The sequence below is a fragment of the Pelophylax lessonae genome, assembly GCF_965119305.1.
Source record: "Pelophylax lessonae genome assembly, chromosome: 11".
Taxonomy (NCBI): Eukaryota; Metazoa; Chordata; class Amphibia; order Anura; family Ranidae; genus Pelophylax; species Pelophylax lessonae.
In genome coordinates this window covers 82,518,354-82,662,532 of record NC_138778.1, presented here as the reverse complement: position 1 = coordinate 82,662,532, position 144,179 = coordinate 82,518,354, and positions in this window count along the sequence as shown.

Genomic DNA, 144,179 nt, shown 5'->3' with positions numbered 1-144,179 from the left:
TTAACGACACCCCCAGTTTGATTGCATATCGCAATGCGATCTGCAAGAACGCACAGAATCGGATTGCACAAGTGTGAACCACTGTGCGATTTGATTTTGATGCGGCTCAAAAAATGCCTCCTGTGCGTCTTTGGTGCGGATGCAGTGCAAATTCAGCCATACAAAGTGTATGGCTGAAATTCGCACCGCACATGAGATCGCATGTCTTGAAGGAGCAGTGCGCTCCGAATTAAATGCGATCTCCGCAGCCGCACAAGTGTGAACGGGCACTTAAAAAAGCTTTGAAATTACCTGGGAAACTGGCATTGTCTGAAACCGGAAGTGACAAACCGGAAGTGACCTCCTTAAAACCGGAAGTGGCATTAAAACACTTTTCTCCTTCACATTTTGGGCTTTAAAGTGTTGTTGTATCCGTTTTGGGGACTTTTGATCCCGTTTTGACACATTTTTCTGCCTCCCTCAGCCTTTGGCCAAAGATGTGAACATTTTAAGGGCAAAACCCCCAAAATATGCAAAAATTTAATTTTGGGACCATTTTACCTGTGTTTGCTTCCTTTTACCAAGAAATGACCAGAGAGATGAAAAATCACTGGATTTCAGTCTTAGGCTCAGTTCACACTTGTGCGATGCGGGGACGCTGCGAATATGCAGCGTGTTACCGCATCGCATCCACACATCTAGCAGTTCCCACTGCCATATGCCATACGCAGGGGGTGTCAATTAAAAGTTAACGACACCCCCAGTTTGATTGCATATCGCAATGCGATCTGCAAGAACGCACAGAATCGGATCGCACAAGTGTGAACCACTGTGCGATTTGATTTTTATGCGGCTCAAAAAATGCCTCCTGTGCGTCTTTGGTGCGGATGCAGTGCAAATTCAGCCATACAAAGTGTATGGCTGAAATTCGCACCGCACATGAGATCGCATGTTTTGAAGGAGCAGTGCGCTCCGAATTAAATGCGATCTCCGCAGCCGCACAAGTGTGAACGGGCACTTAAAAAGCTTTGAAATTACCTGGGAAACTGGCATTGTCTGAAACCGGAAGTGACAAACCGGAAGTGACCTCCTTAAAACCGGAAGTGGCATTAAAACACTTTTCTCCTTCACATTTTGGGCTTTAAAGTGTTGTTGTATCCGTTTTGGGGACTTTTGATCCCGTTTTGACACATTTTTCTGCCTCCCTCAGCCTTTGGCCAAAGATGTGAACATTTTAAGGGCAAAACCCCCAAAATATGCAAAAATTTAATTTTGGGACCATTTTACCTGTGTTTGCTTCCTTTTACCAAGAAATGACCAGAGAGATGAAAAATGACTGGATTTCAGTCTTAGGCTCGGTTTACACTTGTGCGATGCGGGGACGCTGTGAATATGCAGCGTGTTACCGCATCGCATCCACACATCTAGCAGTTCCCACTGCCATATGCCATACGCAGGGGGTGTCAATTAAAAGTTAACGACACCCCCAGTTTGATTGCATATCGCAATGCGATCTGAAAGAACGCACAGAATCGGATCGCACAAGTGTGAACCACTGTGCGATTTGATTTTTATGCGGCTCAAAAAATGCCTCCTGTGCGTCTTTGGTGCGGATGCAGTGCAAATTCAGCCATACAAAGTGTATGGCTGAAATTCGCACCGCACATGAGATCGCATGTTTTGAAGGAGCAGTGCGCTCCGAATTAAATGCGATCTCCGCAGCCGCACAAGTGTGAACGGGCACTTAAAAAGCTTTGAAATTACCTGGGAAACTGGCATTGTCTGAAACCGGAAGTGACAAACCGGAAGTGACCTCCTTAAAACCGGAAGTGGCATTAAAACACTTTTCTCCTTCACATTTTGGGCTTTAAAGTTTTGTTGTATCCGTTTTGGGGACTTTTGATCCCGTTTTGACACATTTTTCTGCCTCCCTCAGCCTTTGGCCAAAGATGTGAACATTTTAAGGGCAAAACCCCCAAAATATGCAAAAATTTAATTTTGGGACCATTTTACCTGTGTTTGCTTCCTTTTACCAAGAAATGACCAGAGAGATGAAAAATGACTGGATTTCAGTCTTAGGCTCGGTTCACACTTGTGCGATGCGGGGACGCTGCGAATATGCAGCGTGTTACCGCATCGCATCCACACATCTAGCAGTTCCCACTGCCATATGCCATACGCAGGGGGTGTCAATTAAAAGTTAACGACACCGCCAGTTTGATTGCATATCGCAATGCGATCTGCAAGAACGCACAGAATCGGATCGCACAAGTGTGAACCACGGTGCGATTTGATTTTGATGCTGCTCAAAAAATGCCTCCTGTGCGTCTTTGGTGCGGATGCAGTGCAAATTCAGCCATACAAAGTGTATGGCTGAAATTCGCACCGCACATGAGATCGCATGTCTTGAAGGAGCAGTGCGCTCCGAATTAAATGCGATCTCCGCAGCCGTACAAGTGTGAACGGGCACTTAAAAAGCTTTGAAATTACCTGGGAAACTGGCATTGTCTGAAACCGGAAGTGACAAACCTGAAGTGACCTCCTTAAAACCGGAAGTCGCATTAAAACACTTTTCTCCTTCACATTTTGGGCTTTAAAGTGTTGTTGTATCTGTTTTGGGGACTTTTGGTCCCGTTTTGACACATTTTTCTGCCTCCCTCAGCCTTTGGCCAAAGATGTGAACATTTTAAGGGCAAAACCCCCAAAATATGCAAAAATTTAATTTTGGGACCATTTTACCTGTGTTTGCTTCCTTTTACGAAGAAATGACCAGAGAGATGAAAAATGACTGGATTTCAGTCTTAGGCTCGGTTCACACTTGTGCGATGCGGGGACGCTGCGAATATGCAGCGTGTTACCGCATCGCATCCACACATCTAGCAGTTCCCACTGCCATATGCCATACGCAGGGGGTGTCAATTAAAAGTTAACGACACCCCCAGTTTGATTGCATATCGCAATGCAAACTGCAAGAACGCACAGAATCGGATCGCACAAGTGTGAACCACTGTGCGATTTGATTTTGATGCGGCTCAAAAAATGCCTCCTGTGCGTCTTTGGTGTGGATGCAGTGCGAATTCAGCCATACAAAGTGTATGGCTGAAATTCGCACCGCACATGAGATCTCATGTCATGAAGGAGCAGTGCGCTCTGAATTAAATGCGATCTCCTCAGCCGCACAAGTGTGAACGGGCACTTAAAAAGCTTTGAAATTACCTGGGAAACTGGCATTGTCTGAAACCGGAAGTGACAAACCGGAAGTGACCTCCTTAAAACCGGAAGTGGCATTAAAACACTTTTCTCCTTCACATTTTGGGCTTTAAAGTGTTGTTGTATCCGTTTTGGGGACTTTTGATCCAGTTTTGACACATTTTCTGCCTCCCTCAGCCTTTAGCCAGGGATGTGAACATTTTAAGGGCAAAACCCCCAAAATATGCAAAAATTTAATTTTGGGACCATTTTACCTGTGTTTGCTTCCTTTTACCAAGAAATGACCAGAGAGATGAAAAATGACTGGATTTCAGTCTTAGGCTCGGTTTACACTTGTGCGATGCGGGGACGCTGCGAATATGCAGCGTGTTCCCGCATCGCATCCACACATCTAGCAGTTCCCACTGCCATATGCCATACGCAGGGGGTGTCAATTAAAAGTTAACGACACCCCCAGTTTGATTGCATATCGCAATGCGATCTGCAAGAACGCACAGAATCGGATCGCACAAGTGTGAACCACTGTGCGATTTGATTTTTATGCGGCTCAAAAAATGCCTCCTGTGCGTCTTTGGTGCGGATGCAGTGCAAATTCAGCCATACAAAGTGTATGGCTGAAATTCGCACCGCACATGAGATCGCATGTTTTGAAGGAGCAGTGCGCTCCGAATTAAATGCGATCTCCGCAGCCGCACAAGTGTGAACGGGCACTTAAAAAGCTTTGAAATTACCTGGGAAACTGGCATTGTCTGAAACCGGAAGTGACAAACCGGAAGTGACCTCCTTAAAACCGGAAGTGGCATTAAAACACTTTTCTCCTTCACATTTTGGGCTTTAAAGTGTTGTTGTATCCGTTTTGGGGACTTTTGATCCCGTTTTGACACATTTTTCTGCCTCCCTCAGCCTTTGGCCAAAGATGTGAACATTTTAAGGGCAAAACCCCCAAAATATGCAAAAATTTAATTTTGGGACCATTTTACCTGTGTTTGCTTCCTTTTACCAAGAAATGACCAGAGAGATGAAAAATGACTGGATTTCAGTCTTAGGCTCGGTTCACACTTGTGCGATGCGGGGACGCTGCGAATATGCAGCGTGTTACCGCATCGCATCCACACATCTAGCAGTTCCCACTGCCATATGCCATACGCAGGGGGTGTCAATTAAAAGTTAACGACACCCCCAGTTTGATTGCATATCGCAATGCGATCTGCAAGAACGCACAGAATCGGATTGCACAAGTGTGAACCACTGTGCGATTTGATTTTGATGCGGCTCAAAAAATGCCTCCTGTGCGTCTTTGGTGCGGATGCAGTGCAAATTCAGCCATACAAAGTGTATGGCTGAAATTCGCACCGCACATGAGATCGCATGTCTTGAAGGAGCAGTGCGCTCCGAATTAAATGCGATCTCCGCAGCCGCACAAGTGTGAACGGGCACTTAAAAAAGCTTTGAAATTACCTGGGAAACTGGCATTGTCTGAAACCGGAAGTGACAAACCGGAAGTGACCTCCTTAAAACCGGAAGTGGCATTAAAACACTTTTCTCCTTCACATTTTGGGCTTTAAAGTGTTGTTGTATCCGTTTTGGGGACTTTTGATCCCGTTTTGACACATTTTTCTGCCTCCCTCAGCCTTTGGCCAAAGATGTGAACATTTTAAGGGCAAAACCCCCAAAATATGCAAAAATTTAATTTTGGGACCATTTTACCTGTGTTTGCTTCCTTTTACCAAGAAATGACCAGAGAGATGAAAAATCACTGGATTTCAGTCTTAGGCTCAGTTCACACTTGTGCGATGCGGGGACGCTGCGAATATGCAGCGTGTTACCGCATCGCATCCACACATCTAGCAGTTCCCACTGCCATATGCCATACGCAGGGGGTGTCAATTAAAAGTTAACGACACCCCCAGTTTGATTGCATATCGCAATGCGATCTGCAAGAACGCACAGAATCGGATCGCACAAGTGTGAACCACTGTGCGATTTGATTTTTATGCGGCTCAAAAAATGCCTCCTGTGCGTCTTTGGTGCGGATGCAGTGCAAATTCAGCCATACAAAGTGTATGGCTGAAATTCGCACCGCACATGAGATCGCATGTTTTGAAGGAGCAGTGCGCTCCGAATTAAATGCGATCTCCGCAGCCGCACAAGTGTGAACGGGCACTTAAAAAGCTTTGAAATTACCTGGGAAACTGGCATTGTCTGAAACCGGAAGTGACAAACCGGAAGTGACCTCCTTAAAACCGGAAGTGGCATTAAAACACTTTTCTCCTTCACATTTTGGGCTTTAAAGTGTTGTTGTATCCGTTTTGGGGACTTTTGATCCCGTCTTGACACATTTTTCTGCCTCCCTCAGCCTTTGGCCAAAGATGTGAACATTTTAAGGGCAAAACCCCCAAAATATGCAAAAATTTAATTTTGGGACCATTTTACCTGTGTTTGCTTCCTTTTACCAAGAAATGACCAGAGAGATGAAAAATGACTGGATTTCAGTCTTAGGCTCGGTTCACACTTGTGCGATGCGGGGACGCTGCGAATATGCAGCGTGTTACCGCATCGCATCCACACATCTAGCAGTTCCCACTGCCATATGCCATACGCAGGGGGTGTCAATTAAAAGTTAACGACACCCCCAGTTTGATTGCATATCGCAATGCGATCTGCAAGAACGCACAGAATCGGATTGCACAAGTGTGAACCACTGTGCGATTTGATTTTGATGCGGCTCAAAAAATGCCTCCTGTGCGTCTTTGGTGCGGATGCAGTGCAAATTCAGCCATACAAAGTGTATGGCTGAAATTCGCACCGCACATGAGATCGCATGTCTTGAAGGAGCAGTGCGCTCCGAATTAAATGCGATCTCCGCAGCCGCACAAGTGTGAACGGGCACTTAAAAAAGCTTTGAAATTACCTGGGAAACTGGCATTGTCTGAAACCGGAAGTGACAAACCGGAAGTGACCTCCTTAAAACCGGAAGTGGCATTAAAACACTTTTCTCCTTCACATTTTGGGCTTTAAAGTGTTGTTGTATCCGTTTTGGGGACTTTTGATCCCGTTTTGACACATTTTTCTGCCTCCCTCAGCCTTTGGCCAAAGATGTGAACATTTTAAGGGCAAAACCCCCAAAATATGCAAAAATTTAATTTTGGGACCATTTTACCTGTGTTTGCTTCCTTTTACCAAGAAATGACCAGAGAGATGAAAAATCACTGGATTTCAGTCTTAGGCTCAGTTCACACTTGTGCGATGCGGGGACGCTGCGAATATGCAGCGTGTTACCGCATCGCATCCACACATCTAGCAGTTCCCACTGCCATATGCCATACGCAGGGGGTGTCAATTAAAAGTTAACGACACCCCCAGTTTGATTGCATATCGCAGTGCGATCTGCAAGTATGCACAGAATCGGATCGCACAAGTGTGAACCACTGTGCGATTTGATTTTGATGCGGCTCAAAAAATGCCTCCTGTGCGTCTTTGGTGCGGATGCAGTGCGAATTCAGCCATACAAAGTGTATGGCTGAAATTCGCACCGCACATGAGATCTCATGTCATGAAGGAGCAGTGCGCTCTGAATTAAATGCGATCTCCTCAGCCGCACAAGTGTGAACGGGCACTTAAAAAGCTTTGAAATTACCTGGGAAACTGGCATTGTCTGAAACCGGAAGTGACAAACCGGAAGTGACCTCCTTAAAACCGGAAGTGGCATTAAAACACTTTTCTCCTTCACATTTTGGGCTTTAAAGTGTTGTTGTATCCGTTTTGGGGACTTTTGATCCAGTTTTGACACATTTTCTGCCTCCCTCAGCCTTTGGCCAAAGATGTGAACATTTTAAGGGCAAAACCCCCAAAATATGCAAAAATTTAATTTTGGGACCATTTTACCTGTGTTTGCTTCCTTTTACCAAGAAATGACCAGAGAGATGAAAAATGACTGGATTTCAGTCTTAGGCTCGGTTTACACTTGTGCGATGCGGGGACGCTGCGAATATGCAGCGTGTTACCGCATCGCATCCACACATCTAGCAGTTCCCACTGCCATATGCCATACGCAGGGGGTGTCAATTAAAAGTTAACGACACCCCCAGTTTGATTGCATATCGCAATGCGATCTGCAAGAACGCACAGAATCGGATCGCACAAGTGTGAACCACTGTGCGATTTGATTTTGATGCGGCTCAAAAAATGCCTCCTGTGCGTCTTTGGTGCGGATGCAGTGCAAATTCAGCCATACAAAGTGTATGGCTGAAATTCGCACCGCACATGAGATCGCATGTCTTGAAGGAGCAGTGCGCTCCGAATTAAATGCGATCTCCGCAGCCGCACAAGTGTGAACGGGCACTTAAAAAGCTTTGAAATTACCTGGGAAACTGGCATTGTCTGAAACCGGAAGTGACAAACCGGAAGTGACCTCCTTAAAACCGGAAGTGGCATTAAAACACTTTTCTCCTTCACATTTTGGGCTTTAAAGTGTTGTTGTATCTGTTTTGGGGACTTTTGATCCCGTTTTGACACATTTTTCTGCCTCCCTCAGCCTTTGGCCAAAGATGTGAACATTTTAAGGGCAAAACCCCCAAAATATGCAAAAATTTAATTTTGGGACCATTTTACCTGTGTTTGCTTCCATTTACCAAGAAATGACCAGAGAGATGAAAAATGACTGGATTTCAGTCTTAGGCTCGGTTCACACTTGTGCGATGCGGGGACGCTGCGAATATGCAGCGTGTTACCGCATCGCATCCACACATCTAGCAGTTCCCACTGCCATATGCCATACGCAGGGGGTGTCAATTAAAAGTTAACGACACCCCCAGTTTGATTGCATATCGCAATGCGATCTGCAAGAACGCACAGAATCGGATCGCACAAGTGTGAACCACTGTGCGATTTGATTTTGATGCAGCTCAAAAAATGCCTCCTGTGCGTCTTTGGTGCGGATGCAGTGCAAATTCAGCCATACAAAGTGTATGTCTGAAATTCGCACCGCACATGAGATCGCATGTCTTGAAGGAGCAGTGCGCTCCGAATTAAATGCGATCTCCGCAGCCGCACAAGTGTGAACGGGCACTTAAAAAGCTTTGAAATTACCTGGGAAACTGGCATTGTCTGAAACCGGAAGTGACAAACCGGAAGTGACCTCCTTAAAACCGGAAGTGGCATTAAAACACTTTTCTCCTTCACATTTTGGGCTTTAAAGTTTTGTTGTATCCGTTTTGGGGACTTTTGATCCCGTTTTGACACATTTTTCTGCCTCCCTCAGCCTTTGGCCAAAGATGTGAACATTTTAAGGGCAAAACCCCCAAAATATGCAAAAATTTAATTTTGGGACCATTTTACCTGTGTTTGCTTCCTTTTACCAAGAAATGACCAGAGAGATGAAAAATGACTGGATTTCAGTCTTAGGCTCGGTTCACACTTGTGCGATGCGGGGACGCTGCGAATATGCAGCGTGTTACCGCATCGCATCCACACATCTAGCAGTTCCCACTGCCATATGCCATACGCAGGGGGTGTCAATTAAAAGTTAACGACACCGCCAGTTTGATTGCATATCGCAATGCGATCTGCAAGAACGCACAGAATCGGATCGCACAAGTGTGAACCACGGTGCGATTTGATTTTGATGCTGCTCAAAAAATGCCTCCTGTGCGTCTTTGGTGCGGATGCAGTGCAAATTCAGCCATACAAAGTGTATGGCTGAAATTCGCACCGCACATGAGATCGCATGTCTTGAAGGAGCAGTGCGCTCCGAATTAAATGCGATCTCCGCAGCCGTACAAGTGTGAACGGGCACTTAAAAAGCTTTGAAATTACCTGGGAAACTGGCATTGTCTGAAACCGGAAGTGACAAACCGGAAGTGACCTCCTTAAAACCGGAAGTGGCATTAAAACACTTTTCTCCTTCACATTTTGGGCTTTAAAGTGTTGTTGTATCTGTTTTGGGGACTTTTGGTCCCGTTTTGACACATTTTTCTGCCTCCCTCAGCCTTTGGCCAAAGATGTGAACATTTTAAGGGCAAAACCCCCAAAATATGCAAAAATTTAATTTTGGGACCATTTTACCTGTGTTTGCTTCCTTTTACCAAGAAATGACCAGAGAGATGAAAAATGACTGGATTTCAGTCTTAGGCTCGGTTCACACTTGTGCGATGCGGGGACGCTGCGAATATGCAGCGTGTTACCGCATCGCATCCACACATCTAGCAGTTCCCACTGCCATATGCCATACGCAGGGGGTGTCAATTAAAAGTTAACGACACCCCCAGTTTGATTGCATATCGCAATGCGATCTGCAAGAACGCACAGAATCGGATCGCACAAGTGTGAACCACTGTGCGATTTGATTTTGATGCGGCTCAAAAAATGCCTCCTGTGCGTCTTTGGTGTGGATGCAGTGCGAATTCAGCCATACAAAGTGTATGGCTGAAATTCGCACCGCACATGAGATCTCATGTCATGAAGGAGCAGTGCGCTCTGAATTAAATGCGATCTCCTCAGCCGCACAAGTGTGAACGGGCACTTAAAAAGCTTTGAAATTACCTGGGATACTGGCATTGTCTGAAACCGGAAGTGACAAACCGGAAGTGACCTCCTTAAAACCGGAAGTGGCATTAAAACACTTTTCTCCTTCACATTTTGGGCTTTAAAGTGTTGTTGTATCCGTTTTGGGGACTTTTGATCCAGTTTTGACACATTTTCTGCCTCCCTCAGCCTTTGGCCAAAGATGTGAACATTTTAAGGGCAAAACCCCCAAAATATGCAAAAATTTAATTTTGGGACCATTTTACCTGTGTTTGCTTCCTTTTACCAAGAAATGACCAGAGAGATGAAAAATGACTGGATTTCAGTCTTAGGCTCGGTTTACACTTGTGCGATGCGGGGACGCTGCGAATATGCAGCGTGTTACCGCATCGCATCCACACATCTAGCAGTTCCCACTGCCATATGCCATACGCAGGGGGTGTCAATTAAAAGTTAACGACACCCCCAGTTTGATTGCATATCGCAATGCGATCTGCAAGAACGCACAGAATCGGATCGCACAAGTGTGAACCACTGTGCGATTTGATTTTGATGCGGCTCAAAAAATGCCTCCTGTGCGTCTTTGGTGCGGATGCAGTGCAAATTCAGCCATACAAAGTGTATGGCTGAAATTCGCACCGCACATGAGATCGCATGTCTTGAAGGAGCAGTGCGCTCCGAATTAAATGCGATCTCCGCAGCCGTACAAGTGTGAACGGGCACTTAAAAAGCTTTGAAATTACCTGGGAAACTGGCATTGTCTGAAACCGGAAGTGACAAACCGGAAGTGACATCCTTAAAACCGGAAGTGGCATTAAAACACTTTTCTCCTTCACATTTTGGGCTTTAAAGTGTTGTTGTATCTGTTTTGGGGACTTTTGATCCCGTTTTGACACATTTTTCTGCCTCCCTCAGCCTTTGGCCAAAGATGTGAACATTTTAAGGGCAAAACCCCCAAAATATGCAAAAATTTAATTTTGGGACCATTTTACCTGTGTTTGCTTCCTTTTACCAAGAAATGACCAGAGAGATGAAAAATGACTGGATTTCAGTCTTAGGCTCGGTTTACACTTGTGCGATGCGGGGACGCTGCGAATATGCAGCGTGTTACCGCATCGCATCCACACATCTAGCAGTTCCCACTGCCATATGCCATACGCAGGGGGTGTCAATTAGAAGTTAACGACACCCCCAGTTTGATTGCATATCGCAATGCGATCTGAAAGAACGCACAGAATCGGATCGCACAAGTGTGAACCACTGTGCGATTTGATTTTTATGCGGCTCAAAAAATGCCTCCTGTGCGTCTTTGGTGCGGATGCAGTGCAAATTCAGCCATACAAAGTGTATGGCTGAAATTCGCACCGCACATGAGATCGCATGTCTTGAAGGAGCAGTGCGCTCCGAATTAAATGCGATCTCCGCAGCTGTACAAGTGTGAACGGGCACTTAAAAAGCTTTGAAATTACCTGGGAAACTGGCATTGTCTGAAACCGGAAGTGACAAACCGGAAGTGACCCCCTTAAAACCGGAAGTGGCATTAAAACACTTTTCTCCTTCACATTTTGGGCTTTAAAGTGTTGTTGTATCTGTTTTGGGGACTTTTGGTCCCGTTTTGACACATTTTTCTGCCTCCCTCAGCCTTTGGCCAAAGATGTGAACATTTTAAGGGCAAAACCCCCAAAATATGCAAAAATTTAATTTTGGGACCATTTTACCTGTGTTTGCTTCCTTTTACCAAGAAATGACCAGAGAGATGAAAAATGACTGGATTTCAGTCTTAGGCTCGGTTCACACTTGTGCGATGCGGGGACGCTGCGAATATGCAGCGTGTTACCGCATCGCATCCACACATCTAGCAGTTCCCACTGCCATATGCCATACGCAGGGGGTGTCAATTAAAAGTTAACGACACCCCCAGTTTGATTGCATATCGCAATGCTATCTGCAAGAACGCACAGAATCGGATCGCACAAGTGTGAACCACTGTGCGATTTGATTTTGATGCGGCTCAAAAAATGCCTCCTGTGCGTCTTTGGTGTGGATGCAGTGCGAATTCAGCCATACAAAGTGTATGGCTGAAATTCGCACCGCACATGAGATCTCATGTCATGAAGGAGCAGTGCGCTCTGAATTAAATGCGATCTCCTCAGCCGCACAAGTGTGAACGGGCACTTAAAAAGCTTTGAAATTACCTGGGAAACTGGCATTGTCTGAAACCGGAAGTGACAAACCGGAAGTGACCTCCTTAAAACCGGAAGTGGCATTAAAACACTTTTCTCCTTCACATTTTGGGCTTTAAAGTGTTGTTGTATCCGTTTTGGGGACTTTTGATCCAGTTTTGACACATTTTCTGCCTCCCTCAGCCTTTGGCCAAAGATGTGAACATTTTAAGGGCAAAACCCCCAAAATATGCAAAAATTTAATTTTGGGACCATTTTACCTGTGTTTGCTTCCTTTTACCAAGAAATGACCAGAGAGATGAAAAATGACTGGATTTCAGTCTTAGGCTCGGTTTACACTTGTGCGATGCGGGGACGCTGCGAATATGCAGCGTGTTACCGCATCGCATCCACACATCTAGCAGTTCCCACTGCCATATGCCATACGCAGGGGGTGTCAATTAAAAGTTAACGACACCCCCAGTTTGATTGCATATCGCAATGCGATCTGCAAGAACGCACAGAATCGGATCGCACAAGTGTGAACCACTGTGCGATTTGATTTTTATGCGGCTCAAAAAAATGCCTCCTGTGCGTCTTTGGTGCGGATGTAGTGCAAATTCAGCCATACAAAGTGTATGGCTGAAATTCGCACCGCACATGAGATCGCATGTTTTGAAGGAGCAGTGCGCTCCGAATTAAATGCGATCTCCGCAGCCGCACAAGTGTGAACGGGCACTTAAAAAGCTTTGAAATTACCTGGGAAACTGGCATTGTCTGAAACCGGAAGTGACAAACCGGAAGTGACCTCCTTAAAACCGGAAGTGGCATTAAAACACTTTTCTCCTTCACATTTTGGGCTTTAAAGTGTTGTTGTATCCGTTTTGGGGACTTTTGATCCCGTTTTGACACATTTTTCTGCCTCCCTCAGCCTTTGGCCAAAGATGTGAACTTTTTAAGGGCAAAACCCCCAAAATATGCAAAAATTTAATTTTGGGACCATTTTACCTGTGTTTGCTTCCTTTTACCAAGAAATGACCAGAGAGATGAAAAATGACTGGATTTCAGTCTTAGGCTCGGTTCACACTTGTGCGATGCGGGGACGCTGCGAATATGCAGCGTGTTACCGCATCGCATCCACACATCTAGCAGTTCCCACTGCCATATGCCATACGCAGGGGGTGTCAATTAAAAGTTAACGACACCCCCAGTTTGATTGCATATCGCAATGCGATCTGCAAGAACGCACAGAATCGGATTGCACAAGTGTGAACCACTGTGCGATTTGATTTTGATGCGGCTCAAAAAATGCCTCCTGTGCGTCTTTGGTGCGGATGCAGTGCAAATTCAGCCATACAAAGTGTATGGCTGAAATTCGCACCGCACATGAGATCGCATGTCTTGAAGGAGCAGTGCGCTCCGAATTAAATGCGATCTCCGCAGCCGCACAAGTGTGAACGGGCACTTAAAAAGCTTTGAAATTACCTGGGAAACTGGCATTGTCTGAAACCGGAAGTGACAAACCGGAAGTGACCTCCTTAAAACCGGAAGTGGCATTAAAACACTTTTCTCCTTCACATTTTGGGCTTTAAAGTGTTGTTGTATCCGTTTTGGGGACTTTTGATCCCGTTTTGACACATTTTTCTGCCTCCCTCAGCCTTTGGCCAAAGATGTGAACATTTTAAGGGCAAAACCCCCAAAATATGCAAAAATTTAATTTTGGGACCATTTTACCTGTGTTTGCTTCCTTTTACCAAGAAATGACCAGAGAGATGAAAAATGACTGGATTTCAGTCTTAGGCTCAGTTCACACTTGTGCGATGTGGGGACGCTGCGAATATGCAGCGTGTTACCGCATCGCATCCACACATCTAGCAGTTCCCACTGCCATATGCCATACGCAGGGGGTGTCAATTAAAAGTTAACGACACCCCCAGTTTGATTGCATATCGCAGTGCGATCTGCAAGTACGCACAGAATCGGATCGCACAAGTGTGAACCACTGTGCGATTTGATTTTGATGCGGCTCAAAAAATGCCTCCTGTGCGTCTTTGGTGCGGATGCAGTGCGAATTCAGCCATACAAAGTGTATGGCTGAAATTCGCACCGCACATGAGATCTCATGTCATGAAGGAGCAGTGCGCTCTGAATTAAATGCGATCTCCTCAGCCGCACAAGTGTGAACGGGCACTTAAAAAGCTTTGAAATTACCTGGGAAACTGGCATTGTCTGAAACCGGAAGTGACAAACCGGAAGTGACCTCCTTAAAACCGGAAGTGGCATTAAAACACTTTTCTCCTTTACATTTTGGGCTTTAAAGTGTTGTTGTATCCGTTTTGGGGACTTTTGATCCAGTTTTGACACATTTTCTGCCTCCCTCAGCCTTTGGCCAAAGATGTGAACATTTTAAGGGCAAAACCCCCAAAATATGCAAAAATTTAATTTTGGGACCATTTTACCTGTGTTTGCTTCCTTTTACCAAGAAATGACCAGAGAGATGAAAAATGACTGGATTTCAGTCTTAGGCTCGGTTCACACTTGTGCGATGCGGGGACGCTGCGAATATGCAGCGTGTTACCGCATCGCATCCACACATCTAGCAGTTCCCACTGCCATATGCCATACGCAGGGGGTGTCAATTAAAAGTTAACGACACCGCCAGTTTGATTGCATATCGCAATGCGATCTGCAAGAACGCACAGAATCGGATCGCACAAGTGTGAACCACGGTGCGATTTGATTTTGATGCTGCTCAAAAAATGCCTCCTGTGCGTCTTTGGTGCGGATGCAGTGCAAATTCAGCCATACAAAGTGTATGGCTGAAATTCGCACCGCACATGAGATCGCATGTCTTGAAGGAGCAGTGCGCTCCGAATTAAATGCGATCTCCGCAGCCGTACAAGTGTGAACGGGCACTTAAAAAGCTTTGAAATTACCTGGGAAACTGGCATTGTCTGAAACCGGAAGTGACAAACCGGAAGTGACCTCCTTAAAACCGGAAGTGGCATTAAAACACTTTTCTCCTTCACATTTTGGGCTTTAAAGTGTTGTTGTATCTGTTTTGGGGACTTTTGGTCCCGTTTTGACACATTTTTCTGCCTCCCTCAGCCTTTGGCCAAAGATGTGAACATTTTAAGGGCAAAACCCCCAAAATATGCAAAAATTTAATTTTGGGACCATTTTACCTGTGTTTGCTTCCTTTTACCAAGAAATGACCAGAGAGATGAAAAATGACTGGATTTCAGACTTAGGCTCGGTTCACACTTGTGCGATGCGGGGACGCTGCAAATATGCAGCGTGTTACCGCATCGCATCCACACATCTAGCAGTTCCCACTGCCATATGCCATACGCAGGGGGTGTCAATTAAAAGTTAACGACACCCCCAGTTTGATTGCATATCGCAATGCGATCTGCAAGAACGCACAGAATCGGATCGCACAAGTGTGAACCACTGTGCTATTTGATTTTGATGCGGCTCAAAAAATGCCTCCTGTGCGTCTTTGGTGTGGATGCAGTGCGAATTCAGCCATACAAAGTGTATGGCTGAAATTCGCACCGCACATGAGATCTCATGTCATGAAGGAGCAGTGCGCTCTGAATTAAATGCGATCTCCTCAGCCGCACAAGTGTGAACGGGCACTTAAAAAGCTTTGAAATTACCTGGGAAACTGGCATTGTCTGAAACCGGAAGTGACAAACCGGAAGTGACCTCCTTAAAACCGGAAGTGGCATTAAAACACTTTTCTCCTTCACATTTTGGGCTTTAAAGTGTTGTTGTATCCGTTTTGGGGACTTTTGATCCAGTTTTGACACATTTTCTGCCTCCCTCAGCCTTTAGCCAAAGATGTGAACATTTTAAGGGCAAAACCCCCAAAATATGCAAAAATTTAATTTTGGGACCATTTTACCTGTGTTTGCTTCCTTTTACCAAGAAATGACCAGAGAGATGAAAAATGACTGGATTTCAGTCTTAGGCTCGGTTTACACTTGTGCGATGCGGGGACGCTGCGAATATGCAGCGTGTTACCGCATCGCATCCACACATCTAGCAGTTCCCACTGCCATATGCCATACGCAGGGGGTGTCAATTAAAAGTTAACGACACCCCCAGTTTGATTGCATATCGCAATGCGATCTGCAAGAACGCACAGAATCGGATCGCACAAGTGTGAACCACTGTGCGATTTGATTTTGATGCGGCTCAAAAAATGCCTCCTGTGCGTCTTTGGTGCGGATGCAGTGCAAATTCAGCCATACAAAGTGTATGGCTGAAATTCGCACCGCACATGAGATCGCATGTTTTGAAGGAGCAGTGCGCTCCGAATTAAATGCGATCTCCGCAGCCGCACAAGTGTGAACGGGCACTTAAAAAGCTTTGAAATTACCTGGGAAACTGGCATTGTCTGAAACCGGAAGTGACAAACCGGAAGTGACCTCCTTAAAACCGGAAGTGGCATTAAAACACTTTTCTCCTTCACATTTTGGGCTTTAAAGTGTTGTTGTATCCGTTTTGGGGACTTTTGATCCCGTTTTGACACATTTTTCTGCCTCCCTCAGCCTTTGGCCAAAGATGTGAACATTTTAAGGGCAAAACCCCCAAAATATGCAAAAATTTAATTTTGGGACCATTTTACCTGTGTTTGCTTCCTTTTACCAAGAAATGACCAGAGAGATGAAAAATGACTGGATTTCAGTCTTAGGCTCGGTTCACACTTGTGCGATGCGGGGACGCTGCGAATATGCAGCATGTTACCGCATCGCATCCACACATCTAGCAGTTCCCACTGCCATATGCCATACGCAGGGGGTGTCAATTAAAAGTTAACGACACCCCCAGTTTGATTGCATATCGCAATGCGATCTGCAAGAACGCACAGAATCGGATCGCACAAGTGTGAACCACTGTGCGATTTGATTTTGATGCAGCTCAAAAAATGCCTCCTGTGCGTCTTTGGTGCGGATGCAGTGCAAATTCAGCCATACAAAGTGTATGTCTGAAATTCGCACCGCACATGAGATCGCATGTCTTGAAGGAGCAGTGCGCTCCGAATTAAATGCGATCTCCTCAGCCGCACAAGTGTGAACGGGCACTTAAAAAGCTTTGAAATTACCTGGGAAACTGGCATTGTCTGAAACCGGAAGTGACAAACCGGAAGTGACCTCCTTAAAACCGGAAGTGGCATTAAAACACTTTTCTCCTTCACATTTTGGGCTTTAAAGTGTTGTTGTATCCGTTTTGGGGACTTTTGATCCAGTTTTGACACATTTTCTGCCTCCCTCAGCCTTTGGCCAAAGATGTGAACATTTTAAGGGCAAAACCCCCAAAATATGCAAAAATTTAATTTTGGGACCATTTTACCTGTGTTTGCTTCCTTTTACCAAGAAATGACCAGAGAGATGAAAAATGACTGGATTTCAGTCTTAGGCTCGGTTTACACTTGTGCGATGCGGGGACGCTGCGAATATGCAGCGTGTTACCGCATCGCATCCACACATCTAGCAGTTCCCACTGCCATATGCCATACGCAGGGGGTGTCAATTAAAAGTTAACGACACCCCCAGTTTGATTGCATATCGCAATGCGATCTGCAAGAACGCACAGAATCGGATCGCACAAGTGTGAACCACTGTGCGATTTGATTTTTATGCGGCTCAAAAAAATGCCTCCTGTGCGTCTTTGGTGCGGATGTAGTGCAAATTCAGCCATACAAAGTGTATGGCTGAAATTCGCACCGCACATGAGATCGCATGTTTTGAAGGAGCAGTGCGCTCCGAATTAAATGCGATCTCCGCAGCCGCACAAGTGTGAACGGGCACTTAAAAAGCTTTGAAATTACCTGGGAAACTGGCATTGTCTGAAACCGGAAGTGACAAACCGGAAGTGACCTCCTTAAAACCGGAAGTGGCATTAAAACACTTTTCTCCTTCACATTTTGGGCTTTAAAGTGTTGTTGTATCCGTTTTGGGGACTTTTGATCCCGTTTTGACACATTTTTCTGCCTCCCTCAGCCTTTGGCCAAAGATGTGAACTTTTTAAGGGCAAAACCCCCAAAATATGCAAAAATTTAATTTTGGGACCATTTTACCTGTGTTTGCTTCCTTTTACCAAGAAATGACCAGAGAGATGAAAAATGACTGGATTTCAGTCTTAGGCTCAGTTCACACTTGTGCGATGCGGGGACGCTGCGAATATGCAGCGTGTTACCGCATCGCATCCACACATCTAGCAGTTCCCACTGCCATATGCCATACGCAGGGGGTGTCAATTAAAAGTTAACGACACCCCCAGTTTGATTGCATATCGCAATGCGATCTGCAAGAACGCACAGAATCGGATCGCACAAGTGTGAACCACTGTGCGATTTGATTTTTATGCGGCTCAAAAAAATGCCTCCTGTGCGTCTTTGGTGCGGATGTAGTGCAAATTCAGCCATACAAAGTGTATGGCTGAAATTCGCACCGCACATGAGATCGCATGTTTTGAAGGAGCAGTGCGCTCCGAATTAAATGCGATCTCCGCAGCCGCACAAGTGTGAACGGGCACTTAAAAAGCTTTGAAATTACCTGGGAAACTGGCATTGTCTGAAACCGGAAGTGACAAACCGGAAGTGACCTCCTTAAAACCGGAAGTGGCATTAAAACACTTTTCTCCTTCACATTTTGGGCTTTAAAGTGTTGTTGTATCCGTTTTGGGGACTTTTGATCCAGTTTTGACACATTTTCTGCCTCCCTCAGCCTTTAGCCAAAGATGTGAACATTTTAAGGGCAAAACCCCCAAAATATGCAAAAATTTAATTTTGGGACCATTTTACCTGTGTTTTCTTCCTTTTACCAAGAAATGACCAGAGAGATGAAAAATGACTGGATTTCAGTCTTAGGCTCGGTTTACACTTGTGCGATGCGGGGACGCTGCGAATATGCAGCGTGTTACCGCATCGCATCCACACATCTAGCAGTTCCCACTGCCATATGCCATACGCAGGGGGTGTCAATTAAAAGTTAACGACACCCCCAGTTTGATTGCATATCGCAATGCGATCTGCAAGAACGCACAGAATCGGATCGCACAAGTGTGAACCACTGTGCGATTTGATTTTGATGCGGCTCAAAAAATGCCTCCTGTGCGTCTTTGGTGCGGATGCAGTGCAAATTCAGCCATACAAAGTGTATGGCTGAAATTCGCACCGCACATGAGATCGCATGTTTTGAAGGAGCAGTGCGCTCCGAATTAAATGCGATCTCCGCAGCCGCACAAGTGTGAACGGGCACTTAAAAAGCTTTGAAATTACCTGGGAAACTGGCATTGTCTGAAACCGGAAGTGACAAACCGGAAGTGACCTCCTTAAAACCGGAAGTGGCATTAAAACACTTTTCTCCTTCACATTTTGGGCTTTAAAGTGTTGTTGTATCCGTTTTGGGGACTTTTGATCCCGTTTTGACACATTTTTCTGCCTCCCTCAGCCTTTGGCCAAAGATGTGAACATTTTAAGGGCAAAACCCCCAAAATATGCAAAAATTTAATTTTGGGACCATTTTACCTGTGTTTGCTTCCTTTTACCAAGAAATGACCAGAGAGATGAAAAATGACTGGATTTCAGTCTTAGGCTCGGTTCACACTTGTGCGATGCGGGGACGCTGCGAATATGCAGCATGTTACCGCATCGCATCCACACATCTAGCAGTTCCCACTGCCATATGCCATACGCAGGGGGTGTCAATTAAAAGTTAACGACACCCCCAGTTTGATTGCATATCGCAATGCGATCTGCAAGAACGCACAGAATCGGATCGCACAAGTGTGAACCACTGTGCGATTTGATTTTGATGCAGCTCAAAAAATGCCTCCTGTGCGTCTTTGGTGCGGATGCAGTGCAAATTCAGCCATACAAAGTGTATGTCTGAAATTCGCACCGCACATGAGATCGCATGTCTTGAAGGAGCAGTGCGCTCCGAATTAAATGCGATCTCCGCAGCCGCACAAGTGTGAACGGGCACTTAAAAAGCTTTGAAATTACCTGGGAAACTGGCATTGTCTGAAACCGGAAGTGACAAACCGGAAGTGACCTCCTTAAAACCGGAAGTGGCATTAAAACACTTTTCTCCTTCACATTTTGGGCTTTAAAGTGTTGTTTTATCCGTTTTGGGGACTTTTGATCCAGTTTTGACACATTTTCTGCCTCCCTCAGCCTTTGGCCAAAGATGTGAACATTTTAAGGGCAAAACCCCCAAAATATGCAAAAATTTAATTTTGGGACCATTTTACCTGTGTTTGCTTCCTTTTACCAAGAAATGACCAGAGAGATGAAAAATGACTGGATTTCAGTCTTAGGCTCGGTTTACACTTGTGCGATGCGGGGACGCTGCGAATATGCAGCGTGTTACCGCATCGCATCCACACATCTAGCAGTTCCCACTGCCATATGCCATACGCAGGGGGTGTCAATTAGAAGTTAACGACACCCCCAGTTTGATTGCATATCGCAATGCGATCTGAAAGAACGCACAGAATCGGATCGCACAAGTGTGAACCACTGTGCGATTTGATTTTTATGCGGCTCAAAAAATGCCTCCTGTGCGTCTTTGGTGCGGATGCAGTGCAAATTCAGCCATACAAAGTGTATGGCTGAAATTCGCACCGCACATGAGATCGCATGTCTTGAAGGAGCAGTGCGCTCCGAATTAAATGCGATCTCCGCAGCTGTACAAGTGTGAACGGGCACTTAAAAAGCTTTGAAATTACCTGGGAAACTGGCATTGTCTGAAACCGGAAGTGACAAACCGGAAGTGACCCCCTTAAAACCGGAAGTGGCATTAAAACACTTTTCTCCTTCACATTTTGGGCTTTAAAGTGTTGTTGTATCTGTTTTGGGGACTTTTGGTCCCGTTTTGACACATTTTTCTGCCTCCCTCAGCCTTTGGCCAAAGATGTGAACATTTTAAGGGCAAAACCCCCAAAATATGCAAAAATTTAATTTTGGGACCATTTTACCTGTGTTTGCTTCCTTTTACCAAGAAATGACCAGAGAGATGAAAAATGACTGGATTTCAGTCTTAGGCTCGGTTCACACTTGTGCGATGCGGGGACGCTGCGAATATGCAGCGTGTTACCGCATCGCATCCACACATCTAGCAGTTCCCACTGCCATATGCCATACGCAGGGGGTGTCAATTAAAAGTTAACGACACCCCCAGTTTGATTGCATATCGCAATGCTATCTGCAAGAACGCACAGAATCGGATCGCACAAGTGTGAACCACTGTGCGATTTGATTTTGATGCGGCTCAAAAAATGCCTCCTGTGCGTCTTTGGTGTGGATGCAGTGCGAATTCAGCCATACAAAGTGTATGGCTGAAATTCGCACCGCACATGAGATCTCATGTCATGAAGGAGCAGTGCGCTCTGAATTAAATGCGATCTCCTCAGCCGCACAAGTGTGAACGGGCACTTAAAAAGCTTTGAAATTACCTGGGAAACTGGCATTGTCTGAAACCGGAAGTGACAAACCGGAAGTGACCTCCTTAAAACCGGAAGTGGCATTAAAACACTTTTCTCCTTCACATTTTGGGCTTTAAAGTGTTGTTGTATCCGTTTTGGGGACTTTTGATCCAGTTTTGACACATTTTCTGCCTCCCTCAGCCTTTGGCCAAAGATGTGAACATTTTAAGGGCAAAACCCCCAAAATATGCAAAAATTTAATTTTGGGACCATTTTACCTGTGTTTGCTTCCTTTTACCAAGAAATGACCAGAGAGATGAAAAATGACTGGATTTCAGTCTTAGGCTCGGTTTACACTTGTGCGATGCGGGGACGCTGCGAATATGCAGCGTGTTACCGCATCGCATCCACACATCTAGCAGTTCCCACTGCCATATGCCATACGCAGGGGGTGTCAATTAAAAGTTAACGACACCCCCAGTTTGATTGCATATCGCAATGCGATCTGCAAGAACGCACAGAATCGGATCGCACAAGTGTGAACCACTGTGCGATTTGATTTTTATGCGGCTCAAAAAAATGCCTCCTGTGCGTCTTTGGTGCGGATGTAGTGCAAATTCAGCCATACAAAGTGTATGGCTGAAATTCGCACCGCACATGAGATCGCATGTTTTGAAGGAGCAGTGCGCTCCGAATTAAATGCGATCTCCGCAGCCGCACAAGTGTGAACGGGCACTTAAAAAGCTTTGAAATTACCTGGGAAACTGGCATTGTCTGAAACCGGAAGTGACAAACCGGAAGTGACCTCCTTAAAACCGGAAGTGGCATTAAAACACTTTTCTCCTTCACATTTTGGGCTTTAAAGTGTTGTTGTATCCGTTTTGGGGACTTTTGATCCAGTTTTGACACATTTTCTGCCTCCCTCAGCCTTTAGCCAAAGATGTGAACATTTTAAGGGCAAAACCCCCAAAATATGCAAAAATTTAATTTTGGGACCATTTTACCTGTGTTTGCTTCCTTTTACCAAGAAATGACCAGAGAGATGAAAAATGACTGGATTTCAGTCTTAGGCTCGGTTTACACTTGTGCGATGCGGGGACGCTGCGAATATGCAGCGTGTTACCGCATCGCATCCACACATCTAGCAGTTCCCACTGCCATATGCCATACGCAGGGGGTGTCAATTAAAAGTTAACGACACCCCCAGTTTGATTGCATATCGCAATGCGATCTGCAAGAACGCACAGAATCGGATCGCACAAGTGTGAACCACTGTGCGATTTGATTTTGATGCGGCTCAAAAAATGCCTCCTGTGCGTCTTTGGTGCGGATGCAGTGCAAATTCAGCCATACAAAGTGTATGGCTGAAATTCGCACCGCACATGAGATCGCATGTTTTGAAGGAGCAGTGCGCTCCGAATTAAATGCGATCTCCGCAGCCGCACAAGTGTGAACGGGCACTTAAAAAGCTTTGAAATTACCTGGGAAACTGGCATTGTCTGAAACCGGAAGTGACAAACCGGAAGTGACCTCCTTAAAACCGGAAGTGGCATTAAAACACTTTTCTCCTTCACATTTTGGGCTTTAAAGTGTTGTTGTATCCGTTTTGGGGACTTTTGATCCCGTTTTGACACATTTTTCTGCCTCCCTCAGCCTTTGGCCAAAGATGTGAACATTTTAAGGGCAAAACCCCCAAAATATGCAAAAATTTAATTTTGGGACCATTTTACCTGTGTTTGCTTCCTTTTACCAAGAAATGACCAGAGAGATGAAAAATGACTGGATTTCAGTCTTAGGCTCGGTTCACACTTGTGCGATGCGGGGACGCTGCGAATATGCAGCATGTTACCGCATCGCATCCACACATCTAGCAGTTCCCACTGCCATATGCCATACGCAGGGGGTGTCAATTAAAAGTTAACGACACCCCCAGTTTGATTGCATATCGCAATGCGATCTGCAAGAACGCACAGAATCGGATTGCACAAGTGTGAACCACTGTGCGATTTGATTTTGATGCGGCTCAAAAAATGCCTCCTGTGCGTCTTTGGTGCGGATGCAGTGCAAATTCAGCCATACAAAGTGTATGGCTGAAATTCGCACCGCACATGAGATCTCATGTCATGAAGGAGCAGTGCGCTCTGAATTAAATGCGATCTCCTCAGCCGTACAAGTGTGAACGGGCACTTAAAAAGCTTTGAAATTACCTGGGAAACTGGCATTGTCTGAAACCGGAAGTGACAAACCGGAAGTGACCTCCTTAAAACCGGAAGTGGCATTAAAACACTTTTCTCCTTCACATTTTGGGCTTTAAAGTGTTGTTGTATCCGTTTTGGGGACTTTTGATCCAGTTTTGACACATTTTCTGCCTCCCTCAGCCTTTGGCCAAAGATGTGAACATTTTAAGGGCAAAACCCCCAAAATATGCAAAAATTTAATTTTGGGACCATTTTACCTGTGTTTGCTTCCTTTTACCAAGAAATGACCAGAGAGATGAAAAATGACTGGATTTCAGTCTTAGGCTCGGTTTACACTTGTGCGATGCGGGGACGCTGCGAATATGCAGCGTGTTACCGCATCGCATCCACACATCTAGCAGTTCCCACTGCCATATGCCATACGCAGGGGGTGTCAATTAAAAGGTAACGACACCGCCAGTTTGATTGCATATCGCAATGCGATCGGCAAGAACGCACAGAATCGGATCGCACAAGTGTGAACCACTGTGCGATTTGATTTTGATGCAGCTCAAAAAATGCCTCCTGTGCGTCTTTGGTGCGGATGCAGTGCAAATTCAGCCATACAAAGTGTATGTCTGAAATTCGCACCGCACATGAGATCGCATGTCTTGAAGAAGCAGTGCGCTCCGAATTAAATGCGATCTCCGCAGCCGCACAAGTGTGAACGGGCACTTAAAAAGCTTTGAAATTACCTGGGAAACTGGCATTGTCTGAAACCGGAAGTGACAAACCGGAAGTGACCTCCTTAAAACCGGAAGTGGCATTAAAACACTTTTCTCCTTCACATTTTGGGCTTTAAAGTGTTGTTTTATCCGTTTTGGGGACTTTTGATCCAGTTTTGACACATTTTCTGCCTCCCTCAGCCTTTGGCCAAAGATGTGAACATTTTAAGGGCAAAACCCCCAAAATATGCAAAAATTTAATTTTGGGACCATTTTACCTGTGTTTGCTTCCTTTTACCAAGAAATGACCAGAGAGATGAAAAATGACTGGATTTCAGTCTTAGGCTCGGTTTACACTTGTGCGATGCGGGGACGCTGCGAATATGCAGCGTGTTACCGCATCGCATCCACACATCTAGCAGTTCCCACTGCCATATGCCATACGCAGGGGGTGTCAATTAAAAGTTAACGACACCGCCAGTTTGATTGCATATCGCAATGCGATCTGCAAGAACGCACAGAATCGGATCGCACAAGTGTGAACCACGGTGCGATTTGATTTTGATGCTGCTCAAAAAATGCCTCCTGTGCGTCTTTGGTGCGGATGCAGTGCAAATTCAGCCATACAAAGTGTATGGCTGAAATTCGCACCGCACATGAGATCGCATGTTTTGAAGGAGCAGTGCGCTCCGAATTAAATGCGATCTCCGCAGCCGCACAAGTGTGAACGGGCACTTAAAAAGCTTTGAAATTACCTGGGAAACTGGCATTGTCTGAAACCGGAAGTGACAAACCGGAAGTGACCTCCTTAAAACCGGAAGTGGCATTAAAACACTTTTCTCCTTCACATTTTGGGCTTTAAAGTTTTGTTGTATCCGTTTTGGGGACTTTTGATCCCGTTTTGACACATTTTTCTGCCTCCCTCAGCCTTTGGCCAAAGATGTGAACATTTTAAGGGCAAAACCCCCAAAATATGCAAAAATTTAATTTTGGGACCATTTTACCTGTGTTTGCTTCCTTTTACCAAGAAATGACCAGAGAGATGAAAAATGACTGGATTTCAGTCTTAGGCTCGGTTCACACTTGTGCGATGCGGGGACGCTGCGAATATGCAGCGTGTTACCGCATCGCATCCACACATCTAGCAGTTCCCACTGCCATATGCCATACGCAGGGGGTGTCAATTAAAAGTTAACGACACCCCCAGTTTGATTGCATATCGCAATGCGATCTGCAAGAACGCACAGAATCGGATCGCACAAGTGTGAACCACTGTGCTATTTGATTTTGATGCGGCTCAAAAAATGCCTCCTGTTCGTCTTTGGTGTGGATGCAGTGCGAATTCAGCCATACAAAGTGTATGGCTGAAATTCGCACCGCACATGAGATCTCATGTCATGAAGGAGCAGTGCGCTCTGAATTAAATGCGATCTCCTCAGCCGCACAAGTGTGAACGGGCACTTAAAAAGCTTTGAAATTACCTGGGAAACTGGCATTGTCTGAAACCGGAAGTGACAAACCGGAAGTGACCTCCTTAAAACCGGAAGTGGCATTAAAACACTTTTCTCCTTCACATTTTGGGCTTTAAAGTGTTGTTGTATCCGTTTTGGGGACTTTTGATCCAGTTTTGACACATTTTCTGCCTCCCTCAGCCTTTAGCCAAAGATGTGAACATTTTAAGGGCAAAACCCCCAAAATATGCAAAAATTTAATTTTGGGACCATTTTACCTGTGTTTGCTTCCTTTTACCAAGAAATGACCAGAGAGATGAAAAATGACTGGATTTCAGTCTTAGGCTCGGTTTACACTTGTGCGATGCGGGGACGCTGCGAATATGCAGCGTGTTACCGCATCGCATCCACACATCTAGCAGTTCCCACTGCCATATGCCATACGCAGGGGGTGTCAATTAAAAGTTAACGACACCCCCAGTTTGATTGCATATCGCAATGCGATCTGCAAGAACGCACAGAATCGGATCGCACAAGTGTGAACCACTGTGCGATTTGATTTTGATGCGGCTCAAAAAATGCCTCCTGTGCGTCTTTGGTGCGGATGCAGTGCAAATTCAGCCATACAAAGTGTATGGCTGAAATTCGCACCGCACATGAGATCGCATGTTTTGAAGGAGCAGTGCGCTCCGAATTAAATGCGATCTCCGCAGCCGCACAAGTGTGAACGGGCACTTAAAAAGCTTTGAAATTACCTGGGAAACTGGCATTGTCTGAAACCGGAAGTGACAAACCGGAAGTGACCTCCTTAAAACCGGAAGTGGCATTAAAACACTTTTCTCCTTCACATTTTGGGCTTTAAAGTGTTGTTGTATCCGTTTTGGGGACTTTTGATCCCGTTTTGACACATTTTTCTGCCTCCCTCAGCCTTTGGCCAAAGATGTGAACATTTTAAGGGCAAAACCCCCAAAATATGCAAAAATTTAATTTTGGGACCATTTTACCTGTGTTTGCTTCCTTTTACCAAGAAATGACCAGAGAGATGAAAAATGACTGGATTTCAGTCTTAGGCTCGGTTCACACTTGTGCGATGCGGGGACGCTGCGAATATGCAGCATGTTACCGCATCGCATCCACACATCTAGCAGTTCCCACTGCCATATGCCATACGCAGGGGGTGTCAATTAAAAGTTAACGACACCCCCAGTTTGATTGCATATCGCAATGCGATCTGCAAGAACGCACAGAATCGGATCGCACAAGTGTGAACCACTGTGCGATTTGATTTTGATGCGGCTCAAAAAATGCCTCCTGTGCGTCTTTGGTGCGGATGCAGTGCAAATTCAGCCATACAAAGTGTATGGCTGAAATTCGCACCGCACATGAGATCTCATGTCATGAAGGAGCAGTGCGCTCTGAATTAAATGCGATCTCCTCAGCCGTACAAGTGTGAACGGGCACTTAAAAAGCTTTGAAATTACCTGGGAAACTGGCATTGTCTGAAACCGGAAGTGACAAACCGGAAGTGACCTCCTTAAAACCGGAAGTGGCATTAAAACACTTTTCTCCTTCACATTTTGGGCTTTAAAGTGTTGTTGTATCCGTTTTGGGGACTTTTGATCCAGTTTTGACACATTTTCTGCCTCCCTCAGCCTTTGGCCAAAGATGTGAACATTTTAAGGGCAAAACCCCCAAAATATGCAAAAATTTAATTTTGGGACCATTTTACCTGTGTTTGCTTCCTTTTACCAAGAAATGACCAGAGAGATGAAAAATGACTGGATTTCAGTCTTAGGCTCGGTTTACACTTGTGCGATGCGGGGACGCTGCGAATATGCAGCGTGTTACCGCATCGCATCCACACATCTAGCAGTTCCCACTGCCATATGCCATACGCAGGGGGTGTCAATTAAAAGTTAACGACACCCCCAGTTTGATTGCATATCGCAATGCGATCTGCAAGAACGCACAGAATCGGATCGCACAAGTGTGAACCACTGTGCGATTTGATTTTTATGCGGCTCAAAAAAATGCCTCCTGTGCATCTTTGGTGCGGATGTAGTGCAAATTCAGCCATACAAAGTGTATGGCTGAAATTCGCACCGCACATGAGATCGCATGTTTTGAAGGAGCAGTGCGCTCCGAATTAAATGCGATCTCCGCAACCGCACAAGTGTGAACGGGCACTTAAAAAGCTTTGAAATTACCTGGGAAACTGGCATTGTCTGAAACCGGAAGTGACAAACCGGAAGTGACCTCCTTAAAACCGGAAGTGGCATTAAAACACTTTTCTCCTTCACATTTTGGGCTTTAAAGTGTTGTTGTATCCGTTTTGGGGACTTTTGATCCCGTTTTGACACATTTTTCTGCTTCCCTCAGCCTTTGGCCAAAGATGTGAACATTTTAAGGGCAAAACCCCCAAAATATGCAAAAATTTAATTTTGGGACCATTTTACCTGTGTTTGCTTCCTTTTACCAAGAAATGACCAGAGAGATGAAAAATGACTGGATTTCAGTCTTAGGCTCAGTTCACACTTGTGCGATGCGGGGACGCTGCGAATATGCAGCGTGTTACCGCATCGCATCCACACATCTAGCAGTTCCCACTGCCATATGCCATACGCAGGGGGTGTCAATTAAAAGTTAACGACACCCCCAGTTTGATTGCATATCGCAGTGCGATCTGCAAGTACGCACAGAATCGGATCGCACAAGTGTGAACCACTGTGCGATTTGATTTTGATGCGGCTCAAAAAATGCCTCCTGTGCGTCTTTGGTGCGGATGCAGTGCGAATTCAGCCATACAAAGTGTATGGCTGAAATTCGCACCGCACATGAGATCTCATGTCATGAAGGAGCAGTGCGCTCTGAATTAAATGCGATCTCCTCAGCCGCACAAGTGTGAACGGGCACTTAAAAAGCTTTGAAATTACCTGGGAAACTGGCATTGTCTGAAACCGGAAGTGACAAACCGGAAGTGACCTCCTTAAAACCGGAAGTGGCATTAAAACACTTTTCTCCTTCACATTTTGGGCTTTAAAGTGTTGTTGTATCCGTTTTGGGGACTTTTGATCCAGTTTTGACACATTTTCTGCCTCCCTCAGCCTTTGGCCAAAGATGTGAACATTTTAAGGGCAAAACCCCCAAAATATGCAAAAATTTAATTTTGGGACCATTTTACCTGTGTTTGCTTCCTTTTACCAAGAAATGACCAGAGAGATGAAAAATGACTGGATTTCAGTCTTAGGCTCGGTTCACACTTGTGCGATGCGGGGACGCTGCGAATATGCAGCGTGTTACCGCATCGCATCCACACATCTAGCAGTTCCCACTGCCATATGCCATACGCAGGGGGTGTCAATTAAAAGTTAACGACACCGCCAGTTTGATTGCATATCGCAATGCGATCTGCAAGAACGCACAGAATCGGATCGCACAAGTGTGAACCACGGTGCGATTTGATTTTGATGCTGCTCAAAAAATGCCTCCTGTGCGTCTTTGGTGCGGATGCAGTGCAAATTCAGCCATACAAAGTGTATGGCTGAAATTCGCACCGCACATGAGATCGCATGTCTTGAAGGAGCAGTGCGCTCCGAATTAAATGCGATCTCCGCAGCTGTACAAGTGTGAACGGGCACTTAAAAAGCTTTGAAATTACCTGGGAAACTGGCATTGTCTGAAACCGGAAGTGACAAACCGGAAGTGACCCCCTTAAAACCGGAAGTGGCATTAAAACACTTTTCTCCTTCACATTTTGGGCTTTAAAGTGTTGTTGTATCTGTTTTGGGGACTTTTGGTCCCGTTTTGACACATTTTTCTGCCTCCCTCAGCCTTTGGCCAAAGATGTGAACATTTTAAGGGCAAAACCCCCAAAATATGCAAAAATTTAATTTTGGGACCATTTTACCTGTGTTTGCTTCCTTTTACCAAGAAATGACCAGAGAGATGAAAAATGACTGGATTTCAGTCTTAGGCTCGGTTCACACTTGTGCGATGCGGGGACGCTGCGAATATGCAGCGTGTTACCGCATCGCATCCACACATCTAGCAGTTCCCACTGCCATATGCCATACGCAGGGGGTGTCAATTAAAAGTTAACGACACCCCCAGTTTGATTGCATATCGCAATGCTATCTGCAAGAACGCACAGAATCGGATCGCACAAGTGTGAACCACTGTGCGATTTGATTTTGATGCGGCTCAAAAAATGCCTCCTGTGCGTCTTTGGTGTGGATGCAGTGCGAATTCAGCCATACAAAGTGTATGGCTGAAATTCGCACCGCACATGAGATCTCATGTCATGAAGGAGCAGTGCGCTCTGAATTAAATGCGATCTCCTCAGCCGCACAAGTGTGAACGGGCACTTAAAAAGCTTTGAAATTACCTGGGAAACTGGCATTGTCTGAAACCGGAAGTGACAAACCGGAAGTGACCTCCTTAAAACCGGAAGTGGCATTAAAACACTTTTCTCCTTCACATTTTGGGCTTTAAAGTGTTGTTGTATCCGTTTTGGGGACTTTTGATCCAGTTTTGACACATTTTCTGCCTCCCTCAGCCTTTGGCCAAAGATGTGAACATTTTAAGGGCAAAACCCCCAAAATATGCAAAAATTTAATTTTGGGACCATTTTACCTGTGTTTGCTTCCTTTTACCAAGAAATGACCAGAGAGATGAAAAATGACTGGATTTCAGTCTTAGGCTCGGTTTACACTTGTGCGATGCGGGGACGCTGCGAATATGCAGCGTGTTACCGCATCGCATCCACACATCTAGCAGTTCCCACTGCCATATGCCATACGCAGGGGGTGTCAATTAAAAGTTAACGACACCCCCAGTTTGATTGCATATCGCAATGCGATCTGCAAGAACGCACAGAATCGGATCGCACAAGTGTGAACCACTGTGCGATTTGATTTTTATGCGGCTCAAAAAAATGCCTCCTGTGCGTCTTTGGTGCGGATGTAGTGCAAATTCAGCCATACAAAGTGTATGGCTGAAATTCGCACCGCACATGAGATCGCATGTTTTGAAGGAGCAGTGCGCTCCGAATTAAATGCGATCTCCGCAGCCGCACAAGTGTGAACGGGCACTTAAAAAGCTTTGAAATTACCTGGGAAACTGGCATTGTCTGAAACCGGAAGTGACAAACCGGAAGTGACCTCCTTAAAACCGGAAGTGGCATTAAAACACTTTTCTCCTTCACATTTTGGGCTTTAAAGTGTTGTTGTATCCGTTTTGGGGACTTTTGATCCCGTTTTGACACATTTTTCTGCCTCCCTCAGCCTTTGGCCAAAGATGTGAACTTTTTAAGGGCAAAACCCCCAAAATATGCAAAAATTTAATTTTGGGACCATTTTACCTGTGTTTGCTTCCTTTTACCAAGAAATGACCAGAGAGATGAAAAATGACTGGATTTCAGTCTTAGGCTCGGTTCACACTTGTGCGATGCGGGGACGCTGCGAATATGCAGCGTGTTACCGCATCGCATCCACACATCTAGCAGTTCCCACTGCCATATGCCATACGCAGGGGGTGTCAATTAAAAGTTAACGACACCCCCAGTTTGATTGCATATCGCAATGCGATCTGCAAGAACGCACAGAATCGGATTGCACAAGTGTGAACCACTGTGCGATTTGATTTTGATGCGGCTCAAAAAATGCCTCCTGTGCGTCTTTGGTGCGGATGCAGTGCAAATTCAGCCATACAAAGTGTATGGCTGAAATTCGCACCGCACATGAGATCGCATGTCTTGAAGGAGCAGTGCGCTCCGAATTAAATGCGATCTCCGCAGCCGCACAAGTGTGAACGGGCACCTAAAAAGCTTTGAAATTACCTGGGAAACTGGCATTGTCTGAAACCGGAAGTGACAAACCGGAAGTGACCTCCTTAAAACCGGAAGTGGCATTAAAACACTTTTCTCCTTCACATTTTGGGCTTTAAAGTGTTGTTGTATCCGTTTTGGGGACTTTTGATCCCGTTTTGACACATTTTTCTGCCTCCCTCAGCCTTTGGCCAAAGATGTGAACATTTTAAGGGCAAAACCCCCAAAATATGCAAAAATTTAATTTTGGGACCATTTTACCTGTGTTTGCTTCCTTTTACCAAGAAATGACCAGAGAGATGAAAAATGACTGGATTTCAGTCTTAGGCTCAGTTCACACTTGTGCGATGCGGGGACGCTGCGAATATGCAGCGTGTTACCGCATCGCATCCACACATCTAGCAGTTCCCACTGCCATATGCCATACGCAGGGGGTGTCAATTAAAAGTTAACGACACCCCCAGTTTGATTGCATATCGCAGTGCGATCTGCAAGTACGCACAGAATCGGATCGCACAAGTGTGAACCACTGTGCGATTTGATTTTGATGCGGCTCAAAAAATGCCTCCTGTGCGTCTTTGGTGCGGATGCAGTGCGAATTCAGCCATACAAAGTGTATGGCTGAAATTCGCACCGCACATGAGATCTCATGTCATGAAGGAGCAGTGCGCTCTGAATTAAATGCGATCTCCTCAGCCGCACAAGTGTGAACGGGCACTTAAAAAGCTTTGAAATTACCTGGGAAACTGGCATTGTCTGAAACCGGAAGTGACAAACCGGAAGTGACCTCCTTAAAACCGGAAGTGGCATTAAAACACTTTTCTCCTTTACATTTTGGGCTTTAAAGTGTTGTTGTATCCGTTTTGGGGACTTTTGATCCAGTTTTGACACATTTTCTGCCTCCCTCAGCCTTTGGCCAAAGATGTGAACATTTTAAGGGCAAAACCCCCAAAATATGCAAAAATTTAATTTTGGGACCATTTTACCTGTGTTTGCTTCCTTTTACCAAGAAATGACCAGAGAGATGAAAAATGACTGGATTTCAGTCTTAGGCTCGGTTCACACTTGTGCGATGCGGGGACGCTGCGAATATGCAGCGTGTTACCGCATCGCATCCACACATCTAGCAGTTCCCACTGCCATATGCCATACGCAGGGGGTGTCAATTAAAAGTTAACGACACCGCCAGTTTGATTGCATATCGCAATGCGATCTGCAAGAACGCACAGAATCGGATCGCACAAGTGTGAACCACGGTGCGATTTGATTTTGATGCTGCTCAAAAAATGCCTCCTGTGCGTCTTTGGTGCGGATGCAGTGCAAATTCAGCCATACAAAGTGTATGGCTGAAATTCGCACCGCACATGAGATCGCATGTCTTGAAGGAGCAGTGCGCTCCGAATTAAATGCGATCTCCGCAGCCGTACAAGTGTGAACGGGCACTTAAAAAGCTTTGAAATTACCTGGGAAACTGGCATTGTCTGAAACCGGAAGTGACAAACCGGAAGTGACCTCCTTAAAACCGGAAGTGGCATTAAAACACTTTTCTCCTTCACATTTTGGGCTTTAAAGTGTTGTTGTATCTGTTTTGGGGACTTTTGGTCCCGTTTTGACACATTTTTCTGCCTCCCTCAGCCTTTGGCCAAAGATGTGAACATTTTAAGGGCAAAACCCCCAAAATATGCAAAAATTTAATTTTGGGACCATTTTACCTGTGTTTGCTTCCTTTTACCAAGAAATGACCAGAGAGATGAAAAATGACTGGATTTCAGACTTAGGCTCGGTTCACACTTGTGCGATGCGGGGACGCTGCAAATATGCAGCGTGTTACCGCATCGCATCCACACATCTAGCAGTTCCCACTGCCATATGCCATACGCAGGGGGTGTCAATTAAAAGTTAACGACACCCCCAGTTTGATTGCATATCGCAATGCGATCTGCAAGAACGCACAGAATCGGATCGCACAAGTGTGAACCACTGTGCTATTTGATTTTGATGCGGCTCAAAAAATGCCTCCTGTGCGTCTTTGGTGTGGATGCAGTGCGAATTCAGCCATACAAAGTGTATGGCTGAAATTCGCACCGCACATGAGATCTCATGTCATGAAGGAGCAGTGCGCTCTGAATTAAATGCGATCTCCTCAGCCGCACAAGTGTGAACGGGCACTTAAAAAGCTTTGAAATTACCTGGGAAACTGGCATTGTCTGAAACCGGAAGTGACAAACCGGAAGTGACCTCCTTAAAACCGGAAGTGGCATTAAAACACTTTTCTCCTTCACATTTTGGGCTTTAAAGTGTTGTTGTATCCGTTTTGGGGACTTTTGATCCAGTTTTGACACATTTTCTGCCTCCCTCAGCCTTTAGCCAAAGATGTGAACATTTTAAGGGCAAAACCCCCAAAATATGCAAAAATTTAATTTTGGGACCATTTTACCTGTGTTTGCTTCCTTTTACCAAGAAATGACCAGAGAGATGAAAAATGACTGGATTTCAGTCTTAGGCTCGGTTTACACTTGTGCGATGCGGGGACGCTGCGAATATGCAGCGTGTTACCGCATCGCATCCACACATCTAGCAGTTCCCACTGCCATATGCCATACGCAGGGGGTGTCAATTAAAAGTTAACGACACCCCCAGTTTGATTGCATATCGCAATGCGATCTGCAAGAACGCACAGAATCGGATCGCACAAGTGTGAACCACTGTGCGATTTGATTTTGATGCGGCTCAAAAAATGCCTCCTGTGCGTCTTTGGTGCGGATGCAGTGCAAATTCAGCCATACAAAGTGTATGGCTGAAATTCGCACCGCACATGAGATCGCATGTTTTGAAGGAGCAGTGCGCTCCGAATTAAATGCGATCTCCGCAGCCGCACAAGTGTGAACGGGCACTTAAAAAGCTTTGAAATTACCTGGGAAACTGGCATTGTCTGAAACCGGAAGTGACAAACCGGAAGTGACCTCCTTAAAACCGGAAGTGGCATTAAAACACTTTTCTCCTTCACATTTTGGGCTTTAAAGTGTTGTTGTATCCGTTTTGGGGACTTTTGATCCCGTTTTGACACATTTTTCTGCCTCCCTCAGCCTTTGGCCAAAGATGTGAACATTTTAAGGGCAAAACCCCCAAAATATGCAAAAATTTAATTTTGGGACCATTTTACCTGTGTTTGCTTCCTTTTACCAAGAAATGACCAGAGAGATGAAAAATGACTGGATTTCAGTCTTAGGCTCGGTTCACACTTGTGCGATGCGGGGACGCTGCGAATATGCAGCATGTTACCGCATCGCATCCACACATCTAGCAGTTCCCACTGCCATATGCCATACGCAGGGGGTGTCAATTAAAAGTTAACGACACCCCCAGTTTGATTGCATATCGCAATGCGATCTGCAAGAACGCACAGAATCGGATTGCACAAGTGTGAACCACTGTGCGATTTGATTTTGATGCGGCTCAAAAAATGCCTCCTGTGCGTCTTTGGTGCGGATGCAGTGCAAATTCAGCCATACAAAGTGTATGGCTGAAATTCGCACCGCACATGAGATCTCATGTCATGAAGGAGCAGTGCGCTCTGAATTAAATGCGATCTCCTCAGCCGTACAAGTGTGAACGGGCACTTAAAAAGCTTTGAAATTACCTGGGAAACTGGCATTGTCTGAAACCGGAAGTGACAAACCGGAAGTGACCTCCTTAAAACCGGAAGTGGCATTAAAACACTTTTCTCCTTCACATTTTGGGCTTTAAAGTGTTGTTGTATCCGTTTTGGGGACTTTTGATCCAGTTTTGACACATTTTCTGCCTCCCTCAGCCTTTGGCCAAAGATGTGAACATTTTAAGGGCAAAACCCCCAAAATATGCAAAAATTTAATTTTGGGACCATTTTACCTGTGTTTGCTTCCTTTTACCAAGAAATGACCAGAGAGATGAAAAATGACTGGATTTCAGTCTTAGGCTCGGTTTACACTTGTGCGATGCGGGGACGCTGCGAATATGCAGCGTGTTACCGCATCGCATCCACACATCTAGCAGTTCCCACTGCCATATGCCATACGCAGGGGGTGTCAATTAAAAGGTAACGACACCCCCAGTTTGATTGCATATCGCAATGCGATCGGCAAGAACGCACAGAATCGGATCGCACAAGTGTGAACCACTGTGCGATTTGATTTTGATGCAGCTCAAAAAATGCCTCCTGTGCGTCTTTGGTGCGGATGCAGTGCAAATTCAGCCATACAAAGTGTATGTCTGAAATTCGCACCGCACATGAGATCGCATGTCTTGAAGAAGCAGTGCGCTCCGAATTAAATGCGATCTCCGCAGCCGCACAAGTGTGAACGGGCACTTAAAAAGCTTTGAAATTACCTGGGAAACTGGCATTGTCTGAAACCGGAAGTGACAAACCGGAAGTGACCTCCTTAAAACCGGAAGTGGCATTAAAACACTTTTCTCCTTCACATTTTGGGCTTTAAAGTGTTGTTTTATCCGTTTTGGGGACTTTTGATCCAGTTTTGACACATTTTCTGCCTCCCTCAGCCTTTGGCCAAAGATGTGAACATTTTAAGGGCAAAACCCCCAAAATATGCAAAAATTTAATTTTGGGACCATTTTACCTGTGTTTGCTTCCTTTTACCAAGAAATGACCAGAGAGATGAAAAATGACTGGATTTCAGTCTTAGGCTCGGTTTACACTTGTGCGATGCGGGGACGCTGCGAATATGCAGCGTGTTACCGCATCGCATCCACACATCTAGCAGTTCCCACTGCCATATGCCATACGCAGGGGGTGTCAATTAAAAGTTAACGACACCGCCAGTTTGATTGCATATCGCAATGCGATCTGCAAGAACGCACAGAATCGGATCGCACAAGTGTGAACCACGGTGCGATTTGATTTTGATGCTGCTCAAAAAATGCCTCCTGTGCGTCTTTGGTGCGGATGCAGTGCAAATTCAGCCATACAAAGTGTATGGCTGAAATTCGCACCGCACATGAGATCGCATGTTTTGAAGGAGCAGTGCGCTCCGAATTAAATGCGATCTCCGCAGCCGCACAACTGTGAACGGGCACTTAAAAAGCTTTGAAATTACCTGGGAAACTGGCATTGTCTGAAACCGGAAGTGACAAACCGGAAGTGACCTCCTTAAAACCGGAAGTGGCATTAAAACACTTTTCTCCTTCACATTTTGGGCTTTAAAGTTTTGTTGTATCCGTTTTGGGGACTTTTGATCCAGTTTTGACACATTTTCTGCCTCCCTCAGCCTTTAGCCAAAGATGTGAACATTTTAAGGGCAAAACCCCCAAAATATGCAAAAATTTAATTTTGGGACCATTTTACCTGTGTTTGCTTCCTTTTACCAAGAAATGACCAGAGAGATGAAAAATGACTGGATTTCAGTCTTAGGCTCGGTTTACACTTGTGCGATGCGGGGACGCTGCGAATATGCAGCGTGTTACCGCATCGCATCCACACATCTAGCAGTTCCCACTGCCATATGCCATACGCAGGGGGTGTCAATTAAAAGTTAACGACACCCCCAGTTTGATTGCATATCGCAATGCGATCTGCAAGAACGCACAGAATCGGATCGCACAAGTGTGAACCACTGTGCGATTTGATTTTGATGCGGCTCAAAAAATGCCTCCTGTGCGTCTTTGGTGCGGATGCAGTGCAAATTCAGCCATACAAAGTGTATGGCTGAAATTCGCACCGCACATGAGATCGCATGTTTTGAAGGAGCAGTGCGCTCCGAATTAAATGCGATCTCCGCAGCCGCACAAGTGTGAACGGGCACTTAAAAAGCTTTGAAATTACCTGGGAAACTGGCATTGTCTGAAACCGGAAGTGACAAACCGGAAGTGACCTCCTTAAAACCGGAAGTGGCATTAAAACACTTTTCTCCTTCACATTTTGGGCTTTAAAGTGTTGTTGTATCCGTTTTGGGGACTTTTGATCCCGTTTTGACACATTTTTCTGCCTCCCTCAGCCTTTGGCCAAAGATGTGAACATTTTAAGGGCAAAACCCCCAAAATATGCAAAAATTTAATTTTGGGACCATTTTACCTGTGTTTGCTTCCTTTTACCAAGAAATGACCAGAGAGATGAAAAATGACTGGATTTCAGTCTTAGGCTCGGTTCACACTTGTGCGATGCGGGGACGCTGCGAATATGCAGCATGTTACCGCATCGCATCCACACATCTAGCAGTTCCCACTGCCATATGCCATACGCAGGGGGTGTCAATTAAAAGTTAACGACACCCCCAGTTTGATTGCATATCGCAATGCGATCTGCAAGAACGCACAGAATCGGATCGCACAAGTGTGAACCACTGTGCGATTTGATTTTGATGCGGCTCAAAAAATGCCTCCTGTGCGTCTTTGGTGCGGATGCAGTGCAAATTCAGCCATACAAAGTGTATGGCTGAAATTCGCACCGCACATGAGATCTCATGTCATGAAGGAGCAGTGCGCTCTGAATTAAATGCGATCTCCTCAGCCGTACAAGTGTGAACGGGCACTTAAAAAGCTTTGAAATTACCTGGGAAACTGGCATTGTCTGAAACCGGAAGTGACAAACCGGAAGTGACCTCCTTAAAACCGGAAGTGGCATTAAAACACTTTTCTCCTTCACATTTTGGGCTTTAAAGTGTTGTTGTATCCGTTTTGGGGACTTTTGATCCAGTTTTGACACATTTTCTGCCTCCCTCAGCCTTTGGCCAAAGATGTGAACATTTTAAGGGCAAAACCCCCAAAATATGCAAAAATTTAATTTTGGGACCATTTTACCTGTGTTTGCTTCCTTTTACCAAGAAATGACCAGAGAGATGAAAAATGACTGGATTTCAGTCTTAGGCTCGGTTTACACTTGTGCGATGCGGGGACGCTGCGAATATGCAGCGTGTTACCGCATCGCATCCACACATCTAGCAGTTCCCACTGCCATATGCCATACGCAGGGGGTGTCAATTAAAAGGTAACGACACCCCCAGTTTGATTGCATATCGCAATGCGATCGGCAAGAACGCACAGAATCGGATCGCACAAGTGTGAACCACTGTGCGATTTGATTTTGATGCAGCTCAAAAAATGCCTCCTGTGCGTCTTTGGTGCGGATGCAGTGCAAATTCAGCCATACAAAGTGTATGTCTGAAATTCGCACCGCACATGAGATCGCATGTCTTGAAGAAGCAGTGCGCTCCGAATTAAATGCGATCTCCGCAGCCGCACAAGTGTGAACGGGCACTTAAAAAGCTTTGAAATTACCTGGGAAACTGGCATTGTCTGAAACCGGAAGTGACAAACCGGAAGTGACCTCCTTAAAACCGGAAGTGGCATTAAAACACTTTTCTCCTTCACATTTTGGGCTTTAAAGTGTTGTTTTATCCGTTTTGGGGACTTTTGATCCAGTTTTGACACATTTTCTGCCTCCCTCAGCCTTTGGCCAAAGATGTGAACATTTTAAGGGCAAAACCCCCAAAATATGCAAAAATTTAATTTTGGGACCATTTTACCTGTGTTTGCTTCCTTTTACCAAGAAATGACCAGAGAGATGAAAAATGACTGGATTTCAGTCTTAGGCTCGGTTTACACTTGTGCGATGCGGGGACGCTGCGAATATGCAGCGTGTTACCGCATCGCATCCACACATCTAGCAGTTCCCACTGCCATATGCCATACGCAGGGGGTGTCAATTAAAAGTTAACGACACCGCCAGTTTGATTGCATATCGCAATGCGATCTGCAAGAACGCACAGAATCGGATCGCACAAGTGTGAACCACGGTGCGATTTGATTTTGATGCTGCTCAAAAAATGCCTCCTGTGCGTCTTTGGTGCGGATGCAGTGCAAATTCAGCCATACAAAGTGTATGGCTGAAATTCGCACCGCACATGAGATCGCATGTTTTGAAGGAGCAGTGCGCTCCGAATTAAATGCGATCTCCGCAGCCGCACAAGTGTGAACGGGCACTTAAAAAGCTTTGAAATTACCTGGGAAACTGGCATTGTCTGAAACCGGAAGTGACAAACCGGAAGTGACCTCCTTAAAACCGGAAGTGGCATTAAAACACTTTTCTCCTTCACATTTTGGGCTTTAAAGTTTTGTTGTATCCGTTTTGGGGACTTTTGATCCAGTTTTGACACATTTTCTGCCTCCCTCAGCCTTTAGCCAAAGATGTGAACATTTTAAGGGCAAAACCCCCAAAATATGCAAAAATTTAATTTTGGGACCATTTTACCTGTGTTTGCTTCCTTTTACCAAGAAATGACCAGAGAGATGAAAAATGACTGGATTTCAGTCTTAGGCTCGGTTTACACTTGTGCGATGCGGGGACGCTGCGAATATGCAGCGTGTTACCGCATCGCATCCACACATCTAGCAGTTCCCACTGCCATATGCCATACGCAGGGGGTGTCAATTAAAAGTTAACGACACCCCCAGTTTGATTGCATATCGCAATGCGATCTGCAAGAACGCACAGAATCGGATCGCACAAGTGTGAACCACTGTGCGATTTGATTTTGATGCGGCTCAAAAAATGCCTCCTGTGCGTCTTTGGTGCGGATGCAGTGCAAATTCAGCCATACAAAGTGTATGGCTGAAATTCGCACCGCACATGAGATCGCATGTTTTGAAGGAGCAGTGCGCTCCGAATTAAATGCGATCTCCGCAGCCGCACAAGTGTGAACGGGCACTTAAAAAGCTTTGAAATTACCTGGGAAACTGGCATTGTCTGAAACCGGAAGTGACAAACCGGAAGTGACCTCCTTAAAACCGGAAGTGGCATTAAAACACTTTTCTCCTTCACATTTTGGGCTTTAAAGTGTTGTTGTATCCGTTTTGGGGACTTTTGATCCCGTTTTGACACATTTTTCTGCCTCCCTCAGCCTTTGGCCAAAGATGTGAACATTTTAAGGGCAAAACCCCCAAAATATGCAAAAATTTAATTTTGGGACCATTTTACCTGTGTTTGCTTCCTTTTACCAAGAAATGACCAGAGAGATGAAAAATGACTGGATTTCAGTCTTAGGCTCGGTTCACACTTGTGCGATGCGGGGACGCTGCGAATATGCAGCATGTTACCGCATCGCATCCACACATCTAGCAGTTCCCACTGCCATATGCCATACGCAGGGGGTGTCAATTAAAAGTTAACGACACCCCCAGTTTGATTGCATATCGCAATGCGATCTGCAAGAACGCACAGAATCGGATCGCACAAGTGTGAACCACTGTGCGATTTGATTTTGATGCGGCTCAAAAAATGCCTCCTGTGCGTCTTTGGTGCGGATGCAGTGCAAATTCAGCCATACAAAGTGTATGGCTGAAATTCGCACCGCACATGAGATCTCATGTCATGAAGGAGCAGTGCGCTCTGAATTAAATGCGATCTCCTCAGCCGTACAAGTGTGAACGGGCACTTAAAAAGCTTTGAAATTACCTGGGAAACTGGCATTGTCTGAAACCGGAAGTGACAAACCGGAAGTGACCTCCTTAAAACCGGAAGTGGCATTAAAACACTTTTCTCCTTCACATTTTGGGCTTTAAAGTGTTGTTGTATCCGTTTTGGGGACTTTTGATCCAGTTTTGACACATTTTCTGCCTCCCTCAGCCTTTGGCCAAAGATGTGAACATTTTAAGGGCAAAACCCCCAAAATATGCAAAAATTTAATTTTGGGACCATTTTACCTGTGTTTGCTTCCTTTTACCAAGAAATGACCAGAGAGATGAAAAATGACTGGATTTCAGTCTTAGGCTCGGTTTACACTTGTGCGATGCGGGGACGCTGCGAATATGCAGCGTGTTACCGCATCGCATCCACACATCTAGCAGTTCCCACTGCCATATGCCATACGCAGGGGGTGTCAATTAAAAGTTAACGACACCCCCAGTTTGATTGCATATCGCAATGCGATCTGCAAGAACGCACAGAATCGGATCGCACAAGTGTGAACCACTGTGCGATTTGATTTTTATGCGGCTCAAAAAAATGCCTCCTGTGCATCTTTGGTGCGGATGTAGTGCAAATTCAGCCATACAAAGTGTATGGCTGAAATTCGCACCGCACATGAGATCGCATGTTTTGAAGGAGCAGTGCGCTCCGAATTAAATGCGATCTCCGCAGCCGCACAAGTGTGAACGGGCACTTAAAAAGCTTTGAAATTACCTGGGAAACTGGCATTGTCTGAAACCGGAAGTGACAAACCGGAAGTGACCTCCTTAAAACCGGAAGTGGCATTAAAACACTTTTCTCCTTCACATTTTGGGCTTTAAAGTGTTGTTGTATCCGTTTTGGGGACTTTTGATCCCGTTTTGACACATTTTTCTGCTTCCCTCAGCCTTTGGCCAAAGATGTGAACATTTTAAGGGCAAAACCCCCAAAATATGCAAAAATTTAATTTTGGGACCATTTTACCTGTGTTTGCTTCCTTTTACCAAGAAATGACCAGAGAGATGAAAAATGACTGGATTTCAGTCTTAGGCTCAGTTCACACTTGTGCGATGCGGGGACGCTGCGAATATGCAGCGTGTTACCGCATCGCATCCACACATCTAGCAGTTCCCACTGCCATATGCCATACGCAGGGGGTGTCAATTAAAAGTTAACGACACCCCCAGTTTGATTGCATATCGCAGTGCGATCTGCAAGTACGCACAGAATCGGATCGCACAAGTGTGAACCACTGTGCGATTTGATTTTGATGCGGCTCAAAAAATGCCTCCTGTGCGTCTTTGGTGCGGATGCAGTGCGAATTCAGCCATACAAAGTGTATGGCTGAAATTCGCACCGCACATGAGATCTCATGTCATGAAGGAGCAGTGCGCTCTGAATTAAATGCGATCTCCTCAGCCGCACAAGTGTGAACGGGCACTTAAAAAGCTTTGAAATTACCTGGGAAACTGGCATTGTCTGAAACCGGAAGTGACAAACCGGAAGTGACCTCCTTAAAACCGGAAGTGGCATTAAAACACTTTTCTCCTTCACATTTTGGGCTTTAAAGTGTTGTTGTATCCGTTTTGGGGACTTTTGATCCAGTTTTGACACATTTTCTGCCTCCCTCAGCCTTTGGCCAAAGATGTGAACATTTTAAGGGCAAAACCCCCAAAATATGCAAAAATTTAATTTTGGGACCATTTTACCTGTGTTTGCTTCCTTTTACCAAGAAATGACCAGAGAGATGAAAAATGACTGGATTTCAGTCTTAGGCTCGGTTCACACTTGTGCGATGCGGGGACGCTGCGAATATGCAGCGTGTTACCGCATCGCATCCACACATCTAGCAGTTCCCACTGCCATATGCCATACGCAGGGGGTGTCAATTAAAAGTTAACGACACCGCCAGTTTGATTGCATATCGCAATGCGATCTGCAAGAACGCACAGAATCGGATCGCACAAGTGTGAACCACGGTGCGATTTGATTTTGATGCTGCTCAAAAAATGCCTCCTGTGCGTCTTTGGTGCGGATGCAGTGCAAATTCAGCCATACAAAGTGTATGGCTGAAATTCGCACCGCACATGAGATCGCATGTCTTGAAGGAGCAGTGCGCTCCGAATTAAATGCGATCTCCGCAGCTGTACAAGTGTGAACGGGCACTTAAAAAGCTTTGAAATTACCTGGGAAACTGGCATTGTCTGAAACCGGAAGTGACAAACCGGAAGTGACCCCCTTAAAACCGGAAGTGGCATTAAAACACTTTTCTCCTTCACATTTTGGGCTTTAAAGTGTTGTTGTATCTGTTTTGGGGACTTTTGGTCCCGTTTTGACACATTTTTCTGCCTCCCTCAGCCTTTGGCCAAAGATGTGAACATTTTAAGGGCAAAACCCCCAAAATATGCAAAAATTTAATTTTGGGACCATTTTACCTGTGTTTGCTTCCTTTTACCAAGAAATGACCAGAGAGATGAAAAATGACTGGATTTCAGTCTTAGGCTCGGTTCACACTTGTGCGATGCGGGGACGCTGCGAATATGCAGCGTGTTACCGCATCGCATCCACACATCTAGCAGTTCCCACTGCCATATGCCATACGCAGGGGGTGTCAATTAAAAGTTAACGACACCCCCAGTTTGATTGCATATCGCAATGCTATCTGCAAGAACGCACAGAATCGGATCGCACAAGTGTGAACCACTGTGCGATTTGATTTTGATGCGGCTCAAAAAATGCCTCCTGTGCGTCTTTGGTGTGGATGCAGTGCGAATTCAGCCATACAAAGTGTATGGCTGAAATTCGCACCGCACATGAGATCTCATGTCATGAAGGAGCAGTGCGCTCTGAATTAAATGCGATCTCCTCAGCCGCACAAGTGTGAACGGGCACTTAAAAAGCTTTGAAATTACCTGGGAAACTGGCATTGTCTGAAACCGGAAGTGACAAACCGGAAGTGACCTCCTTAAAACCGGAAGTGGCATTAAAACACTTTTCTCCTTCACATTTTGGGCTTTAAAGTGTTGTTGTATCCGTTTTGGGGACTTTTGATCCAGTTTTGACACATTTTCTGCCTCCCTCAGCCTTTGGCCAAAGATGTGAACATTTTAAGGGCAAAACCCCCAAAATATGCAAAAATTTAATTTTGGGACCATTTTACCTGTGTTTGCTTCCTTTTACCAAGAAATGACCAGAGAGATGAAAAATGACTGGATTTCAGTCTTAGGCTCGGTTTACACTTGTGCGATGCGGGGACGCTGCGAATATGCAGCGTGTTACCGCATCGCATCCACACATCTAGCAGTTCCCACTGCCATATGCCATACGCAGGGGGTGTCAATTAAAAGTTAACGACACCCCCAGTTTGATTGCATATCGCAATGCGATCTGCAAGAACGCACAGAATCGGATCGCACAAGTGTGAACCACTGTGCGATTTGATTTTTATGCGGCTCAAAAAAATGCCTCCTGTGCGTCTTTGGTGCGGATGTAGTGCAAATTCAGCCATACAAAGTGTATGGCTGAAATTCGCACCGCACATGAGATCGCATGTTTTGAAGGAGCAGTGCGCTCCGAATTAAATGCGATCTCCGCAGCCGCACAAGTGTGAACGGGCACTTAAAAAGCTTTGAAATTACCTGGGAAACTGGCATTGTCTGAAACCGGAAGTGACAAACCGGAAGTGACCTCCTTAAAACCGGAAGTGGCATTAAAACACTTTTCTCCTTCACATTTTGGGCTTTAAAGTGTTGTTGTATCCGTTTTGGGGACTTTTGATCCCGTTTTGACACATTTTTCTGCCTCCCTCAGCCTTTGGCCAAAGATGTGAACTTTTTAAGGGCAAAACCCCCAAAATATGCAAAAATTTAATTTTGGGACCATTTTACCTGTGTTTGCTTCCTTTTACCAAGAAATGACCAGAGAGATGAAAAATGACTGGATTTCAGTCTTAGGCTCGGTTCACACTTGTGCGATGCGGGGACGCTGCGAATATGCAGCGTGTTACCGCATCGCATCCACACATCTAGCAGTTCCCACTGCCATATGCCATACGCAGGGGGTGTCAATTAAAAGTTAACGACACCCCCAGTTTGATTGCATATCGCAATGCGATCTGCAAGAACGCACAGAATCGGATTGCACAAGTGTGAACCACTGTGCGATTTGATTTTGATGCGGCTCAAAAAATGCCTCCTGTGCGTCTTTGGTGCGGATGCAGTGCAAATTCAGCCATACAAAGTGTATGGCTGAAATTCGCACCGCACATGAGATCGCATGTCTTGAAGGAGCAGTGCGCTCCGAATTAAATGCGATCTCCGCAGCCGCACAAGTGTGAACGGGCACTTAAAAAGCTTTGAAATTACCTGGGAAACTGGCATTGTCTGAAACCGGAAGTGACAAACCGGAAGTGACCTCCTTAAAACCGGAAGTGGCATTAAAACACTTTTCTCCTTCACATTTTGGGCTTTAAAGTGTTGTTGTATCCGTTTTGGGGACTTTTGATCCCGTTTTGACACATTTTTCTGCCTCCCTCAGCCTTTGGCCAAAGATGTGAACATTTTAAGGGCAAAACCCCCAAAATATGCAAAAATTTAATTTTGGGACCATTTTACCTGTGTTTGCTTCCTTTTACCAAGAAATGACCAGAGAGATGAAAAATGACTGGATTTCAGTCTTAGGCTCAGTTCACACTTGTGCGATGCGGGGACGCTGCGAATATGCAGCGTGTTACCGCATCGCATCCACACATCTAGCAGTTCCCACTGCCATATGCCATACGCAGGGGGTGTCAATTAAAAGTTAACGACACCCCCAGTTTGATTGCATATCGCAGTGCGATCTGCAAGTACGCACAGAATCGGATCGCACAAGTGTGAACCACTGTGCGATTTGATTTTGATGCGGCTCAAAAAATGCCTCCTGTGCGTCTTTGGTGCGGATGCAGTGCGAATTCAGCCATACAAAGTGTATGGCTGAAATTCGCACCGCACATGAGATCGCATGTTTTGAAGGAGCAGTGCGCTCCGAATTAAATGCGATCTCCGCAGCCGCACAAGTGTGAACGGGCACTTAAAAAGCTTTGAAATTACCTGGGAAACTGGCATTGTCTGAAACCGGAAGTGACAAACCGGAAGTGACCTCCTTAAAACCGGAAGTGGCATTAAAACACTTTTCTCCTTCACATTTTGGGCTTTAAAGTGTTGTTGTATCCGTTTTGGGGACTTTTGATCCCGTTTTGACACATTTTTCTGCCTCCCTCAGCCTTTGGCCAAAGATGTGAACTTTTTAAGGGCAAAACCCCCAAAATATGCAAAAATTTAATTTTGGGACCATTTTACCTGTGTTTGCTTCCTTTTACCAAGAAATGACCAGAGAGATGAAAAATGACTGGATTTCAGTCTTAGGCTCGGTTCACACTTGTGCGATGCGGGGACGCTGCGAATATGCAGCGTGTTACCGCATCGCATCCACACATCTAGCAGTTCCCACTGCCATATGCCATACGCAGGGGGTGTCAATTAAAAGTTAACGACACCCCCAGTTTGATTGCATATCGCAATGCGATCTGCAAGAACGCACAGAATCGGATTGCACAAGTGTGAACCACTGTGCGATTTGATTTTGATGCGGCTCAAAAAATGCCTCCTGTGCGTCTTTGGTGCGGATGCAGTGCAAATTCAGCCATACAAAGTGTATGGCTGAAATTCGCACCGCACATGAGATCGCATGTCTTGAAGGAGCAGTGCGCTCCGAATTAAATGCGATCTCCGCAGCCGCACAAGTGTGAACGGGCACTTAAAAAGCTTTGAAATTACCTGGGAAACTGGCATTGTCTGAAACCGGAAGTGACAAACCGGAAGTGACCTCCTTAAAACCGGAAGTGGCATTAAAACACTTTTCTCCTTCACATTTTGGGCTTTAAAGTGTTGTTGTATCCGTTTTGGGGACTTTTGATCCCGTTTTGACACATTTTTCTGCCTCCCTCAGCCTTTGGCCAAAGATGTGAACATTTTAAGGGCAAAACCCCCAAAATATGCAAAAATTTAATTTTGGGACCATTTTACCTGTGTTTGCTTCCTTTTACCAAGAAATGACCAGAGAGATGAAAAATGACTGGATTTCAGTCTTAGGCTCAGTTCACACTTGTGCGATGCGGGGACGCTGCGAATATGCAGCGTGTTACCGCATCGCATCCACACATCTAGCAGTTCCCACTGCCATATGCCATACGCAGGGGGTGTCAATTAAAAGTTAACGACACCCCCAGTTTGATTGCATATCGCAGTGCGATCTGCAAGTACGCACAGAATCGGATCGCACAAGTGTGAACCACTGTGCGATTTGATTTTGATGCGGCTCAAAAAATGCCTCCTGTGCGTCTTTGGTGCGGATGCAGTGCGAATTCAGCCATACAAAGTGTATGGCTGAAATTCGCACCGCACATGAGATCTCATGTCATGAAGGAGCAGTGCGCTCTGAATTAAATGCGATCTCCTCAGCCGCACAAGTGTGAACGGGCACTTAAAAAGCTTTGAAATTACCTGGGAAACTGGCATTGTCTGAAACCGGAAGTGACAAACCGGAAGTGACCTCCTTAAAACCGGAAGTTGCATTAAAACACTTTTCTCCTTTACATTTTGGGCTTTAAAGTGTTGTTGTATCCGTTTTGGGGACTTTTGATCCAGTTTTGACACATTTTCTGCCTCCCTCAGCCTTTGGCCAAAGATGTGAACATTTTAAGGGCAAAACCCCCAAAATATGCAAAAATTTAATTTTGGGACCATTTTACCTGTGTTTGCTTCCTTTTACCAAGAAATGACCAGAGAGATGAAAAATGACTGGATTTCAGTCTTAGGCTCGGTTCACACTTGTGCGATGCGGGGACGCTGCGAATATGCAGCGTGTTACCGCATCGCATCCACACATCTAGCAGTTCCCACTGCCATATGCCATACGCAGGGGGTGTCAATTAAAAGTTAACGACACCGCCAGTTTGATTGCATATCGCAATGCGATCTGCAAGAACGCACAGAATCGGATCGCACAAGTGTGAACCACGGTGCGATTTGATTTTGATGCTGCTCAAAAAATGCCTCCTGTGCGTCTTTGGTGCGGATGCAGTGCAAATTCAGCCATACAAAGTGTATGGCTGAAATTCGCACCGCACATGAGATCGCATGTCTTGAAGGAGCAGTGCGCTCCGAATTAAATGCGATCTCCGCAGCCGTACAAGTGTGAACGGGCACTTAAAAAGCTTTGAAATTACCTGGGAAACTGGCATTGTCTGAAACCGGAAGTGACAAACCGGAAGTGACCTCCTTAAAACCGGAAGTGGCATTAAAACACTTTTCTCCTTCACATTTTGGGCTTTAAAGTGTTGTTGTATCTGTTTTGGGGACTTTTGGTCCCGTTTTGACACATTTTTCTGCCTCCCTCAGCCTTTGGCCAAAGATGTGAACATTTTAAGGGCAAAACCCCCAAAATATGCAAAAATTTAATTTTGGGACCATTTTACCTGTGTTTGCTTCCTTTTACCAAGAAATGACCAGAGAGATGAAAAATGACTGGATTTCAGACTTAGGCTCGGTTCACACTTGTGCGATGCGGGGACGCTGCAAATATGCAGCGTGTTACCGCATCGCATCCACACATCTAGCAGTTCCCACTGCCATATGCCATACGCAGGGGGTGTCAATTAAAAGTTAACGACACCCCCAGTTTGATTGCATATCGCAATGCGATCTGCAAGAACGCACAGAATCGGATCGCACAAGTGTGAACCACTGTGCTATTTGATTTTGATGCGGCTCAAAAAATGCCTCCTGTGCGTCTTTGGTGTGGATGCAGTGCGAATTCAGCCATACAAAGTGTATGGCTGAAATTCGCACCGCACATGAGATCTCATGTCATGAAGGAGCAGTGCGCTCTGAATTAAATGCGATCTCCTCAGCCGCACAAGTGTGAACGGGCACTTAAAAAGCTTTGAAATTACCTGGGAAACTGGCATTGTCTGAAACCGGAAGTGACAAACCGGAAGTGACCTCCTTAAAACCGGAAGTGGCATTAAAACACTTTTCTCCTTCACATTTTGGGCTTTAAAGTGTTGTTGTATCCGTTTTGGGGACTTTTGATCCAGTTTTGACACATTTTCTGCCTCCCTCAGCCTTTAGCCAAAGATGTGAACATTTTAAGGGCAAAACCCCCAAAATATGCAAAAATTTAATTTTGGGACCATTTTACCTGTGTTTGCTTCCTTTTACCAAGAAATGACCAGAGAGATGAAAAATGACTGGATTTCAGTCTTAGGCTCGGTTTACACTTGTGCGATGCGGGGACGCTGCGAATATGCAGCGTGTTACCGCATCGCATCCACACATCTAGCAGTTCCCACTGCCATATGCCATACGCAGGGGGTGTCAATTAAAAGTTAACGACACCCCCAGTTTGATTGCATATCGCAATGCGATCTGCAAGAACGCACAGAATCGGATCGCACAAGTGTGAACCACTGTGCGATTTGATTTTGATGCGGCTCAAAAAATGCCTCCTGTGCGTCTTTGGTGCGGATGCAGTGCAAATTCAGCCATACAAAGTGTATGGCTGAAATTCGCACCGCACATGAGATCGCATGTTTTGAAGGAGCAGTGCGCTCCGAATTAAATGCGATCTCCGCAGCCGCACAAGTGTGAACGGGCACTTAAAAAGCTTTGAAATTACCTGGGAAACTGGCATTGTCTGAAACCGGAAGTGACAAACCGGAAGTGACCTCCTTAAAACCGGAAGTGGCATTAAAACACTTTTCTCCTTCACATTTTGGGCTTTAAAGTGTTGTTGTATCCGTTTTGGGGACTTTTGATCCCGTTTTGACACATTTTTCTGCCTCCCTCAGCCTTTGGCCAAAGATGTGAACATTTTAAGGGCAAAACCCCCAAAATATGCAAAAATTTAATTTTGGGACCATTTTACCTGTGTTTGCTTCCTTTTACCAAGAAATGACCAGAGAGATGAAAAATGACTGGATTTCAGTCTTAGGCTCGGTTCACACTTGTGCGATGCGGGGACGCTGCGAATATGCAGCATGTTACCGCATCGCATCCACACATCTAGCAGTTCCCACTGCCATATGCCATACGCAGGGGGTGTCAATTAAAAGTTAACGACACCCCCAGTTTGATTGCATATCGCAATGCGATCTGCAAGAACGCACAGAATCGGATTGCACAAGTGTGAACCACTGTGCGATTTGATTTTGATGCGGCTCAAAAAATGCCTCCTGTGCGTCTTTGGTGCGGATGCAGTGCAAATTCAGCCATACAAAGTGTATGGCTGAAATTCGCACCGCACATGAGATCTCATGTCATGAAGGAGCAGTGCGCTCTGAATTAAATGCGATCTCCTCAGCCGTACAAGTGTGAACGGGCACTTAAAAAGCTTTGAAATTACCTGGGAAACTGGCATTGTCTGAAACCGGAAGTGACAAACCGGAAGTGACCTCCTTAAAACCGGAAGTGGCATTAAAACACTTTTCTCCTTCACATTTTGGGCTTTAAAGTGTTGTTGTATCCGTTTTGGGGACTTTTGATCCAGTTTTGACACATTTTCTGCCTCCCTCAGCCTTTGGCCAAAGATGTGAACATTTTAAGGGCAAAACCCCCAAAATATGCAAAAATTTAATTTTGGGACCATTTTACCTGTGTTTGCTTCCTTTTACCAAGAAATGACCAGAGAGATGAAAAATGACTGGATTTCAGTCTTAGGCTCGGTTTACACTTGTGCGATGCGGGGACGCTGCGAATATGCAGCGTGTTACCGCATCGCATCCACACATCTAGCAGTTCCCACTGCCATATGCCATACGCAGGGGGTGTCAATTAAAAGGTAACGACACCCCCAGTTTGATTGCATATCGCAATGCGATCGGCAAGAACGCACAGAATCGGATCGCACAAGTGTGAACCACTGTGCGATTTGATTTTGATGCAGCTCAAAAAATGCCTCCTGTGCGTCTTTGGTGCGGATGCAGTGCAAATTCAGCCATACAAAGTGTATGTCTGAAATTCGCACCGCACATGAGATCGCATGTCTTGAAGAAGCAGTGCGCTCCGAATTAAATGCGATCTCCGCAGCCGCACAAGTGTGAACGGGCACTTAAAAAGCTTTGAAATTACCTGGGAAACTGGCATTGTCTGAAACCGGAAGTGACAAACCGGAAGTGACCTCCTTAAAACCGGAAGTGGCATTAAAACACTTTTCTCCTTCACATTTTGGGCTTTAAAGTGTTGTTTTATCCGTTTTGGGGACTTTTGATCCAGTTTTGACACATTTTCTGCCTCCCTCAGCCTTTGGCCAAAGATGTGAACATTTTAAGGGCAAAACCCCCAAAATATGCAAAAATTTAATTTTGGGACCATTTTACCTGTGTTTGCTTCCTTTTACCAAGAAATGACCAGAGAGATGAAAAATGACTGGATTTCAGTCTTAGGCTCGGTTTACACTTGTGCGATGCGGGGACGCTGCGAATATGCAGCGTGTTACCGCATCGCATCCACACATCTAGCAGTTCCCACTGCCATATGCCATACGCAGGGGGTGTCAATTAAAAGTTAACGACACCGCCAGTTTGATTGCATATCGCAATGCGATCTGCAAGAACGCACAGAATCGGATCGCACAAGTGTGAACCACGGTGCGATTTGATTTTGATGCTGCTCAAAAAATGCCTCCTGTGCGTCTTTGGTGCGGATGCAGTGCAAATTCAGCCATACAAAGTGTATGGCTGAAATTCGCACCGCACATGAGATCGCATGTTTTGAAGGAGCAGTGCGCTCCGAATTAAATGCGATCTCCGCAGCCGCACAAGTGTGAACGGGCACTTAAAAAGCTTTGAAATTACCTGGGAAACTGGCATTGTCTGAAACCGGAAGTGACAAACCGGAAGTGACCTCCTTAAAACCGGAAGTGGCATTAAAACACTTTTCTCCTTCACATTTTGGGCTTTAAAGTTTTGTTGTATCCGTTTTGGGGACTTTTGATCCCGTTTTGACACATTTTTCTGCCTCCCTCAGCCTTTGGCCAAAGATGTGAACATTTTAAGGGCAAAACCCCCAAAATATGCAAAAATTTAATTTTGGGACCATTTTACCTGTGTTTGCTTCCTTTTACCAAGAAATGACCAGAGAGATGAAAAATGACTGGATTTCAGTCTTAGGCTCGGTTCACACTTGTGCGATGCGGGGACGCTGCGAATATGCAGCGTGTTACCGCATCGCATCCACACATCTAGCAGTTCCCACTGCCATATGCCATACGCAGGGGGTGTCAATTAAAAGTTAACGACACCGCCAGTTTGATTGCATATCGCAATGCGATCTGCAAGAACGCACAGAATCGGATCGCACAAGTGTGAACCACGGTGCGATTTGATTTTGATGCTGCTCAAAAAATGCCTCCTGTGCGTCTTTGGTGCGGATGCAGTGCAAATTCAGCCATACAAAGTGTATGGCTGAAATTCGCACCGCACATGAGATCGCATGTCTTGAAGGAGCAGTGCGCTCCGAATTAAATGCGATCTCCGCAGCCGTACAAGTGTGAACGGGCACTTAAAAAGCTTTGAAATTACCTGGGAAACTGGCATTGTCTGAAACCGGAAGTGACAAACCGGAAGTGACCTCCTTAAAACCGGAAGTGGCATTAAAACACTTTTCTCCTTCACATTTTGGGCTTTAAAGTGTTGTTGTATCTGTTTTGGGGACTTTTGGTCCCGTTTTGACACATTTTTCTGCCTCCCTCAGCCTTTGGCCAAAGATGTGAACATTTTAAGGGCAAAACCCCCAAAATATGCAAAAATTTAATTTTGGGACCATTTTACCTGTGTTTGCTTCCTTTTACCAAGAAATGACCAGAGAGATGAAAAATGACTGGATTTCAGTCTTAGGCTCGGTTCACACTTGTGCGATGCGGGGACGCTGCGAATATGCAGCGTGTTACCGCATCGCATCCACACATCTAGCAGTTCCCACTGCCATATGCCATACGCAGGGGGTGTCAATTAAAAGTTAACGACACCCCCAGTTTGATTGCATATCGCAATGCGATCTGCAAGAACGCACAGAATCGGATCGCACAAGTGTGAACCACTGTGCGATTTGATTTTGATGCGGCTCAAAAAATGCCTCCTGTGCGTCTTTGGTGTGGATGCAGTGCGAATTCAGCCATACAAAGTGTATGGCTGAAATTCGCACCGCACATGAGATCTCATGTCATGAAGGAGCAGTGCGCTCTGAATTAAATGCGATCTCCTCAGCCGCACAAGTGTGAACGGGCACTTAAAAAGCTTTGAAATTACCTGGGAAACTGGCATTGTCTGAAACCGGAAGTGACAAACCGGAAGTGACCTCCTTAAAACCGGAAGTGGCATTAAAACACTTTTCTCCTTCACATTTTGGGCTTTAAAGTGTTGTTGTATCCGTTTTGGGGACTTTTGATCCAGTTTTGACACATTTTCTGCCTCCCTCAGCCTTTGGCCAAAGATGTGAACATTTTAAGGGCAAAACCCCCAAAATATGCAAAAATTTAATTTTGGGACCATTTTACCTGTGTTTGCTTCCTTTTACCAAGAAATGACCAGAGAGATGAAAAATGACTGGATTTCAGTCTTAGGCTCGGTTTACACTTGTGCGATGCGGGGACGCTGCGAATATGCAGCGTGTTACCGCATCGCATCCACACATCTAGCAGTTCCCACTGCCATATGCCATACGCAGGGGGTGTCAATTAAAAGTTAACGACACCCCCAGTTTGATTGCATATCGCAATGCGATCTGCAAGAACGCACAGAATCGGATCGCACAAGTGTGAACCACTGTGCGATTTGATTTTTATGCGGCTCAAAAAAATGCCTCCTGTGCATCTTTGGTGCGGATGTAGTGCAAATTCAGCCATACAAAGTGTATGGCTGAAATTCGCACCGCACATGAGATCGCATGTTTTGAAGGAGCAGTGCGCTCCGAATTAAATGCGATCTCCGCAGCCGCACAAGTGTGAACGGGCACTTAAAAAGCTTTGAAATTACCTGGGAAACTGGCATTGTCTGAAACCGGAAGTGACAAACCGGAAGTGACCTCCTTAAAACCGGAAGTGGCATTAAAACACTTTTCTCCTTCACATTTTGGGCTTTAAAGTGTTGTTGTATCCGTTTTGGGGACTTTTGATCCCGTTTTGACACATTTTTCTGCCTCCCTCAGCCTTTGGCCAAAGATGTGAACATTTTAAGGGCAAAACCCCCAAAATATGCAAAAATTTAATTTTGGGACCATTTTACCTGTGTTTGCTTCCTTTTACCAAGAAATGACCAGAGAGATGAAAAATGACTGGATTTCAGTCTTAGGCTCGGTTCACACTTGTGCGATGCGGGGACGCTGCGAATATGCAGCGTGTTACCGCATCGCATCCACACATCTAGCAGTTCCCACTGCCATATGCCATACGCAGGGGGTGTCAATTAAAAGTTAACGACACCCCCAGTTTGATTGCATATCGCAATGCGATCTGCAAGAACGCACAGAATCGGATTGCACAAGTGTGAACCACTGTGCGATTTGATTTTGATGCGGCTCAAAAAATGCCTCCTGTGCGTCTTTGGTGCGGATGCAGTGCAAATTCAGCCATACAAAGTGTATGGCTGAAATTCGCACCGCACATGAGATCGCATGTCTTGAAGGAGCAGTGCGCTCCGAATTAAATGCGATCTCCGCAGCCGCACAAGTGTGAACGGGCACTTAAAAAGCTTTGAAATTACCTGGGAAACTGGCATTGTCTGAAACCGGAAGTGACAAACCGGAAGTGACCTCCTTAAAACCGGAAGTGGCATTAAAACACTTTTCTCCTTCACATTTTGGGCTTTAAAGTGTTGTTGTATCCGTTTTGGGGACTTTTGATCCCGTTTTGACACATTTTTCTGCCTCCCTCAGCCTTTGGCCAAAGATGTGAACATTTTAAGGGCAAAACCCCCAAAATATGCAAAAATTTAATTTTGGGACCATTTTACCTGTGTTTGCTTCCTTTTACCAAGAAATGACCAGAGAGATGAAAAATGACTGGATTTCAGTCTTAGGCTCAGTTCACACTTGTGCGATGCGGGGACGCTGCGAATATGCAGCGTGTTACCGCATCGCATCCACACATCTAGCAGTTCCCACTGCCATATGCCATACGCAGGGGGTGTCAATTAAAAGTTAACGACACCCCCAGTTTGATTGCATATCGCAGTGCGATCTGCAAGTACGCACAGAATCGGATCGCACAAGTGTGAACCACTGTGCGATTTGATTTTGATGCGGCTCAAAAAATGCCTCCTGTGCGTCTTTGGTGCGGATGCAGTGCGAATTCAGCCATACAAAGTGTATGGCTGAAATTCGCACCGCACATGAGATCTCATGTCATGAAGGAGCAGTGCGCTCTGAATTAAATGCGATCTCCTCAGCCGCACAAGTGTGAACGGGCACTTAAAAAGCTTTGAAATTACCTGGGAAACTGGCATTGTCTGAAACCGGAAGTGACAAACCGGAAGTGACCTCCTTAAAACCGGAAGTGGCATTAAAACACTTTTCTCCTTCACATTTTGGGCTTTAAAGTGTTGTTGTATCCGTTTTGGGGACTTTTGATCCAGTTTTGACACATTTTCTGCCTCCCTCAGCCTTTGGCCAAAGATGTGAACATTTTAAGGGCAAAACCCCCAAAATATGCAAAAATTTAATTTTGGGACCATTTTACCTGTGTTTGCTTCCTTTTACCAAGAAATGACCAGAGAGATGAAAAATGACTGGATTTCAGTCTTAGGCTCGGTTCACACTTGTGCGATGCGGGGACGCTGCGAATATGCAGCGTGTTACCGCATCGCATCCACACATCTAGCAGTTCCCACTGCCATATGCCATACGCAGGGGGTGTCAATTAAAAGTTAACGACACCGCCAGTTTGATTGCATATCGCAATGCGATCTGCAAGAACGCACAGAATCGGATCGCACAAGTGTGAACCACGGTGCGATTTGATTTTGATGCTGCTCAAAAAATGCCTCCTGTGCGTCTTTGGTGCGGATGCAGTGCAAATTCAGCCATACAAAGTGTATGGCTGAAATTCGCACCGCACATGAGATCGCATGTCTTGAAGGAGCAGTGCGCTCCGAATTAAATGCGATCTCCACAGCCGTACAAGTGTGAACGGGCACTTAAAAAGCTTTGAAATTACCTGGGAAACTGGCATTGTCTGAAACCGGAAGTGACAAACCGGAAGTGACCTCCTTAAAACCGGAAGTGGCATTAAAACACTTTTCTCCTTCACATTTTGGGCTTTAAAGTGTTGTTGTATCTGTTTTGGGGACTTTTGGTCCCGTTTTGACACATTTTTCTGCCTCCCTCAGCCTTTGGCCAAAGATGTGAACATTTTAAGGGCAAAACCCCCAAAATATGCAAAAATTTAATTTTGGGACCATTTTACCTGTGTTTGCTTCCTTTTACCAAGAAATGACCAGAGAGATGAAAAATGACTGGATTTCAGACTTAGGCTCGGTTCACACTTGTGCGATGCGGGGACGCTGCAAATATGCAGCGTGTTACCGCATCGCATCCACACATCTAGCAGTTCCCACTGCCATATGCCATACGCAGGGGGTGTCAATTAAAAGTTAACGACACCCCCAGTTTGATTGCATATCGCAATGCGATCTGCAAGAACGCACAGAATCGGATCGCACAAGTGTGAACCACTGTGCGATTTGATTTTGATGCGGCTCAAAAAATGCCTCCTGTGCGTCTTTGGTGTGGATGCAGTGCGAATTCAGCCATACAAAGTGTATGGCTGAAATTCGCACCGCACATGAGATCTCATGTCATGAAGGAGCAGTGCGCTCTGAATTAAATGCGATCTCCTCAGCCGCACAAGTGTGAACGGGCACTTAAAAAGCTTTGAAATTACCTGGGAAACTGGCATTGTCTGAAACCGGAAGTGACAAACCGGAAGTAACCTCCTTAAAACCGGAAGTGGCATTAAAACACTTTTCTCCTTCACATTTTGGGCTTTAAAGTGTTGTATCCGTTTTGGGGACTTTTGATCCAGTTTTGACACATTTTCTGCCTCCCTCAGCCTTTAGCCAAAGATGTGAACATTTTAAGGGCAAAACCCCCAAAATATGCAAAAATTTAATTTTGGGACCATTTTACCTGTGTTTGCTTCCTTTTACCAAGAAATGACCAGAGAGATGAAAAATGACTGGATTTCAGTCTTAGGCTCGGTTTACACTTGTGCGATGCGGGGACGCTGCGAATATGCAGCGTGTTACCGCATCGCATCCACACATCTAGCAGTTCCCACTGCCATATGCCATACGCAGGGGGTGTCAATTAAAAGTTAACGACACCCCCAGTTTGATTGCATATCGCAATGCGATCTGCAAGAACGCACAGAATCGGATCGCACAAGTGTGAACCACTGTGCGATTTGATTTTGATGCGGCTCAAAAAATGCCTCCTGTGCGTCTTTGGTGCGGATGCAGTGCAAATTCAGCCATACAAAGTGTATGGCTGAAATTCGCACCGCACATGAGATCGCATGTTTTGAAGGAGCAGTGCGCTCCGAATTAAATGCGATCTCCGCAGCCGCACAAGTGTGAACGGGCACTTAAAAAGCTTTGAAATTACCTGGGAAACTGGCATTGTCTGAAACCGGAAGTGACAAACCGGAAGTGACCTCCTTAAAACCGGAAGTGGCATTAAAACACTTTTCTCCTTCACATTTTGGGCTTTAAAGTGTTGTTGTATCCGTTTTGGGGACTTTTGATCCCGTTTTGACACATTTTTCTGCCTCCCTCAGCCTTTGGCCAAAGATGTGAACATTTTAAGGGCAAAACCCCCAAAATATGCAAAAATTTAATTTTGGGACCATTTTACCTGTGTTTGCTTCCTTTTACCAAGAAATGACCAGAGAGATGAAAAATGACTGGATTTCAGTCTTAGGCTCAGTTCACACTTGTGCGATGCGGGGACGCTGCGAATATGCAGCGTGTTACCGCATCGCATCCACACATCTAGCAGTTCCCACTGCCATATGCCATACGCAGGGGGTGTCAATTAAAAGTTAACGACACCCCCAGTTTGATTGCATATCGCAATGCGATCTGCAAGAACGCACAGAATCGGATTGCACAAGTGTGAACCACTGTGCGATTTGATTTTGATGCGGCTCAAAAAATGCCTCCTGTGCGTCTTTGGTGCGGATGCAGTGCGAATTCAGCCATACAAAGTGTATGGCTGAAATTCGCACCGCACATGAGATCGCATGTCTTGAAGGAGCAGTGCGCTCCGAATTAAATGCGATCTCCGCAGCCGCACAAGTGTGAACGGGCACTTAAAAAGCTTTGAAATTACCTGGGAAACTGGCATTGTCTGAAACCGGAAGTGACAAACCGGAAGTGACCTCCTTAAAACCGGAAGTGGCATTAAAACACTTTTCTCCTTCACATTTTGGGCTTTAAAGTGTTGTTGTATCCGTTTTGGGGACTTTTGATCCCGTTTTGACACATTTTTCTGCCTCCCTCAGCCTTTGGCCAAAGATGTGAACATTTTAAGGGCAAAACCCCCAAAATATGCAAAAATTTAATTTTGGGACCATTTTACCTGTGTTTGCTTCCTTTTACCAAGAAATGACCAGAGAGATGAAAAATGACTGGATTTCAGTCTTAGGCTCAGTTCACACTTGTGCGATGCGGGGACGCTGCGAATATGCAGCGTGTTACCGCATCGCATCCACACATCTAGCAGTTCCCACTGCCATATGCCATACGCAGGGGGTGTCAATTAAAAGTTAACGACACCCCCAGTTTGATTGCATATCGCAATGCGATCTGCAAGAACGCACAGAATCGGATTGCACAAGTGTGAACCACTGTGCGATTTGATTTTGATGCGGCTCAAAAAATGCCTCCTGTGCGTCTTTGGTGCGGATGCAGTGCGAATTCAGCCATACAAAGTGTATGGCTGAAATTCGCACCGCACATGAGATCGCATGTCTTGAAGGAGCAGTGCGCTCCGAATTAAATGCGATCTCCGCAGCCGCACAAGTGTGAACGGGCACTTAAAAAGCTTTGAAATTACCTGGGAAACTGGCATTGTCTGAAACCGGAAGTGACAAACCGGAAGTGACCTCCTTAAAACCGGAAGTGGCATTAAAACACTTTTCTCCTTCACATTTTGGGCTTTAAAGTGTTGTTGTATCCGTTTTGGGGACTTTTGATCCCGTTTTGACACATTTTTCTGCCTCCCTCAGCCTTTGGCCAAAGATGTGAACATTTTAAGGGCAAAACCCCCAAAATATGCAAAAATTTAATTTTGGGACCATTTTACCTGTGTTTGCTTCCTTTTACCAAGAAATGACCAGAGAGATGAAAAATGACTGGATTTCAGTCTTAGGCTCAGTTCACACTTGTGCGATGCGGGGACGCTGCGAATATGCAGCGTGTTACCGCATCGCATCCACACATCTAGCAGTTCCCACTGCCATATGCCATACGCAGGGGGTGTCAATTAAAAGTTAACAACACCCCCAGTTTGATTGCATATCGCAGTGCGATCTGCAAGTACGCACAGAATCGGATCGCACAAGTGTGAACCACTGTGCGATTTGATTTTGATGCGGCTCAAAAAATGCCTCCTGTGCGTCTTTGGTGCGGATGCAGTGCGAATTCAGCCATACAAAGTGTATGGCTGAAATTCGCACCGCACATGAGATCTCATGTCATGAAGGAGCAGTGCGCTCTGAATTAAATGCGATCTCCTCAGCCGTACAAGTGTGAACGGGCACTTAAAAAGCTTTGAAATTACCTGGGAAACTGGCATTGTCTGAAACCGGAAGTGACAAACCGGAAGTGACCTCCTTAAAACCGGAAGTGGCATTAAAACACTTTTCTCCTTCACATTTTGGGCTTTAAAGTGTTGTTGTATCCGTTTTGGGGACTTTTGATCCAGTTTTGACACATTTTCTGCCTCCCTCAGCCTTTGGCCAAAGATGTGAACATTTTAAGGGCAAAACCCCCAAAATATGCAAAAATTTAATTTTGGGACCATTTTACCTGTGTTTGCTTCCTTTTACCAAGAAATGACCAGAGAGATGAAAAATGACTGGATTTCAGTCTTAGGCTCGGTTTACACTTGTGCGATGCGGGGACGCTGCGAATATGCAGCGTGTTACCGCATCGCATCCACACATCTAGCAGTTCCCACTGCCATATGCCATACGCAGGGGGTGTCAATTAAAAGTTAACGACACCCCCAGTTTGATTGCATATCGCAATGCGATCTGCAAGAACGCACAGAATCGGATCGCACAAGTGTGAACCACTGTGCGATTTGATTTTGATGCGGCTCAAAAAATGCCTCCTGTGCGTCTTTGGTGCGGATGCAGTGCAAATTCAGCCATACAAAGTGTATGGCTGAAATTCGCACCGCACATGAGATCGCATGTCTTGAAGGAGCAGTGCGCTCCGAATTAAATGCGATCTCCGCAGCCGCACAAGTGTGAACGGGCACTTAAAAAGCTTTGAAATTACCTGGGAAACTGGCATTGTCTGAAACCGGAAGTGACAAACCGGAAGTGACCTCCTTAAAACCGGAAGTGGCATTAAAACACTTTTCTCCTTCACATTTTGGGCTTTAAAGTGTTGTTTTATCCGTTTTGGGGACTTTTGATCCAGTTTTGACACATTTTCTGCCTCCCTCAGCCTTTGGCCAAAGATGTGAACATTTTAAGGGCAAAACCCCCAAAATATGCAAAAATTTAATTTTGGGACCATTTTACCTGTGTTTGCTTCCTTTTACCAAGAAATGACCAGAGAGATGAAAAATGACTGGATTTCAGTCTTAGGCTCAGTTCACACTTGTGCGATGCGGGGACGCTGCGAATATGCAGCGTGTTACCGCATCGCATCCACACATCTAGCAGTTCCCATTGCCATATGCCATACGCAGGGGGTGTCAATTAAAAGTTAACGACACCCCCAGTTTGATTGCATATCGCAGTGCGATCTGCAAGTACGCACAGAATCGGATCGCACAAGTGTGAACCACTGTGCGATTTGATTTTGATGCGGCTCAAAAAATGCCTCCTGTGCGTCTTTGGTGCGGATGCAGTGCGAATTCAGCCATACAAAGTGTATGGCTGAAATTCGCACCGCACATGAGATCTCATGTCATGAAGGAGCAGTGCGCTCTGAATTAAATGCGATCTCCTCAGCCGCACAAGTGTGAACGGGCACTTAAAAAGCTTTGAAATTACCTGGGAAACTGGCATTGTCTGAAACCGGAAGTGACAAACCGGAAGTGACCTCCTTAAAACCGGAAGTGGCATTAAAACACTTTTCTCCTTTACATTTTGGGCTTTAAAGTGTTGTTGTATCCGTTTTGGGGACTTTTGATCCAGTTTTGACACATTTTCTGCCTCCCTCAGCCTTTGGCCAAAGATGTGAACATTTTAAGGGCAAAACCCCCAAAATATGCAAAAATTTAATTTTGGGACCATTTTACCTGTGTTTGCTTCCTTTTACCAAGAAATGACCAGAGAGATGAAAAATGACTGGATTTCAGTCTTAGGCTCGGTTCACACTTGTGCGATGCGGGGACGCTGCGAATATGCAGCGTGTTACCGCATCGCATCCACACATCTAGCAGTTCCCACTGCCATATGCCATACGCAGGGGGTGTCAATTAAAAGTTAACGACACCGCCAGTTTGATTGCATATCGCAATGCGATCTGCAAGAACGCACAGAATCGGATCGCACAAGTGTGAACCACGGTGCGATTTGATTTTGATGCTGCTCAAAAAATGCCTCCTGTGCGTCTTTGGTGCGGATGCAGTGCAAATTCAGCCATACAAAGTGTATGGCTGAAATTCGCACCGCACATGAGATCGCATGTCTTGAAGGAGCAGTGCGCTCCGAATTAAATGCGATCTCCGCAGCCGTACAAGTGTGAACGGGCACTTAAAAAGCTTTGAAATTACCTGGGAAACTGGCATTGTCTGAAACCGGAAGTGACAAACCGGAAGTGACCTCCTTAAAACCGGAAGTGGCATTAAAACACTTTTCTCCTTCACATTTTGGGCTTTAAAGTGTTGTTGTATCTGTTTTGGGGACTTTTGGTCCCGTTTTGACACATTTTTCTGCCTCCCTCAGCCTTTGGCCAAAGATGTGAACATTTTAAGGGCAAAACCCCCAAAATATGCAAAAATTTAATTTTGGGACCATTTTACCTGTGTTTGCTTCCTTTTACCAAGAAATGACCAGAGAGATGAAAAATGACTGGATTTCAGACTTAGGCTCGGTTCACACTTGTGCGATGCGGGGACGCTGCAAATATGCAGCGTGTTACCGCATCGCATCCACACATCTAGCAGTTCCCACTGCCATATGCCATACGCAGGGGGTGTCAATTAAAAGTTAACGACACCCCCAGTTTGATTGCATATCGCAATGCGATCTGCAAGAACGCACAGAATCGGATCGCACAAGTGTGAACCACTGTGCTATTTGATTTTGATGCGGCTCAAAAAATGCCTCCTGTGCGTCTTTGGTGTGGATGCAGTGCGAATTCAGCCATACAAAGTGTATGGCTGAAATTCGCACCGCACATGAGATCTCATGTCATGAAGGAGCAGTGCGCTCTGAATTAAATGCGATCTCCTCAGCCGCACAAGTGTGAACGGGCACTTAAAAAGCTTTGAAATTACCTGGGAAACTGGCATTGTCTGAAACCGGAAGTGACAAACCGGAAGTGACCTCCTTAAAACCGGAAGTGGCATTAAAACACTTTTCTCCTTCACATTTTGGGCTTTAAAGTGTTGTTGTATCCGTTTTGGGGACTTTTGATCCCGTTTTGACACATTTTTCTGCCTCCCTCAGCCTTTGGCCAAAGATGTGAACTTTTTAAGGGCAAAACCCCCAAAATATGCAAAAATTTAATTTTGGGACCATTTTACCTGTGTTTGCTTCCTTTTACCAAGAAATGACCAGAGAGATGAAAAATGACTGGATTTCAGTCTTAGGCTCGGTTCACACTTGTGCGATGCGGGGACGCTGCGAATATGCAGCGTGTTACCGCATCGCATCCACACATCTAGCAGTTCCCACTGCCATATGCCATACGCAGGGGGTGTCAATTAAAAGTTAACGACACCCCCAGTTTGATTGCATATCGCAATGCGATCTGCAAGAACGCACAGAATCGGATTGCACAAGTGTGAACCACTGTGCGATTTGATTTTGATGCGGCTCAAAAAATGCCTTCTGTGCGTCTTTGGTGCGGATGCAGTGCAAATTCAGCCATACAAAGTGTATGGCTGAAATTCGCACCGCACATGAGATCGCATGTCTTGAAGGAGCAGTGCGCTCCGAATTAAATGCGATCTCCGCAGCCGCACAAGTGTGAACGGGCACTTAAAAAGCTTTGAAATTACCTGGGAAACTGGCATTGTCTGAAACCGGAAGTGACAAACCGGAAGTGACCTCCTTAAAACCGGAAGTGGCATTAAAACACTTTTCTCCTTCACATTTTGGGCTTTAAAGTGTTGTTGTATCCGTTTTGGGGACTTTTGATCCCGTTTTGACACATTTTTCTGCCTCCCTCAGCCTTTGGCCAAAGATGTGAACATTTTAAGGGCAAAACCCCCAAAATATGCAAAAATTTAATTTTGGGACCATTTTACCTGTGTTTGCTTCCTTTTACCAAGAAATGACCAGAGAGATGAAAAATGACTGGATTTCAGTCTTAGGCTCAGTTCACACTTGTGCGATGCGGGGACGCTGCGAATATGCAGCGTGTTACCGCATCGCATCCACACATCTAGCAGTTCCCACTGCCATATGCCATACGCAGGGGGTGTCAATTAAAAGTTAACGACACCCCCAGTTTGATTGCATATCGCAGTGCGATCTGCAAGTACGCACAGAATCGGATCGCACAAGTGTGAACCACTGTGCGATTTGATTTTGATGCGGCTCAAAAAATGCCTCCTGTGCGTCTTTGGTGCGGATGCAGTGCGAATTCAGCCATACAAAGTGTATGGCTGAAATTCGCACCGCACATGAGATCGCATGTTTTGAAGGAGCAGTGCGCTCCGAATTAAATGCGATCTCCGCAGCCGCACAAGTGTGAACGGGCACTTAAAAAGCTTTGAAATTACCTGGGAAACTGGCATTGTCTGAAACCGGAAGTGACAAACCGGAAGTGACCTCCTTAAAACCGGAAGTGGCATTAAAACACTTTTCTCCTTCACATTTTGGGCTTTAAAGTGTTGTTGTATCCGTTTTGGGGACTTTTGATCCCGTTTTGACACATTTTTCTGCCTCCCTCAGCCTTTGGCCAAAGATGTGAACTTTTTAAGGGCAAAACCCCCAAAATATGCAAAAATTTAATTTTGGGACCATTTTACCTGTGTTTGCTTCCTTTTACCAAGAAATGACCAGAGAGATGAAAAATGACTGGATTTCAGTCTTAGGCTCGGTTCACACTTGTGCGATGCGGGGACGCTGCGAATATGCAGCGTGTTACCGCATCGCATCCACACATCTAGCAGTTCCCACTGCCATATGCCATACGCAGGGGGTGTCAATTAAAAGTTAACGACACCCCCAGTTTGATTGCATATCGCAATGCGATCTGCAAGAACGCACAGAATCGGATTGCACAAGTGTGAACCACTGTGCGATTTGATTTTGATGCGGCTCAAAAAATGCCTCCTGTGCGTCTTTGGTGCGGATGCAGTGCAAATTCAGCCATACAAAGTGTATGGCTGAAATTCGCACCGCACATGAGATCGCATGTCTTGAAGGAGCAGTGCGCTCCGAATTAAATGCGATCTCCGCAGCCGCACAAGTGTGAACGGGCACTTAAAAAGCTTTGAAATTACCTGGGAAACTGGCATTGTCTGAAACCGGAAGTGACAAACCGGAAGTGACCTCCTTAAAACCGGAAGTGGCATTAAAACACTTTTCTCCTTCACATTTTGGGCTTTAAAGTGTTGTTGTATCCGTTTTGGGGACTTTTGATCCCGTTTTGACACATTTTTCTGCCTCCCTCAGCCTTTGGCCAAAGATGTGAACATTTTAAGGGCAAAACCCCCAAAATATGCAAAAATTTAATTTTGGGACCATTTTACCTGTGTTTGCTTCCTTTTACCAAGAAATGACCAGAGAGATGAAAAATGACTGGATTTCAGTCTTAGGCTCAGTTCACACTTGTGCGATGCGGGGACGCTGCGAATATGCAGCGTGTTACCGCATCGCATCCACACATCTAGCAGTTCCCACTGCCATATGCCATACGCAGGGGGTGTCAATTAAAAGTTAACGACACCCCCAGTTTGATTGCATATCGCAGTGCGATCTGCAAGTACGCACAGAATCGGATCGCACAAGTGTGAACCACTGTGCGATTTGATTTTGATGCGGCTCAAAAAATGCCTCCTGTGCGTCTTTGGTGCGGATGCAGTGCGAATTCAGCCATACAAAGTGTATGGCTGAAATTCGCACCGCACATGAGATCTCATGTCATGAAGGAGCAGTGCGCTCTGAATTAAATGCGATCTCCTCAGCCGCACAAGTGTGAACGGGCACTTAAAAAGCTTTGAAATTACCTGGGAAACTGGCATTGTCTGAAACCGGAAGTGACAAACCGGAAGTGACCTCCTTAAAACCGGAAGTGGCATTAAAACACTTTTCTCCTTTACATTTTGGGCTTTAAAGTGTTGTTGTATCCGTTTTGGGGACTTTTGATCCAGTTTTGACACATTTTCTGCCTCCCTCAGCCTTTGGCCAAAGATGTGAACATTTTAAGGGCAAAACCCCCAAAATATGCAAAAATTTAATTTTGGGACCATTTTACCTGTGTTTGCTTCCTTTTACCAAGAAATGACCAGAGAGATGAAAAATGACTGGATTTCAGTCTTAGGCTCGGTTCACACTTGTGCGATGCGGGGACGCTGCGAATATGCAGCGTGTTACCGCATCGCATCCACACATCTAGCAGTTCCCACTGCCATATGCCATACGCAGGGGGTGTCAATTAAAAGTTAACGACACCGCCAGTTTGATTGCATATCGCAATGCGATCTGCAAGAACGCACAGAATCGGATCGCACAAGTGTGAACCACGGTGCGATTTGATTTTGATGCTGCTCAAAAAATGCCTCCTGTGCGTCTTTGGTGCGGATGCAGTGCAAATTCAGCCATACAAAGTGTATGGCTGAAATTCGCACCGCACATGAGATCGCATGTCTTGAAGGAGCAGTGCGCTCCGAATTAAATGCGATCTCCGCAGCCGTACAAGTGTGAACGGGCACTTAAAAAGCTTTGAAATTACCTGGGAAACTGGCATTGTCTGAAACCGGAAGTGACAAACCGGAAGTGACCTCCTTAAAACCGGAAGTGGCATTAAAACACTTTTCTCCTTCACATTTTGGGCTTTAAAGTGTTGTTGTATCTGTTTTGGGGACTTTTGGTCCCGTTTTGACACATTTTTCTGCCTCCCTCAGCCTTTGGCCAAAGATGTGAACATTTTAAGGGCAAAACCCCCAAAATATGCAAAAATTTAATTTTGGGACCATTTTACCTGTGTTTGCTTCCTTTTACCAAGAAATGACCAGAGAGATGAAAAATGACTGGATTTCAGACTTAGGCTCGGTTCACACTTGTGCGATGCGGGGACGCTGCAAATATGCAGCGTGTTACCGCATCGCATCCACACATCTAGCAGTTCCCACTGCCATATGCCATACGCAGGGGGTGTCAATTAAAAGTTAACGACACCCCCAGTTTGATTGCATATCGCAATGCGATCTGCAAGAACGCACAGAATCGGATCGCACAAGTGTGAACCACTGTGCTATTTGATTTTGATGCGGCTCAAAAAATGCCTCCTGTGCGTCTTTGGTGTGGATGCAGTGCGAATTCAGCCATACAAAGTGTATGGCTGAAATTCGCACCGCACATGAGATCTCATGTCATGAAGGAGCAGTGCGCTCTGAATTAAATGCGATCTCCTCAGCCGCACAAGTGTGAACGGGCACTTAAAAAGCTTTGAAATTACCTGGGAAACTGGCATTGTCTGAAACCGGAAGTGACAAACCGGAAGTGACCTCCTTAAAACCGGAAGTGGCATTAAAACACTTTTCTCCTTCACATTTTGGGCTTTAAAGTGTTGTTGTATCCGTTTTGGGGACTTTTGATCCAGTTTTGACACATTTTCTGCCTCCCTCAGCCTTTAGCCAAAGATGTGAACATTTTAAGGGCAAAACCCCCAAAATATGCAAAAATTTAATTTTGGGACCATTTTACCTGTGTTTGCTTCCTTTTACCAAGAAATGACCAGAGAGATGAAAAATGACTGGATTTCAGTCTTAGGCTCGGTTTACACTTGTGCGATGCGGGGACGCTGCGAATATGCAGCGTGTTACCGCATCGCATCCACACATCTAGCAGTTCCCACTGCCATATGCCATACGCAGGGGGTGTCAATTAAAAGTTAACGACACCCCCAGTTTGATTGCATATCGCAATGCGATCTGCAAGAACGCACAGAATCGGATCGCACAAGTGTGAACCACTGTGCGATTTGATTTTGATGCGGCTCAAAAAATGCCTCCTGTGCGTCTTTGGTGCGGATGCAGTGCAAATTCAGCCATACAAAGTGTATGGCTGAAATTCGCACCGCACATGAGATCGCATGTTTTGAAGGAGCAGTGCGCTCCGAATTAAATGCGATCTCCGCAGCCGCACAAGTGTGAACGGGCACTTAAAAAGCTTTGAAATTACCTGGGAAACTGGCATTGTCTGAAACCGGAAGTGACAAACCGGAAGTGACCTCCTTAAAACCGGAAGTGGCATTAAAACACTTTTCTCCTTCACATTTTGGGCTTTAAAGTGTTGTTGTATCCGTTTTGGGGACTTTTGATCCCGTTTTGACACATTTTTCTGCCTCCCTCAGCCTTTGGCCAAAGATGTGAACATTTTAAGGGCAAAACCCCCAAAATATGCAAAAATTTAATTTTGGGACCATTTTACCTGTGTTTGCTTCCTTTTACCAAGAAATGACCAGAGAGATGAAAAATGACTGGATTTCAGTCTTAGGCTCGGTTCACACTTGTGCGATGCGGGGACGCTGCGAATATGCAGCATGTTACCGCATCGCATCCACACATCTAGCAGTTCCCACTGCCATATGCCATACGCAGGGGGTGTCAATTAAAAGTTAACGACACCCCCAGTTTGATTGCATATCGCAATGCGATCTGCAAGAACGCACAGAATCGGATTGCACAAGTGTGAACCACTGTGCGATTTGATTTTGATGCGGCTCAAAAAATGCCTCCTGTGCGTCTTTGGTGCGGATGCAGTGCAAATTCAGCCATACAAAGTGTATGGCTGAAATTCGCACCGCACATGAGATCTCATGTCATGAAGGAGCAGTGCGCTCTGAATTAAATGCGATCTCCTCAGCCGTACAAGTGTGAACGGGCACTTAAAAAGCTTTGAAATTACCTGGGAAACTGGCATTGTCTGAAACCGGAAGTGACAAACCGGAAGTGACCTCCTTAAAACCGGAAGTGGCATTAAAACACTTTTCTCCTTCACATTTTGGGCTTTAAAGTGTTGTTGTATCCGTTTTGGGGACTTTTGATCCAGTTTTGACACATTTTCTGCCTCCCTCAGCCTTTGGCCAAAGATGTGAACATTTTAAGGGCAAAACCCCCAAAATATGCAAAAATTTAATTTTGGGACCATTTTACCTGTGTTTGCTTCCTTTTACCAAGAAATGACCAGAGAGATGAAAAATGACTGGATTTCAGTCTTAGGCTCGGTTTACACTTGTGCGATGCGGGGACGCTGCGAATATGCAGCGTGTTACCGCATCGCATCCACACATCTAGCAGTTCCCACTGCCATATGCCATACGCAGGGGGTGTCAATTAAAAGGTAACGACACCCCCAGTTTGATTGCATATCGCAATGCGATCGGCAAGAACGCACAGAATCGGATCGCACAAGTGTGAACCACTGTGCGATTTGATTTTGATGCAGCTCAAAAAATGCCTCCTGTGCGTCTTTGGTGCGGATGCAGTGCAAATTCAGCCATACAAAGTGTATGTCTGAAATTCGCACCGCACATGAGATCGCATGTCTTGAAGAAGCAGTGCGCTCCGAATTAAATGCGATCTCCGCAGCCGCACAAGTGTGAACGGGCACTTAAAAAGCTTTGAAATTACCTGGGAAACTGGCATTGTCTGAAACCGGAAGTGACAAACCGGAAGTGACCTCCTTAAAACCGGAAGTGGCATTAAAACACTTTTCTCCTTCACATTTTGGGCTTTAAAGTGTTGTTTTATCCGTTTTGGGGACTTTTGATCCAGTTTTGACACATTTTCTGCCTCCCTCAGCCTTTGGCCAAAGATGTGAACATTTTAAGGGCAAAACCCCCAAAATATGCAAAAATTTAATTTTGGGACCATTTTACCTGTGTTTGCTTCCTTTTACCAAGAAATGACCAGAGAGATGAAAAATGACTGGATTTCAGTCTTAGGCTCGGTTTACACTTGTGCGATGCGGGGACGCTGCGAATATGCAGCGTGTTACCGCATCGCATCCACACATCTAGCAGTTCCCACTGCCATATGCCATACGCAGGGGGTGTCAATTAAAAGTTAACGACACCGCCAGTTTGATTGCATATCGCAATGCGATCTGCAAGAACGCACAGAATCGGATCGCACAAGTGTGAACCACGGTGCGATTTGATTTTGATGCTGCTCAAAAAATGCCTCCTGTGCGTCTTTGGTGCGGATGCAGTGCAAATTCAGCCATACAAAGTGTATGGCTGAAATTCGCACCGCACATGAGATCGCATGTTTTGAAGGAGCAGTGCGCTCCGAATTAAATGCGATCTCCGCAGCCGCACAAGTGTGAACGGGCACTTAAAAAGCTTTGAAATTACCTGGGAAACTGGCATTGTCTGAAACCGGAAGTGACAAACCGGAAGTGACCTCCTTAAAACCGGAAGTGGCATTAAAACACTTTTCTCCTTCACATTTTGGGCTTTAAAGTTTTGTTGTATCCGTTTTGGGGACTTTTGATCCCGTTTTGACACATTTTTCTGCCTCCCTCAGCCTTTGGCCAAAGATGTGAACATTTTAAGGGCAAAACCCCCAAAATATGCAAAAATTTAATTTTGGGACCATTTTACCTGTGTTTGCTTCCTTTTACCAAGAAATGACCAGAGAGATGAAAAATGACTGGATTTCAGTCTTAGGCTCGGTTCACACTTGTGCGATGCGGGGACGCTGCGAATATGCAGCGTGTTACCGCATCGCATCCACACATCTAGCAGTTCCCACTGCCATATGCCATACGCAGGGGGTGTCAATTAAAAGTTAACGACACCGCCAGTTTGATTGCATATCGCAATGCGATCTGCAAGAACGCACAGAATCGGATCGCACAAGTGTGAACCACGGTGCGATTTGATTTTGATGCTGCTCAAAAAATGCCTCCTGTGCGTCTTTGGTGCGGATGCAGTGCAAATTCAGCCATACAAAGTGTATGGCTGAAATTCGCACCGCACATGAGATCGCATGTCTTGAAGGAGCAGTGCGCTCCGAATTAAATGCGATCTCCGCAGCCGTACAAGTGTGAACGGGCACTTAAAAAGCTTTGAAATTACCTGGGAAACTGGCATTGTCTGAAACCGGAAGTGACAAACCGGAAGTGACCTCCTTAAAACCGGAAGTGGCATTAAAACACTTTTCTCCTTCACATTTTGGGCTTTAAAGTGTTGTTGTATCTGTTTTGGGGACTTTTGGTCCCGTTTTGACACATTTTTCTGCCTCCCTCAGCCTTTGGCCAAAGATGTGAACATTTTAAGGGCAAAACCCCCAAAATATGCAAAAATTTAATTTTGGGACCATTTTACCTGTGTTTGCTTCCTTTTACCAAGAAATGACCAGAGAGATGAAAAATGACTGGATTTCAGTCTTAGGCTCGGTTCACACTTGTGCGATGCGGGGACGCTGCGAATATGCAGCGTGTTACCGCATCGCATCCACACATCTAGCAGTTCCCACTGCCATATGCCATACGCAGGGGGTGTCAATTAAAAGTTAACGACACCCCCAGTTTGATTGCATATCGCAATGCGATCTGCAAGAACGCACAGAATCGGATCGCACAAGTGTGAACCACTGTGCGATTTGATTTTGATGCGGCTCAAAAAATGCCTCCTGTGCGTCTTTGGTGTGGATGCAGTGCGAATTCAGCCATACAAAGTGTATGGCTGAAATTCGCACCGCACATGAGATCTCATGTCATGAAGGAGCAGTGCGCTCTGAATTAAATGCGATCTCCTCAGCCGCACAAGTGTGAACGGGCACTTAAAAAGCTTTGAAATTACCTGGGAAACTGGCATTGTCTGAAACCGGAAGTGACAAACCGGAAGTGACCTCCTTAAAACCGGAAGTGGCATTAAAACACTTTTCTCCTTCACATTTTGGGCTTTAAAGTGTTGTTGTATCCGTTTTGGGGACTTTTGATCCAGTTTTGACACATTTTCTGCCTCCCTCAGCCTTTGGCCAAAGATGTGAACATTTTAAGGGCAAAACCCCCAAAATATGCAAAAATTTAATTTTGGGACCATTTTACCTGTGTTTGCTTCCTTTTACCAAGAAATGACCAGAGAGATGAAAAATGACTGGATTTCAGTCTTAGGCTCGGTTTACACTTGTGCGATGCGGGGACGCTGCGAATATGCAGCGTGTTACCGCATCGCATCCACACATCTAGCAGTTCCCACTGCCATATGCCATACGCAGGGGGTGTCAATTAAAAGTTAACGACACCCCCAGTTTGATTGCATATCGCAATGCGATCTGCAAGAACGCACAGAATCGGATCGCACAAGTGTGAACCACTGTGCGATTTGATTTTTATGCGGCTCAAAAAAATGCCTCCTGTGCATCTTTGGTGCGGATGTAGTGCAAATTCAGCCATACAAAGTGTATGGCTGAAATTCGCACCGCACATGAGATCGCATGTTTTGAAGGAGCAGTGCGCTCCGAATTAAATGCGATCTCCGCAGCCGCACAAGTGTGAACGGGCACTTAAAAAGCTTTGAAATTACCTGGGAAACTGGCATTGTCTGAAACCGGAAGTGACAAACCGGAAGTGACCTCCTTAAAACCGGAAGTGGCATTAAAACACTTTTCTCCTTCACATTTTGGGCTTTAAAGTGTTGTTGTATCCGTTTTGGGGACTTTTGATCCCGTTTTGACACATTTTTCTGCCTCCCTCAGCCTTTGGCCAAAGATGTGAACATTTTAAGGGCAAAACCCCCAAAATATGCAAAAATTTAATTTTGGGACCATTTTACCTGTGTTTGCTTCCTTTTACCAAGAAATGACCAGAGAGATGAAAAATGACTGGATTTCAGTCTTAGGCTCGGTTCACACTTGTGCGATGCGGGGACGCTGCGAATATGCAGCGTGTTACCGCATCGCATCCACACATCTAGCAGTTCCCACTGCCATATGCCATACGCAGGGGGTGTCAATTAAAAGTTAACGACACCCCCAGTTTGATTGCATATCGCAATGCGATCTGCAAGAACGCACAGAATCGGATTGCACAAGTGTGAACCACTGTGCGATTTGATTTTGATGCGGCTCAAAAAATGCCTCCTGTGCGTCTTTGGTGCGGATGCAGTGCAAATTCAGCCATACAAAGTGTATGGCTGAAATTCGCACCGCACATGAGATCGCATGTCTTGAAGGAGCAGTGCGCTCCGAATTAAATGCGATCTCCGCAGCCGCACAAGTGTGAACGGGCACTTAAAAAGCTTTGAAATTACCTGGGAAACTGGCATTGTCTGAAACCGGAAGTGACAAACCGGAAGTGACCTCCTTAAAACCGGAAGTGGCATTAAAACACTTTTCTCCTTCACATTTTGGGCTTTAAAGTGTTGTTGTATCCGTTTTGGGGACTTTTGATCCCGTTTTGACACATTTTTCTGCCTCCCTCAGCCTTTGGCCAAAGATGTGAACATTTTAAGGGCAAAACCCCCAAAATATGCAAAAATTTAATTTTGGGACCATTTTACCTGTGTTTGCTTCCTTTTACCAAGAAATGACCAGAGAGATGAAAAATGACTGGATTTCAGTCTTAGGCTCAGTTCACACTTGTGCGATGCGGGGACGCTGCGAATATGCAGCGTGTTACCGCATCGCATCCACACATCTAGCAGTTCCCACTGCCATATGCCATACGCAGGGGGTGTCAATTAAAAGTTAACGACACCCCCAGTTTGATTGCATATCGCAGTGCGATCTGCAAGTACGCACAGAATCGGATCGCACAAGTGTGAACCACTGTGCGATTTGATTTTGATGCGGCTCAAAAAATGCCTCCTGTGCGTCTTTGGTGCGGATGCAGTGCGAATTCAGCCATACAAAGTGTATGGCTGAAATTCGCACCGCACATGAGATCTCATGTCATGAAGGAGCAGTGCGCTCTGAATTAAATGCGATCTCCTCAGCCGCACAAGTGTGAACGGGCACTTAAAAAGCTTTGAAATTACCTGGGAAACTGGCATTGTCTGAAACCGGAAGTGACAAACCGGAAGTGACCTCCTTAAAACCGGAAGTGGCATTAAAACACTTTTCTCCTTCACATTTTGGGCTTTAAAGTGTTGTTGTATCCGTTTTGGGGACTTTTGATCCAGTTTTGACACATTTTCTGCCTCCCTCAGCCTTTGGCCAAAGATGTGAACATTTTAAGGGCAAAACCCCCAAAATATGCAAAAATTTAATTTTGGGACCATTTTACCTGTGTTTGCTTCCTTTTACCAAGAAATGACCAGAGAGATGAAAAATGACTGGATTTCAGTCTTAGGCTCGGTTCACACTTGTGCGATGCGGGGACGCTGCGAATATGCAGCGTGTTACCGCATCGCATCCACACATCTAGCAGTTCCCACTGCCATATGCCATACGCAGGGGGTGTCAATTAAAAGTTAACGACACCGCCAGTTTGATTGCATATCGCAATGCGATCTGCAAGAACGCACAGAATCGGATCGCACAAGTGTGAACCACGGTGCGATTTGATTTTGATGCTGCTCAAAAAATGCCTCCTGTGCGTCTTTGGTGCGGATGCAGTGCAAATTCAGCCATACAAAGTGTATGGCTGAAATTCGCACCGCACATGAGATCGCATGTCTTGAAGGAGCAGTGCGCTCCGAATTAAATGCGATCTCCACAGCCGTACAAGTGTGAACGGGCACTTAAAAAGCTTTGAAATTACCTGGGAAACTGGCATTGTCTGAAACCGGAAGTGACAAACCGGAAGTGACCTCCTTAAAACCGGAAGTGGCATTAAAACACTTTTCTCCTTCACATTTTGGGCTTTAAAGTGTTGTTGTATCTGTTTTGGGGACTTTTGGTCCCGTTTTGACACATTTTTCTGCCTCCCTCAGCCTTTGGCCAAAGATGTGAACATTTTAAGGGCAAAACCCCCAAAATATGCAAAAATTTAATTTTGGGACCATTTTACCTGTGTTTGCTTCCTTTTACCAAGAAATGACCAGAGAGATGAAAAATGACTGGATTTCAGACTTAGGCTCGGTTCACACTTGTGCGATGCGGGGACGCTGCAAATATGCAGCGTGTTACCGCATCGCATCCACACATCTAGCAGTTCCCACTGCCATATGCCATACGCAGGGGGTGTCAATTAAAAGTTAACGACACCCCCAGTTTGATTGCATATCGCAATGCGATCTGCAAGAACGCACAGAATCGGATCGCACAAGTGTGAACCACTGTGCGATTTGATTTTGATGCGGCTCAAAAAATGCCTCCTGTGCGTCTTTGGTGTGGATGCAGTGCGAATTCAGCCATACAAAGTGTATGGCTGAAATTCGCACCGCACATGAGATCTCATGTCATGAAGGAGCAGTGCGCTCTGAATTAAATGCGATCTCCTCAGCCGCACAAGTGTGAACGGGCACTTAAAAAGCTTTGAAATTACCTGGGAAACTGGCATTGTCTGAAACCGGAAGTGACAAACCGGAAGTAACCTCCTTAAAACCGGAAGTGGCATTAAAACACTTTTCTCCTTCACATTTTGGGCTTTAAAGTGTTGTATCCGTTTTGGGGACTTTTGATCCAGTTTTGACACATTTTCTGCCTCCCTCAGCCTTTAGCCAAAGATGTGAACATTTTAAGGGCAAAACCCCCAAAATATGCAAAAATTTAATTTTGGGACCATTTTACCTGTGTTTGCTTCCTTTTACCAAGAAATGACCAGAGAGATGAAAAATGACTGGATTTCAGTCTTAGGCTCGGTTTACACTTGTGCGATGCGGGGACGCTGCGAATATGCAGCGTGTTACCGCATCGCATCCACACATCTAGCAGTTCCCACTGCCATATGCCATACGCAGGGGGTGTCAATTAAAAGTTAACGACACCCCCAGTTTGATTGCATATCGCAATGCGATCTGCAAGAACGCACAGAATCGGATCGCACAAGTGTGAACCACTGTGCGATTTGATTTTGATGCGGCTCAAAAAATGCCTCCTGTGCGTCTTTGGTGCGGATGCAGTGCAAATTCAGCCATACAAAGTGTATGGCTGAAATTCGCACCGCACATGAGATCGCATGTTTTGAAGGAGCAGTGCGCTCCGAATTAAATGCGATCTCCGCAGCCGCACAAGTGTGAACGGGCACTTAAAAAGCTTTGAAATTACCTGGGAAACTGGCATTGTCTGAAACCGGAAGTGACAAACCGGAAGTGACCTCCTTAAAACCGGAAGTGGCATTAAAACACTTTTCTCCTTCACATTTTGGGCTTTAAAGTGTTGTTGTATCCGTTTTGGGGACTTTTGATCCCGTTTTGACACATTTTTCTGCCTCCCTCAGCCTTTGGCCAAAGATGTGAACATTTTAAGGGCAAAACCCCCAAAATATGCAAAAATTTAATTTTGGGACCATTTTACCTGTGTTTGCTTCCTTTTACCAAGAAATGACCAGAGAGATGAAAAATGACTGGATTTCAGTCTTAGGCTCAGTTCACACTTGTGCGATGCGGGGACGCTGCGAATATGCAGCGTGTTACCGCATCGCATCCACACATCTAGCAGTTCCCACTGCCATATGCCATACGCAGGGGGTGTCAATTAAAAGTTAACGACACCCCCAGTTTGATTGCATATCGCAATGCGATCTGCAAGAACGCACAGAATCGGATTGCACAAGTGTGAACCACTGTGCGATTTGATTTTGATGCGGCTCAAAAAATGCCTCCTGTGCGTCTTTGGTGCGGATGCAGTGCGAATTCAGCCATACAAAGTGTATGGCTGAAATTCGCACCGCACATGAGATCGCATGTCTTGAAGGAGCAGTGCGCTCCGAATTAAATGCGATCTCCGCAGCCGCACAAGTGTGAACGGGCACTTAAAAAGCTTTGAAATTACCTGGGAAACTGGCATTGTCTGAAACCGGAAGTGACAAACCGGAAGTGACCTCCTTAAAACCGGAAGTGGCATTAAAACACTTTTCTCCTTCACATTTTGGGCTTTAAAGTGTTGTTGTATCCGTTTTGGGGACTTTTGATCCCGTTTTGACACATTTTTCTGCCTCCCTCAGCCTTTGGCCAAAGATGTGAACATTTTAAGGGCAAAACCCCCAAAATATGCAAAAATTTAATTTTGGGACCATTTTACCTGTGTTTGCTTCCTTTTACCAAGAAATGACCAGAGAGATGAAAAATGACTGGATTTCAGTCTTAGGCTCAGTTCACACTTGTGCGATGCGGGGACGCTGCGAATATGCAGCGTGTTACCGCATCGCATCCACACATCTAGCAGTTCCCACTGCCATATGCCATACGCAGGGGGTGTCAATTAAAAGTTAACGACACCCCCAGTTTGATTGCATATCGCAATGCGATCTGCAAGAACGCACAGAATCGGATTGCACAAGTGTGAACCACTGTGCGATTTGATTTTGATGCGGCTCAAAAAATGCCTCCTGTGCGTCTTTGGTGCGGATGCAGTGCGAATTCAGCCATACAAAGTGTATGGCTGAAATTCGCACCGCACATGAGATCGCATGTCTTGAAGGAGCAGTGCGCTCCGAATTAAATGCGATCTCCGCAGCCGCACAAGTGTGAACGGGCACTTAAAAAGCTTTGAAATTACCTGGGAAACTGGCATTGTCTGAAACCGGAAGTGACAAACCGGAAGTGACCTCCTTAAAACCGGAAGTGGCATTAAAACACTTTTCTCCTTCACATTTTGGGCTTTAAAGTGTTGTTGTATCCGTTTTGGGGACTTTTGATCCCGTTTTGACACATTTTTCTGCCTCCCTCAGCCTTTGGCCAAAGATGTGAACATTTTAAGGGCAAAACCCCCAAAATATGCAAAAATTTAATTTTGGGACCATTTTACCTGTGTTTGCTTCCTTTTACCAAGAAATGACCAGAGAGATGAAAAATGACTGGATTTCAGTCTTAGGCTCAGTTCACACTTGTGCGATGCGGGGACGCTGCGAATATGCAGCGTGTTACCGCATCGCATCCACACATCTAGCAGTTCCCACTGCCATATGCCATACGCAGGGGGTGTCAATTAAAAGTTAACAACACCCCCAGTTTGATTGCATATCGCAGTGCGATCTGCAAGTACGCACAGAATCGGATCGCACAAGTGTGAACCACTGTGCGATTTGATTTTGATGCGGCTCAAAAAATGCCTCCTGTGCGTCTTTGGTGCGGATGCAGTGCGAATTCAGCCATACAAAGTGTATGGCTGAAATTCGCACCGCACATGAGATCTCATGTCATGAAGGAGCAGTGCGCTCTGAATTAAATGCGATCTCCTCAGCCGTACAAGTGTGAACGGGCACTTAAAAAGCTTTGAAATTACCTGGGAAACTGGCATTGTCTGAAACCGGAAGTGACAAACCGGAAGTGACCTCCTTAAAACCGGAAGTGGCATTAAAACACTTTTCTCCTTCACATTTTGGGCTTTAAAGTGTTGTTGTATCCGTTTTGGGGACTTTTGATCCAGTTTTGACACATTTTCTGCCTCCCTCAGCCTTTGGCCAAAGATGTGAACATTTTAAGGGCAAAACCCCCAAAATATGCAAAAATTTAATTTTGGGACCATTTTACCTGTGTTTGCTTCCTTTTACCAAGAAATGACCAGAGAGATGAAAAATGACTGGATTTCAGTCTTAGGCTCGGTTTACACTTGTGCGATGCGGGGACGCTGCGAATATGCAGCGTGTTACCGCATCGCATCCACACATCTAGCAGTTCCCACTGCCATATGCCATACGCAGGGGGTGTCAATTAAAAGTTAACGACACCCCCAGTTTGATTGCATATCGCAATGCGATCTGCAAGAACGCACAGAATCGGATCGCACAAGTGTGAACCACTGTGCGATTTGATTTTGATGCGGCTCAAAAAATGCCTCCTGTGCGTCTTTGGTGCGGATGCAGTGCAAATTCAGCCATACAAAGTGTATGGCTGAAATTCGCACCGCACATGAGATCGCATGTCTTGAAGGAGCAGTGCGCTCCGAATTAAATGCGATCTCCGCAGCCGCACAAGTGTGAACGGGCACTTAAAAAGCTTTGAAATTACCTGGGAAACTGGCATTGTCTGAAACCGGAAGTGACAAACCGGAAGTGACCTCCTTAAAACCGGAAGTGGCATTAAAACACTTTTCTCCTTCACATTTTGGGCTTTAAAGTGTTGTTTTATCCGTTTTGGGGACTTTTGATCCAGTTTTGACACATTTTCTGCCTCCCTCAGCCTTTGGCCAAAGATGTGAACATTTTAAGGGCAAAACCCCCAAAATATGCAAAAATTTAATTTTGGGACCATTTTACCTGTGTTTGCTTCCTTTTACCAAGAAATGACCAGAGAGATGAAAAATGACTGGATTTCAGTCTTAGGCTCAGTTCACACTTGTGCGATGCGGGGACGCTGCGAATATGCAGCGTGTTACCGCATCGCATCCACACATCTAGCAGTTCCCATTGCCATATGCCATACGCAGGGGGTGTCAATTAAAAGTTAACGACACCCCCAGTTTGATTGCATATCGCAGTGCGATCTGCAAGTACGCACAGAATCGGATCGCACAAGTGTGAACCACTGTGCGATTTGATTTTGATGCGGCTCAAAAAATGCCTCCTGTGCGTCTTTGGTGCGGATGCAGTGCGAATTCAGCCATACAAAGTGTATGGCTGAAATTCGCACCGCACATGAGATCTCATGTCATGAAGGAGCAGTGCGCTCTGAATTAAATGCGATCTCCTCAGCCGCACAAGTGTGAACGGGCACTTAAAAAGCTTTGAAATTACCTGGGAAACTGGCATTGTCTGAAACCGGAAGTGACAAACCGGAAGTGACCTCCTTAAAACCGGAAGTGGCATTAAAACACTTTTCTCCTTTACATTTTGGGCTTTAAAGTGTTGTTGTATCCGTTTTGGGGACTTTTGATCCAGTTTTGACACATTTTCTGCCTCCCTCAGCCTTTGGCCAAAGATGTGAACATTTTAAGGGCAAAACCCCCAAAATATGCAAAAATTTAATTTTGGGACCATTTTACCTGTGTTTGCTTCCTTTTACCAAGAAATGACCAGAGAGATGAAAAATGACTGGATTTCAGTCTTAGGCTCGGTTCACACTTGTGCGATGCGGGGACGCTGCGAATATGCAGCGTGTTACCGCATCGCATCCACACATCTAGCAGTTCCCACTGCCATATGCCATACGCAGGGGGTGTCAATTAAAAGTTAACGACACCGCCAGTTTGATTGCATATCGCAATGCGATCTGCAAGAACGCACAGAATCGGATCGCACAAGTGTGAACCACGGTGCGATTTGATTTTGATGCTGCTCAAAAAATGCCTCCTGTGCGTCTTTGGTGCGGATGCAGTGCAAATTCAGCCATACAAAGTGTATGGCTGAAATTCGCACCGCACATGAGATCGCATGTCTTGAAGGAGCAGTGCGCTCCGAATTAAATGCGATCTCCGCAGCCGTACAAGTGTGAACGGGCACTTAAAAAGCTTTGAAATTACCTGGGAAACTGGCATTGTCTGAAACCGGAAGTGACAAACCGGAAGTGACCTCCTTAAAACCGGAAGTGGCATTAAAACACTTTTCTCCTTCACATTTTGGGCTTTAAAGTGTTGTTGTATCTGTTTTGGGGACTTTTGGTCCCGTTTTGACACATTTTTCTGCCTCCCTCAGCCTTTGGCCAAAGATGTGAACATTTTAAGGGCAAAACCCCCAAAATATGCAAAAATTTAATTTTGGGACCATTTTACCTGTGTTTGCTTCCTTTTACCAAGAAATGACCAGAGAGATGAAAAATGACTGGATTTCAGACTTAGGCTCGGTTCACACTTGTGCGATGCGGGGACGCTGCAAATATGCAGCGTGTTACCGCATCGCATCCACACATCTAGCAGTTCCCACTGCCATATGCCATACGCAGGGGGTGTCAATTAAAAGTTAACGACACCCCCAGTTTGATTGCATATCGCAATGCGATCTGCAAGAACGCACAGAATCGGATCGCACAAGTGTGAACCACTGTGCTATTTGATTTTGATGCGGCTCAAAAAATGCCTCCTGTGCGTCTTTGGTGTGGATGCAGTGCGAATTCAGCCATACAAAGTGTATGGCTGAAATTCGCACCGCACATGAGATCTCATGTCATGAAGGAGCAGTGCGCTCTGAATTAAATGCGATCTCCTCAGCCGCACAAGTGTGAACGGGCACTTAAAAAGCTTTGAAATTACCTGGGAAACTGGCATTGTCTGAAACCGGAAGTGACAAACCGGAAGTGACCTCCTTAAAACCGGAAGTGGCATTAAAACACTTTTCTCCTTCACATTTTGGGCTTTAAAGTGTTGTTGTATCCGTTTTGGGGACTTTTGATCCAGTTTTGACACATTTTCTGCCTCCCTCAGCCTTTAGCCAAAGATGTGAACATTTTAAGGGCAAAACCCCCAAAATATGCAAAAATTTAATTTTGGGACCATTTTACCTGTGTTTGCTTCCTTTTACCAAGAAATGACCAGAGAGATGAAAAATGACTGGATTTCAGTCTTAGGCTCGGTTTACACTTGTGCGATGCGGGGACGCTGCGAATATGCAGCGTGTTACCGCATCGCATCCACACATCTAGCAGTTCCCACTGCCATATGCCATACGCAGGGGGTGTCAATTAAAAGTTAACGACACCCCCAGTTTGATTGCATATCGCAATGCGATCTGCAAGAACGCACAGAATCGGATCGCACAAGTGTGAACCACTGTGCGATTTGATTTTGATGCGGCTCAAAAAATGCCTCCTGTGCGTCTTTGGTGCGGATGCAGTGCAAATTCAGCCATACAAAGTGTATGGCTGAAATTCGCACCGCACATGAGATCGCATGTTTTGAAGGAGCAGTGCGCTCCGAATTAAATGCGATCTCCGCAGCCGCACAAGTGTGAACGGGCACTTAAAAAGCTTTGAAATTACCTGGGAAACTGGCATTGTCTGAAACCGGAAGTGACAAACCGGAAGTGACCTCCTTAAAACCGGAAGTGGCATTAAAACACTTTTCTCCTTCACATTTTGGGCTTTAAAGTGTTGTTGTATCCGTTTTGGGGACTTTTGATCCCGTTTTGACACATTTTTCTGCCTCCCTCAGCCTTTGGCCAAAGATGTGAACATTTTAAGGGCAAAACCCCCAAAATATGCAAAAATTTAATTTTGGGACCATTTTACCTGTGTTTGCTTCCTTTTACCAAGAAATGACCAGAGAGATGAAAAATGACTGGATTTCAGTCTTAGGCTCGGTTCACACTTGTGCGATGCGGGGACGCTGCGAATATGCAGCATGTTACCGCATCGCATCCACACATCTAGCAGTTCCCACTGCCATATGCCATACGCAGGGGGTGTCAATTAAAAGTTAACGACACCCCCAGTTTGATTGCATATCGCAATGCGATCTGCAAGAACGCACAGAATCGGATTGCACAAGTGTGAACCACTGTGCGATTTGATTTTGATGCGGCTCAAAAAATGCCTCCTGTGCGTCTTTGGTGCGGATGCAGTGCAAATTCAGCCATACAAAGTGTATGGCTGAAATTCGCACCGCACATGAGATCTCATGTCATGAAGGAGCAGTGCGCTCTGAATTAAATGCGATCTCCTCAGCCGTACAAGTGTGAACGGGCACTTAAAAAGCTTTGAAATTACCTGGGAAACTGGCATTGTCTGAAACCGGAAGTGACAAACCGGAAGTGACCTCCTTAAAACCGGAAGTGGCATTAAAACACTTTTCTCCTTCACATTTTGGGCTTTAAAGTGTTGTTGTATCCGTTTTGGGGACTTTTGATCCAGTTTTGACACATTTTCTGCCTCCCTCAGCCTTTGGCCAAAGATGTGAACATTTTAAGGGCAAAACCCCCAAAATATGCAAAAATTTAATTTTGGGACCATTTTACCTGTGTTTGCTTCCTTTTACCAAGAAATGACCAGAGAGATGAAAAATGACTGGATTTCAGTCTTAGGCTCGGTTTACACTTGTGCGATGCGGGGACGCTGCGAATATGCAGCGTGTTACCGCATCGCATCCACACATCTAGCAGTTCCCACTGCCATATGCCATACGCAGGGGGTGTCAATTAAAAGGTAACGACACCCCCAGTTTGATTGCATATCGCAATGCGATCGGCAAGAACGCACAGAATCGGATCGCACAAGTGTGAACCACTGTGCGATTTGATTTTGATGCAGCTCAAAAAATGCCTCCTGTGCGTCTTTGGTGCGGATGCAGTGCAAATTCAGCCATACAAAGTGTATGTCTGAAATTCGCACCGCACATGAGATCGCATGTCTTGAAGAAGCAGTGCGCTCCGAATTAAATGCGATCTCCGCAGCCGCACAAGTGTGAACGGGCACTTAAAAAGCTTTGAAATTACCTGGGAAACTGGCATTGTCTGAAACCGGAAGTGACAAACCGGAAGTGACCTCCTTAAAACCGGAAGTGGCATTAAAACACTTTTCTCCTTCACATTTTGGGCTTTAAAGTGTTGTTGTATCCGTTTTGGGGACTTTTGATCCAGTTTTGACACATTTTCTGCCTCCCTCAGCCTTTGGCCAAAGATGTGAACATTTTAAGGGCAAAACCCCCAAAATATGCAAAAATTTAATTTTGGGACCATTTTACCTGTGTTTGCTTCCTTTTACCAAGAAATGACCAGAGAGATGAAAAATGACTGGATTTCAGTCTTAGGCTCGGTTTACACTTGTGCGATGCGGGGACGCTGCGAATATGCAGCGTGTTACCGCATCGCATCCACACATCTAGCAGTTCCCACTGCCATATGCCATACGCAGGGGGTGTCAATTAAAAGTTAACGACACCGCCAGTTTGATTGCATATCGCAATGCGATCTGCAAGAACGCACAGAATCGGATCGCACAAGTGTGAACCACGGTGCGATTTGATTTTGATGCTGCTCAAAAAATGCCTCCTGTGCGTCTTTGGTGCGGATGCAGTGCAAATTCAGCCATACAAAATGTATGGCTGAAATTCGCACCGCACATGAGATCGCATGTTTTGAAGGAGCAGTGCGCTCCGAATTAAATGCGATCTCCGCAGCCGCACAAGTGTGAACGGGCACTTAAAAAGCTTTGAAATTACCTGGGAAACTGGCATTGTCTGAAACCGGAAGTGACAAACCGGAAGTGACCTCCTTAAAACCGGAAGTGGCATTAAAACACTTTTCTCCTTCACATTTTGGGCTTTAAAGTTTTGTTGTATCCGTTTTGGGGACTTTTGATCCCGTTTTGACACATTTTTCTGCCTCCCTCAGCCTTTGGCCAAAGATGTGAACATTTTAAGGGCAAAACCCCCAAAATATGCAAAAATTTAATTTTGGGACCATTTTACCTGTGTTTGCTTCCTTTTACCAAGAAATGACCAGAGAGATGAAAAATGACTGGATTTCAGTCTTAGGCTCGGTTCACACTTGTGCGATGCGGGGACGCTGCGAATATGCAGCGTGTTACCGCATCGCATCCACACATCTAGCAGTTCCCACTGCCATATGCCATACGCAGGGGGTGTCAATTAAAAGTTAACGACACCGCCAGTTTGATTGCATATCGCAATGCGATCTGCAAGAACGCACAGAATCGGATCGCACAAGTGTGAACCACGGTGCGATTTGATTTTGATGCTGCTCAAAAAATGCCTCCTGTGCGTCTTTGGTGCGGATGCAGTGCAAATTCAGCCATACAAAGTGTATGGCTGAAATTCGCACCGCACATGAGATCGCATGTCTTGAAGGAGCAGTGCGCTCCGAATTAAATGCGATCTCCGCAGCCGTACAAGTGTGAACGGGCACTTAAAAAGCTTTGAAATTACCTGGGAAACTGGCATTGTCTGAAACCGGAAGTGACAAACCGGAAGTGACCTCCTTAAAACCGGAAGTGGCATTAAAACACTTTTCTCCTTCACATTTTGGGCTTTAAAGTGTTGTTGTATCTGTTTTGGGGACTTTTGGTCCCGTTTTGACACATTTTTCTGCCTCCCTCAGCCTTTGGCCAAAGATGTGAACATTTTAAGGGCAAAACCCCCAAAATATGCAAAAATTTAATTTTGGGACCATTTTACCTGTGTTTGCTTCCTTTTACCAAGAAATGACCAGAGAGATGAAAAATGACTGGATTTCAGTCTTAGGCTCGGTTCACACTTGTGCGATGCGGGGACGCTGCGAATATGCAGCGTGTTACCGCATCGCATCCACACATCTAGCAGTTCCCACTGCCATATGCCATACGCAGGGGGTGTCAATTAAAAGTTAACGACACCCCCAGTTTGATTGCATATCGCAATGCGATCTGCAAGAACGCACAGAATCGGATCGCACAAGTGTGAACCACTGTGCGATTTGATTTTGATGCGGCTCAAAAAATGCCTCCTGTGCGTCTTTGGTGTGGATGCAGTGCGAATTCAGCCATACAAAGTGTATGGCTGAAATTCGCACCGCACATGAGATCTCATGTCATGAAGGAGCAGTGCGCTCTGAATTAAATGCGATCTCCTCAGCCGCACAAGTGTGAACGGGCACTTAAAAAGCTTTGAAATTACCTGGGAAACTGGCATTGTCTGAAACCGGAAGTGACAAACCGGAAGTGACCTCCTTAAAACCGGAAGTGGCATTAAAACACTTTTCTCCTTCACATTTTGGGCTTTAAAGTGTTGTTGTATCCGTTTTGGGGACTTTTGATCCAGTTTTGACACATTTTCTGCCTCCCTCAGCCTTTGGCCAAAGATGTGAACATTTTAAGGGCAAAACCCCCAAAATATGCAAAAATTTAATTTTGGGACCATTTTACCTGTGTTTGCTTCCTTTTACCAAGAAATGACCAGAGAGATGAAAAATGACTGGATTTCAGTCTTAGGCTCGGTTTACACTTGTGCGATGCGGGGACGCTGCGAATATGCAGCGTGTTACCGCATCGCATCCACACATCTAGCAGTTCCCACTGCCATATGCCATACGCAGGGGGTGTCAATTAAAAGTTAACGACACCCCCAGTTTGATTGCATATCGCAATGCGATCTGCAAGAACGCACAGAATCGGATCGCACAAGTGTGAACCACTGTGCGATTTGATTTTTATGCGGCTCAAAAAAATGCCTCCTGTGCATCTTTGGTGCGGATGTAGTGCAAATTCAGCCATACAAAGTGTATGGCTGAAATTCGCACCGCACATGAGATCGCATGTTTTGAAGGAGCAGTGCGCTCCGAATTAAATGCGATCTCCGCAGCCGCACAAGTGTGAACGGGCACTTAAAAAGCTTTGAAATTACCTGGGAAACTGGCATTGTCTGAAACCGGAAGTGACAAACCGGAAGTGACCTCCTTAAAACCGGAAGTGGCATTAAAACACTTTTCTCCTTCACATTTTGGGCTTTAAAGTGTTGTTGTATCCGTTTTGGGGACTTTTGATCCCGTTTTGACACATTTTTCTGCCTCCCTCAGCCTTTGGCCAAAGATGTGAACATTTTAAGGGCAAAACCCCCAAAATATGCAAAAATTTAATTTTGGGACCATTTTACCTGTGTTTGCTTCCTTTTACCAAGAAATGACCAGAGAGATGAAAAATGACTGGATTTCAGTCTTAGGCTTGGTTCACACTTGTGCGATGCGGGGACGCTGCGAATATGCAGCGTGTTACCGCATCGCATCCACACATCTAGCAGTTCCCACTGCCATATGCCATACGCAGGGGGTGTCAATTAAAAGTTAACGACACCCCCAGTTTGATTGCATATCGCAATGCGATCTGCAAGAACGCACAGAATCGGATTGCACAAGTGTGAACCACTGTGCGATTTGATTTTGATGCGGCTCAAAAAATGCCTCCTGTGCGTCTTTGGTGCGGATGCAGTGCAAATTCAGCCATACAAAGTGTATGGCTGAAATTCGCACCGCACATGAGATCGCATGTCTTGAAGGAGCAGTGCGCTCCGAATTAAATGCGATCTCCGCAGCCGCACAAGTGTGAACGGGCACTTAAAAAGCTTTGAAATTACCTGGGAAACTGGCATTGTCTGAAACCGGAAGTGACAAACCGGAAGTGACCTCCTTAAAACCGGAAGTGGCATTAAAACACTTTTCTCCTTCACATTTTGGGCTTTAAAGTGTTGTTGTATCTGTTTTGGGGACTTTTGGTCCCGTTTTGACACATTTTTCTGCCTCCCTCAGCCTTTGGCCAAAGATGTGAACATTTTAAGGGCAAAACCCCCAAAATATGCAAAAATTTAATTTTGGGACCATTTTACCTGTGTTTGCTTCCTTTTACCAAGAAATGACCAGAGAGATGAAAAATGACTGGATTTCAGACTTAGGCTCGGTTCACACTTGTGCGATGCGGGGACGCTGCAAATATGCAGCGTGTTACCGCATCGCATCCACACATCTAGCAGTTCCCACTGCCATATGCCATACGCAGGGGGTGTCAATTAAAAGTTAACGACACCCCCAGTTTGATTGCATATCGCAATGCGATCTGCAAGAACGCACAGAATCGGATCGCACAAGTGTGAACCACTGTGCGATTTGATTTTGATGCGGCTCAAAAAATGCCTCCTGTGCGTCTTTGGTGTGGATGCAGTGCGAATTCAGCCATACAAAGTGTATGGCTGAAATTCGCACCGCACATGAGATCTCATGTCATGAAGGAGCAGTGCGCTCTGAATTAAATGCGATCTCCTCAGCCGCACAAGTGTGAACGGGCACTTAAAAAGCTTTGAAATTACCTGGGAAACTGGCATTGTCTGAAACCGGAAGTGACAAACCGGAAGTAACCTCCTTAAAACCGGAAGTGGCATTAAAACACTTTTCTCCTTCACATTTTGGGCTTTAAAGTGTTGTATCCGTTTTGGGGACTTTTGATCCAGTTTTGACACATTTTCTGCCTCCCTCAGCCTTTAGCCAAAGATGTGAACATTTTAAGGGCAAAACCCCCAAAATATGCAAAAATTTAATTTTGGGACCATTTTACCTGTGTTTGCTTCCTTTTACCAAGAAATGACCAGAGAGATGAAAAATGACTGGATTTCAGTCTTAGGCTCGGTTTACACTTGTGCGATGCGGGGACGCTGCGAATATGCAGCGTGTTACCGCATCGCATCCACACATCTAGCAGTTCCCACTGCCATATGCCATACGCAGGGGGTGTCAATTAAAAGTTAACGACACCCCCAGTTTGATTGCATATCGCAATGCGATCTGCAAGAACGCACAGAATCGGATCGCACAAGTGTGAACCACTGTGCGATTTGATTTTGATGCGGCTCAAAAAATGCCTCCTGTGCGTCTTTGGTGCGGATGCAGTGCAAATTCAGCCATACAAAGTGTATGGCTGAAATTCGCACCGCACATGAGATCGCATGTTTTGAAGGAGCAGTGCGCTCCGAATTAAATGCGATCTCCGCAGCCGCACAAGTGTGAACGGGCACTTAAAAAGCTTTGAAATTACCTGGGAAACTGGCATTGTCTGAAACCGGAAGTGACAAACCGGAAGTGACCTCCTTAAAACCGGAAGTGGCATTAAAACACTTTTCTCCTTCACATTTTGGGCTTTAAAGTGTTGTTGTATCCGTTTTGGGGACTTTTGATCCCGTTTTGACACATTTTTCTGCCTCCCTCAGCCTTTGGCCAAAGATGTGAACATTTTAAGGGCAAAACCCCCAAAATATGCAAAAATTTAATTTTGGGACCATTTTACCTGTGTTTGCTTCCTTTTACCAAGAAATGACCAGAGAGATGAAAAATGACTGGATTTCAGTCTTAGGCTCAGTTCACACTTGTGCGATGCGGGGACGCTGCGAATATGCAGCGTGTTACCGCATCGCATCCACACATCTAGCAGTTCCCACTGCCATATGCCATACGCAGGGGGTGTCAATTAAAAGTTAACGACACCCCCAGTTTGATTGCATATCGCAATGCGATCTGCAAGAACGCACAGAATCGGATTGCACAAGTGTGAACCACTGTGCGATTTGATTTTGATGCGGCTCAAAAAATGCCTCCTGTGCGTCTTTGGTGCGGATGCAGTGCGAATTCAGCCATACAAAGTGTATGGCTGAAATTCGCACCGCACATGAGATCGCATGTCTTGAAGGAGCAGTGCGCTCCGAATTAAATGCGATCTCCGCAGCCGCACAAGTGTGAACGGGCACTTAAAAAGCTTTGAAATTACCTGGGAAACTGGCATTGTCTGAAACCGGAAGTGACAAACCGGAAGTGACCTCCTTAAAACCGGAAGTGGCATTAAAACACTTTTCTCCTTCACATTTTGGGCTTTAAAGTGTTGTTGTATCCGTTTTGGGGACTTTTGATCCCGTTTTGACACATTTTTCTGCCTCCCTCAGCCTTTGGCCAAAGATGTGAACATTTTAAGGGCAAAACCCCCAAAATATGCAAAAATTTAATTTTGGGACCATTTTACCTGTGTTTGCTTCCTTTTACCAAGAAATGACCAGAGAGATGAAAAATGACTGGATTTCAGTCTTAGGCTCAGTTCACACTTGTGCGATGCGGGGACGCTGCGAATATGCAGCGTGTTACCGCATCGCATCCACACATCTAGCAGTTCCCACTGCCATATGCCATACGCAGGGGGTGTCAATTAAAAGTTAACGACACCCCCAGTTTGATTGCATATCGCAATGCGATCTGCAAGAACGCACAGAATCGGATTGCACAAGTGTGAACCACTGTGCGATTTGATTTTGATGCGGCTCAAAAAATGCCTCCTGTGCGTCTTTGGTGCGGATGCAGTGCGAATTCAGCCATACAAAGTGTATGGCTGAAATTCGCACCGCACATGAGATCGCATGTCTTGAAGGAGCAGTGCGCTCCGAATTAAATGCGATCTCCGCAGCCGCACAAGTGTGAACGGGCACTTAAAAAGCTTTGAAATTACCTGGGAAACTGGCATTGTCTGAAACCGGAAGTGACAAACCGGAAGTGACCTCCTTAAAACCGGAAGTGGCATTAAAACACTTTTCTCCTTCACATTTTGGGCTTTAAAGTGTTGTTGTATCCGTTTTGGGGACTTTTGATCCCGTTTTGACACATTTTTCTGCCTCCCTCAGCCTTTGGCCAAAGATGTGAACATTTTAAGGGCAAAACCCCCAAAATATGCAAAAATTTAATTTTGGGACCATTTTACCTGTGTTTGCTTCCTTTTACCAAGAAATGACCAGAGAGATGAAAAATGACTGGATTTCAGTCTTAGGCTCAGTTCACACTTGTGCGATGCGGGGACGCTGCGAATATGCAGCGTGTTACCGCATCGCATCCACACATCTAGCAGTTCCCACTGCCATATGCCATACGCAGGGGGTGTCAATTAAAAGTTAACAACACCCCCAGTTTGATTGCATATCGCAGTGCGATCTGCAAGTACGCACAGAATCGGATCGCACAAGTGTGAACCACTGTGCGATTTGATTTTGATGCGGCTCAAAAAATGCCTCCTGTGCGTCTTTGGTGCGGATGCAGTGCGAATTCAGCCATACAAAGTGTATGGCTGAAATTCGCACCGCACATGAGATCTCATGTCATGAAGGAGCAGTGCGCTCTGAATTAAATGCGATCTCCTCAGCCGTACAAGTGTGAACGGGCACTTAAAAAGCTTTGAAATTACCTGGGAAACTGGCATTGTCTGAAACCGGAAGTGACAAACCGGAAGTGACCTCCTTAAAACCGGAAGTGGCATTAAAACACTTTTCTCCTTCACATTTTGGGCTTTAAAGTGTTGTTGTATCCGTTTTGGGGACTTTTGATCCAGTTTTGACACATTTTCTGCCTCCCTCAGCCTTTGGCCAAAGATGTGAACATTTTAAGGGCAAAACCCCCAAAATATGCAAAAATTTAATTTTGGGACCATTTTACCTGTGTTTGCTTCCTTTTACCAAGAAATGACCAGAGAGATGAAAAATGACTGGATTTCAGTCTTAGGCTCGGTTTACACTTGTGCGATGCGGGGACGCTGCGAATATGCAGCGTGTTACCGCATCGCATCCACACATCTAGCAGTTCCCACTGCCATATGCCATACGCAGGGGGTGTCAATTAAAAGTTAACGACACCCCCAGTTTGATTGCATATCGCAATGCGATCTGCAAGAACGCACAGAATCGGATCGCACAAGTGTGAACCACTGTGCGATTTGATTTTGATGCGGCTCAAAAAATGCCTCCTGTGCGTCTTTGGTGCGGATGCAGTGCAAATTCAGCCATACAAAGTGTATGGCTGAAATTCGCACCGCACATGAGATCGCATGTCTTGAAGGAGCAGTGCGCTCCGAATTAAATGCGATCTCCGCAGCCGCACAAGTGTGAACGGGCACTTAAAAAGCTTTGAAATTACCTGGGAAACTGGCATTGTCTGAAACCGGAAGTGACAAACCGGAAGTGACCTCCTTAAAACCGGAAGTGGCATTAAAACACTTTTCTCCTTCACATTTTGGGCTTTAAAGTGTTGTTTTATCCGTTTTGGGGACTTTTGATCCAGTTTTGACACATTTTCTGCCTCCCTCAGCCTTTGGCCAAAGATGTGAACATTTTAAGGGCAAAACCCCCAAAATATGCAAAAATTTAATTTTGGGACCATTTTACCTGTGTTTGCTTCCTTTTACCAAGAAATGACCAGAGAGATGAAAAATGACTGGATTTCAGTCTTAGGCTCAGTTCACACTTGTGCGATGCGGGGACGCTGCGAATATGCAGCGTGTTACCGCATCGCATCCACACATCTAGCAGTTCCCATTGCCATATGCCATACGCAGGGGGTGTCAATTAAAAGTTAACGACACCCCCAGTTTGATTGCATATCGCAGTGCGATCTGCAAGTACGCACAGAATCGGATCGCACAAGTGTGAACCACTGTGCGATTTGATTTTGATGCGGCTCAAAAAATGCCTCCTGTGCGTCTTTGGTGCGGATGCAGTGCGAATTCAGCCATACAAAGTGTATGGCTGAAATTCGCACCGCACATGAGATCTCATGTCATGAAGGAGCAGTGCGCTCTGAATTAAATGCGATCTCCTCAGCCGCACAAGTGTGAACGGGCACTTAAAAAGCTTTGAAATTACCTGGGAAACTGGCATTGTCTGAAACCGGAAGTGACAAACCGGAAGTGACCTCCTTAAAACCGGAAGTGGCATTAAAACACTTTTCTCCTTTACATTTTGGGCTTTAAAGTGTTGTTGTATCCGTTTTGGGGACTTTTGATCCAGTTTTGACACATTTTCTGCCTCCCTCAGCCTTTGGCCAAAGATGTGAACATTTTAAGGGCAAAACCCCCAAAATATGCAAAAATTTAATTTTGGGACCATTTTACCTGTGTTTGCTTCCTTTTACCAAGAAATGACCAGAGAGATGAAAAATGACTGGATTTCAGTCTTAGGCTCGGTTCACACTTGTGCGATGCGGGGACGCTGCGAATATGCAGCGTGTTACCGCATCGCATCCACACATCTAGCAGTTCCCACTGCCATATGCCATACGCAGGGGGTGTCAATTAAAAGTTAACGACACCGCCAGTTTGATTGCATATCGCAATGCGATCTGCAAGAACGCACAGAATCGGATCGCACAAGTGTGAACCACGGTGCGATTTGATTTTGATGCTGCTCAAAAAATGCCTCCTGTGCGTCTTTGGTGCGGATGCAGTGCAAATTCAGCCATACAAAGTGTATGGCTGAAATTCGCACCGCACATGAGATCGCATGTCTTGAAGGAGCAGTGCGCTCCGAATTAAATGCGATCTCCGCAGCCGTACAAGTGTGAACGGGCACTTAAAAAGCTTTGAAATTACCTGGGAAACTGGCATTGTCTGAAACCGGAAGTGACAAACCGGAAGTGACCTCCTTAAAACCGGAAGTGGCATTAAAACACTTTTCTCCTTCACATTTTGGGCTTTAAAGTGTTGTTGTATCTGTTTTGGGGACTTTTGGTCCCGTTTTGACACATTTTTCTGCCTCCCTCAGCCTTTGGCCAAAGATGTGAACATTTTAAGGGCAAAACCCCCAAAATATGCAAAAATTTAATTTTGGGACCATTTTACCTGTGTTTGCTTCCTTTTACCAAGAAATGACCAGAGAGATGAAAAATGACTGGATTTCAGACTTAGGCTCGGTTCACACTTGTGCGATGCGGGGACGCTGCAAATATGCAGCGTGTTACCGCATCGCATCCACACATCTAGCAGTTCCCACTGCCATATGCCATACGCAGGGGGTGTCAATTAAAAGTTAACGACACCCCCAGTTTGATTGCATATCGCAATGCGATCTGCAAGAACGCACAGAATCGGATCGCACAAGTGTGAACCACTGTGCTATTTGATTTTGATGCGGCTCAAAAAATGCCTCCTGTGCGTCTTTGGTGTGGATGCAGTGCGAATTCAGCCATACAAAGTGTATGGCTGAAATTCGCACCGCACATGAGATCTCATGTCATGAAGGAGCAGTGCGCTCTGAATTAAATGCGATCTCCTCAGCCGCACAAGTGTGAACGGGCACTTAAAAAGCTTTGAAATTACCTGGGAAACTGGCATTGTCTGAAACCGGAAGTGACAAACCGGAAGTGACCTCCTTAAAACCGGAAGTGGCATTAAAACACTTTTCTCCTTCACATTTTGGGCTTTAAAGTGTTGTTGTATCCGTTTTGGGGACTTTTGATCCAGTTTTGACACATTTTCTGCCTCCCTCAGCCTTTAGCCAAAGATGTGAACATTTTAAGGGCAAAACCCCCAAAATATGCAAAAATTTAATTTTGGGACCATTTTACCTGTGTTTGCTTCCTTTTACCAAGAAATGACCAGAGAGATGAAAAATGACTGGATTTCAGTCTTAGGCTCGGTTTACACTTGTGCGATGCGGGGACGCTGCGAATATGCAGCGTGTTACCGCATCGCATCCACACATCTAGCAGTTCCCACTGCCATATGCCATACGCAGGGGGTGTCAATTAAAAGTTAACGACACCCCCAGTTTGATTGCATATCGCAATGCGATCTGCAAGAACGCACAGAATCGGATCGCACAAGTGTGAACCACTGTGCGATTTGATTTTGATGCGGCTCAAAAAATGCCTCCTGTGCGTCTTTGGTGCGGATGCAGTGCAAATTCAGCCATACAAAGTGTATGGCTGAAATTCGCACCGCACATGAGATCGCATGTTTTGAAGGAGCAGTGCGCTCCGAATTAAATGCGATCTCCGCAGCCGCACAAGTGTGAACGGGCACTTAAAAAGCTTTGAAATTACCTGGGAAACTGGCATTGTCTGAAACCGGAAGTGACAAACCGGAAGTGACCTCCTTAAAACCGGAAGTGGCATTAAAACACTTTTCTCCTTCACATTTTGGGCTTTAAAGTGTTGTTGTATCCGTTTTGGGGACTTTTGATCCCGTTTTGACACATTTTTCTGCCTCCCTCAGCCTTTGGCCAAAGATGTGAACATTTTAAGGGCAAAACCCCCAAAATATGCAAAAATTTAATTTTGGGACCATTTTACCTGTGTTTGCTTCCTTTTACCAAGAAATGACCAGAGAGATGAAAAATGACTGGATTTCAGTCTTAGGCTCGGTTCACACTTGTGCGATGCGGGGACGCTGCGAATATGCAGCATGTTACCGCATCGCATCCACACATCTAGCAGTTCCCACTGCCATATGCCATACGCAGGGGGTGTCAATTAAAAGTTAACGACACCCCCAGTTTGATTGCATATCGCAATGCGATCTGCAAGAACGCACAGAATCGGATTGCACAAGTGTGAACCACTGTGCGATTTGATTTTGATGCGGCTCAAAAAATGCCTCCTGTGCGTCTTTGGTGCGGATGCAGTGCAAATTCAGCCATACAAAGTGTATGGCTGAAATTCGCACCGCACATGAGATCTCATGTCATGAAGGAGCAGTGCGCTCTGAATTAAATGCGATCTCCTCAGCCGTACAAGTGTGAACGGGCACTTAAAAAGCTTTGAAATTACCTGGGAAACTGGCATTGTCTGAAACCGGAAGTGACAAACCGGAAGTGACCTCCTTAAAACCGGAAGTGGCATTAAAACACTTTTCTCCTTCACATTTTGGGCTTTAAAGTGTTGTTGTATCCGTTTTGGGGACTTTTGATCCAGTTTTGACACATTTTCTGCCTCCCTCAGCCTTTGGCCAAAGATGTGAACATTTTAAGGGCAAAACCCCCAAAATATGCAAAAATTTAATTTTGGGACCATTTTACCTGTGTTTGCTTCCTTTTACCAAGAAATGACCAGAGAGATGAAAAATGACTGGATTTCAGTCTTAGGCTCGGTTTACACTTGTGCGATGCGGGGACGCTGCGAATATGCAGCGTGTTACCGCATCGCATCCACACATCTAGCAGTTCCCACTGCCATATGCCATACGCAGGGGGTGTCAATTAAAAGGTAACGACACCCCCAGTTTGATTGCATATCGCAATGCGATCGGCAAGAACGCACAGAATCGGATCGCACAAGTGTGAACCACTGTGCGATTTGATTTTGATGCAGCTCAAAAAATGCCTCCTGTGCGTCTTTGGTGCGGATGCAGTGCAAATTCAGCCATACAAAGTGTATGTCTGAAATTCGCACCGCACATGAGATCGCATGTCTTGAAGAAGCAGTGCGCTCCGAATTAAATGCGATCTCCGCAGCCGCACAAGTGTGAACGGGCACTTAAAAAGCTTTGAAATTACCTGGGAAACTGGCATTGTCTGAAACCGGAAGTGACAAACCGGAAGTGACCTCCTTAAAACCGGAAGTGGCATTAAAACACTTTTCTCCTTCACATTTTGGGCTTTAAAGTGTTGTTTTATCCGTTTTGGGGACTTTTGATCCAGTTTTGACACATTTTCTGCCTCCCTCAGCCTTTGGCCAAAGATGTGAACATTTTAAGGGCAAAACCCCCAAAATATGCAAAAATTTAATTTTGGGACCATTTTACCTGTGTTTGCTTCCTTTTACCAAGAAATGACCAGAGAGATGAAAAATGACTGGATTTCAGTCTTAGGCTCGGTTTACACTTGTGCGATGCGGGGACGCTGCGAATATGCAGCGTGTTACCGCATCGCATCCACACATCTAGCAGTTCCCACTGCCATATGCCATACGCAGGGGGTGTCAATTAAAAGTTAACGACACCGCCAGTTTGATTGCATATCGCAATGCGATCTGCAAGAACGCACAGAATCGGATCGCACAAGTGTGAACCACGGTGCGATTTGATTTTGATGCTGCTCAAAAAATGCCTCCTGTGCGTCTTTGGTGCGGATGCAGTGCAAATTCAGCCATACAAAATGTATGGCTGAAATTCGCACCGCACATGAGATCGCATGTTTTGAAGGAGCAGTGCGCTCCGAATTAAATGCGATCTCCGCAGCCGCACAAGTGTGAACGGGCACTTAAAAAGCTTTGAAATTACCTGGGAAACTGGCATTGTCTGAAACCGGAAGTGACAAACCGGAAGTGACCTCCTTAAAACCGGAAGTGGCATTAAAACACTTTTCTCCTTCACATTTTGGGCTTTAAAGTTTTGTTGTATCCGTTTTGGGGACTTTTGATCCCGTTTTGACACATTTTTCTGCCTCCCTCAGCCTTTGGCCAAAGATGTGAACATTTTAAGGGCAAAACCCCCAAAATATGCAAAAATTTAATTTTGGGACCATTTTACCTGTGTTTGCTTCCTTTTACCAAGAAATGACCAGAGAGATGAAAAATGACTGGATTTCAGTCTTAGGCTCGGTTCACACTTGTGCGATGCGGGGACGCTGCGAATATGCAGCGTGTTACCGCATCGCATCCACACATCTAGCAGTTCCCACTGCCATATGCCATACGCAGGGGGTGTCAATTAAAAGTTAACGACACCGCCAGTTTGATTGCATATCGCAATGCGATCTGCAAGAACGCACAGAATCGGATCGCACAAGTGTGAACCACGGTGCGATTTGATTTTGATGCTGCTCAAAAAATGCCTCCTGTGCGTCTTTGGTGCGGATGCAGTGCAAATTCAGCCATACAAAGTGTATGGCTGAAATTCGCACCGCACATGAGATCGCATGTCTTGAAGGAGCAGTGCGCTCCGAATTAAATGCGATCTCCGCAGCCGTACAAGTGTGAACGGGCACTTAAAAAGCTTTGAAATTACCTGGGAAACTGGCATTGTCTGAAACCGGAAGTGACAAACCGGAAGTGACCTCCTTAAAACCGGAAGTGGCATTAAAACACTTTTCTCCTTCACATTTTGGGCTTTAAAGTGTTGTTGTATCTGTTTTGGGGACTTTTGGTCCCGTTTTGACACATTTTTCTGCCTCCCTCAGCCTTTGGCCAAAGATGTGAACATTTTAAGGGCAAAACCCCCAAAATATGCAAAAATTTAATTTTGGGACCATTTTACCTGTGTTTGCTTCCTTTTACCAAGAAATGACCAGAGAGATGAAAAATGACTGGATTTCAGTCTTAGGCTCGGTTCACACTTGTGCGATGCGGGGACGCTGCGAATATGCAGCGTGTTACCGCATCGCATCCACACATCTAGCAGTTCCCACTGCCATATGCCATACGCAGGGGGTGTCAATTAAAAGTTAACGACACCCCCAGTTTGATTGCATATCGCAATGCGATCTGCAAGAACGCACAGAATCGGATCGCACAAGTGTGAACCACTGTGCGATTTGATTTTGATGCGGCTCAAAAAATGCCTCCTGTGCGTCTTTGGTGTGGATGCAGTGCGAATTCAGCCATACAAAGTGTATGGCTGAAATTCGCACCGCACATGAGATCTCATGTCATGAAGGAGCAGTGCGCTCTGAATTAAATGCGATCTCCTCAGCCGCACAAGTGTGAACGGGCACTTAAAAAGCTTTGAAATTACCTGGGAAACTGGCATTGTCTGAAACCGGAAGTGACAAACCGGAAGTGACCTCCTTAAAACCGGAAGTGGCATTAAAACACTTTTCTCCTTCACATTTTGGGCTTTAAAGTGTTGTTGTATCCGTTTTGGGGACTTTTGATCCAGTTTTGACACATTTTCTGCCTCCCTCAGCCTTTGGCCAAAGATGTGAACATTTTAAGGGCAAAACCCCCAAAATATGCAAAAATTTAATTTTGGGACCATTTTACCTGTGTTTGCTTCCTTTTACCAAGAAATGACCAGAGAGATGAAAAATGACTGGATTTCAGTCTTAGGCTCGGTTTACACTTGTGCGATGCGGGGACGCTGCGAATATGCAGCGTGTTACCGCATCGCATCCACACATCTAGCAGTTCCCACTGCCATATGCCATACGCAGGGGGTGTCAATTAAAAGTTAACGACACCCCCAGTTTGATTGCATATCGCAATGCGATCTGCAAGAACGCACAGAATCGGATCGCACAAGTGTGAACCACTGTGCGATTTGATTTTTATGCGGCTCAAAAAAATGCCTCCTGTGCATCTTTGGTGCGGATGTAGTGCAAATTCAGCCATACAAAGTGTATGGCTGAAATTCGCACCGCACATGAGATCGCATGTTTTGAAGGAGCAGTGCGCTCCGAATTAAATGCGATCTCCGCAGCCGCACAAGTGTGAACGGGCACTTAAAAAGCTTTGAAATTACCTGGGAAACTGGCATTGTCTGAAACCGGAAGTGACAAACCGGAAGTGACCTCCTTAAAACCGGAAGTGGCATTAAAACACTTTTCTCCTTCACATTTTGGGCTTTAAAGTGTTGTTGTATCCGTTTTGGGGACTTTTGATCCCGTTTTGACACATTTTTCTGCCTCCCTCAGCCTTTGGCCAAAGATGTGAACATTTTAAGGGCAAAACCCCCAAAATATGCAAAAATTTAATTTTGGGACCATTTTACCTGTGTTTGCTTCCTTTTACCAAGAAATGACCAGAGAGATGAAAAATGACTGGATTTCAGTCTTAGGCTTGGTTCACACTTGTGCGATGCGGGGACGCTGCGAATATGCAGCGTGTTACCGCATCGCATCCACACATCTAGCAGTTCCCACTGCCATATGCCATACGCAGGGGGTGTCAATTAAAAGTTAACGACACCCCCAGTTTGATTGCATATCGCAATGCGATCTGCAAGAACGCACAGAATCGGATTGCACAAGTGTGAACCACTGTGCGATTTGATTTTGATGCGGCTCAAAAAATGCCTCCTGTGCGTCTTTGGTGCGGATGCAGTGCAAATTCAGCCATACAAAGTGTATGGCTGAAATTCGCACCGCACATGAGATCGCATGTCTTGAAGGAGCAGTGCGCTCCGAATTAAATGCGATCTCCGCAGCCGCACAAGTGTGAACGGGCACTTAAAAAGCTTTGAAATTACCTGGGAAACTGGCATTGTCTGAAACCGGAAGTGACAAACCGGAAGTGACCTCCTTAAAACCGGAAGTGGCATTAAAACACTTTTCTCCTTCACATTTTGGGCTTTAAAGTGTTGTTGTATCCGTTTTGGGGACTTTTGATCCCGTTTTGACACATTTTTCTGCCTCCCTCAGCCTTTGGCCAAAGATGTGAACATTTTAAGGGCAAAACCCCCAAAATATGCAAAAATTTAATTTTGGGACCATTTTACCTGTGTTTGCTTCCTTTTACCAAGAAATGACCAGAGAGATGAAAAATGACTGGATTTCAGTCTTAGGCTCAGTTCACACTTGTGCGATGCGGGGACGCTGCGAATATGCAGCGTGTTACCGCATCGCATCCACACATCTAGCAGTTCCCACTGCCATATGCCATACGCAGGGGGTGTCAATTAAAAGTTAACGACACCCCCAGTTTGATTGCATATCGCAGTGCGATCTGCAAGTACGCACAGAATCGGATCGCACAAGTGTGAACCACTGTGCGATTTGATTTTGATGCGGCTCAAAAAATGCCTCCTGTGCGTCTTTGGTGCGGATGCAGTGCGAATTCAGCCATACAAAGTGTATGGCTGAAATTCGCACCGCACATGAGATCTCATGTCATGAAGGAGCAGTGCGCTCTGAATTAAATGCGATCTCCTCAGCCGCACAAGTGTGAACGGGCACTTAAAAAGCTTTGAAATTACCTGGGAAACTGGCATTGTCTGAAACCGGAAGTGACAAACCGGAAGTGACCTCCTTAAAACCGGAAGTGGCATTAAAACACTTTTCTCCTTCACATTTTGGGCTTTAAAGTGTTGTTGTATCCGTTTTGGGGACTTTTGATCCAGTTTTGACACATTTTCTGCCTCCCTCAGCCTTTGGCCAAAGATGTGAACATTTTAAGGGCAAAACCCCCAAAATATGCAAAAATTTAATTTTGGGACCATTTTACCTGTGTTTGCTTCCTTTTACCAAGAAATGACCAGAGAGATGAAAAATGACTGGATTTCAGTCTTAGGCTCGGTTCACACTTGTGCGATGCGGGGACGCTGCGAATATGCAGCGTGTTACCGCATCGCATCCACACATCTAGCAGTTCCCACTGCCATATGCCATACGCAGGGGGTGTCAATTAAAAGTTAACGACACCGCCAGTTTGATTGCATATCGCAATGCGATCTGCAAGAACGCACAGAATCGGATCGCACAAGTGTGAACCACGGTGCGATTTGATTTTGATGCTGCTCAAAAAATGCCTCCTGTGCGTCTTTGGTGCGGATGCAGTGCAAATTCAGCCATACAAAGTGTATGGCTGAAATTCGCACCGCACATGAGATCGCATGTCTTGAAGGAGCAGTGCGCTCCGAATTAAATGCGATCTCCACAGCCGTACAAGTGTGAACGGGCACTTAAAAAGCTTTGAAATTACCTGGGAAACTGGCATTGTCTGAAACCGGAAGTGACAAACCGGAAGTGACCTCCTTAAAACCGGAAGTGGCATTAAAACACTTTTCTCCTTCACATTTTGGGCTTTAAAGTGTTGTTGTATCTGTTTTGGGGACTTTTGGTCCCGTTTTGACACATTTTTCTGCCTCCCTCAGCCTTTGGCCAAAGATGTGAACATTTTAAGGGCAAAACCCCCAAAATATGCAAAAATTTAATTTTGGGACCATTTTACCTGTGTTTGCTTCCTTTTACCAAGAAATGACCAGAGAGATGAAAAATGACTGGATTTCAGACTTAGGCTCGGTTCACACTTGTGCGATGCGGGGACGCTGCAAATATGCAGCGTGTTACCGCATCGCATCCACACATCTAGCAGTTCCCACTGCCATATGCCATACGCAGGGGGTGTCAATTAAAAGTTAACGACACCCCCAGTTTGATTGCATATCGCAGTGCGATCTGCAAGTACGCACAGAATCGGATCGCACAAGTGTGAACCACTGTGCGATTTGATTTTGATGCGGCTCAAAAAATGCCTCCTGTGCGTCTTTGGTGCGGATGCAGTGCGAATTCAGCCATACAAAGTGTATGGCTGAAATTCGCACCGCACATGAGATCTCATGTCATGAAGGAGCAGTGCGCTCTGAATTAAATGCGATCTCCTCAGCCGCACAAGTGTGAACGGGCACTTAAAAAGCTTTGAAATTACCTGGGAAACTGGCATTGTCTGAAACCGGAAGTGACAAACCGGAAGTGACCTCCTTAAAACCGGAAGTGGCATTAAAACACTTTTCTCCTTCACATTTTGGGCTTTAAAGTGTTGTTGTATCCGTTTTGGGGACTTTTGATCCAGTTTTGACACATTTTCTGCCTCCCTCAGCCTTTGGCCAAAGATGTGAACATTTTAAGGGCAAAACCCCCAAAATATGCAAAAATTTAATTTTGGGACCATTTTACCTGTGTTTGCTTCCTTTTACCAAGAAATGACCAGAGAGATGAAAAATGACTGGATTTCAGTCTTAGGCTCGGTTCACACTTGTGCGATGCGGGGACGCTGCGAATATGCAGCGTGTTACCGCATCGCATCCACACATCTAGCAGTTCCCACTGCCATATGCCATACGCAGGGGGTGTCAATTAAAAGTTAACGACACCGCCAGTTTGATTGCATATCGCAATGCGATCTGCAAGAACGCACAGAATCGGATCGCACAAGTGTGAACCACGGTGCGATTTGATTTTGATGCTGCTCAAAAAATGCCTCCTGTGCGTCTTTGGTGCGGATGCAGTGCAAATTCAGCCATACAAAGTGTATGGCTGAAATTCGCACCGCACATGAGATCGCATGTCTTGAAGGAGCAGTGCGCTCCGAATTAAATGCGATCTCCACAGCCGTACAAGTGTGAACGGGCACTTAAAAAGCTTTGAAATTACCTGGGAAACTGGCATTGTCTGAAACCGGAAGTGACAAACCGGAAGTGACCTCCTTAAAACCGGAAGTGGCATTAAAACACTTTTCTCCTTCACATTTTGGGCTTTAAAGTGTTGTTGTATCTGTTTTGGGGACTTTTGGTCCCGTTTTGACACATTTTTCTGCCTCCCTCAGCCTTTGGCCAAAGATGTGAACATTTTAAGGGCAAAACCCCCAAAATATGCAAAAATTTAATTTTGGGACCATTTTACCTGTGTTTGCTTCCTTTTACCAAGAAATGACCAGAGAGATGAAAAATGACTGGATTTCAGACTTAGGCTCGGTTCACACTTGTGCGATGCGGGGACGCTGCAAATATGCAGCGTGTTACCGCATCGCATCCACACATCTAGCAGTTCCCACTGCCATATGCCATACGCAGGGGGTGTCAATTAAAAGTTAACGACACCCCCAGTTTGATTGCATATCGCAATGCGATCTGCAAGAACGCACAGAATCGGATCGCACAAGTGTGAACCACTGTGCGATTTGATTTTGATGCGGCTCAAAAAATGCCTCCTGTGCGTCTTTGGTGTGGATGCAGTGCGAATTCAGCCATACAAAGTGTATGGCTGAAATTCGCACCGCACATGAGATCTCATGTCATGAAGGAGCAGTGCGCTCTGAATTAAATGCGATCTCCTCAGCCGCACAAGTGTGAACGGGCACTTAAAAAGCTTTGAAATTACCTGGGAAACTGGCATTGTCTGAAACCGGAAGTGACAAACCGGAAGTGACCTCCTTAAAACCGGAAGTGGCATTAAAACACTTTTCTCCTTCACATTTTGGGCTTTAAAGTGTTGTTGTATCCGTTTTGGGGACTTTTGATCCAGTTTTGACACATTTTCTGCCTCCCTCAGCCTTTAGCCAAAGATGTGAACATTTTAAGGGCAAAACCCCCAAAATATGCAAAAATTTAATTTTGGGACCATTTTACCTGTGTTTGCTTCCTTTTACCAAGAAATGACCAGAGAGATGAAAAATGACTGGATTTCAGTCTTAGGCTCGGTTTACACTTGTGCGATGCGGGGACGCTGCGAATATGCAGCGTGTTACCGCATCGCATCCACACATCTAGCAGTTCCCACTGCCATATGCCATACGCAGGGGGTGTCAATTAAAAGTTAACGACACCCCCAGTTTGATTGCATATCGCAATGCGATCTGCAAGAACGCACAGAATCGGATCGCACAAGTGTGAACCACTGTGCGATTTGATTTTGATGCGGCTCAAAAAATGCCTCCTGTGCGTCTTTGGTGCGGATGCAGTGCAAATTCAGCCATACAAAGTGTATGGCTGAAATTCGCACCGCACATGAGATCGCATGTTTTGAAGGAGCAGTGCGCTCCGAATTAAATGCGATCTCCGCAGCCGCACAAGTGTGAACGGGCACTTAAAAAGCTTTGAAATTACCTGGGAAACTGGCATTGTCTGAAACCGGAAGTGACAAACCGGAAGTGACCTCCTTAAAACCGGAAGTGGCATTAAAACACTTTTCTCCTTCACATTTTGGGCTTTAAAGTGTTGTTGTATCCGTTTTGGGGACTTTTGATCCCGTTTTGACACATTTTTCTGCCTCCCTCAGCCTTTGGCCAAAGATGTGAACATTTTAAGGGCAAAACCCCCAAAATATGCAAAAATTTAATTTTGGGACCATTTTACCTGTGTTTGCTTCCTTTTACCAAGAAATGACCAGAGAGATGAAAAATGACTGGATTTCAGTCTTAGGCTCGGTTCACACTTGTGCGATGCGGGGACGCTGCGAATATGCAGCGTGTTACCGCATCGCATCCACACATCTAGCAGTTCCCACTGCCATATGCCATACGCAGGGGGTGTCAATTAAAAGTTAACGACACCCCCAGTTTGATTGCATATTGCAATGCGATCTGCAAGAACGCACAGAATCGGATTGCACAAGTGTGAACCACTGTGCGATTTGATTTTGATGCGGCTCAAAAAATGCCTCCTGTGCGTCTTTGGTGCGGATGCAGTGCGAATTCAGCCATACAAAGTGTATGGCTGAAATTCGCACCGCACATGAGATCGCATGTCTTGAAGGAGCAGTGCGCTCCGAATTAAATGCGATCTCCGCAGCCGCACAAGTGTGAACGGGCACTTAAAAAGCTTTGAAATTACCTGGGAAACTGGCATTGTCTGAAACCGGAAGTGACAAACCGGAAGTGACCTCCTTAAAACCGGAAGTGGCATTAAAACACTTTTCTCCTTCACATTTTGGGCTTTAAAGTGTTGTTGTATCCGTTTTGGGGACTTTTGATCCCGTTTTGACACATTTTTCTGCCTCCCTCAGCCTTTGGCCAAAGATGTGAACATTTTAAGGGCAAAACCCCCAAAATATGCAAAAATTTAATTTTGGGACCATTTTACCTGTGTTTGCTTCCTTTTACCAAGAAATGACCAGAGAGATGAAAAATGACTGGATTTCAGTCTTAGGCTCAGTTCACACTTGTGCGATGCGGGGACGCTGCGAATATGCAGCGTGTTACCGCATCGCATCCACACATCTAGCAGTTCCCACTGCCATATGCCATACGCAGGGGGTGTCAATTAAAAGTTAACAACACCCCCAGTTTGATTGCATATCGCAGTGCGATCTGCAAGTACGCACAGAATCGGATCGCACAAGTGTGAACCACTGTGCGATTTGATTTTGATGCGGCTCAAAAAATGCCTCCTGTGCGTCTTTGGTGCGGATGCAGTGCGAATTCAGCCATACAAAGTGTATGGCTGAAATTCGCACCGCACATGAGATCTCATGTCATGAAGGAGCAGTGCGCTCTGAATTAAATGCGATCTCCTCAGCCGTACAAGTGTGAACGGGCACTTAAAAAGCTTTGAAATTACCTGGGAAACTGGCATTGTCTGAAACCGGAAGTGACAAACCGGAAGTGACCTCCTTAAAACCGGAAGTGGCATTAAAACACTTTTCTCCTTCACATTTTGGGCTTTAAAGTGTTGTTGTATCCGTTTTGGGGACTTTTGATCCAGTTTTGACACATTTTCTGCCTCCCTCAGCCTTTGGCCAAAGATGTGAACATTTTAAGGGCAAAACCCCCAAAATATGCAAAAATTTAATTTTGGGACCATTTTACCTGTGTTTGCTTCCTTTTACCAAGAAATGACCAGAGAGATGAAAAATGACTGGATTTCAGTCTTAGGCTCGGTTTACACTTGTGCGATGCGGGGACGCTGCGAATATGCAGCGTGTTACCGCATCGCATCCACACATCTAGCAGTTCCCACTGCCATATGCCATACGCAGGGGGTGTCAATTAAAAGTTAACGACACCCCCAGTTTGATTGCATATCGCAATGCGATCTGCAAGAACGCACAGAATCGGATCGCACAAGTGTGAACCACTGTGCGATTTGATTTTGATGCGGCTCAAAAAATGCCTCCTGTGCGTCTTTGGTGCGGATGCAGTGCAAATTCAGCCATACAAAGTGTATGGCTGAAATTCGCACCGCACATGAGATCGCATGTCTTGAAGGAGCAGTGCGCTCCGAATTAAATGCGATCTCCGCAGCCGCACAAGTGTGAACGGGCACTTAAAAAGCTTTGAAATTACCTGGGAAACTGGCATTGTCTGAAACCGGAAGTGACAAACCGGAAGTGACCTCCTTAAAACCGGAAGTGGCATTAAAACACTTTTCTCCTTCACATTTTGGGCTTTAAAGTGTTGTTTTATCCGTTTTGGGGACTTTTGATCCAGTTTTGACACATTTTCTGCCTCCCTCAGCCTTTGGCCAAAGATGTGAACATTTTAAGGGCAAAACCCCCAAAATATGCAAAAATTTAATTTTGGGACCATTTTACCTGTGTTTGCTTCCTTTTACCAAGAAATGACCAGAGAGATGAAAAATGACTGGATTTCAGTCTTAGGCTCGGTTCACACTTGTGCGATGCGGGGACGCTGCGAATATGCAGCGTGTTACCGCATCGCATCCACACATCTAGCAGTTCCCACTGCCATATGCCATACGCAGGGGGTGTCAATTAAAAGTTAACGACACCCCCAGTTTGATTGCATATCGCAATGCGATCTGCAAGAACGCACAGAATCGGATCGCACAAGTGTGAACCACTGTGCGATTTGATTTTGATGCGGCTCAAAAAATGCCTCCTGTGCGTCTTTGGTGTGGATGCAGTGCGAATTCAGCCATACAAAGTGTATGGCTGAAATTCGCACCGCACATGAGATCTCATGTCATGAAGGAGCAGTGCGCTCTGAATTAAATGCGATCTCCTCAGCCGCACAAGTGTGAACGGGCACTTAAAAAGCTTTGAAATTACCTGGGAAACTGGCATTGTCTGAAACCGGAAGTGACAAACCGGAAGTGACCTCCTTAAAACCGGAAGTGGCATTAAAACACTTTTCTCCTTCACATTTTGGGCTTTAAAGTGTTGTTTTATCCGTTTTGGGGACTTTTGATCCAGTTTTGACACATTTTCTGCCTCCCTCAGCCTTTGGCCAAAGATGTGAACATTTTAAGGGCAAAACCCCCAAAATATGCAAAAATTTAATTTTGGGACCATTTTACCTGTGTTTGCTTCCTTTTACCAAGAAATGACCAGAGAGATGAAAAATGACTGGATTTCAGTCTTAGGCTCGGTTTACACTTGTGCGATGCGGGGACGCTGCGAATATGCAGCGTGTTACCGCATCGCATCCACACATCTAGCAGTTCCCACTGCCATATGCCATACGCAGGGGGTGTCAATTAAAAGTTAACGACACCCCCAGTTTGATTGCATATCGCAATGCGATCTGAAAGAACGCACAGAATCGGATCGCACAAGTGTGAACCACTGTGCGATTTGATTTTTATGCGGCTCAAAAAATGCCTCCTGTGCGTGTTTGGTGCGGATGCAGTGCAAATTCAGCCATACAAAGTGTATGGCTGAAATTCGCACCGCACATGAGATCGCATGTTTTGAAGGAGCAGTGCGCTCCGAATTAAATGCGATCTCCGCAGCCGCACAAGTGTGAACGGGCACTTAAAAAGCTTTGAAATTACCTGGGAAACTGGCATTGTCTGAAACCGGAAGTGACAAACCGGAAGTGACCTCCTTAAAACCGGAAGTGGCATTAAAACACTTTTCTCCTTCACATTTTGGGCTTTAAAGTTTTGTTGTATCCGTTTTGGGGACTTTTGATCCCGTTTTGACACATTTTTCTGCCTCCCTCAGCCTTTGGCCAAAGATGTGAACATTTTAAGGGCAAAACCCCCAAAATATGCAAAAATTTAATTTTGGGACCATTTTACCTGTGTTTGCTTCCTTTTACCAAGAAATGACCAGAGAGATGAAAAATGACTGGATTTCAGTCTTAGGCTCGGTTCACACTTGTGCGATGCGGGGACGCTGCGAATATGCAGCGTGTTACCGCATCGCATCCACACATCTAGCAGTTCCCACTGCCATATGCCATACGCAGGGGGTGTCAATTAAAAGTTAACGACACCGCCAGTTTGATTGCATATCGCAATGCGATCTGCAAGAACGCACAGAATCGGATCGCACAAGTGTGAACCACGGTGCGATTTGATTTTGATGCTGCTCAAAAAATGCCTCCTGTGCGTCTTTGGTGCGGATGCAGTGCAAATTCAGCCATACAAAGTGTATGGCTGAAATTCGCACCGCACATGAGATCGCATGTCTTGAAGGAGCAGTGCGCTCCGAATTAAATGCGATCTCCGCAGCCGTACAAGTGTGAACGGGCACTTAAAAAGCTTTGAAATTACCTGGGAAACTGGCATTGTCTGAAACCGGAAGTGACAAACCGGAAGTGACCTCCTTAAAACCGGAAGTGGCATTAAAACACTTTTCTCCTTCACATTTTGGGCTTTAAAGTGTTGTTGTATCTGTTTTGGGGACTTTTGGTCCCGTTTTGACACATTTTTCTGCCTCCCTCAGCCTTTGGCCAAAGATGTGAACATTTTAAGGGCAAAACCCCCAAAATATGCAAAAATTTAATTTTGGGACCATTTTACCTGTGTTTGCTTCCTTTTACCAAGAAATGACCAGAGAGATGAAAAATGACTGGATTTCAGTCTTAGGCTCGGTTCACACTTGTGCGATGCGGGGACGCTGCGAATATGCAGCGTGTTACCGCATCGCATCCACACATCTAGCAGTTCCCACTGCCATATGCCATACGCAGGGGGTGTCAATTAAAAGTTAACGACACCCCCAGTTTGATTGCATATCGCAATGCGATCTGCAAGAACGCACAGAATCGGATCGCACAAGTGTGAACCACTGTGCGATTTGATTTTGATGCGGCTCAAAAAATGCCTCCTGTGCGTCTTTGGTGTGGATGCAGTGCGAATTCAGCCATACAAAGTGTATGGCTGAAATTCGCACCGCACATGAGATCTCATGTCATGAAGGAGCAGTGCGCTCTGAATTAAATGCGATCTCCTCAGCCGCACAAGTGTGAACGGGCACTTAAAAAGCTTTGAAATTACCTGGGAAACTGGCATTGTCTGAAACCGGAAGTGACAAACCGGAAGTGACCTCCTTAAAACCGGAAGTGGCATTAAAACACTTTTCTCCTTCACATTTTGGGCTTTAAAGTGTTGTTGTATCCGTTTTGGGGACTTTTGATCCAGTTTTGACACATTTTCTGCCTCCCTCAGCCTTTGGCCAAAGATGTGAACATTTTAAGGGCAAAACCCCCAAAATATGCAAAAATTTAATTTTGGGACCATTTTACCTGTGTTTGCTTCCTTTTACCAAGAAATGACCAGAGAGATGAAAAATGACTGGATTTCAGTCTTAGGCTCGGTTTACACTTGTGCGATGCGGGGACGCTGCGAATATGCAGCGTGTTACCGCATCGCATCCACACATCTAGCAGTTCCCACTGCCATATGCCATACGCAGGGGGTGTCAATTAAAAGTTAACGACACCCCCAGTTTGATTGCATATCGCAATGCGATCTGCAAGAACGCACAGAATCGGATCGCACAAGTGTGAACCACTGTGCGATTTGATTTTTATGCGGCTCAAAAAAATGCCTCCTGTGCATCTTTGGTGCGGATGTAGTGCAAATTCAGCCATACAAAGTGTATGGCTGAAATTCGCACCGCACATGAGATCGCATGTTTTGAAGGAGCAGTGCGCTCCGAATTAAATGCGATCTCCGCAGCCGCACAAGTGTGAACGGGCACTTAAAAAGCTTTGAAATTACCTGGGAAACTGGCATTGTCTGAAACCGGAAGTGACAAACCGGAAGTGACCTCCTTAAAACCGGAAGTGGCATTAAAACACTTTTCTCCTTCACATTTTGGGCTTTAAAGTGTTGTTGTATCCGTTTTGGGGACTTTTGATCCCGTTTTGACACATTTTTCTGCCTCCCTCAGCCTTTGGCCAAAGATGTGAACATTTTAAGGGCAAAACCCCCAAAATATGCAAAAATTTAATTTTGGGACCATTTTACCTGTGTTTGCTTCCTTTTACCAAGAAATGACCAGAGAGATGAAAAATGACTGGATTTCAGTCTTAGGCTTGGTTCACACTTGTGCGATGCGGGGACGCTGCGAATATGCAGCGTGTTACCGCATCGCATCCACACATCTAGCAGTTCCCACTGCCATATGCCATACGCAGGGGGTGTCAATTAAAAGTTAACGACACCCCCAGTTTGATTGCATATCGCAATGCGATCTGCAAGAACGCACAGAATCGGATTGCACAAGTGTGAACCACTGTGCGATTTGATTTTGATGCGGCTCAAAAAATGCCTCCTGTGCGTCTTTGGTGCGGATGCAGTGCAAATTCAGCCATACAAAGTGTATGGCTGAAATTCGCACCGCACATGAGATCGCATGTCTTGAAGGAGCAGTGCGCTCCGAATTAAATGCGATCTCCGCAGCCGCACAAGTGTGAACGGGCACTTAAAAAGCTTTGAAATTACCTGGGAAACTGGCATTGTCTGAAACCGGAAGTGACAAACCGGAAGTGACCTCCTTAAAACCGGAAGTGGCATTAAAACACTTTTCTCCTTCACATTTTGGGCTTTAAAGTGTTGTTGTATCCGTTTTGGGGACTTTTGATCCCGTTTTGACACATTTTTCTGCCTCCCTCAGCCTTTGGCCAAAGATGTGAACATTTTAAGGGCAAAACCCCCAAAATATGCAAAAATTTAATTTTGGGACCATTTTACCTGTGTTTGCTTCCTTTTACCAAGAAATGACCAGAGAGATGAAAAATGACTGGATTTCAGTCTTAGGCTCAGTTCACACTTGTGCGATGCGGGGACGCTGCGAATATGCAGCGTGTTACCGCATCGCATCCACACATCTAGCAGTTCCCACTGCCATATGCCATACGCAGGGGGTGTCAATTAAAAGTTAACGACACCCCCAGTTTGATTGCATATCGCAGTGCGATCTGCAAGTACGCACAGAATCGGATCGCACAAGTGTGAACCACTGTGCGATTTGATTTTGATGCGGCTCAAAAAATGCCTCCTGTGCGTCTTTGGTGCGGATGCAGTGCGAATTCAGCCATACAAAGTGTATGGCTGAAATTCGCACCGCACATGAGATCTCATGTCATGAAGGAGCAGTGCGCTCTGAATTAAATGCGATCTCCTCAGCCGCACAAGTGTGAACGGGCACTTAAAAAGCTTTGAAATTACCTGGGAAACTGGCATTGTCTGAAACCGGAAGTGACAAACCGGAAGTGACCTCCTTAAAACCGGAAGTGGCATTAAAACACTTTTCTCCTTCACATTTTGGGCTTTAAAGTGTTGTTGTATCCGTTTTGGGGACTTTTGATCCAGTTTTGACACATTTTCTGCCTCCCTCAGCCTTTGGCCAAAGATGTGAACATTTTAAGGGCAAAACCCCCAAAATATGCAAAAATTTAATTTTGGGACCATTTTACCTGTGTTTGCTTCCTTTTACCAAGAAATGACCAGAGAGATGAAAAATGACTGGATTTCAGTCTTAGGCTCGGTTCACACTTGTGCGATGCGGGGACGCTGCGAATATGCAGCGTGTTACCGCATCGCATCCACACATCTAGCAGTTCCCACTGCCATATGCCATACGCAGGGGGTGTCAATTAAAAGTTAACGACACCGCCAGTTTGATTGCATATCGCAATGCGATCTGCAAGAACGCACAGAATCGGATCGCACAAGTGTGAACCACGGTGCGATTTGATTTTGATGCTGCTCAAAAAATGCCTCCTGTGCGTCTTTGGTGCGGATGCAGTGCAAATTCAGCCATACAAAGTGTATGGCTGAAATTCGCACCGCACATGAGATCGCATGTCTTGAAGGAGCAGTGCGCTCCGAATTAAATGCGATCTCCACAGCCGTACAAGTGTGAACGGGCACTTAAAAAGCTTTGAAATTACCTGGGAAACTGGCATTGTCTGAAACCGGAAGTGACAAACCGGAAGTGACCTCCTTAAAACCGGAAGTGGCATTAAAACACTTTTCTCCTTCACATTTTGGGCTTTAAAGTGTTGTTGTATCTGTTTTGGGGACTTTTGGTCCCGTTTTGACACATTTTTCTGCCTCCCTCAGCCTTTGGCCAAAGATGTGAACATTTTAAGGGCAAAACCCCCAAAATATGCAAAAATTTAATTTTGGGACCATTTTACCTGTGTTTGCTTCCTTTTACCAAGAAATGACCAGAGAGATGAAAAATGACTGGATTTCAGACTTAGGCTCGGTTCACACTTGTGCGATGCGGGGACGCTGCAAATATGCAGCGTGTTACCGCATCGCATCCACACATCTAGCAGTTCCCACTGCCATATGCCATACGCAGGGGGTGTCAATTAAAAGTTAACGACACCCCCAGTTTGATTGCATATCGCAATGCGATCTGCAAGAACGCACAGAATCGGATCGCACAAGTGTGAACCACTGTGCGATTTGATTTTGATGCGGCTCAAAAAATGCCTCCTGTGCGTCTTTGGTGTGGATGCAGTGCGAATTCAGCCATACAAAGTGTATGGCTGAAATTCGCACCGCACATGAGATCTCATGTCATGAAGGAGCAGTGCGCTCTGAATTAAATGCGATCTCCTCAGCCGCACAAGTGTGAACGGGCACTTAAAAAGCTTTGAAATTACCTGGGAAACTGGCATTGTCTGAAACCGGAAGTGACAAACCGGAAGTGACCTCCTTAAAACCGGAAGTGGCATTAAAACACTTTTCTCCTTCACATTTTGGGCTTTAAAGTGTTGTTGTATCCGTTTTGGGGACTTTTGATCCAGTTTTGACACATTTTCTGCCTCCCTCAGCCTTTAGCCAAAGATGTGAACATTTTAAGGGCAAAACCCCCAAAATATGCAAAAATTTAATTTTGGGACCATTTTACCTGTGTTTGCTTCCTTTTACCAAGAAATGACCAGAGAGATGAAAAATGACTGGATTTCAGTCTTAGGCTCGGTTTACACTTGTGCGATGCGGGGACGCTGCGAATATGCAGCGTGTTACCGCATCGCATCCACACATCTAGCAGTTCCCACTGCCATATGCCATACGCAGGGGGTGTCAATTAAAAGTTAACGACACCCCCAGTTTGATTGCATATCGCAATGCGATCTGCAAGAACGCACAGAATCGGATCGCACAAGTGTGAACCACTGTGCGATTTGATTTTGATGCGGCTCAAAAAATGCCTCCTGTGCGTCTTTGGTGCGGATGCAGTGCAAATTCAGCCATACAAAGTGTATGGCTGAAATTCGCACCGCACATGAGATCGCATGTTTTGAAGGAGCAGTGCGCTCCGAATTAAATGCGATCTCCGCAGCCGCACAAGTGTGAACGGGCACTTAAAAAGCTTTGAAATTACCTGGGAAACTGGCATTGTCTGAAACCGGAAGTGACAAACCGGAAGTGACCTCCTTAAAACCGGAAGTGGCATTAAAACACTTTTCTCCTTCACATTTTGGGCTTTAAAGTGTTGTTGTATCCGTTTTGGGGACTTTTGATCCCGTTTTGACACATTTTTCTGCCTCCCTCAGCCTTTGGCCAAAGATGTGAACATTTTAAGGGCAAAACCCCCAAAATATGCAAAAATTTAATTTTGGGACCATTTTACCTGTGTTTGCTTCCTTTTACCAAGAAATGACCAGAGAGATGAAAAATGACTGGATTTCAGTCTTAGGCTCGGTTCACACTTGTGCGATGCGGGGACGCTGCGAATATGCAGCGTGTTACCGCATCGCATCCACACATCTAGCAGTTCCCACTGCCATATGCCATACGCAGGGGGTGTCAATTAAAAGTTAACGACACCCCCAGTTTGATTGCATATCGCAATGCGATCTGCAAGAACGCACAGAATCGGATTGCACAAGTGTGAACCACTGTGCGATTTGATTTTGATGCGGCTCAAAAAATGCCTCCTGTGCGTCTTTGGTGCGGATGCAGTGCGAATTCAGCCATACAAAGTGTATGGCTGAAATTCGCACCGCACATGAGATCGCATGTCTTGAAGGAGCAGTGCGCTCCGAATTAAATGCGATCTCCGCAGCCGCACAAGTGTGAACGGGCACTTAAAAAGCTTTGAAATTACCTGGGAAACTGGCATTGTCTGAAACCGGAAGTGACAAACCGGAAGTGACCTCCTTAAAACCGGAAGTGGCATTAAAACACTTTTCTCCTTCACATTTTGGGCTTTAAAGTGTTGTTGTATCCGTTTTGGGGACTTTTGATCCCGTTTTGACACATTTTTCTGCCTCCCTCAGCCTTTGGCCAAAGATGTGAACATTTTAAGGGCAAAACCCCCAAAATATGCAAAAATTTAATTTTGGGACCATTTTACCTGTGTTTGCTTCCTTTTACCAAGAAATGACCAGAGAGATGAAAAATGACTGGATTTCAGTCTTAGGCTCAGTTCACACTTGTGCGATGCGGGGACGCTGCGAATATGCAGCGTGTTACCGCATCGCATCCACACATCTAGCAGTTCCCACTGCCATATGCCATACGCAGGGGGTGTCAATTAAAAGTTAACAACACCCCCAGTTTGATTGCATATCGCAGTGCGATCTGCAAGTACGCACAGAATCGGATCGCACAAGTGTGAACCACTGTGCGATTTGATTTTGATGCGGCTCAAAAAATGCCTCCTGTGCGTCTTTGGTGCGGATGCAGTGCGAATTCAGCCATACAAAGTGTATGGCTGAAATTCGCACCGCACATGAGATCTCATGTCATGAAGGAGCAGTGCGCTCTGAATTAAATGCGATCTCCTCAGCCGTACAAGTGTGAACGGGCACTTAAAAAGCTTTGAAATTACCTGGGAAACTGGCATTGTCTGAAACCGGAAGTGACAAACCGGAAGTGACCTCCTTAAAACCGGAAGTGGCATTAAAACACTTTTCTCCTTCACATTTTGGGCTTTAAAGTGTTGTTGTATCCGTTTTGGGGACTTTTGATCCAGTTTTGACACATTTTCTGCCTCCCTCAGCCTTTGGCCAAAGATGTGAACATTTTAAGGGCAAAACCCCCAAAATATGCAAAAATTTAATTTTGGGACCATTTTACCTGTGTTTGCTTCCTTTTACCAAGAAATGACCAGAGAGATGAAAAATGACTGGATTTCAGTCTTAGGCTCGGTTTACACTTGTGCGATGCGGGGACGCTGCGAATATGCAGCGTGTTACCGCATCGCATCCACACATCTAGCAGTTCCCACTGCCATATGCCATACGCAGGGGGTGTCAATTAAAAGTTAACGACACCCCCAGTTTGATTGCATATCGCAATGCGATCTGCAAGAACGCACAGAATCGGATCGCACAAGTGTGAACCACTGTGCGATTTGATTTTGATGCGGCTCAAAAAATGCCTCCTGTGCGTCTTTGGTGCGGATGCAGTGCAAATTCAGCCATACAAAGTGTATGGCTGAAATTCGCACCGCACATGAGATCGCATGTCTTGAAGGAGCAGTGCGCTCCGAATTAAATGCGATCTCCGCAGCCGCACAAGTGTGAACGGGCACTTAAAAAGCTTTGAAATTACCTGGGAAACTGGCATTGTCTGAAACCGGAAGTGACAAACCGGAAGTGACCTCCTTAAAACCGGAAGTGGCATTAAAACACTTTTCTCCTTCACATTTTGGGCTTTAAAGTGTTGTTTTATCCGTTTTGGGGACTTTTGATCCAGTTTTGACACATTTTCTGCCTCCCTCAGCCTTTGGCCAAAGATGTGAACATTTTAAGGGCAAAACCCCCAAAATATGCAAAAATTTAATTTTGGGACCATTTTACCTGTGTTTGCTTCCTTTTACCAAGAAATGACCAGAGAGATGAAAAATGACTGGATTTCAGTCTTAGGCTCGGTTCACACTTGTGCGATGCGGGGACGCTGCGAATATGCAGCGTGTTACCGCATCGCATCCACACATCTAGCAGTTCCCACTGCCATATGCCATACGCAGGGGGTGTCAATTAAAAGTTAACGACACCCCCAGTTTGATTGCATATCGCAATGCGATCTGCAAGAACGCACAGAATCGGATCGCACAAGTGTGAACCACTGTGCGATTTGATTTTGATGCGGCTCAAAAAATGCCTCCTGTGCGTCTTTGGTGTGGATGCAGTGCGAATTCAGCCATACAAAGTGTATGGCTGAAATTCGCACCGCACATGAGATCTCATGTCATGAAGGAGCAGTGCGCTCTGAATTAAATGCGATCTCCTCAGCCGCACAAGTGTGAACGGGCACTTAAAAAGCTTTGAAATTACCTGGGAAACTGGCATTGTCTGAAACCGGAAGTGACAAACCGGAAGTGACCTCCTTAAAACCGGAAGTGGCATTAAAACACTTTTCTCCTTCACATTTTGGGCTTTAAAGTGTTGTTTTATCCGTTTTGGGGACTTTTGATCCAGTTTTGACACATTTTCTGCCTCCCTCAGCCTTTGGCCAAAGATGTGAACATTTTAAGGGCAAAACCCCCAAAATATGCAAAAATTTAATTTTGGGACCATTTTACCTGTGTTTGCTTCCTTTTACCAAGAAATGACCAGAGAGATGAAAAATGACTGGATTTCAGTCTTAGGCTCGGTTTACACTTGTGCGATGCGGGGACGCTGCGAATATGCAGCGTGTTACCGCATCGCATCCACACATCTAGCAGTTCCCACTGCCATATGCCATACGCAGGGGGTGTCAATTAAAAGTTAACGACACCCCCAGTTTGATTGCATATCGCAATGCGATCTGAAAGAACGCACAGAATCGGATCGCACAAGTGTGAACCACTGTGCGATTTGATTTTTATGCGGCTCAAAAAATGCCTCCTGTGCGTGTTTGGTGCGGATGCAGTGCAAATTCAGCCATACAAAGTGTATGGCTGAAATTCGCACCGCACATGAGATCGCATGTTTTGAAGGAGCAGTGCGCTCCGAATTAAATGCGATCTCCGCAGCCGCACAAGTGTGAACGGGCACTTAAAAAGCTTTGAAATTACCTGGGAAACTGGCATTGTCTGAAACCGGAAGTGACAAACCGGAAGTGACCTCCTTAAAACCGGAAGTGGCATTAAAACACTTTTCTCCTTCACATTTTGGGCTTTAAAGTGTTGTTGTATCTGTTTTGGGGACTTTTGGTCCCGTTTTGACACATTTTTCTGCCTCCCTCAGCCTTTGGCCAAAGATGTGAACATTTTAAGGGCAAAACCCCCAAAATATGCAAAAATTTAATTTTGGGACCATTTTACCTGTGTTTGCTTCCTTTTACCAAGAAATGACCAGAGAGATGAAAAATGACTGGATTTCAGTCTTAGGCTCGGTTCACACTTGTGCGATGCGGGGACGCTGCGAATATGCAGCGTGTTACCGCATCGCATCCACACATCTAGCAGTTCCCACTGCCATATGCCATACGCAGGGGGTGTCAATTAAAAGTTAACGACACCCCCAGTTTGATTGCATATCGCAATGCGATCTGCAAGAACGCACAGAATCGGATCGCACAAGTGTGAACCACTGTGCGATTTGATTTTGATGCGGCTCAAAAAATGCCTCCTGTGCGTCTTTGGTGTGGATGCAGTGCGAATTCAGCCATACAAAGTGTATGGCTGAAATTCGCACCGCACATGAGATCTCATGTCATGAAGGAGCAGTGCGCTCTGAATTAAATGCGATCTCCTCAGCCGCACAAGTGTGAACGGGCACTTAAAAAGCTTTGAAATTACCTGGGAAACTGGCATTGTCTGAAACCGGAAGTGACAAACCGGAAGTGACCTCCTTAAAACCGGAAGTGGCATTAAAACACTTTTCTCCTTCACATTTTGGGCTTTAAAGTGTTGTATCCGTTTTGGGGACTTTTGATCCAGTTTTGACACATTTTCTGCCTCCCTCAGCCTTTGGCCAAAGATGTGAACATTTTAAGGGCAAAACCCCCAAAATATGCAAAAATTTAATTTTGGGACCATTTTACCTGTGTTTGCTTCCTTTTACCAAGAAATGACCAGAGAGATGAAAAATGACTGGATTTCAGTCTTAGGCTCAGTTCACACTTGTGCGATGCGGGGACGCTGCGAATATGCAGCGTGTTACCGCATCGCATCCACACATCTAGCAGTTCCCACTGCCATATGCCATACGCAGGGGGTGTCAATTAAAAGTTAACAACACCCCCAGTTTGATTGCATATCGCAGTGCGATCTGCAAGTACGCACAGAATCGGATCGCACAAGTGTGAACCACTGTGCGATTTGATTTTGATGCGGCTCAAAAAATGCCTCCTGTGCGTCTTTGGTGCGGATGCAGTGCGAATTCAGCCATACAAAGTGTATGGCTGAAATTCGCACCGCACATGAGATCTCATGTCATGAAGGAGCAGTGCGCTCTGAATTAAATGCGATCTCCTCAGCCGTACAAGTGTGAACGGGCACTTAAAAAGCTTTGAAATTACCTGGGAAACTGGCATTGTCTGAAACCGGAAGTGACAAACCGGAAGTGACCTCCTTAAAACCGGAAGTGGCATTAAAACACTTTTCTCCTTCACATTTTGGGCTTTAAAGTGTTGTTTTATCCGTTTTGGGGACTTTTGATCCAGTTTTGACACATTTTCTGCCTCCCTCAGCCTTTGGCCAAAGATGTGAACATTTTAAGGGCAAAACCCCCAAAATATGCAAAAATTTAATTTTGGGACCATTTTACCTGTGTTTGCTTCCTTTTACCAGGAAATGACCAGAGAGATGAAAAATGACTGGATTTCAGTCTTAGGCTCGGTTTACACTTGTGCGATGCGGGGACGCTGCGAATATGCAGCGTGTTACCGCATCGCATCCACACATCTAGCAGTTCCCACTGCCATATGCCATACGCAGGGGGTGTCAATTAAAAGTTAACGACACCCCCAGTTTGATTGCATATCGCAATGCGATCTGAAAGAACGCACAGAATCGGATCGCACAAGTGTGAACCACTGTGCGATTTGATTTTTATGCGGCTCAAAAAATGCCTCCTGTGCGTGTTTGGTGCGGATGCAGTGCAAATTCAGCCATACAAAGTGTATGGCTGAAATTCGCACCGCACATGAGATCGCATGTTTTGAAGGAGCAGTGCGCTCCGAATTAAATGCGATCTCCGCAGCCGCACAAGTGTGAACGGGCACTTAAAAAGCTTTGAAATTACCTGGGAAACTGGCATTGTCTGAAACCGGAAGTGACAAACCGGAAGTGACCTCCTTAAAACCGGAAGTGGCATTAAAACACTTTTCTCCTTCACATTTTGGGCTTTAAAGTGTTGTTGTATCTGTTTTGGGGACTTTTGGTCCCGTTTTGACACATTTTTCTGCCTCCCTCAGCCTTTGGCCAAAGATGTGAACATTTTAAGGGCAAAACCCCCAAAATATGCAAAAATTTAATTTTGGGACCATTTTACCTGTGTTTGCTTCCTTTTACCAAGAAATGACCAGAGAGATGAAAAATGACTGGATTTCAGTCTTAGGCTCGGTTCACACTTGTGCGATGCGGGGACGCTGCGAATATGCAGCGTGTTACCGCATCGCATCCACACATCTAGCAGTTCCCACTGCCATATGCCATACGCAGGGGGTGTCAATTAAAAGTTAACGACACCCCCAGTTTGATTGCATATCGCAATGCGATCTGCAAGAACGCACAGAATCGGATCGCACAAGTGTGAACCACTGTGCGATTTGATTTTGATGCGGCTCAAAAAATGCCTCCTGTGCGTCTTTGGTGTGGATGCAGTGCGAATTCAGCCATACAAAGTGTATGGCTGAAATTCGCACCGCACATGAGATCTCATGTCATGAAGGAGCAGTGCGCTCTGAATTAAATGCGATCTCCTCAGCCGCACAAGTGTGAACGGGCACTTAAAAAGCTTTGAAATTACCTGGGAAACTGGCATTGTCTGAAACCGGAAGTGACAAACCGGAAGTGACCTCCTTAAAACCGGAAGTGGCATTAAAACACTTTTCTCCTTCACATTTTGGGCTTTAAAGTGTTGTATCCGTTTTGGGGACTTTTGATCCAGTTTTGACACATTTTCTGCCTCCGTCAGCCTTTGGCCAAAGATGTGAACATTTTAAGGGCAAAACCCCCAAAATATGCAAAAATTTAATTTTGGGACCATTTTACCTGTGTTTGCTTCCTTTTACCAAGAAATGACCAGAGAGATGAAAAATGACTGGATTTCAGTCTTAGGCTCGGTTTACACTTGTGCGATGCGGGGACGCTGCGAATATGCAGCGTGTTACCGCATCGCATCCACACATCTAGCAGTTCCCACTGCCATATGCCATACGCAGGGGGTGTCAATTAAAAGTTAACGACACCCCCAGTTTGATTGCATATCGCAATGCGATCTGAAAGAACGCACAGAATCGGATCGCACAAGTGTGAACCACTGTGCGATTTGATTTTTATGCGGCTCAAAAAATGCCTCCTGTGCGTGTTTGGTGCGGATGCAGTGCAAATTCAGCCATACAAAGTGTATGGCTGAAATTCGCACCGCACATGAGATCGCATGTTTTGAAGGAGCAGTGCGCTCCGAATTAAATGCGATCTCCGCAGCCGCACAAGTGTGAACGGGCACTTAAAAAGCTTTGAAATTACCTGGGAAACTGGCATTGTCTGAAACCGGAAGTGACAAACCGGAAGTGACCTCCTTAAAACCGGAAGTGGCATTAAAACACTTTTCTCCTTCACATTTTGGGCTTTAAAGTTTTGTTGTATCCGTTTTGGGGACTTTTGATCCCGTTTTGACACATTTTTCTGCCTCCCTCAGCCTTTGGCCAAAGATGTGAACATTTTAAGGGCAAAACCCCCAAAATATGCAAAAATTTAATTTTGGGACCATTTTACCTGTGTTTGCTTCCTTTTACCAAGAAATGACCAGAGAGATGAAAAATGACTGGATTTCAGTCTTAGGCTCGGTTCACACTTGTGCGATGCGGGGACGCTGCGAATATGCAGCGTGTTACCGCATCGCATCCACACATCTAGCAGTTCCCACTGCCATATGCCATACGCAGGGGGTGTCAATTAAAAGTTAACGACACCCCCAGTTTGATTGCATATCGCAATGCGATCTGCAAGAACGCACAGAATCGGATCGCACAAGTGTGAACCACTGTGCGATTTGATTTTGATGCGGCTCAAAAAATGCCTCCTGTGCGTCTTTGGTGCGGATGCAGTGCGAATTCAGCCATACAAAGTGTATGGCTGAAATTCGCACCGCACATGAGATCTCATGTCATGAAGGAGCAGTGCGCTCCGAATTAAATGCGATCTCCGCAGCCGTACAAGTGTGAACGGGCACTTAAAAAGCTTTGAAATTACCTGGGAAACTGGCATTGTCTGAAACCGGAAGTGACAAACCGGAAGTGACCTCCTTAAAACCGGAAGTGGCATTAAAACACTTTTCTCCTTCACATTTTGGGCTTTAAAGTTTTGTTGTATCCGTTTTGGGGACTTTTGATCCCGTTTTGACACATTTTTCTGCCTCCCTCAGCCTTTGGCCAAACATGTGAACATTTTAAGGGCAAAACCCCCAAAATATGCAAAAATTTAATTTTGGGACCATTTTACCTGTGTTTGCTTCCTTTTACCAAGAAATGACCAGAGAGATGAAAAATGACTGGATTTCAGTCTTAGGCTCGGTTCACACTTGTGCGATGCGGGGACGCTGCGAATATGCAGCGTGTTACCGCATCGCATCCACACATCTAGCAGTTCCCACTGCCATATGCCATACGCAGGGGGTGTCAATTAAAAGTTAACGACACCCCCAGTTTGATTGCATATCGCAATGCGATCTGCAAGAACGCACAGAATCGGATCGCACAAGTGTGAACCACTGTGCGATTTGATTTTGATGCAGCTCAAAAAATGCCTCCTGTGCGTCTTTGGTGCGGATGCAGTGCAAATTCAGCCATACAAAGTGTATGTCTGAAATTCGCACCGCACATGAGATCGCATGTCTTGAAGGAGCAGTGCGCTCCGAATTAAATGCGATCTCCGCAGCCGCACAAGTGTGAACGGGCACTTAAAAAGCTTTGAAATTACCTGGGAAACTGGCATTGTCTGAAACCGGAAGTGACAAACCGGAAGTGACCTCCTTAAAACCGGAAGTGGCATTAAAACACTTTTCTCCTTCACATTTTGGGCTTTAAAGTGTTGTTTTATCCGTTTTGGGGACTTTTGATCCAGTTTTGACACATTTTCTGCCTCCCTCAGCCTTTGGCCAAAGATGTGAACATTTTAAGGGCAAAACCCCCAAAATATGCAAAAATTTAATTTTGGGACCATTTTACCTGTGTTTGCTTCCTTTTACCAAGAAATGACCAGAGAGATGAAAAATGACTGGATTTCAGTCTTAGGCTCGGTTTACACTTGTGCGATGCGGGGACGCTGCGAATATGCAGCGTGTTACCGCATCGCATCCACACATCTAGCAGTTCCCACTGCCATATGCCATACGCAGGGGGTGTCAATTAAAAGTTAACGACACCCCCAGTTTGATTGCATATCGCAATGCGATCTGAAAGAACGCACAGAATCGGATCGCACAAGTGTGAACCACTGTGCGATTTGATTTTTATGCGGCTCAAAAGATGCCTCCTGTGCGTCTTTGGTGCGGATGCAGTGCAAATTCAGCCATACAAAGTGTATGGCTGAAATTCGCACCGCACATGAGATCGCATGTTTTGAAGGAGCAGTGCGCTCCGAATTAAATGCGATCTCCGCAGCCGCACAAGTGTGAACGGGCACTTAAAAAGCTTTGAAATTACCTGGGAAACTGGCATTGTCTGAAACCGGAAGTGACAAACCGGAAGTGACCTCCTTAAAACCGGAAGTGGCATTAAAACACTTTTCTCCTTCACATTTTGGGCTTTAAAGTTTTGTTGTATCCGTTTTGGGGACTTTTGATCCCGTTTTGACACATTTTTCTGCCTCCCTCAGCCTTTGGCCAAAGATGTGAACATTTTAAGGGCAAAACCCCCAAAATATGCAAAAATTTAATTTTGGGACCATTTTACCTGTGTTTGCTTCCTTTTACCAAGAAATGACCAGAGAGATGAAAAATGACTGGATTTCAGTCTTAGGCTCGGTTCACACTTGTGCGATGCGGGGACGCTGCGAATATGCAGCGTGTTACCGCATCGCATCCACACATCTAGCAGTTCCCACTGCCATATGCCATACGCAGGGGGTGTCAATTAAAAGTTAACGACACCGCCAGTTTGATTGCATATCGCAATGCGATCTGCAAGAACGCACAGAATCGGATCACACAAGTGTGAACCACGGTGCGATTTGATTTTGATGCTGCTCAAAAAATGCCTCCTGTGCGTCTTTGGTGCGGATGCAGTGCAAATTCAGCCATACAAAGTGTATGGCTGAAATTCGCACCGCACATGAGATCGCATGTCTTGAAGGAGCAGTGCGCTCCGAATTAAATGCGATCTCCGCAGCCGTACAAGTGTGAACGGGCACTTAAAAAGCTTTGAAATTACCTGGGAAACTGGCATTGTCTGAAACCGGAAGTGACAAACCGGAAGTGACCTCCTTAAAACCGGAAGTGGCATTAAAACACTTTTCTCCTTCACATTTTGGGCTTTAAAGTGTTGTTGTATCTGTTTTGGGGACTTTTGGTCCCGTTTTGACACATTTTTCTGCCTCCCTCAGCCTTTGGCCAAAGATGTGAACATTTTAAGGGCAAAACCCCCAAAATATGCAAAAATTTAATTTTGGGACCATTTTACCTGTGTTTGCTTCCTTTTACCAAGAAATGACCAGAGAGATGAAAAATGACTGGATTTCAGTCTTAGGCTCGGTTCACACTTGTGCGATGCGGGGACGCTGCGAATATGCAGCGTGTTACCGCATCGCATCCACACATCTAGCAGTTCCCACTGCCATATGCCATACGCAGGGGGTGTCAATTAAAAGTTAACGACACCCCCAGTTTGATTGCATATCGCAATGCGATCTGCAAGAACGCACAGAATCGGATCGCACAAGTGTGAACCACTGTGCGATTTGATTTTGATGCGGCTCAAAAAATGCCTCCTGTGCGTCTTTGGTGTGGATGCAGTGCGAATTCAGCCATACAAAGTGTATGGCTGAAATTCGCACCGCACATGAGATCTCATGTCATGAAGGAGCAGTGCGCTCTGAATTAAATGCGATCTCCTCAGCCGCACAAGTGTGAACGGGCACTTAAAAAGCTTTGAAATTACCTGGGAAACTGGCATTGTCTGAAACCGGAAGTGACAAACCGGAAGTGACCTCCTTAAAACCGGAAGTGGCATTAAAACACTTTTCTCCTTCACATTTTGGGCTTTAAAGTGTTGTTGTATCCGTTTTGGGGACTTTTGATCCAGTTTTGACACATTTTCTGCCTCCCTCAGCCTTTGGCCAAAGATGTGAACATTTTAAGGGCAAAACCCCCAAAATATGCAAAAATTTAATTTTGGGACCATTTTACCTGTGTTTGCTTCCTTTTACCAAGAAATGACCAGAGAGATGAAAAATGACTGGATTTCAGTCTTAGGCTCGGTTTACACTTGTGCGATGCGGGGACGCTGCGAATATGCAGCGTGTTACCGCATCGCATCCACACATCTAGCAGTTCCCACTGCCATATGCCATACGCAGGGGGTGTCAATTAAAAGTTAACGACACCCCCAGTTTGATTGCATATCGCAATGCGATCTGCAAGAACGCACAGAATCGGATCGCACAAGTGTGAACCACTGTGCGATTTGATTTTGATGCGGCTCAAAAAATGCCTCCTGTGCGTCTTTGGTGCGGATGCAGTGCAAATTCAGCCATACAAAGTGTATGGCTGAAATTCGCACCGCACATGAGATCGCATGTCTTGAAGGAGCAGTGCGCTCCGAATTAAATGCGATCTCCGCAGCCGCACAAGTGTGAACGGGCACTTAAAAAGCTTTGAAATTACCTGGGAAACTGGCATTGTCTGAAACCGGAAGTGACAAACCGGAAGTGACCTCCTTAAAACCGGAAGTGGCATTAAAACACTTTTCTCCTTCACATTTTGGGCTTTAAAGTGTTGTTTTATCCGTTTTGGGGACTTTTGATCCAGTTTTGACACATTTTCTGCCTCCCTCAGCCTTTGGCCAAAGATGTGAACATTTTAAGGGCAAAACCCCCAAAATATGCAAAAATTTAATTTTGGGACCATTTTACCTGTGTTTGCTTCCTTTTACCAAGAAATGACCAGAGAGATGAAAAATGACTGGATTTCAGTCTTAGGCTCGGTTCACACTTGTGCGATGCGGGGACGCTGCGAATATGCAGCGTGTTACCGCATCGCATCCACACATCTAGCAGTTCCCACTGCCATATGCCATACGCAGGGGGTGTCAATTAAAAGTTAACGACACCCCCAGTTTGATTGCATATCGCAATGCGATCTGCAAGAACGCACAGAATCGGATCGCACAAGTGTGAACCACTGTGCGATTTGATTTTGATGCGGCTCAAAAAATGCCTCCTGTGCGTCTTTGGTGTGGATGCAGTGCGAATTCAGCCATACAAAGTGTATGGCTGAAATTCGCACCGCACATGAGATCTCATGTCATGAAGGAGCAGTGCGCTCTGAATTAAATGCGATCTCCTCAGCCGCACAAGTGTGAACGGGCACTTAAAAAGCTTTGAAATTACCTGGGAAACTGGCATTGTCTGAAACCGGAAGTGACAAACCGGAAGTGACCTCCTTAAAACCGGAAGTGGCATTAAAACACTTTTCTCCTTCACATTTTGGGCTTTAAAGTGTTGTTTTATCCGTTTTGGGGACTTTTGATCCAGTTTTGACACATTTTCTGCCTCCCTCAGCCTTTGGCCAAAGATGTGAACATTTTAAGGGCAAAACCCCCAAAATATGCAAAAATTTAATTTTGGGACCATTTTACCTGTGTTTGCTTCCTTTTACCAAGAAATGACCAGAGAGATGAAAAATGACTGGATTTCAGTCTTAGGCTCGGTTTACACTTGTGCGATGCGGGGACGCTGCGAATATGCAGCGTGTTACCGCATCGCATCCACACATCTAGCAGTTCCCACTGCCATATGCCATACGCAGGGGGTGTCAATTAAAAGTTAACGACACCCCCAGTTTGATTGCATATCGCAATGCGATCTGAAAGAACGCACAGAATCGGATCGCACAAGTGTGAACCACTGTGCGATTTGATTTTTATGCGGCTCAAAAAATGCCTCCTGTGCGTGTTTGGTGCGGATGCAGTGCAAATTCAGCCATACAAAGTGTATGGCTGAAATTCGCACCGCACATGAGATCGCATGTTTTGAAGGAGCAGTGCGCTCCGAATTAAATGCGATCTCCGCAGCCGCACAAGTGTGAACGGGCACTTAAAAAGCTTTGAAATTACCTGGGAAACTGGCATTGTCTGAAACCGGAAGTGACAAACCGGAAGTGACCTCCTTAAAACCGGAAGTGGCATTAAAACACTTTTCTCCTTCACATTTTGGGCTTTAAAGTGTTGTTGTATCTGTTTTGGGGACTTTTGGTCCCGTTTTGACACATTTTTCTGCCTCCCTCAGCCTTTGGCCAAAGATGTGAACATTTTAAGGGCAAAACCCCCAAAATATGCAAAAATTTAATTTTGGGACCATTTTACCTGTGTTTGCTTCCTTTTACCAAGAAATGACCAGAGAGATGAAAAATGACTGGATTTCAGTCTTAGGCTCGGTTCACACTTGTGCGATGCGGGGACGCTGCGAATATGCAGCGTGTTACCGCATCGCATCCACACATCTAGCAGTTCCCACTGCCATATGCCATACGCAGGGGGTGTCAATTAAAAGTTAACGACACCCCCAGTTTGATTGCATATCGCAATGCGATCTGCAAGAACGCACAGAATCGGATCGCACAAGTGTGAACCACTGTGCGATTTGATTTTGATGCGGCTCAAAAAATGCCTCCTGTGCGTCTTTGGTGTGGATGCAGTGCGAATTCAGCCATACAAAGTGTATGGCTGAAATTCGCACCGCACATGAGATCTCATGTCATGAAGGAGCAGTGCGCTCTGAATTAAATGCGATCTCCTCAGCCGCACAAGTGTGAACGGGCACTTAAAAAGCTTTGAAATTACCTGGGAAACTGGCATTGTCTGAAACCGGAAGTGACAAACCGGAAGTGACCTCCTTAAAACCGGAAGTGGCATTAAAACACTTTTCTCCTTCACATTTTGGGCTTTAAAGTGTTGTATCCGTTTTGGGGACTTTTGATCCAGTTTTGACACATTTTCTGCCTCCCTCAGCCTTTGGCCAAAGATGTGAACATTTTAAGGGCAAAACCCCCAAAATATGCAAAAATTTAATTTTGGGACCATTTTACCGGTGTTTGCTTCCTTTTACCAAGAAATGACCAGAGAGATGAAAAATGACTGGATTTCAGTCTTAGGCTCAGTTCACACTTGTGCGATGCGGGGACGCTGCGAATATGCAGCGTGTTACCGCATCGCATCCACACATCTAGCAGTTCCCACTGCCATATGCCATACGCAGGGGGTGTCAATTAAAAGTTAACAACACCCCCAGTTTGATTGCATATCGCAGTGCGATCTGCAAGTACGCACAGAATCGGATCGCACAAGTGTGAACCACTGTGCGATTTGATTTTGATGCGGCTCAAAAAATGCCTCCTGTGCGTCTTTGGTGCGGATGCAGTGCGAATTCAGCCATACAAAGTGTATGGCTGAAATTCGCACCGCACATGAGATCTCATGTCATGAAGGAGCAGTGCGCTCTGAATTAAATGCGATCTCCTCAGCCGTACAAGTGTGAACGGGCACTTAAAAAGCTTTGAAATTACCTGGGAAACTGGCATTGTCTGAAACCGGAAGTGACAAACCGGAAGTGACCTCCTTAAAACCGGAAGTGGCATTAAAACACTTTTCTCCTTCACATTTTGGGCTTTAAAGTGTTGTTTTATCCGTTTTGGGGACTTTTGATCCAGTTTTGACACATTTTCTGCCTCCCTCAGCCTTTGGCCAAAGATGTGAACATTTTAAGGGCAAAACCCCCAAAATATGCAAAAATTTAATTTTGGGACCATTTTACCTGTGTTTGCTTCCTTTTACCAGGAAATGACCAGAGAGATGAAAAATGACTGGATTTCAGTCTTAGGCTCGGTTTACACTTGTGCGATGCGGGGACGCTGCGAATATGCAGCGTGTTACCGCATCGCATCCACACATCTAGCAGTTCCCACTGCCATATGCCATACGCAGGGGGTGTCAATTAAAAGTTAACGACACCCCCAGTTTGATTGCATATCGCAATGCGATCTGAAAGAACGCACAGAATCGGATCGCACAAGTGTGAACCACTGTGCGATTTGATTTTTATGCGGCTCAAAAAATGCCTCCTGTGCGTGTTTGGTGCGGATGCAGTGCAAATTCAGCCATACAAAGTGTATGGCTGAAATTCGCACCGCACATGAGATCGCATGTTTTGAAGGAGCAGTGCGCTCCGAATTAAATGCGATCTCCGCAGCCGCACAAGTGTGAACGGGCACTTAAAAAGCTTTGAAATTACCTGGGAAACTGGCATTGTCTGAAACCGGAAGTGACAAACCGGAAGTGACCTCCTTAAAACCGGAAGTGGCATTAAAACACTTTTCTCCTTCACATTTTGGGCTTTAAAGTGTTGTTGTATCTGTTTTGGGGACTTTTGGTCCCGTTTTGACACATTTTTCTGCCTCCCTCAGCCTTTGGCCAAAGATGTGAACATTTTAAGGGCAAAACCCCCAAAATATGCAAAAATTTAATTTTGGGACCATTTTACCTGTGTTTGCTTCCTTTTACCAAGAAATGACCAGAGAGATGAAAAATGACTGGATTTCAGTCTTAGGCTCGGTTCACACTTGTGCGATGCGGGGACGCTGCGAATATGCAGCGTGTTACCGCATCGCATCCACACATCTAGCAGTTCCCACTGCCATATGCCATACGCAGGGGGTGTCAATTAAAAGTTAACGACACCCCCAGTTTGATTGCATATCGCAATGCGATCTGCAAGAACGCACAGAATCGGATCGCACAAGTGTGAACCACTGTGCGATTTGATTTTGATGCGGCTCAAAAAATGCCTCCTGTGCGTCTTTGGTGTGGATGCAGTGCGAATTCAGCCATACAAAGTGTATGGCTGAAATTCGCACCGCACATGAGATCTCATGTCATGAAGGAGCAGTGCGCTCTGAATTAAATGCGATCTCCTCAGCCGCACAAGTGTGAACGGGCACTTAAAAAGCTTTGAAATTACCTGGGAAACTGGCATTGTCTGAAACCGGAAGTGACAAACCGGAAGTGACCTCCTTAAAACCGGAAGTGGCATTAAAACACTTTTCTCCTTCACATTTTGGGCTTTAAAGTGTTGTATCCGTTTTGGGGACTTTTGATCCAGTTTTGACACATTTTCTGCCTCCGTCAGCCTTTGGCCAAAGATGTGAACATTTTAAGGGCAAAACCCCCAAAATATGCAAAAATTTAATTTTGGGACCATTTTACCTGTGTTTGCTTCCTTTTACCAAGAAATGACCAGAGAGATGAAAAATGACTGGATTTCAGTCTTAGGCTCGGTTTACACTTGTGCGATGCGGGGACGCTGCGAATATGCAGCGTGTTACCGCATCGCATCCACACATCTAGCAGTTCCCACTGCCATATGCCATACGCAGGGGGTGTCAATTAAAAGTTAACGACACCCCCAGTTTGATTGCATATCGCAATGCGATCTGAAAGAACGCACAGAATCGGATCGCACAAGTGTGAACCACTGTGCGATTTGATTTTTATGCGGCTCAAAAAATGCCTCCTGTGCGTGTTTGGTGCGGATGCAGTGCAAATTCAGCCATACAAAGTGTATGGCTGAAATTCGCACCGCACATGAGATCGCATGTTTTGAAGGAGCAGTGCGCTCCGAATTAAATGCGATCTCCGCAGCCGCACAAGTGTGAACGGGCACTTAAAAAGCTTTGAAATTACCTGGGAAACTGGCATTGTCTGAAACCGGAAGTGACAAACCGGAAGTGACCTCCTTAAAACCGGAAGTGGCATTAAAACACTTTTCTCCTTCACATTTTGGGCTTTAAAGTTTTGTTGTATCCGTTTTGGGGACTTTTGATCCCGTTTTGACACATTTTTCTGCCTCCCTCAGCCTTTGGCCAAAGATGTGAACATTTTAAGGGCAAAACCCCCAAAATATGCAAAAATTTAATTTTGGGACCATTTTACCTGTGTTTGCTTCCTTTTACCAAGAAATGACCAGAGAGATGAAAAATGACTGGATTTCAGTCTTAGGCTCGGTTCACACTTGTGCGATGCGGGGACGCTGCGAATATGCAGCGTGTTACCGCATCGCATCCACACATCTAGCAGTTCCCACTGCCATATGCCATACGCAGGGGGTGTCAATTAAAAGTTAACGACACCCCCAGTTTGATTGCATATCGCAATGCGATCTGCAAGAACGCACAGAATCGGATCGCACAAGTGTGAACCACTGTGCGATTTGATTTTGATGCGGCTCAAAAAATGCCTCCTGTGCGTCTTTGGTGCGGATGCAGTGCGAATTCAGCCATACAAAGTGTATGGCTGAAATTCGCACCGCACATGAGATCTCATGTCATGAAGGAGCAGTGCGCTCCGAATTAAATGCGATCTCCGCAGCCGTACAAGTGTGAACGGGCACTTAAAAAGCTTTGAAATTACCTGGGAAACTGGCATTGTCTGAAACCGGAAGTGACAAACCGGAAGTGACCTCCTTAAAACCGGAAGTGGCATTAAAACACTTTTCTCCTTCACATTTTGGGCTTTAAAGTTTTGTTGTATCCGTTTTGGGGACTTTTGATCCCGTTTTGACACATTTTTCTGCCTCCCTCAGCCTTTGGCCAAACATGTGAACATTTTAAGGGCAAAACCCCCAAAATATGCAAAAATTTAATTTTGGGACCATTTTACCTGTGTTTGCTTCCTTTTACCAAGAAATGACCAGAGAGATGAAAAATGACTGGATTTCAGTCTTAGGCTCGGTTCACACTTGTGCGATGCGGGGACGCTGCGAATATGCAGCGTGTTACCGCATCGCATCCACACATCTAGCAGTTCCCACTGCCATATGCCATACGCAGGGGGTGTCAATTAAAAGTTAACGACACCCCCAGTTTGATTGCATATCGCAATGCGATCTGCAAGAACGCACAGAATCGGATCGCACAAGTGTGAACCACTGTGCGATTTGATTTTGATGCAGCTCAAAAAATGCCTCCTGTGCGTCTTTGGTGCGGATGCAGTGCAAATTCAGCCATACAAAGTGTATGTCTGAAATTCGCACCGCACATGAGATCGCATGTCTTGAAGGAGCAGTGCGCTCCGAATTAAATGCGATCTCCGCAGCCGCACAAGTGTGAACGGGCACTTAAAAAGCTTTGAAATTACCTGGGAAACTGGCATTGTCTGAAACCGGAAGTGACAAACCGGAAGTGACCTCCTTAAAACCGGAAGTGGCATTAAAACACTTTTCTCCTTCACATTTTGGGCTTTAAAGTGTTGTTTTATCCGTTTTGGGGACTTTTGATCCAGTTTTGACACATTTTCTGCCTCCCTCAGCCTTTGGCCAAAGATGTGAACATTTTAAGGGCAAAACCCCCAAAATATGCAAAAATTTAATTTTGGGACCATTTTACCTGTGTTTGCTTCCTTTTACCAAGAAATGACCAGAGAGATGAAAAATGACTGGATTTCAGTCTTAGGCTCGGTTTACACTTGTGCGATGCGGGGACGCTGCGAATATGCAGCGTGTTACCGCATCGCATCCACACATCTAGCAGTTCCCACTGCCATATGCCATACGCAGGGGGTGTCAATTAAAAGTTAACGACACCCCCAGTTTGATTGCATATCGCAATGCGATCTGAAAGAACGCACAGAATCGGATCGCACAAGTGTGAACCACTGTGCGATTTGATTTTTATGCGGCTCAAAAGATGCCTCCTGTGCGTCTTTGGTGCGGATGCAGTGCAAATTCAGCCATACAAAGTGTATGGCTGAAATTCGCACCGCACATGAGATCGCATGTTTTGAAGGAGCAGTGCGCTCCGAATTAAATGCGATCTCCGCAGCCGCACAAGTGTGAACGGGCACTTAAAAAGCTTTGAAATTACCTGGGAAACTGGCATTGTCTGAAACCGGAAGTGACAAACCGGAAGTGACCTCCTTAAAACCGGAAGTGGCATTAAAACACTTTTCTCCTTCACATTTTGGGCTTTAAAGTTTTGTTGTATCCGTTTTGGGGACTTTTGATCCCGTTTTGACACATTTTTCTGCCTCCCTCAGCCTTTGGCCAAAGATGTGAACATTTTAAGGGCAAAACCCCCAAAATATGCAAAAATTTAATTTTGGGACCATTTTACCTGTGTTTGCTTCCTTTTACCAAGAAATGACCAGAGAGATGAAAAATGACTGGATTTCAGTCTTAGGCTCGGTTCACACTTGTGCGATGCGGGGACGCTGCGAATATGCAGCGTGTTACCGCATCGCATCCACACATCTAGCAGTTCCCACTGCCATATGCCATACGCAGGGGGTGTCAATTAAAAGTTAACGACACCGCCAGTTTGATTGCATATCGCAATGCGATCTGCAAGAACGCACAGAATCGGATCACACAAGTGTGAACCACGGTGCGATTTGATTTTGATGCTGCTCAAAAAATGCCTCCTGTGCGTCTTTGGTGCGGATGCAGTGCAAATTCAGCCATACAAAGTGTATGGCTGAAATTCGCACCGCACATGAGATCGCATGTCTTGAAGGAGCAGTGCGCTCCGAATTAAATGCGATCTCCGCAGCCGTACAAGTGTGAACGGGCACTTAAAAAGCTTTGAAATTACCTGGGAAACTGGCATTGTCTGAAACCGGAAGTGACAAACCGGAAGTGACCTCCTTAAAACCGGAAGTGGCATTAAAACACTTTTCTCCTTCACATTTTGGGCTTTAAAGTGTTGTTGTATCTGTTTTGGGGACTTTTGGTCCCGTTTTGACACATTTTTCTGCCTCCCTCAGCCTTTGGCCAAAGATGTGAACATTTTAAGGGCAAAACCCCCAAAATATGCAAAAATTTAATTTTGGGACCATTTTACCTGTGTTTGCTTCCTTTTACCAAGAAATGACCAGAGAGATGAAAAATGACTGGATTTCAGTCTTAGGCTCGGTTCACACTTGTGCGATGCGGGGACGCTGCGAATATGCAGCGTGTTACCGCATCGCATCCACACATCTAGCAGTTCCCACTGCCATATGCCATACGCAGGGGGTGTCAATTAAAAGTTAACGACACCCCCAGTTTGATTGCATATCGCAATGCGATCTGCAAGAACGCACAGAATCGGATCGCACAAGTGTGAACCACTGTGCGATTTGATTTTGATGCGGCTCAAAAAATGCCTCCTGTGCGTCTTTGGTGTGGATGCAGTGCGAATTCAGCCATACAAAGTGTATGGCTGAAATTCGCACCGCACATGAGATCTCATGTCATGAAGGAGCAGTGCGCTCTGAATTAAATGCGATCTCCTCAGCCGCACAAGTGTGAACGGGCACTTAAAAAGCTTTGAAATTACCTGGGAAACTGGCATTGTCTGAAACCGGAAGTGACAAACCGGAAGTGACCTCCTTAAAACCGGAAGTGGCATTAAAACACTTTTCTCCTTCACATTTTGGGCTTTAAAGTGTTGTTGTATCCGTTTTGGGGACTTTTGATCCAGTTTTGACACATTTTCTGCCTCCCTCAGCCTTTGGCCAAAGATGTGAACATTTTAAGGGCAAAACCCCCAAAATATGCAAAAATTTAATTTTGGGACCATTTTACCTGTGTTTGCTTCCTTTTACCAAGAAATGACCAGAGAGATGAAAAATGACTGGATTTCAGTCTTAGGCTCGGTTTACACTTGTGCGATGCGGGGACGCTGCGAATATGCAGCGTGTTACCGCATCGCATCCACACATCTAGCAGTTCCCACTGCCATATGCCATACGCAGGGGGTGTCAATTAAAAGTTAACGACACCCCCAGTTTGATTGCATATCGCAATGCGATCTGCAAGAACGCACAGAATCGGATCGCACAAGTGTGAACCACTGTGCGATTTGATTTTTATGCGGCTCAAAAAAATGCCTCCTGTGCGTCTTTGGTGCGGATGTAGTGCAAATTCAGCCATACAAAGTGTATGGCTGAAATTCGCACCGCACATGAGATCGCATGTTTTGAAGGAGCAGTGCGCTCCGAATTAAATGCGATCTCCGCAGCCGCACAAGTGTGAACGGGCACTTAAAAAGCTTTGAAATTACCTGGGAAACTGGCATTGTCTGAAACCGGAAGTGACAAACCGGAAGTGACCTCCTTAAAACCGGAAGTGGCATTAAAACACTTTTCTCCTTCACATTTTGGGCTTTAAAGTGTTGTTGTATCCGTTTTGGGGACTTTTGATCCCGTTTTGACACATTTTTCTGCCTCCCTCAGCCTTTGGCCAAAGATGTGAACATTTTAAGGGCAAAACCCCCAAAATATGCAAAAATTTAATTTTGGGACCATTTTACCTGTGTTTGCTTCCTTTTACCAAGAAATGACCAGAGAGATGAAAAATGACTGGATTTCAGTCTTAGGCTCGGTTCACACTTGTGCGATGCGGGGACGCTGCGAATATGCAGCGTGTTACCGCATCGCATCCACACATCTAGCAGTTCCCACTGCCATATGCCATACGCAGGGGGTGTCAATTAAAAGTTAACGACACCCCCAGTTTGATTGCATATCGCAATGCGATCTGCAAGAACGCACAGAATCGGATTGCACAAGTGTGAACCACTGTGCGATTTGATTTTGATGCGGCTCAAAAAATGCCTCCTGTGCGTCTTTGGTGCGGATGCAGTGCAAATTCAGCCATACAAAGTGTATGGCTGAAATTCGCACCGCACATGAGATCGCATGTCTTGAAGGAGCAGTGCGCTCCGAATTAAATGCGATCTCCGCAGCCGCACAAGTGTGAACGGGCACTTAAAAAGCTTTGAAATTACCTGGGAAACTGGCATTGTCTGAAACCGGAAGTGACAAACCGGAAGTGACCTCCTTAAAACCGGAAGTGGCATTAAAACACTTTTCTCCTTCACATTTTGGGCTTTAAAGTGTTGTTGTATCCGTTTTGGGGACTTTTGATCCCGTTTTGACACATTTTTCTGCCTCCCTCAGCCTTTGGCCAAAGATGTGAACATTTTAAGGGCAAAACCCCCAAAATATGCAAAAATTTAATTTTGGGACCATTTTACCTGTGTTTGCTTCCTTTTACCAAGAAATGACCAGAGAGATGAAAAATGACTGGATTTCAGTCTTAGGCTCGGTTTACACTTGTGCGATGCGGGGACGCTGCGAATATGCAGCGTGTTACCGCATCGCATCCACACATCTAGCAGTTCCCACTGCCATATGCCATACGCAGGGGGTGTCAATTAAAAGTTAACGACACCCCCAGTTTGATTGCATATCGCAATGCGATCTGCAAGAACGCACAGAATCGGATCGCACAAGTGTGAACCACTGTGCGATTTGATTTTTATGCGGCTCAAAAAAATGCCTCCTGTGCGTCTTTGGTGCGGATGTAGTGCAAATTCAGCCATACAAAGTGTATGGCTGAAATTCGCACCGCACATGAGATCGCATGTTTTGAAGGAGCAGTGCGCTCCGAATTAAATGCGATCTCCGCAGCCGCACAAGTGTGAACGGGCACTTAAAAAGCTTTGAAATTACCTGGGAAACTGGCATTGTCTGAAACCGGAAGTGACAAACCGGAAGTGACCTCCTTAAAACCGGAAGTGGCATTAAAACACTTTTCTCCTTCACATTTTGGGCTTTAAAGTGTTGTTGTATCCGTTTTGGGGACTTTTGATCCCGTTTTGACACATTTTTCTGCCTCCCTCAGCCTTTGGCCAAAGATGTGAACATTTTAAGGGCAAAACCCCCAAAATATGCAAAAATTTAATTTTGGGACCATTTTACCTGTGTTTGCTTCCTTTTACCAAGAAATGACCAGAGAGATGAAAAATGACTGGATTTCAGTCTTAGGCTCGGTTCACACTTGTGCGATGCGGGGACGCTGCGAATATGCAGCGTGTTACCGCATCGCATCCACACATCTAGCAGTTCCCACTGCCATATGCCATACGCAGGGGGTGTCAATTAAAAGTTAACGACACCCCCAGTTTGATTGCATATCGCAATGCGATCTGCAAGAACGCACAGAATCGGATTGCACAAGTGTGAACCACTGTGCGATTTGATTTTGATGCGGCTCAAAAAATGCCTCCTGTGCGTCTTTGGTGCGGATGCAGTGCAAATTCAGCCATACAAAGTGTATGGCTGAAATTCGCACCGCACATGAGATCGCATGTCTTGAAGGAGCAGTGCGCTCCGAATTAAATGCGATCTCCGCAGCCGCACAAGTGTGAACGGGCACTTAAAAAGCTTTGAAATTACCTGGGAAACTGGCATTGTCTGAAACCGGAAGTGACAAACCGGAAGTGACCTCCTTAAAACCGGAAGTGGCATTAAAACACTTTTCTCCTTCACATTTTGGGCTTTAAAGTGTTGTTGTATCCGTTTTGGGGACTTTTGATCCCGTTTTGACACATTTTTCTGCCTCCCTCAGCCTTTGGCCAAAGATGTGAACATTTTAAGGGCAAAACCCCCAAAATATGCAAAAATTTAATTTTGGGACCATTTTACCTGTGTTTGCTTCCTTTTACCAAGAAATGACCAGAGAGATGAAAAATGACTGGATTTCAGTCTTAGGCTCAGTTCACACTTGTGCGATGCGGGGACGCTGCGAATATGCAGCGTGTTACCGCATCGCATCCACACATCTAGCAGTTCCCACTGCCATATGCCATACGCAGGGGGTGTCAATTAAAAGTTAACGACACCGCCAGTTTGATTGCATATCGCAATGCGATCTGCAAGAACGCACAGAATCGGATCACACAAGTGTGAACCACGGTGCGATTTGATTTTGATGCTGCTCAAAAAATGCCTCCTGTGCGTCTTTGGTGCGGATGCAGTGCAAATTCAGCCATACAAAGTGTATGGCTGAAATTCGCACCGCACATGAGATCGCATGTCTTGAAGGAGCAGTGCGCTCCGAATTAAATGCGATCTCCGCAGCCGTACAAGTGTGAACGGGCACTTAAAAAGCTTTGAAATTACCTGGGAAACTGGCATTGTCTGAAACCGGAAGTGACAAACCGGAAGTGACCTCCTTAAAACCGGAAGTGGCATTAAAACACTTTTCTCCTTCACATTTTGGGCTTTAAAGTGTTGTTTTATCCGTTTTGGGGACTTTTGATCCAGTTTTGACACATTTTCTGCCTCCCTCAGCCTTTGGCCAAAGATGTGAACATTTTAAGGGCAAAACCCCCAAAATATGCAAAAATTTAATTTTGGGACCATTTTACCTGTGTTTGCTTCCTTTTACCAAGAAATGACCAGAGAGATGAAAAATGACTGGATTTCAGTCTTAGGCTCGGTTTACACTTGTGCGATGCGGGGACGCTGCGAATATGCAGCGTGTTACCGCATCGCATCCACACATCTAGCAGTTCCCACTGCCATATGCCATACGCAGGGGGTGTCAATTAAAAGTTAACGACACCCCCAGTTTGATTGCATATCGCAATGCGATCTGAAAGAACGCACAGAATCGGATCGCACAAGTGTGAACCACTGTGCGATTTGATTTTTATGCGGCTCAAAAGATGCCTCCTGTGCGTCTTTGGTGCGGATGCAGTGCAAATTCAGCCATACAAAGTGTATGGCTGAAATTCGCACCGCACATGAGATCGCATGTTTTGAAGGAGCAGTGCGCTCCGAATTAAATGCGATCTCCGCAGCCGCACAAGTGTGAACGGGCACTTAAAAAGCTTTGAAATTACCTGGGAAACTGGCATTGTCTGAAACCGGAAGTGACAAACCGGAAGTGACCTCCTTAAAACCGGAAGTGGCATTAAAACACTTTTCTCCTTCACATTTTGGGCTTTAAAGTTTTGTTGTATCCGTTTTGGGGACTTTTGATCCCGTTTTGACACATTTTTCTGCCTCCCTCAGCCTTTGGCCAAAGATGTGAACATTTTAAGGGCAAAACCCCCAAAATATGCAAAAATTTAATTTTGGGACCATTTTACCTGTGTTTGCTTCCTTTTACCAAGAAATGACCAGAGAGATGAAAAATGACTGGATTTCAGTCTTAGGCTCGGTTCACACTTGTGCGATGCGGGGACGCTGCGAATATGCAGCGTGTTACCGCATCGCATCCACACATCTAGCAGTTCCCACTGCCATATGCCATACGCAGGGGGTGTCAATTAAAAGTTAACGACACCGCCAGTTTGATTGCATATCGCAATGCGATCTGCAAGAACGCACAGAATCGGATCACACAAGTGTGAACCACGGTGCGATTTGATTTTGATGCTGCTCAAAAAATGCCTCCTGTGCGTCTTTGGTGCGGATGCAGTGCAAATTCAGCCATACAAAGTGTATGGCTGAAATTCGCACCGCACATGAGATCGCATGTCTTGAAGGAGCAGTGCGCTCCGAATTAAATGCGATCTCCGCAGCCGTACAAGTGTGAACGGGCACTTAAAAAGCTTTGAAATTACCTGGGAAACTGGCATTGTCTGAAACCGGAAGTGACAAACCGGAAGTGACCTCCTTAAAACCGGAAGTGGCATTAAAACACTTTTCTCCTTCACATTTTGGGCTTTAAAGTGTTGTTGTATCTGTTTTGGGGACTTTTGGTCCCGTTTTGACACATTTTTCTGCCTCCCTCAGCCTTTGGCCAAAGATGTGAACATTTTAAGGGCAAAACCCCCAAAATATGCAAAAATTTAATTTTGGGACCATTTTACCTGTGTTTGCTTCCTTTTACCAAGAAATGACCAGAGAGATGAAAAATGACTGGATTTCAGTCTTAGGCTCGGTTCACACTTGTGCGATGCGGGGACGCTGCGAATATGCAGCGTGTTACCGCATCGCATCCACACATCTAGCAGTTCCCACTGCCATATGCCATACGCAGGGGGTGTCAATTAAAAGTTAACGACACCCCCAGTTTGATTGCATATCGCAATGCGATCTGCAAGAACGCACAGAATCGGATCGCACAAGTGTGAACCACTGTGCGATTTGATTTTGATGCGGCTCAAAAAATGCCTCCTGTGCGTCTTTGGTGTGGATGCAGTGCGAATTCAGCCATACAAAGTGTATGGCTGAAATTCGCACCGCACATGAGATCTCATGTCATGAAGGAGCAGTGCGCTCTGAATTAAATGCGATCTCCTCAGCCGCACAAGTGTGAACGGGCACTTAAAAAGCTTTGAAATTACCTGGGAAACTGGCATTGTCTGAAACCGGAAGTGACAAACCGGAAGTGACCTCCTTAAAACCGGAAGTGGCATTAAAACACTTTTCTCCTTCACATTTTGGGCTTTAAAGTGTTGTTGTATCCGTTTTGGGGACTTTTGATCCAGTTTTGACACATTTTCTGCCTCCCTCAGCCTTTGGCCAAAGATGTGAACATTTTAAGGGCAAAACCCCCAAAATATGCAAAAATTTAATTTTGGGACCATTTTACCTGTGTTTGCTTCCTTTTACCAAGAAATGACCAGAGAGATGAAAAATGACTGGATTTCAGTCTTAGGCTCGGTTTACACTTGTGCGATGCGGGGACGCTGCGAATATGCAGCGTGTTACCGCATCGCATCCACACATCTAGCAGTTCCCACTGCCATATGCCATACGCAGGGGGTGTCAATTAAAAGTTAACGACACCCCCAGTTTGATTGCATATCGCAATGCGATCTGCAAGAACGCACAGAATCGGATCGCACAAGTGTGAACCACTGTGCGATTTGATTTTTATGCGGCTCAAAAAAATGCCTCCTGTGCGTCTTTGGTGCGGATGTAGTGCAAATTCAGCCATACAAAGTGTATGGCTGAAATTCGCACCGCACATGAGATCGCATGTTTTGAAGGAGCAGTGCGCTCCGAATTAAATGCGATCTCCGCAGCCGCACAAGTGTGAACGGGCACTTAAAAAGCTTTGAAATTACCTGGGAAACTGGCATTGTCTGAAACCGGAAGTGACAAACCGGAAGTGACCTCCTTAAAACCGGAAGTGGCATTAAAACACTTTTCTCCTTCACATTTTGGGCTTTAAAGTGTTGTTGTATCCGTTTTGGGGACTTTTGATCCCGTTTTGACACATTTTTCTGCCTCCCTCAGCCTTTGGCCAAAGATGTGAACATTTTAAGGGCAAAACCCCCAAAATATGCAAAAATTTAATTTTGGGACCATTTTACCTGTGTTTGCTTCCTTTTACCAAGAAATGACCAGAGAGATGAAAAATGACTGGATTTCAGTCTTAGGCTCGGTTCACACTTGTGCGATGCGGGGACGCTGCGAATATGCAGCGTGTTACCGCATCGCATCCACACATCTAGCAGTTCCCACTGCCATATGCCATACGCAGGGGGTGTCAATTAAAAGTTAACGACACCCCCAGTTTGATTGCATATCGCAATGCGATCTGCAAGAACGCACAGAATCGGATTGCACAAGTGTGAACCACTGTGCGATTTGATTTTGATGCGGCTCAAAAAATGCCTCCTGTGCGTCTTTGGTGCGGATGCAGTGCAAATTCAGCCATACAAAGTGTATGGCTGAAATTCGCACCGCACATGAGATCGCATGTCTTGAAGGAGCAGTGCGCTCCGAATTAAATGCGATCTCCGCAGCCGCACAAGTGTGAACGGGCACTTAAAAAGCTTTGAAATTACCTGGGAAACTGGCATTGTCTGAAACCGGAAGTGACAAACCGGAAGTGACCTCCTTAAAACCGGAAGTGGCATTAAAACACTTTTCTCCTTCACATTTTGGGCTTTAAAGTGTTGTTGTATCCGTTTTGGGGACTTTTGATCCCGTTTTGACACATTTTTCTGCCTCCCTCAGCCTTTGGCCAAAGATGTGAACATTTTAAGGGCAAAACCCCCAAAATATGCAAAAATTTAATTTTGGGACCATTTTACCTGTGTTTGCTTCCTTTTACCAAGAAATGACCAGAGAGATGAAAAATGACTGGATTTCAGTCTTAGGCTCGGTTTACACTTGTGCGATGCGGGGACGCTGCGAATATGCAGCGTGTTACCGCATCGCATCCACACATCTAGCAGTTCCCACTGCCATATGCCATACGCAGGGGGTGTCAATTAAAAGTTAACGACACCCCCAGTTTGATTGCATATCGCAATGCGATCTGCAAGAACGCACAGAATCGGATCGCACAAGTGTGAACCACTGTGCGATTTGATTTTTATGCGGCTCAAAAAAATGCCTCCTGTGCGTCTTTGGTGCGGATGTAGTGCAAATTCAGCCATACAAAGTGTATGGCTGAAATTCGCACCGCACATGAGATCGCATGTTTTGAAGGAGCAGTGCGCTCCGAATTAAATGCGATCTCCGCAGCCGCACAAGTGTGAACGGGCACTTAAAAAGCTTTGAAATTACCTGGGAAACTGGCATTGTCTGAAACCGGAAGTGACAAACCGGAAGTGACCTCCTTAAAACCGGAAGTGGCATTAAAACACTTTTCTCCTTCACATTTTGGGCTTTAAAGTGTTGTTGTATCCGTTTTGGGGACTTTTGATCCCGTTTTGACACATTTTTCTGCCTCCCTCAGCCTTTGGCCAAAGATGTGAACATTTTAAGGGCAAAACCCCCAAAATATGCAAAAATTTAATTTTGGGACCATTTTACCTGTGTTTGCTTCCTTTTACCAAGAAATGACCAGAGAGATGAAAAATGACTGGATTTCAGTCTTAGGCTCGGTTCACACTTGTGCGATGCGGGGACGCTGCGAATATGCAGCGTGTTACCGCATCGCATCCACACATCTAGCAGTTCCCACTGCCATATGCCATACGCAGGGGGTGTCAATTAAAAGTTAACGACACCCCCAGTTTGATTGCATATCGCAATGCGATCTGCAAGAACGCACAGAATCGGATTGCACAAGTGTGAACCACTGTGCGATTTGATTTTGATGCGGCTCAAAAAATGCCTCCTGTGCGTCTTTGGTGCGGATGCAGTGCAAATTCAGCCATACAAAGTGTATGGCTGAAATTCGCACCGCACATGAGATCGCATGTCTTGAAGGAGCAGTGCGCTCCGAATTAAATGCGATCTCCGCAGCCGCACAAGTGTGAACGGGCACTTAAAAAGCTTTGAAATTACCTGGGAAACTGGCATTGTCTGAAACCGGAAGTGACAAACCGGAAGTGACCTCCTTAAAACCGGAAGTGGCATTAAAACACTTTTCTCCTTCACATTTTGGGCTTTAAAGTGTTGTTGTATCCGTTTTGGGGACTTTTGATCCCGTTTTGACACATTTTTCTGCCTCCCTCAGCCTTTGGCCAAAGATGTGAACATTTTAAGGGCAAAACCCCCAAAATATGCAAAAATTTAATTTTGGGACCATTTTACCTGTGTTTGCTTCCTTTTACCAAGAAATGACCAGAGAGATGAAAAATGACTGGATTTCAGTCTTAGGCTCAGTTCACACTTGTGCGATGCGGGGACGCTGCGAATATGCAGCGTGTTACCGCATCGCATCCACACATCTAGCAGTTCCCACTGCCATATGCCATACGCAGGGGGTGTCAATTAAAAGTTAACGACACCCCCAGTTTGATTGCATATCGCAGTGCGATCTGCAAGAACGCACAGAATCGGATCGCACAAGTGTGAACCACTGTGCGATTTGATTTTGATGCGGCTCAAAAAATGCCTCCTGTGCGTCTTTGGTGCGGATGCAGTGCGAATTCAGCCATACAAAGTGTATGGCTGAAATTCGCACCGCACATGAGATCTCATGTCATGAAGGAGCAGTGCGCTCTGAATTAAATGCGATCTCCTCAGCCGCACAAGTGTGAACGGGCACTTAAAAAGCTTTGAAATTACCTGGGAAACTGGCATTGTCTGAAACCGGAAGTGACAAACCGGAAGTGACCTCCTTAAAACCGGAAGTGGCATTAAAACACTTTTCTCCTTCACATTTTGGGCTTTAAAGTGTTGTTGTATCCGTTTTGGGGACTTTTGATCCAGTTTTGACACATTTTCTGCCTCCCTCAGCCTTTGGCCAAAGATGTGAACATTTTAAGGGCAAAACCCCCAAAATATGCAAAAATTTAATTTTGGGACCATTTTACCTGTGTTTGCTTCCTTTTACCAAGAAATGACCAGAGAGATGAAAAATGACTGGATTTCAGTCTTAGGCTCGGTTTACACTTGTGCGATGCGGGGACGCTGCGAATATGCAGCGTGTTACCGCATCGCATCCACACATCTAGCAGTTCCCACTGCCATATGCCATACGCAGGGGGTGTCAATTAAAAGTTAACGACACCCCCAGTTTGATTGCATATCGCAATGCGATCTGCAAGAACGCACAGAATCGGATCGCACAAGTGTGAACCACTGTGCGATTTGATTTTGATGCGGCTCAAAAAATGCCTCCTGTGCGTCTTTGGTGCGGATGCAGTGCAAATTCAGCCATACAAAGTGTATGGCTGAAATTCGCACCGCACATGAGATCGCATGTCTTGAAGGAGCAGTGCGCTCCGAATTAAATGCGATCTCCGCAGCCGTACAAGTGTGAACGGGCACTTAAAAAGCTTTGAAATTACCTGGGAAACTGGCATTGTCTGAAACCGGAAGTGACAAACCGGAAGTGACCTCCTTAAAACCGGAAGTGGCATTAAAACACTTTTCTCCTTCACATTTTGGGCTTTAAAGTGTTGTTTTATCCGTTTTGGGGACTTTTGATCCAGTTTTGACACATTTTCTGCCTCCCTCAGCCTTTGGCCAAAGATGTGAACATTTTAAGGGCAAAACCCCCAAAATATGCAAAAATTTAATTTTGGGACCATTTTACCTGTGTTTGCTTCCTTTTACCAAGAAATGACCAGAGAGATGAAAAATGACTGGATTTCAGTCTTAGGCTCGGTTTACACTTGTGCGATGCGGGGACGCTGCGAATATGCAGCGTGTTACCGCATCGCATCCACACATCTAGCAGTTCCCACTGCCATATGCCATACGCAGGGGGTGTCAATTAAAAGTTAACGACACCGCCAGTTTGATTGCATATCGCAATGCGATCTGCAAGAACGCACAAAATCGGATCGCACAAGTGTGAACCACGGTGCGATTTGATTTTGATGCTGCTCAAAAAATGCCTCCTGTGCGTCTTTGGTGCGGATGCAGTGCAAATTCAGCCATACAAAGTGTATGGCTGAAATTCGCACCGCACATGAGATCGCATGTCTTGAAGGAGCAGTGCGCTCCGAATTAAATGCGATCTCCGCAGCCGTACAAGTGTGAACGGGCACTTAAAAAGCTTTGAAATTACCTGGGAAACTGGCATTGTCTGAAACCGGAAGTGACAAACCGGAAGTGACCTCCTTAAAACCGGAAGTGGCATTAAAACACTTTTCTCCTTCACATTTTGGGCTTTAAAGTGTTGTTGTATCTGTTTTGGGGACTTTTGGTCCCGTTTTGACACATTTTTCTGCCTCCCTCAGCCTTTGGCCAAAGATGTGAACATTTTAAGGGCAAAACCCCCAAAATATGCAAAAATTT